The sequence below is a fragment of the Trachurus japonicus genome, chromosome 17, assembly GCF_045865225.1.
Source record: "Trachurus japonicus isolate A0001 chromosome 17, Traja_1.0".
In the NCBI taxonomy this organism is placed as follows: domain Eukaryota; kingdom Metazoa; phylum Chordata; class Actinopteri; order Carangiformes; family Carangidae; genus Trachurus; species Trachurus japonicus.
The window spans coordinates 14,578,305-14,700,200 of record NC_140923.1 but is presented as its reverse complement, the minus strand read 5'-3'; the positions used below and the strand labels follow the sequence as shown (position 1 = coordinate 14,700,200).

Sequence of the window (121,896 nt, the reverse complement as noted above, 5' to 3'; positions counted from 1 at the left end):
GAAAGTTTGCCTCCTGTCAAGTCAGTCCTAAGAAGTCTGAAAGAGCAGCAGGGACAAAGGTATTTCCATCATGTTCCAGCGGAGGCAGCTTAACTTCCTCTTTGTTCTGTCTATTGATTCTAGTGTACTCTGGCTCTGTGCGCCGAGCCAGCGAACCACCCACCAGCTGTCCTTGCGATGTCAGGGATGTGAATAGGAGTTTGATAAAGCCACAGATGGCATGCTGCTCCCACCCCTCCGTAAGTGCCATTCCTGATGTGTTGCCACATAAATACACATAAAAGCACATGAGGTGCACTTTTAAACGTGTGCGTGCTTCTCACAGGATGTTCAACCTCTTTTTTACTGCTCCAAAGAGCTTGACTTGAATACACTTCTATTAACTTAAAAGAAAAAAAAAATCACAATGGTTGGTTCTCTTTCCAGAAGCTGCACTGATGCCAATATCTCAGTTCATGGCCTTGCAAGTTTTTATTTGATCTTCTTTTGAAAAAATAGTGTATTTGCAGAATTTGAATACTGATACTACAACCGTAATAATAAAAATCTTTAATGATATCCAGCAGATAATGGCATTTCAACAGAAATTTGTGTTTTGGTGCTGGAAAAGACAAGGTATCACTTTTTCTTCAAATGGTGAATGTCTCTTGCAGTGAACGCCCCCCCCCCCCCAAAACCCAAACTGACAAACAAAATACGTAAATAAATAAATAAAATAACTTCTACTGTCAAGCAGGAGGCAGCTTTCACTCTGTGAATACTGCTGCTGTTCAAAGGAAAAGGTCTTTTTGCAAACTGCAACCCTCCATATGGAGCCAGACTTGAAGTTTTATTTATTTATTTATTTTATTTATTTTTCCTGCGGTGACATTGTGCTGGCAAACTTATACTGTAGCTCAGTGGTTCCCAACCTTTTTTGGCTCATGACCCCACTTTGACATCACAAATTTTTGGCGACCCCCGATCACGTGCAGTCATGTGATCGCGGCCGCCAATCAAAATGCATCAGCTCAGATATTTTTATATGCTGCATTTTATTTTAACTGGATATATATTTGAGAAAGTGAAAGTATAAAATACAGTTGTTTAAGATTGTGTGGTGTTTTTAATCATAATTTTAAATATATATTTTTATCAGTATTTTTTTTTTAAATCAATTACTAGACATTTCAGGTGACCCCATTTGAATTCCAGACGACCCCACGTGGGGTCCTGACCCCAAGGTTGAAAAACACTGCTGTAGCTTAATCACACTTGCGAAAAGAATAAGGACCTGCAACCTCCAACTTTAGATTCTTATCTGTAAATTACAGCATACATTCAAAACATACTGGAAATTAATGATGTAAAGTTCACATCATGAATTTCCAGTATGTTTTGAATTTACATTATAAACAAAAAGTATATATACTGTTTATCTAATCAATTTTATAACCTTTAATTTGAAAAAAAAAGTCAGGGACCTTCATGGTTTCATTTTTAGCATAAGAATTATTGATAAATGGTTTCTGGGGGAAAAAAATGCAAAGCTGGAGTTTCTATAGCGATGCTCATTATATATGCACTGCAGCATTTGATTGACAGAAAAGTTAAGTTTTCTGTCCCTGAACACCACGGAGCAGTGCTTTGAGTTGTACCGCTGGGCATTTCAAAGAGTGGCTATTGATGAGCTGCATATGGATATTGGATTTCTAATAAGCTGAGTGCTCCAGTCATGTTGCTGAGCCACTTCTTTCCCAGATACTGAATACCCCTTGTCTTATGTAACTTTCTGTTGGTGCCACCAGTGCTGACAGTGGCAGAACACAAGGACTGCTCATGTCTAAAAATGTCCTCCTAATACCCCCTCCTGAGTCTTAGAAGTGAAAGGGGGAAGGACGAGGAGTTGCTGCTGCTACACAGAACAGCAGGGAACATAACTAGGGAACAAAATCCTCAGGTCTTTTCTGTGTGCACTGAATCAAAAACAACAAAAAAAAGTCATTTTCCTAAGATGTTCCAGTGCCGCCATGTGTAGGTTGAAACATCAGCATTTCTATTTTGCTATTTATATAACGGAAAAATGTATTCATGCATGTGTTCAGTAGTCAACCAAACAGTAGTGTACATGCAGTTGCCACCTTGGATTTTTTCCGTCTCTAATTCTGGTGGAAACAAGTAAAAGGTAAAAAATATTACCATGCCAATATTCCCACTGTTAGCAGGCAATATAGAGGAATTATGGTGCTCATTTTCCCTCAGTGGCAAAGAATGTCAGCGCTGGCCGTGTGTTGCACCTGCAGAGCAACGGACTCCAATGAGTTGTTCATCAACCTCTTGTGTCATAATCTGCATTTAAGTGCAAAAGACTTATTTAACCTCAAAACGTTTTTTTTTTTTTGCTGATGGCTAAATACAGCCCACAGCCAGGAGCAAGTATCATAAAACTACCAATTTTATTGCACTAACACGTCGTAAAGGTAATTGTCTTCACACACACGCACACAGGCACACGCACACCGGCAGGCCCTAAAACCTCTGCTGTAAAATTTGTTTGGGTCCGACTGTCACTGCAAACAGTCTCAAGTGTGCCACTTCACATTCTGCAGCGCAGGTTCAGTGAGAGCTCAACCTTGAACAAAACTATTAAATCACAGAAAGGTGGAATAACTGTAATGCTGGATAGATAAGATGTTGTTACTACATTTGGGGTGAGAACATAAGCATTTGTCAGTTTAAGTCACATCCGAGGGCTTAAAGGGACAACGAGGAGTTTTGGAAAAGCGAAGCGTTTTCACACTACATTTATGAGCCTCCGCGCACCGTGAAATTCTTTGACCAGCGCAAGACGGACTCATGTTTTCATTCATCAATAATTAAAGTCAGAGGTTCGAAGACGATCACATACCGTCGTAGTTCCGACCATAAACGGTGATTCGGCTGCGTTATTCTCATGACTCGCCACGAAGGAAACGCTGGTCGGCTCGACCAGCATTTCCACCACCACTAATAATAACAAAATAACGATAGAGACAGAACGATATATTTATCGAAAATGGAGCCATTAACAAGTGTGGGTAGCGTAGATTCATCCACATTAACGTGAGACTTTTTTATAACCGAATAGAAACTCCTCGTTGTCCCTTTAAAAGGGAGCTGACCTTTCATCAGGCCTGGTGACATTAGTCACTGTTGGTTTAGTTTTCACTGACACACAGGACAAAGTAACTTTGTAATTTTTGTTCATTTATTAGAAAGACTGGGTCCTTGTGTTCAAACAGAGATAGAAAAAAGTTAATTTTTAGCCTGAGACTGAACACCTGTAGAAAAATGACTAATCAGCTAAAGCCAACAGATTGTTAAACCAAGGTTAGATTAGCTGATCAAAAAGAGTTTCCAACCTAACCCGAGGATTATGTTGAAGAGTCTTAAATACAGCTGAAATATACAGAATATAATAGGGTATTATCTAGGGCTGTGGTAGGGTTAACCTTAACAATATAACAAACTAAGGTTGACTGCCGCCAATGTTAGCTACCCTAAACTCCAATAGCATCCAGCACTGGGTTTTTGCTGCAGGGAACATAAAACACTACAATTAATATGTTTTGTTGTGAACTACATGTATTGCTCTTGATTGGTCTAAACCTGTAACCTGTTGAAGTACAAAGTGTCCCCTGGCTTTGAAAGAAAATATTAATTACCATGTACGAAGCGAATTAGCTGGACATGCTGTGAAAGGCTGTCAACAATGTTACCTCACTCATAATAACAAAAAGGTCACAGATTCCAGTGCAAAATGTTATGTTTAAAAAGACAGAGAACCAAATGTTAAAATTGTTGGCTCTGCAACAATCTGCCCATTAATTTCCCACTGAATGTAAGAGCTGGACTGGGGCCTGACTGTGGCCGAGGGAATTAACCAAAGGGGAGGGATCATGGTGCTACACACCATATGAATGAATACCAAACACCATCCAAATAATGCTCAAAGTGCAGTACAGTAAAGGGTCAGCGACAGGAAACCACCACTGGGGAACAGCTGCCCATCCAGTCCACAGCTCCAGTCCTGTGGGAGACACACAAACAACTGTAATAGAGAGTTTGTGGAGAGAACAGACACGGAAACTCAGGACACTCTGACCCCATCTACACTCATGCAGTCCAAACTTTAAAAGGAAAAAATGAACAAACAAAAAAAAAGGAAAAAAGAATATGATTAAATCAGCAGGATGATACAAATGATAAACAATTAACAATAAGAAGAATAACCTTAAGAAGTGCACAGAAAATAATTCACTAGCAGCTCAGTGACCCAAAAAACCCCACCAACTTAATCAGAATTAACAATGTCACAATTAACAAGACCATATGAATTGACCCTCAAAAATAAATTATCAACTAAAGAGCAAAAGAAAGAAGGAAAAATTAGTGCTTGAACCTCATGCTGATACAAGCCCATGGTTACCAGTCATAGCAATGGACCAGCAAAACAAAACACTCCTGAGTAAAACAATTAAGTAGCCTCGTATTGAGGACAGAACAATGCCAGTGGAGGAGAGGGGCCCAACCCTGACCCTGACCTAGCCCCACTCCTGTGAATGTAAACCTGCAAATACAGACCAGAGAACAGAGGCTCAGCTTCAGAAACCACAAGTGGATGAGAGGCACAGTTCAATCACTTCACACAACAAACCTTAGAGCAAGATAAAATACATTTTTAAAAGCAGCCGATAATAGATTAAAGTTGAGCCGGCTTACCTCAACGTTTAAATAAAGCCGTGTTAACCCACGGTGCAGCGCGGCAGTCAGGAGATAAGGAGGCTACTGTAACAGTCAAGAAACAAAGACACAGGAGAAGCTAATGACACCACACTACAGCCAGGCCGGCTCAGATTCAGGAAGAGGGCGAGGACTCACCTGTGGAAAGGCAGCGTCCAGTCGTCAGGACACTGGTGGATGAATGAATTGAGCCCGATGACATAAATAAATGCATCAAAAAGAAGTAAAAGAAAAAACCTTATTTGCAACACTTGGTATCAATCCATTCTTCATACTTTTGTTCTTGTCTGCTTAATAGCTCCAATGTGAAATCCATATTTCCACAGATCTGCTGGTTATGAATTTGAAATTCTGCACAACCTCCGTATTGGGAAGAAGCTGAATAAATGAAAGTTAGGTTGATTTCCATGGATTTACTGCTGTTGACTTGTTTTCCAGTTGAATTTAATTGCCAATATACATACACTATAGTTGCTATAGTTTGTTCTCCCCCAAAAATGTATTATTTGCTGAATAAATAACATCAATTTCTGTCCAGTTATTGCACACAGCGTCTTAACCTGCTTCATACCTCCTCTCAATTTCCTAAAAGTTGCTTTGTAACACAATCGTCTCTCTCCCAAAAAAGCCATCCGCTACTTTTTTCATTGACAGTGTCGTTTAATGAGAGGCACTTACAGTAGACTCTAACACAATTAGGTGTTTCATGACAACCTCGGGAGGAAAATTAATCTCTCAAATGAAATTGGTCTCAGTGCTCAATATGTCACCCAGTGGGATGCGACTTCATTTCTATTCATTGACCCTCCATGAATTAAAGCTCATTTCCCGAATGTGTCGCTTCGCCGAGGCTCCCGCAGCAGGATGCAGGCTTTCAACCATAGCAGCTCAGAAAACCTTCCCTTCTTCCCATTTGATTCAGGGATTAGATCTGATTACAGATTTGAGCTGGACAACCTCTGCGACAGCCGCGCAATCTCCTTTTTTTTTTCTTTTTTCTTTTTTATTCCTCCATGTCCTTCCTCTTGTTAAATTTACATAAAGCTGATGGGATTCAGGCCCGAGATTCTTCTGGTTTCTCCCATGTTTCATGAGCACGAGAAGGACGGTGTTACAGCACATTAGAAAAAGAAAACAAACCTTCAGTCATTGCACCAGGAAGTTATTTGTTGACTGACATACTGTTATCAGCAACTGTTGCTTCAGTGAGTTGGTCAAAGATTGGCATCGATATAGCTTTTCATAAATCTTTTTTTTTTTTTAAATGACATTCAGTTATTGTCATTGGCTTATGCATATCTACAAACAATACACCGATTCACTCTACACATCTTGTCTCAAATGTCATGTAACTACTGAATAAAATGTACTACTTTTCAACAACAAGACAAAGACATGTTTTTCTTTTTCCCTTTGGTGGAAGTGTATTGTGTAGGTGTGTATGTAAACATAGTTTTTTTTGACAGCAGCTCTCAAATGAAGAGAACCATGTGCCACACAAGCAAAGAAATAATACAACCAAACTCCTTATACGCACTCATAGTCCACATCTAGGACAGGTCGGCAGCAATAGAAAACAAGTAATACATCTTTTTGTTTTGCGTAGTCATGAAAATATCTGTTTTTATACAAAAATTAAATACAGTTACAGTATGTTACAACTTTTTTTTTTCCCCGTACAGGTGAGCTCAAGCATGACTACAAAGCCTCTGAGAAAGAAAAAGGAAAGTACTAGATTGGTACTTGTCAAGGGGCTTTTGAGAATAATACATGTGCAGCATTTGGCAAAAACAACAGACACCCTTCAGCAAAGGAAAATTCACCAGAGTCACCAAAGCACAGGAAGGAGAAAGTGAGTGGGTGGGCGGCTGGGTGGGTGGGGGGAGGGAAGAGTGAGGGAAGGGGAGGGAGGAGAGTAGAAGAACAAGTAAGGAAGGAGGCAGTGAGGCGAGATGTTTTAAAATGTCCCCGTCCACATTATTATTTTTTCATAACTTCAGATGATAACTTAGAAATCATGTGTCTAGTTTTGTACAGTTTGCTCTCAGAGTGTGGGGTTCGCTCTATCTGAGTCTCCAGTCTGCCTTTAATGAAGCATCAGCCAATGACATAATCACAAAGTGGGGGCTCCGACCGTTTCCTCTGTGGCATTATACGACAGCAGTGACAGCCTTTCACAAATCCTTCTATCATTCAGTCTAACAGTGCACAGTGCACAACCTGTTCGTAACTGTCACCCACCACTGTGGCCTTGGATATACAAAAGAGTTGCTTATATTGAATGCTGAGCACATTATCCATGCCCTTTGTCCTTCATGTCCTTTAAGGTTGAGAAGTCAGTCTCATCATATGTGGTCTATAAGGGTTTGGTTGAGGATGGGAGGCTGTTCAGGTCTCTCAGCAAAGGGAAACAATCAGCAGCGGGAGCACTACGAGGGTGAGGGCGAGCTGGCAGCCGATCGGGGGATGATGGAAGGAGGCCCGTCCAGACAATTGGTCATCACATTCCCCGGGGCCCTGGCAGCGAGCTCTCTCGCACAGGACGCCCGTGAAGCCGGGGGAACAATGGCACCGCTGATGGTGGTGGCACGTGCCGCCGTTCTGACAGCGCAGCATCGCGTTGTCACACACCCGAGCTGCAGAGACAAAGCAAAGAGGGCAGGGGGAAGACAGGAGGGGGTGATTAATAGATCACTCAGTGATAGGGAGGCAGAGAACATCAACAGGCAGGTTCACAGGGCACAAGCTGCCTCTTCTTGTCCTGTCTGCATCGCTCTGTGTCCTTAGAGCACAGCTGACACATTTGGGAGGGCGAAGCCAAGGACTTTTGTGAACAAGTGCAGAGAGGAAGAGGAGGCAAATAACCAGGGCACATACTGTGTGAATACTAAAAAACACAGCCCACAGCTCGTGAAAACCCGCTCCACGAATGATTATGTATGACAAAAGAACACAGACAAGACATTTTATGGATTCTGTGGATATTTTTAGATGCACCAAAGGGACTTCAGAGCAAATAATCCTGGCAAAACAATAGAGCAAACAAACCATGGCAGTGATGAGGTGAAATTAATGATTAGTGAATCAAAGGATGCCAGAGTATTATGAAACAGCGCCTCAGTCCAGGACAGTGGAATTAAATTTTGTTCCCCTCCGGCACAATGACACTCAAAGAGCAGAAAGAGGAGAAGACATGGGATGGATACCTGGCTCCACCACACCAGTGCTACCTTTGATATGCAAATGTGCATTTCCAGGTAAACTCGACAACTGCTGTTATTTTCTTCTCTGCGGTAAAATTATGAAAAACAATACAGCACTGTGAGAAGAAGTGGTTGTAATATCCAACACTGCATTGTCCTACTGTCCATGGAACATTTCTTTGTTTTGATATAGACTGATTAAGACTACATAAGCTAATATCCACATTTCCAGACAAAAACTCACGACTCAATTATCCCAGGAAGCCTCTCTGCTGGCAGAGGTGAAATCCTGGAAGAGGTAATATTTGCCAAGAGATTTCAGTGTAATTGGATATCTCTCCCTGCATAAATAGTAATCACATTCTTGGTTTTCGGTAATGTGGCTCATGCATCAGAATAAACTCAACAAATAATCATTGCGGCTGCCAAAACTGATTAAAAACGCGTTGGTATTGCGTTTAACTTCATAATATTCCCACCCACTTCACACAGACACCACTGCTGCTTTAAATGGAAATTCCACCAGGGTTTTATCATCAATTTGGGATTTTCAATAATTTAGTGTCGTAGAGTAATTTAATCTATTGGTGGATCCACTTTCCGTGCCTCTCGTCTGCCTCTGCTTTTGACCACGCCGAGGAGATTTGGTGTGATGGCTTTGTTGTGTTCAACTGCTTTTTATGTGTTTGCAGAAAGATCGATAATGATAGCATTATGAGAGAAAATAACGCAGTCATTCAAACCCCTTACTTAAAATGCAGCTGTTGCTGTGTTGATAGATTTCCCCCCGTATGATTGTCGAACACTGGTGCACAAATAATGAGTCTGGCAAGAAGCCACCGCTCTTTGATTCAGAGAGTGACATGGAAACCTGACATTTTACCACTGATGTTTTAGATAGATTAAAAAAAAATTCTGCCATGAAACTTCCCAGAATCAATGCTGGTTGAGTATGATATTGTGATGTTTATATTTAGCTGAACTGTCCCACACAAACACTCACACAACATACTTTGATATGCAAATTATATCCTGAATAAGCTGTTTGTTTACATTCATTTTCATTTAAAGGGCAAATCAATAGTGAACAAAGAAAATAATTATGATGCACATGTATTTGAACATTTTTTTGATAATTTCTATAGGCCTAATGAGAGGCAGGATTACAGATGTAACTGCATTACTACTGGCTTTATAAGAAGCTGGTATAAGTACCTTGCTGACTCCTGTCATTCCAGTAAAAGGCAGTGTCCTCCCTGCTGTGGTCTGTGCTGTGCTTATATTTAGAAGGTTTGCAGAGAAGTACAACATGTTGAACAATTGTCTGATGGTGCACAGTATGCAATACTTAACAAGACTCTGATCAATATTTTTTGTGTTAAAATAGATTAGGCTAAAGTGAATGCCTGCAGCTGCCCTTGGTCTCTATAAAGCATTAGCCTATAGCATCTTTCAGTTCATTGTTTCAGTTCTGCGGCTGGAAACTTGACTTGCTTCGGTTCACTTTCACTGGTCTCGTGGTTTTATTTTCAGCAGCAGCGGAAAAGTTTGAAAAATCCACTTTACACTACCTGCTCAGAACCAAACAGGAGATAGACAAAATTAGCAACTGTAGCTAGGTGACTGTGGTGCAACATTTAACTTCTCAGGAGATTTCAGAGATGAGAAACCAGCTAAATAGAGAGAGGATACTGCACTTTGCCAGAAGGCCTGACACACAACTACAAATAACTACTACTGGACATGTATAAATAAGCCTACTTGTAAGTTTTGCTGCTGCTACCTCAAGTTAGCATTTTCCATTTTACTTCCCAGTCTTACAGACTAGGACTAAAGTTTGGTGGTGAACTCAAACTGGTAAGTAAACAGCTGCTAATACTACAGTAATGTTAGCCATGTGGCAAAAGCAAAATAGTTTCTTTTAAAAACTGATCATACTGTTTATAGCTTGTTTCTGCTGCTATATTCACTCACTCAGTGCAGACCTTGTTTGCCAAACAACAAACTTGAGAGAGAGAGAGAGAAAAAAAAAAATCAAATTCACAATAAAGGATCCAAATTTACCCCAGAATCTGATGGGTTCTTCCCTGGTCTATGCTCTTTCTATCCTGCCACAGAGCTTGGTGCAAAAAGTACTTTTTACATTATGCTGCTGACAAATGAATGGACAATATCTTTGGTGGTGGAGATCGTCAATGGGACAGTTATATCCATATTTCCAGTCCTAACTTGGGGAAAGTGGCCTCAGACTTTTGGAACCACACTGCACTCAGGCCCGATCAGTCCTGGTCTAAGTCAGTCTCACAGGATGGGATGAAGAGACCTGAGTCAGTTTTCACTGACCACCTGACCGATGCAAAAATGTCTGCTTGAATGCTGTATTTGGGTCCTGACTCACAGCTGCTCTGTCCTCAGTGGGTTCAAACATTAATGGCCTTCTGGCTACACCCCAAAAAATCAGGTTTTCTTATTTTACAGCTAATGGAAAACACCTGCACTGTGTGTTTTGATAATCATTTCCATGGGATCAACTGAGTCTCTATTGTCTAGCCTACACATTAAATTTGTGCCTGTGGCTGAGGGATAATCTGTGTCCTCCAGCAGACCCTCAGGACCACTGTCTTTCTAAAAGCATCTGTAGCCCAATTAGTTTGCTTATTCAGAGGCTTAAGCCTGGGGTGTCTGAGCCGAGCCGCAGGGTCCACTAACATAGCAAAATACAGTGTAAAATAAATCAATTATTCTCTGTCACTCAGAAAAACTCTCACATAGGGATTGGGGAATGTGAGAGATAATAAAAAGTTTGTCGATTGGGATCTTTAATTGCTCTTTTGTGGATAAAGTGAACATGTTAGTAAAACTTTGTGATGTTGTGTAATATTATACATTTATTCTTGCACAACAATGATCAGCATAGCTAATTTAACTGTAACTGTGAAATGCTAATGTTATGAATATTATTATGAAGTCATAAAGAATGTCTGACAATTGAGTATAGCACTCAGGGCCGTTGTATAGGGGAGAAAGGTGATGATAATTCTAGGGGCCCAGCGCCCAGTAGGGCCCACAAAAACCCCAGTAGTCTAATCTTTGTATGACTGAATTATTCTGCATGACCCTGACCCTGACTAATACTCATAGTAATGCTGCATTAGCATCAAAACAAAGTAGGCGAAATAAAAAATGATACATACAGTATGTAGTATAAGAAAAAAAGTGGAAAAGTCAGGGGCCCACTTTAGTATTCTTTCAGGGCCCCCAGAATTCCTAGCAACGGCCCTGATAGCACTTCAAAATTGGAAAACTACAAAAGATGGATCTGAAAACAATATTGACAATATTGAAGCAGCACAAATCTAAGTATCTTTCCAATAATGCAACTGGATTTTGTTTAACACTCCCCAAAATAACCCTTTTTTTTTTTTTTAATGCATGCCTCCCTTCAGTATGTAACACAGACTTCCTGCTAAAAAATGAGTAGTCTCCAAGCTCAAGATGAATGACCTTGATGACATCATTACAGGTTATTTAAGGGAGCTCCCTCCAGAGACACATATGTGAGGTGTAATAAAATAAAATATCATACATATCATATTTTGAATGATTTTCCAGACACAATGTCTTACATCTTATGTTGCCCTAGATGACATCACTCACTTTGCTGGCTGCATGTGAGAACACAGCAGTTCGAGTCCTGGTTAAAGCTGGCTTAGTCTCTCTGAGACATATGTGCACCTCACACCTCTGTCAGACGTGTGACATTTAGCAGTATAACTGTTATGACAGATCCATCCTTGGGCCTTGGTGTTGCACGAAGCAACATGGAGAAAATTCACCACAGCAACAGCAATAGAGAGCAAGAGTGATAGACAGTGAATTAAAAACACAGGAGAACCAAATTAAATTTCACCTTGCTGCTGGTGTGACTCAAAGTGTGATGCAATTGTTTCTTTTTTAAACCTTTGTTTTTTAAACCAGTGTTTTATAGGGCCATGTGTAATTTTGTATTGACATATACTGTACCACAACCTGCGACATACTATTGATTTGTGTAGATTTGTGTCCATTTTATCTACTGCGTCCCTGAGATATAAGACATACTGCTCCTTTTATTGTGACTATTGTAGAGGATCTAACAGACTGTTTATGTCCTAAACATACCCAGGCAGTTCTCTAATCCTCTCATCTGAGATGAGAGGATGTCCTCAAATACTCTGATGTCTCTTGATGTCCTCAGATACTCTGCAACTGAAGTCTCTGAGATACAGAAAAATCACAGCATGATAAGAAGCTGAAAGTCACAAATCGATGTCCTGCACCACAGCTCCTGCCACTCCTTTTTTGTGGAAGATTTTGATGTTATGAGGCAGAGAAAAAAAGCTTATTGAATAGCTAGCCTTTTAAAATATGCCAGTTCATATTTACAGATCTCATATTACCTACATCAGTCAGTTATGTTGCAGTGACCAAGTCAGACAGTAGCTTTTAGAATTAGAGATTCTCATTTTATTATAAGAGGGATCACGCAGTGACAGCAGGGGGGAAAAATCATTTTTATAGTGATTTATTTAATATTTTTAAAAGGCCCTTAAAACTATAGATTCACAAGTGCAATTAAGTATAAATGGAGACAGTTTTCAGATACAGGATCTGCTAATTATATGCTTGGAGACAGAATAGTGTTGCTTCAATTACACCGGATCAATACCTTTTGCCATGATGTCAGGGTAAGCTGAAACCTGCATTCAGCCATGCCTCCTGTTATCATATTAACATGAAGCCTTCATCATTAGTCATGACTCCAAGCTCTGAACTTCAGTTTAAATTGTCAGCTGCAGAGTAGCACTTGACAGTGGCAGGGAATACGACTGCATCTAAAGTTGATTGTTTTTATTCATGAACAAGCTCTGTGTTAGGAGTTGTAGAATTAAATGGTACAATAATGTTAGTTTAGGGTAGCTTACTGTAATGCAAAGACTTGAAAAAGGGGGAAATATTTTGCCAGAATTCAGAAATATGTCTAACAACACCAGTTAGGCTAACTAATTAACTTGAAGCTTGATGGTTCAGTCTGTGTTTTAAGATAAATTTGAAAACATGTCATGGTTTTACAGAATTCAAATGTGTTGTTACTCTTTCCTGGCAATCAGTGACAAGCATAGTGACTTCCTGGAGTTTCAACTTGTTGCTCATGCCATTCATCAAGAAAAAGTTAATGAGACACAGCGTGTTAATGGGTGTTAGGCTAGTTCTTCCCTCGTAGCTTATCTTTCTTACTAAGATAGACTAGAGAGCTAAAAAATGAATTTTACAAAATGTCTCACTTTTCGTTTAAACTACTGCTGCTTTTTAGGACCATTTCAAAATACTGCCACCTGATCATTATTGTCAGAGGCAACATAATGATTATATTTTCTCCATTGTTGGTGCTACAGAAGTGTCACAAGGTCACATTTACAGTGAGACTTGTGCCAAGTTGAGAATTTCAAAGATTATTAAACGTAAACAAAGAAAAGCTAATTAGTTTGACAGAAATTTAATTGGCAAACACTATATTCTGTGCGTTCACCTCCACAAAGGTGAGGATTTGCTTCTTTTTTTTCTTCTAACCCTAACCCCTAACCCTTAAAAAAAAAAAAAAAAAAAGGATTTCTTTTTTTTCTCTGTTTCATATTTTCCTTTTCTCTGCTACATTTTCCATTTACTGATATAAGGTGTTAAGAAAGCTTTCATGAGATCAGCATAGGTTACACTGATCAGTTTCTGGGGGGTTTTTTTCCACCTCTGACTGGAACCAAAATTGGATTATTTTACAGCTGCATCTCATCACCAGCTTTTTGTGTCCAGGAAAGAGAGGGAAAACGCCTTCCCTTGATCGTAGAAATCCTGAAAGTCCTCTTTTTTTGCGACTTAACACTCACTACACAGGATATCTGGGCCTGAGGATTAGCTGGAGATTGCTGGAGATCAATCTACATAACCCCCCCTGGAGCCTCTTCTCTCCTTCCCTCTCCTTCTCCTCTTTCCTTTTTTTTTTTTCCTTGTGAATGTGGCAGAAAGGGTGCACCCCCAGAGAGCATTCTGGGTAATTAAAAAGAGGGCATGATCAAAGAGGTTGGGAGGCTGTGGACTCAGCGATCATGAGGCATGTGGTCCTTTCCCTACAGTGTTCTCACAACAAAAGGTCTGCCTTGTAAGGACCAGCGTGTATTTGTGTGCATGCAGGATGAAAGCATTTGGCTTCGGGAAACCAACCTACCGCATACTGCTATTTGCATATTCTACATTACACTTTTTTCACCCCCCAATCAATAAGCAATCAATTCTTTCTTTGTATTGTTAATGTCATGCTGAAGTTACAAAGCCTATAAGCCTACCTTGGTTACGATTTGCAACACCAAGAGATGAGGCATTTGCTCGATCTGTGTGAAAATGGGAAAGGTTATATATTACACTGAGTTGTAATATAATTCATGCTGTTATGTTGTTAAAGCACAGGGACAGCATGCATAGATGCTTTTTCTTTTCTTTTTCTGACTATAATTAGTTTGTTATCTGGGCTGATTTACCTCACAAATACTAGAAATTTTCAGACACTGTGTTTGGAGCAGTGGATGGGCTGATGTAGAATAGTGTGCATGCAGCTTAAAAGTGAATTTTCCACAAGACAAAGGCAGAGACATGTACATGTGATAGCTGCTTTTGTTATCCAGTATGAGAAGTCACCTTCAGGCATCAGCATGCGTAGGGATGCATGGTGGGAACCGCATCTTCATAAAAGATGGGTTTTTTCCCCCCCCTCTGGCTTAGGGCAACTATCTGTCTTTGCACTTACAGCAAATATTCTCGTGTGGAAGGGAGAAATCATTTTCAGGAGCTCCTGCTGATATACTGGCCCAAACATGAAGGACTGTATGTCCGGAACTCATTTCATTTTAGGCATTTCTAGTGTTTTAGCTCATTTTTATATGAGTCATAACCTAAAATTACTGGTGACCATTTTTTCCAACCTTATAATAATAGATGCTTGAAGGACTTCCTGCCTTTCCATTCATCTCTAAACATATGAAAATGAAGCAGCCTCTCATGATGCCTGTGGTGTGTAATTCAGTTTTCAAAGCCCCATTGTGACCATGTCACCCACTTCTTGAATTTAATGCTAGAAATGAATGGAAGTCAGCCATAGGTTTCCAACTGCTTCCTAAAAAATGCAGGACAATCACATGTCCAGCATATAAAACAGTACCACGCAGGAATGTGAGGTATACACTGGCTAAAAACTTAACAACAACAAAAAATTGGTGTAGGACTTTGTAGTTGTACTGTATTTTGTTTCTCAAAAACTTGTCACAAATTTTTTAGGAACAATTGCGCCAGTTAAAAATGCATTTGAGCGCATTTTTTCCACATCATGCATTGATTCACTCCCATTCATAAGAAGTTAGGTATTGAGATGTAATTCTACATTAACGCCTTGTTAGGATTCATTTCGTTCCACTGGGGAAAACATCCTGATGAACAATGATGGTAATGTAGGCCACAATTTCTCACAGAAACACCATCAGTCATACAAGAGTTAGTCATCACCGAGGGAGGAGACCATTCATCAGCATGCCAATTTAAAAAAGAGCGTGATCAACTTACGCACTGGTCCGTGATTACTGGGAATACCTGCGGAAAGAGCAAAGACACAAAGTGTTTCATTAAAGCGGGAACCCAATCCATTTCATTTTACTCTTGAAACTTTAGTCATGAAACCACAAGAGAGAACATCTTTGTTTGTGCTGTTTTCACTGGGTAATTAAAGCCAACCGACACTTATCCAATTGGTTTCCGCTGTGTCCACTGATTAGCAGCCACCGTCTCTTTCCAGAGAACCGGACCAATGCACGGTCCAACACCCGCCTCTCTCTGATGATAATAACAGGTCTGCTAGTGACAAAATGTCAAGAAAATCAAAACTCTCAATATGGGTAAAGTGTTTTTTGTTTTTTTATCAGCATTTTCACTGTTTGTTTGTTTCACAGTTGTGTTTCCTTTATCTGCTGCTGGTTTCTCTCAAGAGGGAGATTGTTGTTGTGTTTTCTGTCCCATCCTTGAATCACTCAAACAGTATCTGGAAATGATTTAATGTTTGCTGTATAGCTGTCTTAAATTGTCAGGTTAGTGAGATTTCCAGTAGAAACTGAGATATAAGTATAGCAAGTGAAAGTCCTGACACTCACATGTCTGTACATGAAAGACGATAGGCTCGAAGGAAAATGAAAAACGCACATTTTCAAGAACTGAACTGGGTCTTCGCTGTGGCCCGGAGCTGACTGGCGCAGCCTTTTGTCTGAGCCACGTATGTTATCAGTATCTGGCTGCGAATCCAACATCTTTGTGCGATGTTAATGTCATCAGCAGGCAAATCCTACCCCACAATTAGTGCAATTTCTGATCCTTTTCATGAGCTTTATCGCTTTGTCCTTCTGTGATTATGTTTCTGTGGGCCTTTCATATTGTTTGCACCCCATTCATCACTTCATTACCGGTTTGGGGAGGGGGTGCTGTCACAGCAACTGTTGGCAAGAGCACAACACTGCAGCAGCAGCAGCAGCAGCAGCAGCAGCAGCAGCAGCAGCAGCAGCAGCAGCAGGAAAAGCACAGATTTTTAAGCTCCAATTTGCAAGAAACCAAGCGAGCTACAATTCTTAACCAATAGCTGTTCTGTGTGAGGAATGGAGGGCAAACAATATTGCCCTTTGAAGCCAAAACACATTCTTCAGTCTGATCAAACTCTCAGCCCTAACCCCTCTTAACCTGTGAACCTGCTTTGGAACACAAGATGAGTTGTGTTCCCTGCAAAGTGGACTGTCAACATAATTCTCCAAGTGATTCCTCTTCTGCTCTGCCGGCAACTTACAGATTTTTATTACACGCCTCCTTTTTTTTTTTAGGGAAGCCTTGGATTTGAATCACTCTCGCTCGGTCTCTGCTGCCGACAGCTATGGCCCATAGAAACACGGGGCTCCATTTTTGGGCTCTAATTTATCAGACGAACGGTCACGTATGTCCATATATCTACATGTGAGGGGATTTGAATATGTAATAGACCTTGTCCTCTTTCTACCTATGAGATAAATGACTTCCGTGATTAAAGAGGAAGACATGATGACAGATGAAAGCTATTAAACTATAATTACATTTTGCACGTTCAGCATATTTGTCTTGATACGAGGGGCTGTATGTTTAATATCCTCATAGGAAATATGAGCTTCACGTAATGGATAAAGGCATGTTACAAGGCCTGGGCTTTACTTATGAGAGAAATAAGAATAATTCAAGACAAAAACTGTGTTCGTTCAACACCTGGGGGACCAATATCCTTACGTCACTTCCATGTGCAACATTATTGCATTTTATGCCACTGCCAAACAAGTGCTAATATTGCTTTTGATATGGCTAGACCTTGGTTTCATCGGTTCAGTGCAGATGCGGCCAAGTGTTGGATTTTTTAATAACGGCCTGTCAATCTGACATTGAGCACCACATTACATGGAGACTCATAACACAGGAGAGGTGCAAGGGTAAATCCAGCAATATCTCCTTAGAGTTCGCAAACGTTCCCACAAACAACACACACACACACACGCACGCAATCAAAATATGTTGCATGTGCACAGAGGCAGACACACGCTGTTCCGTACGCATGCATGCATACAAAGCCACGGCCTCATGAGACGCACACACCCCTGCCAACGACTGAGCCATCCTCCAATTCATCATCGAGCAAACAGCCCAAAGAAAAGCAAGAAAAAAAACACTGTTACCGCACAGATTTACTCACACCAAATCAGCGGATCAATAGCAATATCATATCTCTGTACAAATCTAATCAGAGCGCCACGTCTGAGAATTCAAGTCAGACAATCAAACCGAGCATCTGAAAAACCTGCTGTCAATCCCAGCAGGCTGCTGCCGTGAGAGTTTTCTGACTGCAAGGCTGAATCAGTGAGAAAGAAGGACCAGAGGGCTAGATCTTCCACCATCTGGCCTCGCCTGGCCGTCCACCACCACATCCCTGAGTGGCTGTATTAGATTTATTGAGGCAATGAGCCCCCTGCCTCAGGCATGGGATTTGATAAATGTGACTCAACTCCCGTCCAAGATTATAATGGGGATAATGCAAAAGAGCACCTTCTGCCTCAGAGATAGCATGTGAACGGGCAGAAAAATATCCAGCGTTGTAGTGTACAACTTGTCATGGAGCTGAGGCAGGGATGTTAAGTTTGGTGTTAAAGTAACAGAAAGGATGTTGTTCGTGTGAATTTAACACTGAACCAGTGAAACCAGTGATGCAAAATCTACACAACAAGTCCTCATAATAGCAAAGCAGGTCATTGGTCCCTCTTGCTGAATACTGTCTAACTTCTGTCCCTCCCATCGTCTTGGAGGTTGCTCTGGTCCGCCTCAGCAGGCGATTGGTTCACATGGGGGAGTCGTCACCTGATGCCGCTCATCTGGGCCTTCCAGAGCATTAAAGCTGGTCCATGTGTTCACTTACTCTCTCACTTCTATCTACTGGCATTTCGTTTTGTTTTTGCACATCACAACAGCTCCACAGCAGCACAAATACCACAATTTTTAGTGTGTCCTTTCTTGACACTTTCACTGAATCGGTTTGTGACAACCCTCACAGACAAGAATCTGTTAATATTAAGCAGCTTGAACTACTTTAAGGTGAACCTCAAGGTCCACTCTTGAGATGAAGGATTCCAAACACAAGGTCCAACTTCCTATTATTTGCAAAGCTTTCAATGAAAATCAATACTTAAAGCTCACAATGACATGACAGCTGAGCAACTCCATTTACCAAGGAAGGCCTGTAAATGACATTGAAAGCTTTGGAAACACCAAGTAAGTTTGGACTTAAAATGTTGACATGGATTTTAATCAACATTGGTGTTGGCAAATTTGCACCTAATCTATTTTTTCCAATCAAATGTAGACACATCTAATAGATTGCTTTGTGTTCTGTTTGACGAGGTTTTGTGATATCTGATAATCACTGTACCTGCTCCTCTGCTTCTGAGCGAGGATGTCATTATTTGCATGATTGCAACAGTTAAAACTCTTGAGACGGCTTTCTCATTTCTCATTGATCATTCTCAGAGCCAATTGTGATGCTTCTTACACAGCAGGACGACTGTTAAGTCCACCTTTCAGAGGAAGGTACGCCTTAATTAGCAGCAAAATGACATGTTGCATACATAGAGTGCATGTTCTTTAATATCCGTGTCAGCTCTGGTTAGAAACCACAATCGGTACTCGGAACTACATTTGGGAAAGATGCGGCTCAGAGCCATGGAGCTGATGAGAGGTGCAATAATCCCTCATAATAAATAATTAAAGAAAGACAGAAAAGTTAATGTGTTTCTCAGCCTCCAACAGAAACCAGCTGTGACCAGACAGGAAATACAGTTTTTTTTCCCACAGGCATCATCAACAGTATCACTCACATATTAGCTGCATGTCACTTACATATATTTGCTGTTCCTTTGGGTATTGGGAGGTAGGAGCCCACACTCCAGGCTCTTCCGTGGTAGTGCCTCTTACAGCGGCTGCAGTCTGGCCCTGTGGTGTTGTGTTCACACTCACAGCCCAGCTTCCCCTTGTCAAACACACAGCTGTTGGCATGCAGGTTGCACTTGCACCTGAGACAGAAAGATAACAACAAAAGACGGAGACATGAATAGGCATCATTCTGCACCCATTGAATCAATAGCTTCTGGAGGGATTACACAAAGTCTGCCCTTGCTTCGCTGTTTATTTGAGCCTTTCAAATTTTTTGACAGGGGTAAATTGAAATCCTGGTGGGTTATCTGACTTGGATTGCGCCTTCACATAGATTCATTAGAGTCTCCCTTTAAAAAAAAGGAGAAGAAAAAAAAAAAACAAGGCTTCATTTGTGGCTGCCCCTGTGGAGAGAACAGCGACGCAAACAAGGTCACTTTTGCCACTACCGAGAGCTAAATGAATGGCACTCTGTAAGGTTTGCTAATTGAGCACAAAACGGGGATCTGATGGAGAGATGATAGCACAAAGAGAAGCAGCGCAGCCTGAGAATTCTCTTTTTTCTTTTTCTTCAAAGTTACTTTGTTATTTGGCAAGGGAGCCTTCAGGCAGGAAACCCTACCGGTCGGCGGAGCTGGTTTATTAGACAGAACTGTGGCAGAGTTGACAGATGCTCCTGACAGGAGAGGAGAGAAGGCCTGACGGCTGTCAACACTCCACCGAACCCACCCCCCGTTTGACCACATGGAACAAACGTGCTTGTATTTCCAAGCCTGTGTAAAAAGAACAAATTGGTTGCAGTTTGAGTCAGACTTGTGCAGGACTAACAACCTGAAGGAGCCGAGACTCAACTGCATCGTGCTTTCAGAATAAAACCTTTTCCATTTCAGCGAGACCTGTTTACATCCAGTGAGGAGCTCGATTAGAGGGGGGGAAAAAAAACGATATATGTTCGCTGTCACATGAGATATTAGAGTTTCATCTTCCAGTTGTATTCCAAATATAATTCTCCATATTTGATTTTATTCCTAAGAGGGTAAAAGGTTACAACCAGTAACCTCGGTGTCTTGGGAGGTTGGTGGGCGTTGATACACAATCAGTAGCGGAGGGAGCCATGAGAGGATCTGACACAGTAGACCTCCCCAGAGGTTCGGGCGGCTCCTGGTTTCACATCATGCCTATGTTTGTTTTTACAAAGTGCTTCCGAGGGAAGATTTCTCCCATTCGAGGAGGAGTTGGGTATCTGCTGCCTACAATCACCAGTGAACATGAGACAGAGAAATGACAGCGGCACTCAGAAATACATCCATTCTAATTGACTTCCTGGCCTTACGGTGACATCTCACATTAATGATAGATAGCTGCGGGAAACAAGGGAAACTATACCTTGTTCTGCATAGCTGATAAGCAGCTGTAGAAAGTCACTGAAAGAGATCTAAAATAATGTTGGTGTCTGGTAACATCACTGTATTTAAAACCCTCCTATTTAGCAGTTTATCTGTTTTAAACCCATGAAGCATCGAGTTACAAACTATAGAAGTTGACAAGACTATACATAGCTCAATAGCGAACTTTTGCACAAAAAAACCAAATTAGCTGAATGGGAATGGAAGTAAAAATCCATATTCTTGTGAGGACATTGTGAGCAATACTTTGAGAGATATATCTGTTATGTGAGGTGCAGCTCACTTGGCAACAAAAGCACATAAAATAGCACAAGAGACAAAGACTAACGTATAAATGCTGCCAATTAGAAATCATACAGTGGGTTCTGATTATTTTCAATGACGCAAGGTTCATACAGTTCAATGTAATCTGACGAGTAGAGTTCACATGAACCTTGGGTGAGCAGATAAATCTTTTCATAGGAAGACAGCTATTGTTGTTTCTGCACAAAAAACATGTTTTCCACAGCAGAAATACTTAAGCACTCGCAGCTTCAATCTTTAAAAAGAAAATCAACGTCTTTCCTCAAGTTGAATGCTGTCTCGCAGTATTAGCAGCCACATCACAGCAAATAAATGCTGGTGCCTCTTACCACACATTCCCCATAGTCTTTAACTTTTTAATCAATTAAAGTCCCTGCTCCATAAAATTAATGACTGGGTGTAGCTCTTCTGCCATGCAGACAGCAGCAGCTCCCTGAAGTCAAGAGCGATGAGATTTGACCTTCCACTTAATTAAAAACCAGCAAAATCTGGATCATCGGGCCCAACTGGTGCGGGCAGCACGCTGATAGAGTGGAGGATGTGGACTCAGGGGAGCGCTGGGATGTGATGCTTTTGCCGCTGGCATTGTCATATTGAAATCAGAGTGTTTCTCTGTCTCCGGCTTGGGTCACCAGAGGAAAGAGATCCCCTGTATGTCCAGCCTTTTGAACTGGCACCATTACAAAGACACATTTCATAAAGTTTTAATGACCTTTTATCCCGTGTTCAGCCCGATAGCAATTGGTATTATCCATTATCCAAACAAGTGACCCTCCCCTAGGAGACACTGGGAATCATCTAGCTTCTCTGTCCTTCCCATCAACTGCCCTCCTTCGGCTGGGTGTTAAAATGCTCCCAGAAATAATTAAAGGAATGCTCTGATGGTATGGACATACTTTACAAAAACAGGGTTACTACAGCTTACTGCTACTTAAGACTCTGATGATTCAAAATTACATAAATAACGAAATAAAAATCTCGTCCACACAGATTTACTTTTGTTTTTGTTTGTTTAGGTTTTGTTCCAGGTCGTTCTTGCCTCCAGTACAATGGAATTTAATCTGTGGTGCACATGACATTGAATATTGCATTTGCCATTTCTTTGATTTTAAATAGTTTTAATGAAAAACTCAAAGGTCCAGTGTGCCACAAAGGGAGATGGGTGTTTATCAGCTCCAGTTCTGATCATACCTCTTCTATTTTTGCCATTTTCTTGAGCTATAACATCTTTCAGGGTGTTTTCTCATCACAGTGCTATTAAACCAGAAACACCATAACTACTCTGTGCTGGGGGGTGGGCTCAATAAGATTAAAAAAAAAAAAATGCGATAACCGATTAAGCATCATGATGCATTTTATAGCCACTTAAACTGTGGTCATTATTGACCTGCTGCACATCATTAGCTCAGATTGTCCAGAATTCACTTCATTAAGCCATGTGTATAAGAAAAGTAATTTCTTATACAGTACAGATTCACCAGCATTGTCAACAACCAAGTCTGATTGTCTTCTCCACAATTGTTTATATTCATTTAGTCCTAGAAGAAATGAAATAAAAGTTTTCCTAATTGTGGATATTGTCATGTGAAGTCCATCGCAAACTTTTTGGGCAACTTCTTCTTCACGCTTTTCAACATTAAAAGCACATTTTTCAAGTTCTGCCTGGGGGGGCCTTTGTGTCCTTGTTTTTGTTCTGTCACTTTGCCATCGATGCTGTAAATGTTGTTTGACTGACTGAAGTTGTTGCTCCTCTAGCTTAAACCCCCGGATACGAAGAGGTTGGGGTGTCCATGACTTTGGCCTTCAGCCTTTGTGGAGGCCTAGGGCAATGATTTTTGGGCCCACCTACTATGAATCGAAATGCACATCAAATTGGTTACTACTTCACCTGTCGCTTTCCAAACAAACACACACATCTGTGGGGGCTTCGGGCCTTCTGACCAATCTAAGAGAGCAGCTAACCTTTTTTTCTGGCTAGGCAACAAAATAAGAATGAAAATGTTATTGGTTAGCTGCACTCTAACTCTTTTATTCCTGCAGCAAAAAGACAATTAGGTCAAACTTTGTAATTGCTTTAGAAGACAATAATTATTAAATAAAATAATTTTAAAATGCTAATGTGTTTGGCCTTCTCTGAAGCCATAGGAGGCCCAGAGGGCTCACTATTGGTTGAAATTCACACGTCAAAGATCTCCACTCCTGTATGTCACATACATAAATCTCAAATCCTAAACAATGAAAATATCTGCAGGCTTAAATCTCCTTCTAGGTTAATACGAATATATATATATCCTTTCCTTAAAAAAGACATACAGGTCTGTATCTGATATTACAGTAACTACAACTGGTTATGGTGATAACCAGTACATGTACTGGTCTTGATGTCTTGATCTGAGTACATTGTGGCCTGTGAACATGAACCCTACAAATGAATGAATGAATGAATGGATAGTCTAATTTATGTTGATATTTTGGGGCAGACAGCTGCATTGCCCTGTGTCTCCTCCTCTCCCTGCTGCTGAACCTTTGGCTTCTCGTGGCTGCCTGGCTCTGTGTTGACAGGCTCACCGTGTCTAACACAGCTTTTCTTCCTTGTGACAGCTCCTGGCATCTCTGATTCAAGACAAGAGAGGTGCACAGAACTCGTTAAATAAGAACCTCAAAGTCGAGGAGCCTGAACCGACAGGTTATGGAAACTTTCATTTGAGGGGGAACTTTTAAGCTCAACCTTACAGTGACTTTCAAGGAATATAACATAAAAAAAAATCTCAGATTCAATTAAGTCTTGCTCAAGATAAATGATTGTGAATCTGTAAATACATTTTTTTTGCAGTGTCGTAATCTTTGACACTCCCCAAGGCACTTGTGGAAGAATGAAGAGGGTGAGGCGATTTATTGCAATACCCCTCAGACAAATTCTCAGCCAATAAATTACAGTGGTCTTGATATCAAGCAATATTAATGTTTGAATAGTGAGAAATTATGGTTATGAAATCCATAATGAGTCTAACACTCGAATGAGCAGATAAAAAGAGCGTAATAGAATTAAACTTCTGAAAATGTGATGTCCTGTTAACTGGGGCCATTTGGTAGAGAAATCATTATTCAAAATTTGCATGAAAATAGGGAGAAGAGATTTAAATTTTAAGCCTGTTTATTTTAGCCACTATCTTCTTTCAGCTTTACCTTACAAACCCACCCACAGGTGTTTACACTTATTTGCCTTAATTTGAGCACTCATGAAAACGTGGGCGTGTACTGTACAGATTGTGTTTGATTGACATGTTGCTCACTCTCCAGGTTGAACAAATCACACTGTTTCCATTTGTGTTGGGGCCTTTGTCGTGGATATAAATGCCACAGGTATGAATAATAAATTCATGATGGCTGAATTTCATTTGGCTGCTTTAGTTTCAGGGTCTTAGCCTTGTGCTTGCTAAATCACTGTCACACCAAATGCATTATCATAACCTGTTTTTATGTCACTGTTCCTCACTAAGCACCAACCCTTGTAAGTTGTTTGTGCAGTTTATTATGACTCATAGTTTTAGTGACTTCTATAGCAGTCGTATCTGACAACACCAGTCATCTAAGCAAAAGCACGTGAAAGTAAGAAAGCCCTCTGGGGGCCAGAGTGAGTATGACGGAGTAGACGACAAGGGATGTAGTGAGAAAGTGGGAGAGACTGCTGATCTTTTTTAATCATTGAATGAAATTCAAATTCTAACTAACACCAGTATGACAAATGCTCCCTTACCTTAACAAATAACTACAACCCAAACTATGATATTTCGTTAACCAAACTGTTTTCTACTTATACTTTTTTTTGTCTGAATGTAACCAAAACCGTTAGTATCATATTGCCACATTATGAAGGGGTTAGTCAGTTATTTTTTGGGGAAAGCATTAGGGTTAGAGACTTATTTGTTCAAATATGTGTGTGCAAAACACTAGTCATGTTTCCATCTACCTATTTCAATGTGCATTTGAATTTGCGCTTCAAAAACTTGAGTGGAAACGGAAAAAATGCATTATTAAATCTTAAATGCACATCACTTTTTTTGCGCAAGGAGGTGGACAATTTGCTGTATTGATACAGATAAATGCACTTCAGTGAAATGGAAACGTATAAACCAACAAGTTATGCGCGCAAATAATGATGTGTACCTACATTTGTATAGGGAGGGCGACAAGGTGCTGGTATTATGGCCATCATGGGCGATTATTGCTACTGTTTATCAACCAACCATCTCTGAACTGCTCCTAACACGGCCAGGCAAGCAGACATTCCAGACCAAGACCATATGTCTGGAATATTAATATTAATATTATATATTATTTCTTTAAAAATCTCTTTTGCCACCTTCTTTTCCTTTCGTTGACCTTTTTGTCCATGTGCTTATGACGTCATGGCACACGCACTGTCTTCTTTCTCCTGCAGATTGGCAGCTGACTGTAGTGAATGGAAACGTGTACAAATGTGCATTTCCTTTTGCCACATTAATAAAACTTCGCTTAGGATTTGCGATACAAATTGGATGGAAACATATAGCTACTGGTATTAAAGTTAAATAATGTAGCTTTACTGGACTAATATTATCATATTTCAGGTTCTTTGAACCCAATTTTAGAAATAAATGTCTTGATGTCTTTAGACCTGTAAAATAACCATATAGTGCTTATTTTTCTGCACTTCTACTACTTTTTTTGCTTCTATAAATCTGCTGATTGTCCCTGGTGTGTCACATTACTTTTTTTCCTTTGTGGAGGCAGTGGTGTGATTGACCTAATTGTTTGCACCTGTGACAGGGTATAAATGCTGAGAATCCCGTGGGGCCAGGCCACATACTGATGAAAGGCTGCCTGCTAAACTGTTTGTCTGTGGCTTGTTCTGCCACCATGAAGATAAGGGAAACACAGATAGCAACTTGGACAAAATGGTTTCTGAAATGAAAATGCAGCTTCTCCTCAAACCACCGGTAAACGGAAAGGCTCCTTTTCTTTCTTTTTTCCCCATTAGAGATTTGACCCGTGACCACTGCTGTGAATGATAAGAGCGACTGAGCAAACCGGTCTCCCTCGGCCCAATACCTCACCTGTTCCTCACATAAGTTGGCCATGGTCAGGAGCAGTAATGTGCCTCCATGCTGTATAAATACATACTGAGGTTTCCTCAAACTTTCCTTGACGAGACACATGGATAGGCTCACCTATCCTGCACCAGTGATGGCTCTGACAGATATGGAGAGATCAAGGCTGTTGAAGGGGAAACTTTGGCCTTGCTGGGAAAATTTTAGATGAATGTCAATGTGTTACCTGGTCCAAACCAGACTGACCTGACAATGCTGTGCAGGGAGAGGGTTGTATGATTCTTTTTACATGAGGGGATCAGGATGTTGGTCCTGCTTTTGCCCTTCACTGAAACACTGTGTCTGACATGTGAGGCGATTCTCTTTTCTTCTTCTTAAGATTGATGGTCAGCTTGACTCGAACTACACCAGAAATCTAGGTGTAGCTCACTCTTATCTACATTTCCCTGTGTCTCAAAGATCTTTTTACAGTAATAGACAACCAGCACTCTTGGTTTATAAAGCAGATGCAGACCTCCCAGCTTGTCTGAGCCAGAGTGACTACTGACCATCTTTTAATCAACGACACATCTGGGACAAATTCGTGCTTGCCTTCTTTTAAACATCAGTTTAAACCTTTTTTTTTTTAAAGTTTGAATTAATTATCTATATATCTTTTTTTTGTGAACAACTGTTTTATTGAAATTTATAATTTCACATGACAAGGTCGAACAGTGCAAACATTTTTAACATCCCCCTCCCTCCCTCCTCCCCTCTCGGTCTAGTGCCACACAATCCTACTGGGTGCCTTTATTCTGAACTGAGCAGGCCTGTTATAGCCGAAGCGGCTCTCTTCCATGAGTCCAGTGTTAGACCTTTTGGCTTTGTTCACCCGTGCTGCAGACAGTTCTAACCTGACCACATCCTGAAAGTATTCTAGCCATTTCCTAGTTTGCAGTTTGTGAGGGGGTAGCCAGCGTTGTACTATCAGTTTTTTGGCAGCCGTCGAGCCAGCCAACCAAACTGTGCGTTGTTTCTCATTCAGCCCCGAATGTGAGTCGTCATTGAGCAAAAGGAGAGTCGGCTACAGGCTTACAGTATCAATCATATTAGATAAAGTCACTGTTGCCTTCCTCCAAAAGCCATACACCTCTGGGCAATTATCTATATATATCACTATTATTTTTGTTCTGTTTAATCAGGAAACACGGCTGTGGTTGAAGTCATGTTCTTGTATTTTCTTTTATTTTCTTTCAGGGTGCCACACCAGAAGAAAACCTGCTTGCCCCGGCCTTGCCTTCCAAAAACATTCATGTGGGGAAAAACATTCAGTCTTGTGTGATTTCCCTAACGTTGTTTACTCTTTTGGAAAAAGTAAAATATTCATGTATATCAAATTATTAATAATATGACTTCATAATGTGATCTAAAAATAAAGTGTTAATGCAGCCGAAGCCCTGCCCTAAATTTAAAACGGGATGTTTACTGTAGTTTGCAACCTGACACATGGCAAACTCTACAAGACAGGACAAAGACAAAGTTTCCAACTTTAACACCAGTCATTTGAGCAGGGACAAAGCAAATTGAGCTCATGTAATGAGTCTGACAACCCTTCTTTACATCGCCTCGTTTTACATTTCAGCTGCGTTGAACTTTTCCATGAGGAGAGGGGAGAGTCACAGAGTCACCTCATTACACCAGGCTGTGTCACCGTGAAATTGAAGAGTCCGATTAGGGTTGTTTTCGTCGCTCTGTGCTGTGGCCAATTTTGTCATTCTTCGGGGTGTAATGTAATACATCTCAAGCAAATTGTTTGCGTCCCCTATCGAAATATAAAACAGCCCCGCCAGGGTTCCCCAAATTGTTGGAGAAATATTAGGAATGGATCACAAGTTAATTCCCCCTGCTCCAATTTTCTGCCGAGGCGAAATGAAATTTGAATTTGCGTGGCTTGGACCACTGCCACTGAAGGCCTGTGATTTGTTTCAATGACAGGGCCTATTATTGAGGTTGTGCATTGATGTAGGCATACAGTATGGTAATGTGTGCCCCCCCTTGTCCCACCTCAGCCCCTCGTGGTGGAGGGCTGACTCATTCATGTGATGTAAGCTGCTGAGACAAGGAGGAAGCCGTGAAGAAATCGGCAATGGGAGGACATATTAATATGGAAATTAGAGTGTGTGTGTGTGTGTGTGTGTGTGTATGAGGAATAGAAGAATTTCAAGTGTTGCTTACTACAGGCACTCATGTACAGTATGAAGGTTGAATGTACAAACAAATTAAAAAATCCTGTGTTCAGAAAAGTATTATCATTGTAATGTAATGAGAAGAAAACAGACTTTGCCACTGTGTCATTCAGGTGATGACACACACACACACACGCATAAATCTAGATCCAATTTGAACACAAAGCCACAACAACCTTGTCTGTTCCACGACTAGTAAAGCTTGACTGTACAATAGGTTTAGCAAAAAAAGAAAAAAAAGGACGTGTCAATGATTTTACTATTCATGGCTGCTGCCCCTCCAGAGAGAGCTTATGTTGATGTGCTTTCCCTGGCACCCATATATTATTTACAAAGAAAGCCTGGGCCATAATGAGCACTAATTAAACGCCGGAGACTGGGAGATGACTGGCAGAAAACATCGCAGCATGTGACAGACATCTGGTGGAAGATAAGTGAGCAGGCGTTGGCAGAGCCGGAGAGAAACCTTACCGTGGTAGCAGAGTAACGCTGGGGGTCGTGTGAACCTGCACTTGAACCTGACTTTCAAACTCTGTCAATCAAGCTGGCTACAGCTGTCATGGTTCACAGGGCACGGGCCTGGTGGATTGGAAGTGTGTGTGTGTGTATGTGTGTGTGTGTGTGTTCTGTATGTGAGGCACTGGATAAGAGCCAGGCAGTGTGTCTGTGTGTGTGCAGTTTGTTTTGGCTCGTGTGGATATGTGAAGGGCAAAACTGCAGTGTAGCCATTTAAAGGGGCAACAAGAAAAATTCCAGCACTAAAAGAACTGAGCTCGACTCCGTGTTTACTTTGGCTTTCTTCCATATAAATACATGTCTTCTTAACTAGTCACATTTCCAAGAAGTGCGGGGGAAAAAAGATGGCCGCTGTAAGACACCCTCCTCTGTGAATAATTCTGTTGGATCTTGGCTGTCATTAGAAATGCTAAAATTAACATTTTCTGTAAGTCTCATCTCACTAAATGACTAAATGGTGGTCTAAAAGCTTTTTCAAAGGCCTCTGGGAAATACAAAATCCTGTTTAAAGCTAAATTGTAAAGCTTTAGTTTAAAAGACATTAGGCTAATACTGCCTTGAAAATCACAATGTGCTTTTTTGAGATGTGAACTCCAGTTTTTCCATATTTTGAGTTACAGTCCACTGTAACTCAACAGGTTGATGCAAAGGCTCTTGTCATACAGTATATGGAAAAACTTCTTTTTCTTTTTTCTTTAATAATTCAGATCAACAAGTACATTTTTGATGGCCGATTTCAAATACTGAGCAGGCTTCAACAGTTTGACCACACATGACATGACAGAGCAAATGTCCTAAATGGGAGATAAACTGCACAGACACGCAGTTTACCAACTCTGATCAACTCTGGATGCTCCTCTCACTTGTAGCCAGGACATCAAGTTACAACTGCCCCCTGTGCGCGGCGACAACCAACAGGGGTCGCGTTAACAGAATATTAAAAAAAAAGGAAAAAAAACGGTGACGGAAAAATCTTAAGGCTATCCGTCATTTTGACAGATTTGTTTACAATGAAGCCTGCGGATAATCAATAATTGGGGCGGTGGATAATATATAAATATATATATATATATATATGCATATATATATATATATATATATATATATATATATATATATATATATATAATATATATATATATATATATTTTTTTTTTTATTTTTTTTATTTTTATTTTTTATTATATATATATATATATATATATATATATATATATATATATATATATATATATATATATATATATATATATATATTCAATGTCATGGTGAGAATTAGATTGAAAAAAACTCACAGACTGGCTCTGGTGAGAATTAGATTGAAAAAACTCACAGCTGGCTGGTGCGCTTTCAGGAGAAAACGCTGTAGTAGCTGTAGTACCTCCTCCAGGCCTGTGTGGAGCGTGTGTGGCGCTGTAGCGCTGCCACACAGAAACACCAACAACAGAGAAGAAGACAGAAAGCTTCCCCGCAGTATTCAAACTCCAGACATTACAAGTGGATTAAATGTTGATGGGAGTCGTGTTAGTGCAAATATGACGGTCGATAATGATTTAACGGGCGAGATTCAGCTGCAGTGTCCGAGGGACCGAGTTAGTCAGACGCTGTTGTTAAGTTACGTCCATAGACTGTTGCTAGGCTACACAGCGGTGTGTCTCGGTACAGGTAGAGCGGTGGGGATATGACATCATCGTTTCAGAAAATATCCGTTTTGGGTGTTTTCGGACCACAGATGTGCAATGCTTCATAAAAGAAAAGTCCAGGTGCTTCAGCTGGCCTTTGGGAGAGACTTCACCCGAAAATGTCCAACCCAGTGGAAAGACGCTGTTCTTCGAACTAGTGGCCACACTCCGCATAGGCCTACAACTCTTCTAAAGGTAAGCTAAGCCTTCTTTTTAATGTATTTTGCCCGCCGTGGCATTGTTTATAACACTTAAAGCTGAGTGGGGTTTTGTCCTGTCTGAATTTATGCTGCATCTGGCTGTGTGGTCTGGTAGCTTCAGTTGTTTCAGTGATGCGCAATGGCTGCGCGCGTGCGTAAAAGAGATGAGAGGCTGTGCGTCTGTGTGCGTCTGTGTGTGAGAGAGAACGAGAGAGAGAGTTTTTAGACAACATGAGTTCACTCTGCGGTGCCTATGTGAAGAGGTGCTCCTTTGGATGTTTTGCTGTAACTACACATGGATTAGCGTGTTGATTGTTGACAGAAAACTGATGTCATCACGTATACGTTGTAGCCTATGTCCAGATGTTGAGTGGCAGAAAGTGACCCCCGCATTCACTGAATGCCCCCCGGTTAGATGTGCTGCTCCGCACCATTCTCTGTTCAGCTTGTTTGGACTTGATGTGAATTAAAAATGAATGGACGTTGAATGCTATTGAATATGTTATTATTATCATTTAAAACAAATTTAAGTGACGGGTGAAAATAGATTATGACGGAATTTTTATGACCCCGTCAGCCAAAATAACTGACAACGATAAAGTGCAGCCTACAGAAATATGGACGTAATGTGTTTTCTATAAAGTGTCTTGAGGTTTGATGCACTGCCTCACATCTGAAGGAGAGATGTGATTAAACTGGTCTGATGAAGCAGATTGAAAGCAGAATGGAAATAATGATTCCTCCATTTCTATTTGTCAATCAGTATTGATTTAGAAGTCTGACATTGTCAATGTCTATTAGAAGGTGCAAGGTTGCATAAAGCTGAGCTTTGACTTGTTTCTGTGGAGTTCTTAGAATTGATCATGAACTTTGGGTTTGGAAAGAATTTGACTGTTGCAACACTGAACTAAGAATCAGCAACAAACTTCATCAAGCTACACAACAACGCACGCACATGCACACAGTATCTCTTCAGGATAGAAGGATATTCAAATGCCATGTTGTCTAAATCAGGGAAATGTCCTGGCATATTACACAGCAGATGATATGGTGCAACAATAATATTATACTTCTCTTGAATTTGTGTGTGTGTGTGTGTGTGATGACCACAGGAGAGCACATGCTGTAGATTTCCTCTGGGTTTAGATCTTCTGTGTGTGGTTCAGTGGGGTGTGAAGCTTGTCATATGAATGCACTGTGGAGGAGCTACAAATTTAGACTCCTTTTAAGTGGGAGATGCAGTTGAAGTGTGTGTGAGTGTGTGAGTGTGTGTGTGTGTGTGTGTGTGTGTGCACGCTTTCATGAGCTCAGGATTCCCACCGAGAGAGGGAGATACAGAGTTTGTCTGTGGCTCGAGGGAACCACTAGGGAGCATAAAATAAGAGTGAGATGTTTCATACTTCATCTAAAACTATTATTCTTTTGTATCCAAATTGCCTTTTGAATAATTCTCATGTATACCTCAGAGGGAAGGTTCACCGTAAAATGTTTTGAAATTTGCTTTTGTTTTATCGTTTGTCAGCACAGACAGTCAGTGGGGAACGAAACATCTCACACATCATTTCCAAAAGCCTGCAGACATGCTGTCAGTGTTAGATACACTGAAGTCCCCTTTTTGTGTTTACAAAGCAGAATTGCACCAAACAAACAAAATGACAAATGACTAATGACCAAAAGTGACATAATGATTGAAATGTTCCTATCTGTGACCAACAGTAAGTCACGCCTCTTCTCTGCATCATGCAGTGTTAGACTAAACTCACTATATAGATGTTAAATTGCATAATTCCAGCCTCTGAGCCTAAACATCTGCCTTTGCCGGTAGTAATCCTGCAGCCAGTTGCACCATCTGTTCTTCAATTCAAACTGCCTCATCATAATGTAACATTAGGTGCTACCTGGACAGTTATGACTCACTGAAATAAAACAGGTTGCACGATACAAACTACTTCTTTAGTACAAAACCTGCCTTATCTTTTTACCTGGTTTAGTTTATTATACTATTTTGTTTGGCCAATAATATACTGTAGCACTGCACAGCCAGTTGGTTTAATATATTGCCTCTTAATTTCATGGTGCACACGAATATACAGTGCTACTTGAAAGTTTGTGAACCCTCCAAACATGGTGCCTGTGATGATGGCCAAATAATTCAATTTTGGACTCATCGGTCCAGACAGTGGACTAGAAGGCATCTGGCTTGTCCAAGTGATCTCTGGGAAAGTTATTTCTTGGTGAAAGTTTTGAAGGCAGTCCAGAGTTGTGGGGGTGCCAAGTGTCCTCCATGTGTAAATGATTTGTCTGACAGATCTTACAAAACCTTTTCTAAGGATGCCTCATTTGATTGGTCTGCTTAATTGATCACCTGAGCACCTACATGTGTTTCATCTGTGTCTATCTGTCTATCTACTTGACTTTACAGTACAATGCAGCTGGGGTTCACTTACTTTTGCACATGTTTCACATACTCTGCTGGCTACTCACACTGTTCCCTTTAAAATAAATACATGGAATTGATAAACATAAACCTGACTTTTCTTATATAAAATCTGGTGATGATAAACTACTGTAAGAGAATCATGATAAAAAAATGAACAGAAAAATCTACTCAAGGTGTTCACAAACTTTCAAGCAGCACTGTGTATTAATAAAGTCATACTTACATTTACAAATGAAACTGGCAGCTTGTGGTGCAACAGAAACTTCCTGCAACAGATGTTTTCTAGCAACTGCCTCACACATTGTAAACTGTTTACTGGATAAAAATCCATTTTGTTTTTAATGGTGCAACACAATTTAGTAAATAAGTAGGCTAGGTTGAAATAAGCCAGCTAGAGAGGACCTGAGAGAAGGACTTTACACACAAACAGGTAAATGAATTTTTGATGAGCTGTGGCTGGAAAACATCACAAGGCAGACAGGTTATCAATCATAATGAGCGTTTTGACGTGATCTAATGAATTAGGCCTCGGCTTCACACGTGGCGCTCACGTGGGTTATATAGTGTAATGCTAACAATCATTATTGCTGTATAGAAAGACCAACGTCTGAGGTCTGTCAAAGTGTCCTTGAATATATTTCTGAACCTGATGAATCAAACAAATGCTAACATGAAATTGAATTTCTCTTGCATGAAAAACTAATGTCCGACACACTTGCATTCACAAGGAGGCTGGGAGATTGAATTCCTTAGACGGTCGCATGTATCCAATATGTAAACCATACAATTCACAAATAAAACAATAGCACATCACTTCACCACATTGCTTTTCAATGCCTCTGATTCATCCATATACTGTACACACAAACCCATAACAGTGGAGGAGCAGTTGGCCATGAGCAATGTGGTTCAATGTCTTGCTCAAGGACACTTGAAACCACCAACTCTGTGATGAATATCAATCATTTGTATCACTTTTCTGAGAATATCTCATATTTTCTGTTTATTTGTGAATTGATCTACTGTTCTTCTGCGTCCTTATTTTTTTTATATACAGTAGCCTATATTGCACCATTGTTAGTTTTAAGGTTACTTTGACAATGCTTGAACGCTGGGTAAAAGGAGAAGTGAATGAGAAAGAAACAGCGAGGTGAGGAAAGAAAAAAAACAGAAAAGGTTAGAGAAAAATAGAGAATGACATGGGAGATGAGAGAAATAGCACATTAGCACTTATGGATTAGCTGCCTCTCATTCCCAGGCCCTGCTGCGGCCCTGCAGATGTGCAGCTCTGACCGTGCAGCCAGCCAGTAGCGGTCATGTCTTAATTAACAAGCAGACATCTGATCAATAAGTGAGGAACGATGGAGAGGGAGACGTGAAAGGTGGGACAGCCTGCACAGTTCAAGGTTTTTGTTTCCCGTTGATGTGGAATAACATTAGAAATCAATAGCATGGCTAGCCCCACCACACACTCTGACTGTCGACTCAGGAGAGGTGAAAAAAATAACCCCCTCCCCACTCTTCTCCCACCTATTCTGCCTTTGGCTCAGGCTTCTCTACTCCATCACATTTCTATCATATGTGATCATTGTACGGGAAGATTTACCACAGTTTCTATAGTGCAATGCAACCCTCGGCTTTGTAAAATATGGTTGTATAAACTCGTGTTCTGTGACAATTCTTCGATTATTAAAAGAGAGGTCTATTCTGGTTCTTTTATATTGTCTTGTGCAGTATCTGATGTTTCTCTGGGATTTATTTCAGAGTGAAACGTTATTTACTTTTATTGGTGCGCCGGCTTTGTTTTCCACCCTGCCTCAGGCACTTAAGTTTGGGATTTCTCTCAATGACTTCTAGTCTGCAGCTAATGAGCCTCGTTCACCAAAGATTTCTACACACATAAGTGCAAAGCCCTCGATGAACCCTAATGATGTTGCTGTTTTATTTACATCCACACATTTGTGCACATTCACTATATTATATGTTGGTTTAGGTGTTGACATCAACTAAAGATTTTTCACTTCATCACATTACTGAAATTACCATTGCTTGCTTTTTGAGGGGAGAAGTGCTACTACACCCCTCAAGATATTGCTTCCTATGACATCTTAACTTGGGTATAAGAGGTTTAAGGTGAAACTTTGGGCAAGTAATGCTGAACACTTTGTCAAAGTAAGACCAAGACTGGTTAAACTTCAAAAGTCTGACTCCCTACACTGTTCCTACACTACACTGCACACCTAGACTGCTGCACCACCTTCACATCCAAACTTGTTCTTCCTCACTACACATTGTTCACTCTACTTCCCTCATTTGTCCTGAACAGTGACACTGAAAATAAATTGCGAGGCACAGAATTGTCCACAGAAATGTTGGAAACTGGGTTAAAATGTGGGTAGATTTAAGTTGCTGCAGGTTTTCTCTTATTCAGGATTTGTATAGGTTTAATTTTTTTCTCTGGAGTTCAACTGTTTCATGATAACATTTACATCCACACTGGTTAATTTATTTGTGAGTATGGTTTCTATATTATCTCATATCTAGTTAGTTATTGATCAACCTTGTTTGTTAAATTCAGTAACTTTATTATTTTGAATAATTTCTAAAAATATAAAATAACTGGAAAGCATTCGCAGATCATTGTGAAAATGTAATTTGACATTTCTGCAGTGTCCCCATATCCATTAAGAGACATTCATGAGCATACCTGACGTTGTACATATTCGGCTTCAGTCTATCAGTGTTTATGAAGTATTCTGGGTATTCTCAGACAGGATGGCCATTCTGTGATAAGGCTTTCACATTTGGCTGTAGCCAGGGGGCTGCTGGAGCCGGTGGGAACTCCAATCAGTCTCTCCCCACCTACTTCCATCACCCTCTTTCAAGTGAGTTACTGATCCACCTCTGGACAGAAATCGTATGTTTATTTTCTTTTCTTTCTCACTGCAAACTTTTGGTGGAAAATTGAATTTGATGCCCAGGGGCAGGATGGAAAATTGGGCAAAATAGCTTATTTTCCCCCCATCCAACCTTTTGCTACTCTTTCTAATGAATGGCAAAATAAGATATCTGTGGGAGATGCTAGTCGGTGCTGGGTAGCAGGTCTTGCAATTTAGAACTTATCAATTCATGTTTACAGTATGAGTGTGGATACTGGAGGAGTGTGCCTCACTGCAGAACATGTATATCCCCCTGCAAAGGGCTGGAATGGGAATATCACACATCACCATTATGGGAAATGTGTTGTGGTATGTGATCACACATCATGAAATGATGTCAAACTCTTTGCCAGTTATAACTGCTCACATTCATGTTTAGATTTTGCGATGATTAAAAAGAGTCCCGGATACCTCTGACAATGTAACTTATTTAAAGCAGAAACGTTAGCTCACTCAGAAAGAGAAAGAAACCTCACAGATTAAACCATAAATCTACTCATTATTAAACAGGGCAAGGCTAAATTTGGATCCAAAGCCTGGCAATTCTGAATGTCTCCACGTTTCACTGATGTTTCCCTGATGATTACCATTTAATCAGCTGCAAATGCTCTTAATTACAAGATTAGTCTCCTACCAATTACCCAACATGCTAATGGTTCTAATCTGCCATTGAAGTCGACTGAATTCTAATTAGGGACTAACTGTTTCAATCCACCTAGGGCCCATCTGATGGGTCATTACCAGCCTAGTTATCCTCATATAAACCAACTGCAGCAAGCGACACGGGTCCCATTTGGAGAGCAGCTGTAGAGGCTTTACGACCACCGTGTGGGCCATTTCCATGTATCATGAAACAACAATGTTTCCACTGCCTGAAAATTGCAGAGGCATTCTGGCGACTCACTGACGGTATTATAGACCACAACACTGCAAGTGATGTTAATGACACATGCACTGGATATTTTAATCTCAGAGAAAATGTACTTGGACTTGGCTGCAAGTGGCTTTCCTATAAGGTCAATGTACATATACTTTTATAAAAACAATGGATGAGTGTGTGGCTCATCATGATAAACAGAGAATTATCAAACAACTCTGCAGTCCCCCATAAACCTTTTTTATTTTCACATGTATTTGTGGATGGTTGTTTTGCTTTTCTGATTTACAATTTCACCATCATTGTTTCCAGTAAATCCAAGGTTGACTGCACCGCTCAGTACCAAATGGCAAACAGACAAGGTTAGCGGTGAACACTTCAAGAGTGGGTGAACACCAGTCCTTATAGGAGAATCAAAAACAGACTTTAATTCCTCAGATGGACACAGACACGACACCAGAAAAATCATGTCTTATGGAATAAACAGCTGGTTTCTATCTTAGCAAATCTATTGGGCAATAATATGTGAACTCTGCTGCCCCCATGTGACCAGCAAACAAACAAACAAACAAACAAACAAACAGAGAAACAAAACACATTATGGAGCTTTAATTAAAATGAAATTATGTCCGTAATACTGTTCTTTTAATTGTATTGTATGATCTCTACTAATATTTCTACTCTGTCTTCACATTATAGTGTGAATTAATTTAAAAAAAAATACATCGGATTTCTGTTGGTTTTAGCCTACATTGATGCAGATGGGTACTGTATGATTTCTAGCTCATCATAAAAAGTGAGTTAGTTATAATAAGAAACCATTTGTAACCAATCCATACAACGTTTTGTAATGATATAGTCCTCAAATGTTACAGTGAAAAGAAAAGATCTGGTTTTTAGTTGTTCAAAGAAAAAACCTTTTTCACCCAAAGTCACTTCAGCTCTCGAGAAGAATTTATGTGCTCACTGAGCCACTGATCATGATCTCATATTATGGGATAAAGACATGGCAATAAAAGTGTAGAAAGACGTATTAAAACCACAGCTCACAGGAGGCAATCCCAGCCCTCTGTCATTGTCAGGTTAGTATTGTAATAAGTAATTTAGGATAGAGTTCAGCCTTGGCTCAGGCTGCCCTGTCCACATCCCAATTCAGACTTATCTTAAAGACGCAATTGCAGGCTTGGTTGGCCACCTATACATTGAGCTTCAAAATAGTTGGACACTAAAGAGATATTGAAGCTCCTGTCCTCTGCATTTTTGAAAATTCAGCATGTAACAGTGACTACCACTGAGATACTTCTCCCCCCCAGGAAACTTCCTTATCAAAACCGACCTACGGTGGACTTCCTTTCATTCGTACGTTTGGCCTGTGGCAGTAACATCTGCTGGTCAGATGATACTGGTGCCACTGGACCAAGAGATATCCATGACGAAGGAAAGTTTAGAAGAAACTTTACACTGTTACACAGAAATGGTTGGTTTATAAAGGGAGTTGCCAACCATATGCCATGGGGAAGCAACAGTCTGCAGGGTTTCATTCCCCCCTCAGTAGGTGATTTCTTCCTCTCTACTTGAAGGAGTGTTAATCAGTGTGCAGCGTCTTTGTTTGGAAAAAACAACCTGCAGATTGTTGGCTCTTCGAGGCATATGATCGGCCAATCCTGGTTTGCACTGATGCAGTGTGATGATTATAATTCCACTAAAATTCAATCAGTCTGGCCTCATTCAATGTCAGAGACAAGGATCGAAACAGACAAGAACTGTCGCTTCATCACAGAGCTCAAGCTGTTTGAAGAGCTACTGGTGGGGGGTGTTTTGACAAAGGCTGGTTTTAACAGCTCAGCGGTCAGTGACAAAGACTAAAGTGGTCTATTTAAGATAGCGGTGAAACGCCAGCAGTGGGCCGAAGGTTGGCAATTTAAGCAGCTTTGAGTGAATTTGAAACCAGCCACATGATGAGTTTTCTAATGATTATTTTAAGAACTAAATTAGAATCCACAAAAGACACAAACAAATGAAAAGGACACTTACCTGCCCTGCACCTTGATGTCGGAGATGGCGTAGAAATATCTGGACAGGTTGTTGTCATCCACCATGGTGGCGCCAGTGGCTGGCTTCAGCAGCTTAATCCTCAGGTCAGTGATGGTGAAGAAGTCTCTCAGGTTCTTGGTGGTATCCAGCTGGCCGTACAGCGAGGCCATGTTGTGTAGTCGCGGCCCGGCAAACAGGGCAAAGCGGTCCATTATCTCAAAACGTACCGTCTTGTCGGGCTTCCACACGTAGCCTCTGGAGTAGTCCTCAGTGCAGATGATGTCCAGCAGGGTGCGCTGGGTCAGATCGCTCACCGTCTTGGGCTCCATGGTGAAGGCGTCCAGGCAGTCGGTGGCGTAGAACTGGTACGGGGTCCAGGTCCGGCCGTAGTCGAGCGACTTCTCCAGAACCATCTGCTCCGGTCGACCGGACTCGAAGGTCAGGACGATGTCGTCGGTCAGCTCAATGGTCTTGTTCCACGACAGCGTGATGTTGACCTGCAGGGGCTTGGGGTACTTCTTCCACGAGGAGGACTGCCAGAACGTTGTGGGGTTACGACCTTCAAAGTCGAACATCAACTCAGGGGGATGAGCGAGCTCCTCGGTGGTGGCGTCACATTCATTGTTGCACATATATGGATTTTCCTGTCAAAAAACAAACACACACACATGTAAGTCCACATTGTAATCAAGGCAAAAAAAAAAATGTGTGTGGTTAAACTCCTATATTGTGTATATAGTTTTTTAAATCACTAAATTTTTTTGAATTGTTGAAAAATACAATTCTGTCTTAAAATTGTACTTTAAAAACTGTTATTTAAAGGGACAACGAGGAGTTTTGGAAAGCGAAGTGTTCTCATACTACATTTACCATGAGCCTGCGCGCGCACGGTGAAATTCTTGCAACTGAATGTTTTCATTCATCATTAATTAAAGTCGGAGGTTCGAAGACGATCAGATAGCATCGTAGTTCCGACCATTAACAGCGATTCGGCAGCGTTATTCTCATGACCCGCCGGGCAGCATCCGCGAAACCGAAAGTAAGGAAACGCTGATCGGCTCGCCCAGCATTTCCACCATTAATTAAAATAACAAAATAACGATAGAGACAAAACGATATATTTATCAAAAATAGAGCCATTAACAAGTGTGGGTAACATAGATTCATCCACATTAATGTGAGACTGTTTTTATAACCAAATACAAATTCCTCGTTGTCCCTTTAAATTGTTGACATTTGCAGACGCTGATTCATATCATCATAGCATTGCAAAAATACATTGTTGTTGAACTTGTTTCTTTGTCAAACTATCAAAGACAAATTATATTTCCTTTATTTCACTTGATATAATAATGATAAGTAATATCACCATAAATCTTTTATTCTATCCATTAACTATTGTCATGTACAGATGAAGTTGTCACTTGTGGAATTCTATAAAATGTGTAAAGTCTGCGTAGATTGTAATTTATATGCAATGGCAGAAATGGCATTATCTCTCTCTGAGAATAAAAATAATAAAACCTACACATATAGTATTGTATTTGAGAGCCAGGTTATTAAATCAGTCTTTCACACATTTGCCAAGAAATATGTGAGGGCATGATCTTAATTGCTTTTTATGTTAAACTGTTTGAGTTTTATGTCAACTCAGAGAAGCTCAGTTTCCCTGCTAACAGAGGAGTATACTGTACATAACTCCACAACAATTTGATCCAAGTGATGGTGGTCAAGGCCCCCACTGAAAATCTGTGAACTCATCACTTTACCTTTTTGTGCAGGGAGAATTTTTAACAATGACACCGACAATAGATTAAAGCATTGGTTCCCAACCTTTTTTGGCTCGTGACCCCATTTTGACATCACAAATTTCTGGATCACATGCAGTCACGTGATCACGGCCGTCAATCAAGATGCGCCAGCTACAGTAAGATATTTTTATATGCTGCATTTTATTTGAACTCGATTTATATTCAAGAAAGTGAAAGTATAGAATACAGTTGGTGTTTTGAATCATAATTTTAAAAGGAATAATAATTATTAAAAAAAAATATTTAACTTTAAAATATATAACCCTAACACTGGATTAAAGACACAAAAAACAAAACAACAACACGGTGGATAAGCCCTCGGAGAAGTTTAGCAAATGAAATCTCACAAAGAAAGTTAAATATTCAGTTTTGCATAAAATAGTCAGAGGAGAAACACACTTGTTAGTGAAGCAGCTCGCTGTGAGAGTCCAACTCTCACATTTCCAAACCCTAAAAAATCTCTCAGGTTGGCTGTTGGTTTGCTCTGCCTTGAAGAGATATTTACTCCTCCACTGTCTTGTCGGCTTTCCATCCTATCATGATTCTACCGCCGTACTCAATAGGATTTCTTTCTTTTCTTTCACACTCAGACCAAGGTGTATTTTTATAATTTGCGCAAGCAGTGTTGACCCTCGAGCTGCAGGAGACGGTGACCCTCTCATTAAGATGACACTGTGGATCCCATACTCTCGTTCAGTGCCATTCCTGCCTACACTGCCACCCAAATTGCCAGTGTAATTGATATTCCTGTGTGGTATTTCAGCTGAGATGGGAATGGAATCCCGATGAGTGTTTCTTATGAAACACGCAAAGGGACATGCATTTTTCATGGGCCTCTGTCTGCTCCGTACCATAGACATCCACTGAGTCTGGATGTGTGTGTGTGTGTGTGAGATCATGTTGGTGGGGAGAAAGAGGAGCTCTTGATGTGTTTGTGTTTGTTTGTGAGAGGGGAGAGGAGTAGAGAGCTAAGACTGAGTTTGCCTGTGTGCATGCAGTATGTATCCGTGTGTGTGTGTGTGTGTGTGTATTTGCGTGTGTCTGAGTGAATAGAAAAGAGGAAGAGTGAGAGGGAGAGAGAGAGAGAGAGAGCTGAAACAGAGCCAGAGAGCACAAGACACACTCCAATTGACATTCCTCTCACCTCTGCTCCAGGAACAATGAGGTTAAGTGCTGATGAGATTCAGATCAACTGTAAAGCGGTTCGATAATCAGCAATCATCCGACACTCTACACGCAAAATTATCTAAAGGTGAGAACAGTGCTATCTGCAACATTACCCGCTTATCTCTTTCAGTATTGCAGTGCATTCAACCCAGACTGCCACTTTGCCGAGAGAAGATCACTGGCAGGAATACTGATAAGCAGACGCCATTAAATTTTATTTGAAAAGACCAATGGCTGCTTTTTGTCTTTGAGTAAGGACCCCTAAATTTTACTCACACAAGGAAACATTTTATTTGATGCTTTATCTTCCTCACAGGAAGATGTATGACTCCCCCGTTTTCAGATACAGATCTCCGCAGTCCATTTTATTTCCTGTGGGACTGTGATATGCTATCAGCAAACCTGCTCCTCAGCTGAAAGCGATAACTATGCGACGTGGTAGAACATGACTGAGGGATTGTGGGTCACTAGGCCTGACTAAAAGAAGCGTTGCATTATCCAATTAGAAGGGTAATAAGGGTTATGCTGCTAGTGGGAGGGAGGGAGAGAGAATGTAAATTATGTAGATCTTTTTTTTGCTATGTTTTTTTTAATATATAATAATCTTGGTTGCAATACTCTCCTCCGACGCCCATGCACACCCACACACATGCAGAGCCAACATGAAGCTTTAAAGGCCACACTACAGCCTGAAAACAGAAATGTAGGGAGGGAGAAAGAGAGAGATGTGAAAGACGGAGTTACGGGGTAATCAGGAGGACGGTGGTTGCCTGAGTATGGCCACGGGGGCAATACATTGTAGTTGTGTCAACTGTTTACCAATGATGTGTGCCGAGGCTCGTTATATTCCCTTCTTGTGCCGGAGCAGCCTTGGAGGTCTGCTCGGAGCTCAGACCTTGGCAGTACATGGAGATAGCGGGAGGGCGGGAGTGGAGACACAGACAGACATTAAGAGATAGTGATTTCCCTGTTGTCATTCAAGAGCATGAATTTTCACTTATATTTGTTTCATTTGTTTTCACGGTGAGGTTCAGCGGAGCAGTGGGGTGGCTGCCTCTGCATCTTCCGAAACGGGAGCCTTATTCACAGACAATATGAAGAACTCAGACCGCAGCATCCGTGGCTAATGAGAAAAACGATTTCCCAGCTGAACAGTGAGAAGCAGAGTAAATAGAAGCTTTAAAGAGAGAGAGAGAGAGAAATTTGCTTCATCCCGCCAGCAGAAGAAGTGTTCAGAGACCGGTGGAAAAGCAGTCATAAATTCAATCCATAATCATTCTCTCGCTGCCTATACCGCGACTTCAGGCCTTCAGGGAACTGATCATTCTAACCAAGGAGCCCGTTCGCATATGGGAGCTGGCCGGCTGACCCCTCCCGTCGTTAATAACACTCAATAATGCGAAGGCACTTTTCCAATCGAACAATAAGTGACATGCACGGTATTTACTCTCTCGCAGTGAACCCCGACCATATGGAGAGCTTTCACACAGCCCAGTGAAGGTGAAATGATAGAGAAAGGTCGGGACCTTTCATCGGATTTCCTGCGGTGGTTATTTAACAACAAAAACAGTGCCTTATGAAGATCAATACCCTCTGTGGTCATTTAAGACCCAGGGCTTCAGCGCTATGCCGGAGGGAAGCTATTGAAAAACAATAAGCCCTCTCAGCTTGATCCTTTACCTGTGATCATGGCTGTGGGAGAGGCAGACAGACAGCAGAGAATTAGAGAGCGACAAGAGTTTCGTACCAAAATGAGATATCGACCATCTGAAAAATGTAACCTGTCCTAAAAAATAGTATTGCCACCATAAAATATTAGTTATTAGTAGGTTATTGTAATGTCACATCAGAGTTGAGTGTACGTGGTGATTGTAAGAATGAAACTAAATGTTACTTTTTACTTTGTTTCTAGAAATGTTGGGATGGAAGCAGCTTGATCATATACATACTGTTATATGCACACATTGTTATCATTAATGCCTGCACAATATCATGTTTAGGATTGCAAAGGGGTGGAAAATTTCCAGTAAATTTCCTGAAAATTTCCAGTAAATTTCCGGAAAATGTCCAGAAACTTTCCATGGGAAGTTAAGCTGGGGAATTTTGGAAATATTCCAAATTGGAAACTTTCCATGGGAATTATGGGAATTTATGGGATTTATGGAAATGTATGGGAATTATTGGGAATTTAAGAGAATTAACTGGAAATTGGGGGTAATTAATTTAGACAAACTGGATCATATCCAAACATAAATGTAAATATTTTGTTTTTGTCATACGCAGACATCCATGCAAAATAATATGATTAAAAAACATGACATTTCAACAGATTTATTTTGTGAGTAGAACTTTATCAAGTTTTAATTCTATATGAACAATCAATTATTTTACTGAACCACAAAAACATGAATGTTGAGTAAAATTTTACTCACCCTCACCAATCAATTTTGTAAATTTCGGATTTATTCCCGTTTATTTCCATTAATTCCCATTAATTCCCATATATTCCCATTAATTCCCATGGAAAGTTTCCAACTTTGAAAATTCCCAGAATTTTGCAACCCCTAATCATGTTACATAACTACTACAATCACCCAATTGTGTATATGATGTCATCCTTTATCATGCTACTGTATTCAGTTGTGTATCTGATGTATTTGCGTATGTTCATCCATGAATTATGTGAATAATGTTAAATATTAAAGGGTCGCACATACTGTTTTAGATACGCTTGCAATAATATATTACATGATGTCATGGTGACGGCGTGGGGTTCACCTCAGCCTCTGGCATGGACCCAGAGACTGAATGATGTGGATGTTTGCCAGGCATTAATGATCTAACAATTACGGGTTGCATTGTGGGAATCGGGGGATTCACTGTTTATTGAGAGCTTGACTCATACAAGGGGCAGGAAATGCTCTGCTGCTCTTAAAAAACATGTCCTGTTATATATTTCCTGTGTTTTTGTATCAGAATACAGGAAACCTTTAAGAAAAGATGATACTTAAATAACAAACTTGTAAAATAAGACATTGTTTGTTATCCTGCTCCTATATTTAGCACCTCTCCGGTATCTTTCATATGCTGCTGTAATATTTAATCCCCCTCCCAGGGATCAAAGGTGTTGTGTAGCCTACACTGCTTTAAGTGCGTCACCTTTTTAATAACCTTTATTCACCACCACACAAAGTCTATTTTACATATATGTTGAAAGGAGCCATGTCTTCCAAATTCAATTCCACACCTTGCAGTACATTACAGCACATAACTGGTAGTACAGTGCTGTGAGGGCGACTAATGGCCCACCTCTTACTGCTATGACTGACATCTTTGCCACCATGGTTGCTGTGTAACCGAGCCCTGCTGGTTTCTATCAGTGCTATATGATCAGTCCAAGGGCAGTGGCTTAGCGCGCGAGGCCTCAGCAGCAAGTCTGCGGCTAGTCACAGCTAATGATGTCCCAATCTCTGCAGCCTATAAGGTCAATCCAATATCAGGGTGTCACACACAGTAGGAGAGCAAGAGAACAAGGGAGACAGAGACAGTGAGAGACTTGAGCAGGTAATGTGAATCCAAATGTCATTCACTGAAATATAAAGCACCTCTTCAACTCTTTAACCATGGAGGCTATAGGTGGGTTTTAAAAAAAAATGTAAATTCGTGGTTGTGTTCAGTAGTTTATGGGGATCAATGATCCATGACAGAACATACAACACATAAAAGACACTGTATCTGCTACCACACCAGCTAAATCAATAAAATCTTTTAAAAGTTGCTACAAAAATGCACAATTGATATTTTCTCTCCAAACTCCCACTTAGAAAATATAAAAAAAAATTGCACACATTGTGCAAAAACTCAGGCAAACACTATACACCCACCCACACACACACACACACACACACAAACACAAACAGGCACATGATGATGCGAGGCAGATGTTTAAATGAGTGACATATGGCCTATGAGACTGACAAAGCGCAACCTCCTGTTGATGTGCCTTTTGACATGAGAGGTGGCTTGGCAGATAAATTCTTGGGCCAGTGACAGCTGCCGTTGAAGGATGGGTGCAGGCAATCCAAGCAATCAGTTTAGCTGACGGATCCCTGGACTTGTAGCTGCAGATCACAGACTGAACTCACTCCACTTCCCAACTCCAGCCATCCCCTTTTAATTCAAGCTTATTATCGTTTCTCATTATGTAAATAGAAAAATCTGCTCGCAATTACGTTTCCTACAAAACATATTTGCTGTTGTAGTTCAGCTGTATATGAATGTTGTTTCTAGGAGCTCTGTGACAGCTCTGCTTAGTGCATTCTTAGTAAATTAATTTGGCTTTGACTTTGCCTGAGTGATGACCCTTTCTTCAGGGAGAAGAAGAAATATTATGCTATCAATTACCAAACAGTCCTGGGGGTAATTTATTGTATTTATTTGTGGGTATAAAAAAGAGACCCACAGCATATAAAGGCATCATTCAGTGCCCTGATACTGACATGGTCTAATAATGATATTTATATTGTCAGTTAAAGTCGCAGGAATTATACTACATCAAATTATTGCACAGTAAAATAATGACTCATTTAAGTTAGTTTCATTTTTTTTTTCATAGTCTCTTTCCAACCTTGCACCTACACAAATATAGCACAATAGCCTGTATGAGAAATAATGGTGGCACATTTCCAAAGCAGATTGTTGATAATAATGAAGATTGAAGATGATAACACCTGTTTCTTTATCCTCTGTTACTCTCTTCGCTGGTAAAAGAACAACAACTTTATAGGAAAATGTTATATTGCATCAAAATACAAAATACTATTCTGTAAACATTATAAAATGATAAATATGATTGAAGGATAATCCTGAACCTTATTTTTGGTCATTTCAACACTGTCCACTTTATGTAATTGTTTAGATCTATGAAAACACTGTTGGTACAACAAAGGTGGAGCTGTAGATGTGAATGTTTACAGACTGTCTGGCTAATTATTTTACCACTCAACTCTATTTTCTTTTCCAAATATGTTTGTTCAATCTCTCGGTTACGCGATCATCTTGGATGTTGTTATAGTTTTTCACTGTATTCCTCAATCTTAGCAATCAATTCATCAAATCAAAGTGCATCATTGTTATTACCTGTATGTTTACTATTTAAGATGAAGCTACAGTGTAATATAAGACGAGTCTGTGACCTGTGTGTACTTTGCTGGTTTAGTGCTGAGCCCTCAGTAACTGCGTCATCACCACAAAGCCTCTGTGGCGGTGGGAGGAGTCTCTCCCACTGGACCTGAGGTGTTGCTGGATTAATCAGCCCATGATCCTGCTTGGCCTTACACCTCGTAACCTTTCCGCATCACACCTGCAGACCTGTCACTGGCCCAAAACCCCTCTATCACACCTCCGGATGTCCATCCTCATTCACGTGGCGCACCAGAGGAGGAGAAAATTGACAAATGACAGCTTGGTGATTCTGCTCGGCTGTGATTCAGTGTTCAGGGAGTTGATCCAGGACAACAAAAAATGATGATGATTTGAGCTGAAGCACTACTTGACAAAATCACACAATGCCCATCGGAGACCGCAATAAATTCTCAACTTCCATCAGTGGGAAAGGCGAGCTCTCTCTTGTGCTCTGTGCTCGCTACAGTACCTTGATATAACTGAAGATGATACGTTTGTGGTGATACACAGAAGACGGGCCAAAATGGATGATATCAAAGTAGATCTAGGTTGGCTTTTCAGAGGAGGGGATGCTCAAGTGTATAGTGAACACTCAGGCTGGGTGTTGATCCTTTCAGGGCTTGGTATAAACCCTGACGGAAGAGACAGCTGAGATGAGCCATGGTGAGATATTGGGAGAGTCAGAGCTTTGGCAGAAACTCAATAGAGCTTTAATGACCTGCAGTCAGGGCCAGAAGTGGCTCACAACAGAGCCAGGCTTTTCATCCCTCTGACCTTCAGAGAGATGAAGGACACGAGGATTGCACATCTGACCTGTGAGTGCTCCATCATATCATATCTGAGGTTGGAGGGTTAGGAGTGTCAAAGACCTGACAGCAGATAATGGCAATTCAATATCGTGCAAGTCCAAGAAACGCCATCATGTACAATATCTTGATAGCCTTAAATGGTCAGAACATGTGGGCCGTAGCCTCAGAATTATTGACATCCATGCATTTTAAAAGGCCATTACTGTAGTTATGGATGTTTTAAGTCATGTACTGCAAATCACATACACTTAACATCGCTTCTGAATTTACAGCAGTGCATGCTCCTGTGTGTTTTCTATCATGCCAGACAACAACTGTATATTTTGAAACTTAATTAGCCCAACCCTGCTGAGTTAATCCACTGGTCAGTGCGGGGTACCAGGAAGGGTAAGGGTAAGGGGTCTTGAGGTGATTTAAAGGGATACTTCACCCAAAATCGACAATTCACCAATTTTCTACTCACCGTCATGCCAAGGAAGGGTTTGGAGAACTTTCTGAGTTACCAAAACACTTTTGGAGTTCCAGGGGGGGTCCGGCTGGCAACGGGTTTTCATATAATGGTGGTGGATAGTGCTCATTTTCGAATTGCAGCTTCAGGACACTTGGGGTCAGTACGGACGAGCAGTATGGAGGTATCTGGATGTTTCATAGTGTGTGTTTTGGACGATTCAAAAGTGAACTCTATCCGCTGCCATTACATGAAAATCCATTGCCGGCCGGACCCCCCCTGGAACTCCGAAAGCGTTTTGATGACTCCTAAAGAGGAACTAAACCCCTAAACCACTTTTTTCTGCTGAAAACAAATGTATTTGGGTATAAGGTAGTGTTGTCAGTTGATTCTGGTCCAACTTTTGACATTTTAGTCAAAATATTTCAATTTGGTGTATTTTGTAGTAAAAATGTAGAGTGACTGCCCTCTATGGGTTGAAACACGGCTATTACAATCGAATTTTTCTATTGGCTGAGATGGAGGCAGATGACGTTTTGGAGGCAGCTTTCGTCACCGGCCACTAGCTCCCCGGCCAATCAGCACCGGCTGCTGCCTGCCGCTAACGGTTGCTAGGCAGTCTAGCTGCTCTGCTGCGGCTAACGGCTGCTAACAGCTGCCTGGATGGGAATCGTTAGTGCAGCCGGCGCTAACGAGCCGTTAACGAGCTAACGAGCCGGCGGATCAGCTGTAGATGCTGTGTCACGGCTCTGGCGTCCTCTCCTAGTAGTGTCCGCGCTACTAGTGCTGTTAGAGTAGCGCGTTAGCTCGTTAGCGCTAGCAGAAGTGTCGATGTGTGTTTATGACTTTTTTTTCTCTTTTGTGTGATTTCGCGGGTGTGAATGGGGCGCAAGGGGGAGGGGGGATCGGAAAGTGCTCCTGGAGCCCCGCCCATAATCAAGGCATTTTTTGAATTTCAAGCTTAGAGCACGTCATCCAAAACTGAGGGGTTTAGTTCCCCTTAAAGTTCTCCAAACCCTTCCTTGGCATGACCGTGAGTAGAAAATTGAATTGTCTATTTTGGGTGAAGTATCCCTTTAAAGAACAAAGAGTAAAAATATAAGCTCTCCTACACAAGGTTCTTTATTATTTTCTCACTTTATTTTTCTTTCTACATTTCAAAGCTTCAGCCCCTCATTTATATAAGTTGAAATGATCAGAAAAAGGCAGAAAAACAGGGTCGATCTGCTCCGACAGGCCGTAACCTGCGAAGATGTTTCATAATGAAATATTTCTCAGTTTGTGGTGGCATTTTTTATGAGAAATGACAGATAAGCCTGACAACAACGAGACCAATGAAAAGAAAGTTATGCCACCTTTAAAGACTGAATGTGAACTGTGTTATTATGTCATTAATAATCACATTTATGTTACTATGTGTTGATTTAAATAGTTAGAATATACTTATTTCTTGTGTTTTATGATGTTTCACTCCACCATAGCTTTATCATCACTGATGGGCCTACAATCACTCCACCATAGCTTTATCATCACTGATGGGCCTACAATCACTCCACCATAGCTTTATCATCACTGATGGGCCTACAATCACTCCACCATAGCTTTATCATCACTGATTGGCCTAAAATCACCCCACCATGGCTTTACCATCACCGATTGGCTTACAAAAATCATACCATGCCCTTTTGGAGTGCAAGTCAAAAGTGCAAAGAGTGAACTATGTATGACCCTACCATCTGGTGTTTTGCTGAAAGTTGTTATGCTAGTGCCAACGTGCCAATGCTAAACATGCTAAGCTAAGAAACGGGATTCCAAAATCCCATGTATGTCTATGGGAAGCCTCTCCGAATGCATTGGGAGAAGGGCTTCATTTGGAAAGGATGTTAGCAAAAATCACGGATTTAGCTGAAGGTCGAGCCATGGGAAAGTACCTAAATTTCACACACACCAGTATATAAGCCACACTCCGACGATGTGAAAATCGGTCACGTCTACCCGTCTGCCGACACTGTGTCTTTTTTAGATACATTGTATCTTGTGGAGTGACCCGGGGCGTTAACTTGTATCTACTTTGTCTGAGAACGAATAAAAGACAACCCTGCTTCAGATCCATCCCTTTCCAGCGTTTTATTCGAGTCTTCAAACCTATTACAATAGAGTGATGCCAAGTAAGTTTAAGGCCCAAAAGATATAAACTTATTTGCTTCATTATTTGGCGAGAATCCAGCCAGGAGGAATCTGAGACGAGGACAACTGGGAGTGGGACCACGCTTTCTCCAAAATTACACAAAAAGGTAAGCCGGCTGTTTTATTTGATTGATATTTGAAAACATGAGAAATGCGTGCCTGCTCTCAGGTAATCCTCTATACCTCACTTCCAAAAGTACCTAGAAATGATTAATGTGAAGCTGTTAAGGTGGATCTGATGTAGTGTCTTGTTAACGCCTCTCTTTTCCTACTAACCTCTTGTTTTCAATCTATCTATCTATCTATCTATCTATCTATCTATCTATCTATCTATCTATCTATCTATCTATCTATCTATCTATCTATCTATCTATCTATCTATCTATCTATCTATCTATCTATCTATCTATCTATCTATCTATCTAACTGTCCTGTGTAAGATCAAGTCTGCCACATTAGTGGAAGTTTGATCAGTCAGGAGGTGAGACAAAGAATTCCTGTCCTGTGTAAGATTATAGTAAAATCTGTCACATTAGTGGTAGTTAATCGGTCAGGTACAGAAGACTTCTATCGAGACTAGAAGTAGAAATAAGCTTATAATTGTGGCCATACTGTACATACATATAATATCAAAGTAGAGAATTAGTTAACTGTATATTGTGTGAATTCAAATAATCTCTGTATATAGTGTGGCAAATGTGTGTGCGCTACTGGGTGAGAACGAATGGTCGACATGTGTGTGTGTGGTGTATGAAGACTGGGAGGATGACAGAGGAGTGAAAGGAGGCGAATGACGGATGAAAAGGATAAAGCATAAGACTATGGTATAAATTCGATTGAGAAAAATAACAACAACATCAAATGTGATAAATAACTTTGGATGTGGCATAATTGGTGTATTATATAATTATAGAATCTGCGAGAAGCTGTGTGGAACTTGCAAGTGCATGGATATCTGTGTGTCATGAATGGGTGTATTGTCTCAAAAGGCTTAGGAAAAATAAATGAAAAGAGAATCTTTGGGAATTTGTTACTTCCTTTTTGAGGGTACATCAGCTCAGATACTGTTGGCAGAGATTGGATGGTGTTTTTGGGCTTTTTGTGAAGAAAAGTACACTGGCTGCTGAGCGGGGGAGGCTGTCTGCCGTCTGCTTGTAGTGACTACTTCATCGTTGGAAAATAAGTAACAAAACTCACTATAGTTGAGTCAAGATGCAAGAATAATATATTACACTCAGTCATAACAAAGTTAAAGTAAACTAATTATTTGCAATTGTTGAATCTTGAATTAAGTAACATCCATATGAGGCTTAGCCGACTAAGATAAAGGAGTGGGATGTATTGAACGTTTTAATTTTAATAAAAGGTAATTCATAAATGATCAAGATTTTCATGTTTTATGAACAAAAAGTCAATAATGAAATATTAAGCATTCAACAATCTGACTTATTTCCTAGCGAATGGATGAGGAAGTAAACCATAGGGGTCAATTAAATACATGTGAAGACGGTAATATAGAAACTCAAGGGATTAAAACTCATTTTTGGCTGGAAAACACCTATAAAGATAAAGGGGGAGTCGTGCACTGGCAAAGTGAGCAAGCAATAAATCAAAAACTGTGGCAAATAACAACATTTGAAAACTTGATCCAAATACAAGAGGAGTTTCCCTCTATATTGTGGAAAAACATATTACAGAATATCTGGACTTCCAAAAATTTATCATATTTGCTGGATCAGCTCTGCAGAAACCCTAAATCCAAGGCGTGTGTGCGTTTAGCTCCTCACTTGGATATTCCTGAAGGGTTAATAGTCAAAGGAAAAAGGATTGGAGCTATAAATCCGAGATTGAACATAGCTGTCGTTCCTAGAAAAGTTCAGTGGGAAACGGGTCAGTTTGGAATTCTTAATAAAGATTCTACAACCATCAATGATAAACAAATAAATGAATTAAATTTTGAATTTACAGACAATAAGAGAATAAAACACGGCATTACAGTTGGAAAGATCCTTGTGTTAATAAAGATCTCAAAACACATAGACTCACAGCACTTTGAGTCAAACTTAAAAACTGAGTCACAGGTAAATATGGGTGCTAAAGTGGCAAAGGAGAACAAGGTGTTGACGCCGTTAGAACTGGTGATAAGACAACAACCAGACTATGCAGATCAAATACGTCTCTGTATGAAAAAGTGGCACAAGCGTGTCACAGGAACGTTACAATGGCCTAAGGAAGGGACCTTTAATGCTGTCTGTTGCAATGAGGTTGAAGCTAACATAAAACATTATAAATCATTAGACAAAAGTAAAAAGAGAGAAGGCAAAAGGGCAAGAGAGAGAGAGGTTTTGCGGTGGTTTCGTCAAGTGGGCAGACAACATGTTTTGAACACTACACAACTACCTGTTATCACAAAAGATGCCAACAGGAAAGCAAAGGAGAGATGCAGAGTGGAGCTGCCTGTTCCATCAGCTCCGCCTCTGTGCTCAGAGCCCCCACCATACAACCCAGAAGAAACGCTCATTGGTCAATTTCCTGTGACTAGAGCAGAAAAGGACAAGAGGGGCGGACTTAAAGGAAAGTTTACTGTGTCTTGGATGGAGCCGTCCTCCGATGAAGAAGAGGCGGATACCAGTGGGTCAGATGACGAACACACTGCTCAAAAATCACGCCCTCCTACACCCACAGCTACACGGAGGAAGAACAGAGACAAGCCTAAGCAACAAGCATCCAATACAAGCTTTGATGAAACAACTCAAAAAGACATTACGATGTATCATCAAGCAAGAACTCCACATGAACAGGAAGATGAAGACAGAAAAGAATATGAACGTGCTGTGTCACAAACAAAAAGAGAGAAAGGTGGGGCTATTCCAAAAGATAGCTCACAATATGACAAGACAAGTCAAAGAAAAGCAGCAAGAGAAGCCAAGTGGCCACCTGTGACACCTCAAGGAAATTATTATCAACAATCACAGACAAATGAAGATGCTGATGGCAAAATTGATCAGTTAACCAAAGAGTTAAGGTCTGTTGATGACCGATTAAGAAGAATAAATGAAGAAGACAACATCTTGAGAGAAACTCAACGAGCCAAATTACATGAACTTCGACGACTGAAAAGCCATCAAATAAACGAGTTATTAGAAACTCGCGACATCATAAGGCATAGTCAACCACAGTCGTGGACAGCGTCTCCACAGGTTTGCATTGACATTGAACAAGAAGACATTCTTGATACCTACAATCCTGAGGTATTGGGAGCTGCAGCACAGAGCTGTCCTGAAAGGGGCATAATGCTCAGAAGTGGAAAAACAATTGGACAAGAGACAACAAATAAAGACCCCAGCCAGCCAGTTTCAATCTGTCCAATTGTGGCAAAGTCTCCAAACCAACCTCGATATGTACCATGGTCATTTGCTGACATGATCGGATTGGCTGGAAGACTTCCAGATTTGACAGAGGGAGCTGGAAAATGGATCACAGCTCTTGAAGAAAGCACAGCTGGAGTCACATTGGCCATCGGAGATATCAAAGCACTACTTATGCACAAAACTGGAAAGCAAACAACAGAAGAAATCTTTCGGGATGCAGAATTACCCGATGCTGTGGAAGGAAACACTGTAGATCACGTGGGATTCAACGGACACCGAGGTGTTATCTGGGCTGCACTAAGAAAGCAATTCCCAGAGAAAATGGACCCATCTAAATTGGAAGGAGAAAAATTAAAGAATGATGAATGTCCAAATAAATTTCTGCGTGAATTTCAACGAAAATGGAAAGAAGAAACAGGAAGTCCCTGGAACCATGACAACACCAGTCAAAGTTTATTTAAAGTCATGGTCAAAAAGACATTGCCATCAGAAGTGCAGAAACGTTTGGATGATGTGGTGGGACTTATGAAACAGGATTGGTCAGTTTTCGCAGAACACATTGTTCACCACGTGGAAGCCATCAGAAAAGAGAAAACAAGAGAAGAAGAAGCCAACAAACATCTGACAACTAAACTCACTCAATTGCAACTGAGTGAGTTGAACACCAAATTGAAAAAAGACAAAGTAAAGACCCAAGCAGCAGTGATAACAGCAGCACCAACTGTGGAACAAGCACAACCTGAGAACTTTCAACCACAGAATCAACAAAATTGGGAAAGACAACCAACAGAGAGACCACGTCTCAATATAAATGAAGGAGGAAACTATAACAGTTTCAGAAGACAGCCCATTCGGAGAGCAGGGCCATCCTTTCGTGGAAAAAGACCAATGGCTCCAACACAGCGATACCAACCCCGCCAAAATGAAGGAGCATTCTCCTTCAGGTGCTGGGGCTGTGGTTCAAATGAACATATAAGAAGAAACTGCCCGACAAAGCCATGGCCTGTGGACATTCAACAATAGGGGGGCCCAGAGAAACCAGAGAGGAACTTAATGACGCCAATTATTTCAAAACGATCCCAAGATGAACCAATCATAACAGTAAAAATATTTGGCGAAGATCACACCTTTATGATAGACACGGGTGCGGGATTCTCGTGCGTGGGAAAAGCCGGCATAGACTTTCCTCTCTCGGATTCATCGGTTAAAACTATAGGTTTCTCTGGGAAAAATCAAATAATACCATTAACTCAGCCGGTTTCAATGATAATTGAAGGGAAAACAGTAATTGCACCATTATTGTATAATGAAAAAACTCCAATTAACCTATTAGGAAGAGACATATTATGTCAACTAAAAACTAATATCACGTGTACCCCTGATGGGCTACGAATGGACTTTCTAAATGACACTATGACATATAAAATTATGGCACAACTCCAACAAAAACATGATCCTTTGCAAACCCTGCACAAACCATCTGCTGTGTATTGGCTAAAACTAGACTCTGACTCAAATCTAGCAAAGCAATGGGAAACATGGGAAACATCGATAAAAATTCATCTAGGAATAGAGAACGAACCTCAATTACCACTTCATTGTACGTTGTTATATGATGAAGAACAAAATAATGTGGACTATGAAGCCTGCTGGAAAGTACTAATTAATAACAAAAAGTTTTGTCTCTCTAGCCACGTCATTTATGTGGGAAAGGAGGGAGCAGCAGCAGCTGTTGAACTACCAGCAGACCTTGTGCAGTGGTTTCAGGTTTCAAATGCATTACCTCACATCTCTCTCTTGGTAAGAAAAAACTATGAATCTTATCAGCTGGGAGAGATGGTGAAGGCCGCATCACAGTTAACTGAGTGGGAGCCAACTGGGGAAGAAAATGTGCATGTTACACCTGATAAGCAGTATCTAAAAATATCTATAGATGCTTATGATGTGGGTTGTACACAAAGAGTATTGATACACAACAACACAATTAAACAAATGACATTCACAGCAGAACACGAAGAAATGTTAACTCAAGTTCCACAGACATTATGGTCAAAACACAAAACTGATGTAGGTCTAGTGAAGTCAGCAGAGCCAACACGTGTAACACTCAGGAAAGATGTTGTATTGCCATACAAACGACAATATCCTCTTAAGCACCAGGCAGTAGAAGGTATCCGACCTACAATTACAGGCCTGATAGAGGCAGGAGTATTGATAAAGTTAGATAAAAAGAGCCCATGTAATACTCCAATATTCCCTATTAAAAAGCCAAACCCCAATGATTATCGATTGGTACATGATTTAAGAGCAATCAATGCAATTGTGAATGCTGAGACACCTGTTGTTCCTGATCCACACACATTGCTCTCTAATATACCTGCTGACTCCCAGTGGTACACAGTAATTGATTGTGTTCTGCATTTTTCAGTGTTCCAGTACATTCTGACTTTCAGTTTCTATTTGCCTTCACTTACTGTATGAGGGACAACAGTACCTACACACGACTACCCCAAGGATTTGTGGATAGTCTTACAATTTTAATAGGGTGCTGTTTATTTATCTAAATCATCTGGATCTTGATAGCACTTTGATACAATATTCCATAGCAATACTGACTGCCCTTGCAAAGGGAGGTCATAAGGTCAGCAAAGAAAAACTAAAATTTTGTAAAGAGGAGGTTGAGTATCTTGGCAGGAGATTGTGTGGAAATAAAAGACTTATAGTTCCTTCCCGATTATAAGTGATAGTTAAATCGCCCAAACCGCAAACGGTGGGGCAAATGTTGTCATTCCTGGGCACGACGGGTATGGCAGACCTTGGATCTTTGAATATGCTCTTAAAGCAGCTCCATTACAAGCACTCATTCGTGCTGCAGGGCAAAAAGATCGCTATGCTCAATTGCAGTGGACTGAAGACGCTGAGGTGGCATTTGAGGCTTTGAAAAAGGATCTGCAGACTGTTCCAGCATTAGGAAAACCCAAACTATTCTAAAACCATTTCATATGTTGCAAAGAGATCTGGATCATCCAGTCACACTGTATACATCACACCAATTACATGCTCTGCTTACAAATCCAAGATTTGTTTTGACACAGACTAGAAAGACAGGATATGATGTTATCTTGTTTGCACCTGAATTTTCAATCCAACATTGTAACACATTTTTGAAACTACGTGATGACCCATATAACGAACTAATTGTTGCTGACCTCACTCTGTTTGTGGATGGATTCTGTCATAGAGATGCAATGGGAAATTATGCGGGCTATGAACTTAAATTTTATACTCAGTTAAAGTACCGCAGCATGTGCATTACAAATAAAATGTATTATTATTATTATTATTATTATTATTATTATTATCAGCCTTGTTCAGCACAGCTGGCAGAAATTAAAGCTCCGACAGCTGCATGTGTATTAGTCCAGAATAAGCATCAACATACCGACTCACAGACAGGATAAGGCTGAACCATATGAACTGTCTATTTGGATTAATCGTGGAGCAATTAATATTACTCACAACGGTCCCGATAAAGGTTTGTGGAGAAGTGTTCATAGACATTTTGTGTTACCGAGTGCACTGTTGAAAATTGCTATTTCAAGATGCGCATGGTGATTGACCATTGCGCAAGGAGGGAGAGGATAAATAGCAAAATTAGCAAAAATCATAGCAAACATTCAGTACAAACTAACTTGGATGGACGCTTTGTCTCTTGCACTAATGTCTATGTGAATGCAGACTAACAGACTAACGCTTTTAACACCGCATGAAATGCTCATAGGGAGACCGATGCCGGTCCCCTTCTTCGCCCCCATTTGAACAATGTGAAAAAGAATTGACATGTTACTTACAACAACTAACTCGAACCTATGAAGTTATATCTCAACAGGTCAAAGGCGCAGTGGAAAACAGAGAAGCAGTCATTCCAGAACTGCTTCGAAACACTGAACCAGGAGACTGGGTGTATTTGAAAATTTCAAACGCAAATGGAATCAGCCCAGAAAGGAGGGTCCTTACAAAGTTACCATAGTTACATCTACTGCTTTGAAAGTGAAAGATTGACGTGGCTGATAGAGTATCCAGTGCGATGCAGTCCATCAAATGCATCAGAGTGGCCAAACCAACTACCATTGGACGGATGCGTGTACAATGAGGGTCCACCCGCATATGACCAACCGGAGTCTTCAACTGGCTGGGATCAAGCGATACCTTCAACCTCCCAAGCCGAGGAGAACCACCTATGCCAGGGGAACGCTGGACCAAAATATGCACGGAAAAAGGTTACTGGATGAAGCAGCCTACGGAGAGACATCATCCACACTGTTTGATAACAACAGCAGTGTGGGATCTGAAGGGCCATGCCCATCAACTCTATCAATTCATGAGGAAGTCGCTGAAAATACAACTCAGGAGATGACTGTTCGTGAGAAGGCAAACCGTGGAGAGAGTGAGAATCAAGAAGCAAATTAACATCACCAAAAAGGAGGGCCGACAGGCTCCAAAGAAGCAATAGAGTTCTTCAGTGAGGGTTGATATTCTCAAAATTGAATGCAAGGCATGTTTAGAGACGTGTTTTGTACTGTTGCTCGTGCTTTTATTTTTTCTATACTTTTCTATACAGATTTCAACTACTATATTTTGCTTGCTTTTATTAAAGGATTATAATCTTGTAACTAAATTTTGAGAGCCCTGAGGAGAAACATGGAAATGACATCATGCATCATGTTTTGATGAGTCTTGTATTTTTTGCATGTTTGACGTGTTAGAATTTCACACTTAGGCTATGTTTCAATTTTTAGTGTGCACTTTTAGTATTACCTGTGTGATTATATGTAGCAGGAGTAGCAATGGTTACATTTTACTGATTTAGGGGAGAATCCATGTCTACACTTAGACTGACATGTCTGAACCAACTCTGGTCAATCATGTATTATTAAATGTGACTTATCCAGTCACAAAGGAGGGATAATGTGGTGGCATTTTTTATGAGAAATGACAGATAAGCCTGACAACAACGAGACCAATGAAAAGAAAGTTATGCCACCTTTAAAGACTGAATGTGAACTGTGTTATTATGTCATTAATAATCACATTTATGTTACTATGTGTTGATTTAAATAGTTAGAATATACTTATTTCTTGTGTTTTATGATGTTTCACTCCACCATAGCTTTATCATCACTGATGGGCCTACAATCACTCCACCATAGCTTTATCATCACTGATGGGCCTACAATCACTCCACCATAGCTTTATCATCACTGATGGGCCTACAATCACTCCACCATAGCTTTATCATCACTGATTGGCCTAAAATCACCCCACCATGGCTTTACCATCACCGATTGGCTTACAAAAATCATACCATGCCCTTTTGGAGTGCAAGTCAAAAGTGCAAAGAGTGAACTATGTATGACCCTACCATCTGGTGTTTTGCTGAAAGTTGTTATGCTAGTGCCAACGTGCCAATGCTAAACATGCTAAGCTAAGAAACGGGATTCCAAAATCCCATGTATGTCTATGGGAAGCCTCTCCGAATGCATTGGGAGAAGGGCTTCATTTGGAAAGGATGTTAGCAAAAATCACGGATTTAGCTGAAGGTCGAGCCATGGGAAAGTACCTAAATTTCACACACACCAGTATATAAGCCACACTCCGACGATGTGAAAATCGGTCACGTCTACCCGTCTGCCGACACTGTGTCTTTTTTAGATACATTGTATCTTGTGGAGTGACCCGGGGCGTTAACTTGTATCTACTTTGTCTGAGAACGAATAAAAGACAACCCTGCTTCAGATCCATCCCTTTCCAGCGTTTTATTCGAGTCTTCAAACCTATTACAATAGAGTGATGCCAAGTAAGTTTAAGGCCCAAAAGATATAAACTTATTTGCTTCATTAAGTTCTGGAGGTGTTTTTTGATCAAAAGTTAATTCAGTACAGACTTTTCAAGTCAATCTGCCCTCCATCAGTTTAGTATTGTGCTTTTGTGTCTACTATAGGTCAAACTTTGATCCGGTGGAGCTAGAGATAAATAGATTTATATTGTAGGTCTGGGTCTTGTCGACTTTACAGAGACACTTTTGTGTCCCTTTAAACTACATGAAAATATTAATACTCATTGTGACTTATTACACAAGCAAGTAACATGTGATTTATGTTGTAGATTCCTCCTGATTGTGGATTAACTATTTATTTAAAATATCTATTTTGTGTTTAGATGATAAATACTGTACAGTAATACTTACACTGCAAGCAGAGTCAGCACTGTACAGTAACTGATTACTGTAGGTTGGCAGAGGAGCAACTTGTACAGAAAGAAGCACAGACCAAATCACAGCATAATCTATGACTGTGGTGAATGCATTTTTAAAAAATGTTAGTGAAATGTATTCATGAGTTGTAGTTAAGGAGGTAAAACTTCTAAAATACACCAGTATCTTGCTTTTAAGTGTCATGTAGGAGGCTGCACGCAGCAAACAAAATGAAAACATTTGCATCAGGTGGAGAAGTGAACAGCACATCAGACGGTGCAGGGGTGACGGCTGTAACTCGCTATTGGCACAGATGTCTGATCAAAACAAAAACACAAACTTCTCCCGGCGCTCATGTTTCGATTTGCCACATGCCAAGAACTCCGCCCTTTGGAATGCAGCCCTTGCCAAAGCAGTCCCTTTGAGGACGGCAGCACAGCCAGTCTGGCCTTTTGAAGTACGCTGCTTGGCAAATCAAACGCGCCGCGATCCACGGACGCAGCCTTGATTGGGATTCATGGGGCGTCGGCAGAAGAGGGGAAACGTACTCCACATTAATTAACACCTGGCCTCATTATCTGTCCCATGTGGCAGAATCCCACTGGGGTAAATTTAACACCACCTTATTATCATGGGGGATGGTGACAGTGGTGGTGGTGGGGGTGCTTTTATGCGTGCGTGTGTGTATTTGGTTTAGTGAGTGAAACTGTATAGAGAACTGCATCAAAGTGATTTGAGAATGTGTATTTGTTGTTTTTGTGTGTTCATGTTTTTTTGTGTGTACCTGTATATTTCTCCAGTGTATTAGGGCGGATGTGAGTGTGTATATGTGTGTCTGTGTGTGTGTCTGAGCTTGGTCGTGTGAGGGATTAGATTCCCTCTGATGTCAGGATTCAATAAAAAGCTTTAACATTGCTATAATGAGAGGATGTTTAATTCTCTTTGCTCGATCTCTCTCTTTCTCCCTCTCTCTCTCTGTACTGCAAAGCAGCCTGTGGATATAACACCGCCTGGTTGTGTGGTAAAAATTGATATCTTTCTTCTCAAGATACTTTATACAGAATACTTAACACAGGCAGATATGTGTGTGTGTAAAACAAACAAATCAGATGAATTTACAGGCATCTCTTCTGATCCTGTACAAATGGAGTATGACACTAACAATGACTGGGTTGTATGTTTGATTCTTATTGGCTTTAGCTATGCTAAAAATATTCACACTCACTTTGGATAAAGTTGATTTCACCCATTTGACAAGACTCATATTGCAAGATTTATTAAGGGTATGCTGCTTATATGCCAGTGCCAGCCACAATTTATGCTCAACATGTCATGTGTTCATGTTCATGTTATGTTCACAACATTCGGTACTAAACTAGCCATTAATAATGACAAAGTATTACAAAACTGTACATTATGTGTAATGTTTATCAGTTTTTACTAATTCACACAAATAAAATAACATTTTGTTGCTGGTTGTGATGTTCTATGGAGTACAAAAGTCTGAGCCCACTTTCGCAATGGGAAACCATATACACATACATATACTGGCCCTCATTTATGAAACTTGCGTACACCAAAAAAATGGGTGTACACCAAATTCACCGCAAGGATCGGCATTTATTAATCTGAGCGTGAGCGTACGGTACGCACAAATCTCACGCCAGCTCTGACCAGGTGTACGCACATTTGGAACCAGCGTAGAACATGCAGGAAGGAGTGCTGCTGTGTCAGAATGATTATTAAACCATAGTCTAATAACGCAGCCATGTGGACCACATGTTGTTGTTGTTTATATTGATAAAAAGATAAAAAGTAGCCAAAAAAGAGAAGCGCTACAACCAAGTCCGTGTTGAAAATTTAACTCGACTTTTATTTTGAGCAACTGAGATGAATTAAAAACCACGACGTGACAGATGGTCGTTAATCAGCTGTGTGAACAGAAACAGTCAATGACAGACAGACCTGTTATTGTAGATCACACACACAAACTTCCAACATCTGCAGCACCAGAGCATGACCGGACGGCTCCTCAGTCTCTCTTTCTGCCGGACACCGGAGGGGGGGGGGGAGCTCCGCTACCTGTCCAGGTCCAGCTGATCTCCGCGGCGGAGTGTTTTTTTTTTTTTCCCCAGTCACCGGGACCTGTCAGCGGGAGATCGGGCTGGTGTTTCACATCCCTCCATCAGCCGAACCATGCCAGCGGTGCTGATGGTCATAAAGTAGCGTTCGCAGCAGTAATATGCCCATATGATTTCTCCTCAGTCACTTGTGTTTAGTAAACTGCAGGAGCGTTTCATGAGATCGCTGGGTTTCCTGACGTGGTCGGTGACATGTGCGTCTGCAGCCTCCATCCACCGGGATGACGCTTATCAATCACAAAACCTATCAATCTATCAATGTCCAGATATTTAATGTTGCCGCCCTCTCCCTGTTCAACGCGGTAACGCCAGTAAAGTCCCTCTTCTTGGCCGTCTTCCGTGTCTCCATGTCGTAAAAGGGGCAGGGCGACGCCTCTAAAGCAGGAATATATCGGGGCGTGACATTTAAATTACGCTCGTTTTCAGCCGCCGGATTTATCACCACTACGCCGGTTCTACGCCGAAATCAGCAGCGTACACACTTTTAGTAAATCACACGTGACACTTGGCGTACACTGATATTTACACCAGAATCTACACCAGATCCTGCGCAAGTTTGATAAATGAGGGCCACTGTGTATATACCAGATTCACAACATTAAAACTACTAACTTGTGGCTGATCTTTGTATGTTGTACAAATGATATGCCGTCCTTGTGAAAATCTTTAGGATCAATCTCATGTCTGCATATATCATAGAGCAAAGACATGAGGCGTTTAGCTTAGTTTAGCGTAAATATGCAGAAGGAACACACAGACAACAGGCAGAAATAACTTCTGGAGCATCAATTTTGTGACTTTTTTCAGTGTAACTGAGTAGAACTGTTTGTCAATTAGACACCACGTTGGTAGAAAAGTCTATTGCATTCCTATCGATCCATATAGCTCGAAACAAACAAACAAAAAAGTAAATACATTTGTAACCATATCTCCACCCTAACAATACATTGCATTATTGATTCTGACTCTTGCTGGTTTCATATAAGCAGCTTTCAGACATGTTAAAATCTGCTATTGAGGAATTCCAAGTGTTCTGAGGACACAGACTCAGTTCTCAGCCGTTTACAATGAGATGCAGGGGTCATTGCAGAAAAATTCATGGGATGAAATTGAGAGAGCCGGGGAAAAAAAAGAATGAGACAGAGCGGGAGTGAAATTGCTGCATTGTTCATCAGTGTGTTAGCTCATAGCGTGTCAACTCCTCCTCCATCTTTTTCAATCTGCATAGTTATTAGAGGCTTTTATTAATTTGAAATGCCAAAGTGAGAAATAAAGCATTACTGAAATGTCACCCTTTCACTGAGCATGATAAAATCACACCAGCCACTTTTGTAAACGACCAGTCTTCCCCTCTGTACTTTTATCCCTACCTCTCTCTCCCTCCCTCCCTCTCTCTCTCTCTCCACAGCACAGTCTCTTTCACTCTTTCTCAGAGATCGATATGGCATGACAACATGATGGCTGGGTTTCCTAAGGGGAGGTGGGTCGCAACAGTTGCCTGTCATCTCGCCACTGTTTCTCTATTTCATTTCTTGCACCTTCAACGTAGTTCATGAATTCTCAAAATCAAGAAAAAAAAGGAGAAAACAACAACACAAAACTGCCTTGAAAGGCTTGACCTTTTCAAAAAAAAAAAAAAACCTTCCTACATTTTGACTACCTTTGGATTTTTACACAATACATAGCTGGTGTGCAATACATATTAACACCTTGAAGGGAATAGCTTAACATTTTGAGACATATGCCCATTTGTTTTCTTTTTTTCTAAGGGTAAGATGAAAATATCTATCAATCTAAAGTCGGTGTTTTTGGGCTGGTTTAGCATAATGACTGGAGGGAAACAGCTAGCATGAGTCTGTCCAAATTTATACCAAGATCTCTAAAAGCTCACTCAACAAATAAGAAATACACCTGCTTTGTTGCTGACAATTAGTAGAGAAGTTTGATGCAACTCTGTCAGGTTCATACTTCAAAAAAGGTCCACACTTATGAAACTCAGTGGTCACTATTCCTCATCTTTGTTTGTTAAACTATCATAATATAACCATTGGTTAAAGAGGAACTATGTAAGTCTGTTCGCTTTTCCGCTGTGCATCCCATGCAGTGACGTAGGCAGAATTTTAATTTTGGGTGGGCCAGTACAAAATCGGATGGGCCATCTTTTCTCAGGACAGTGCATTTCATCTAGCGCACATCATTGTCAACCATTTTATTGCACAAGTTTTTTCTTCTTCTTTTTTTGTAACTAGCTCTTGACCAACACAATATTTGATACATACAGATTAAATTATCTTTCCTGCCACTATGATGATAAACTGTATTTAACCGTACCTATGTAAACAATAAAACTCAATCACACAGGCAGCTCCATGTTGTCCCTGTGTGATGTCCAGGGACAGGTCAGGACAGTCTGAGGACAGACAGCTCTGAGGGTGAAGTCATATAAAAACGAAATGCACCTGTGACTGTGACAGGTCTGTAGCTACGTCTTGACCACATGTCAGCTGATCAGCTGTAGTAGAGGAAACTCCGCTCCACCGTGAGGAGCGCTTTTTTTTTTTTTTTTTTTTTTAATTAAGCGCCGGTTAACCAGCGCAGATCCGCTGTATTTATCAAAGCGTCACCATGCTGAAGCAGCGGGTCTGTTTGAGCTGCGTTCATGAAGTTAGAGGCTACTTTCAAACTCTTCTGTCAGGCAGTGATCAGTTATCAGTGTCTGCAGCTTTTTGACTCGTTACTCACTGGTCTCGGTGTTTAAGCGACCGTGCACTGTAAATTCTAACAAGTTGAGTTTACTTAAAGAAATTTAGGAAACCGATTACCTTGGGAAAAGTAAGTAAACGAACTTAATTGTGTGAAGTAGTGTGAAATTATTGTATCTAAGTAAGCTTTACTTTCTTTTAAGTTGTGAGCACTTAATTTATCTCAGTATAGTTAAATCCACACAAGTGGGCATTACTTGAAATTTGTAATATATTACACTTAAGATATCTAAGTGTAATCCACTTCAATTAAGTTGACAGAACTCAGTTAAAATAAGTCGCCTGTACTTAATATACTTTGCAAAAGTAAGTGAGCAGTACTTCATTTTAAATAATTTCACTTAACATACCTTAGTTAACTTAAATAAGAACACACAAAATGTCATTATGAAAACCATAATTTATTTTCTATTTCAGTAAACAACAATAACAACAATCAACATGCTGTTCTTCTGAAACTTGTCTAGAAAGAGACCATCAAAGGTCGAGTTTGGCTGAACAATTGGGGGTGGGAGTTTGACATTGTACTGTATAAATAAATAAAAACAAATAAAATAGTGCCATTTCACTACTATATTGACAATACATTTTCTTTTACATATAAGTATAAATTCATAATTTTTGTGAGAGGGATTGTTCTCACTGTGTTGTGTATCAAACATATTTTCTTATTTCTGGAGAATACAATATGTAGAGCTGTAGCTCCACAGAAAAAAAAAAAAAAAAGTACCGGTATTCTGTCACAGTTTCATTATCAAAATTAAAAAAAAAAAAGATGTAAGTAAAATATAATATTCAATTCAGTAAAAAAATAAATGCATAAAACATTCAATAATGTTTTGTTTAATTGTTCAGCCCCATCATACTTGCACTCATTCACACACCACACTTATGTAGACAACCAGTATAGCTATCCCTAGCCACAACATCTAGCCCACAAGAGCATGTTTTAATGTTTGCAGTTTTGGACTGAGCTTTTGTTGTCCGAGGTTCAACATTATCTTCTGGATGGAGTCAAATGTGTTCTTCATACCTTTAATCCAGATGGAGTGCATATATTAAGCCGCCAACAGAACACAAAGTGCTTGAGAGGTTATGGGAACCTCATCCATGACAATGTTTCCTTCAAGGATGATTGCAATGCTGTTAATCACTGGAGGCGTGTCCTCAGTCAAGACTCTAAGAACCCCAACAGGCACCTGGGTGAAGTCATCTGCAGTGTCCGAATCCTGCAATCAAAATAAAAGAACACAAATAAATTTAGGTAGGATGTTATTACCCACGGTTATAGTGTGTTCATTCATGTAATCAAAGTGTCCACAGGAATCACACTTTAAAACCACATAGAAAAAACTAGCACTCTGGAATATTGTCTGACAGAGCTCTCTTTAAAGACTATGAGCAGGAAGATATGGCTGCATTTCAGCACAAAGTCCTAACAAAAAGCATAAAAAATTTGAAAAATTCCTGTACATTTTGAAATCAGCCACGGTGCCTGAGAACTTTAAGACATGTGTTTGGACTGTGGCTGTTAGAAGTCCAGGTGCAGGTAGGCATTTGCTCGAGTAACAACATTGAATTTTAAGAATTACTTAGTAGTAGTAGAGGTAGCAGGAGCACTTACAACACTTACTTGTGTATTGGGAGGAGGCGATCAGGTGATTGGCCGACAACTCCTTTTCTGGATTTGAAGAGGTCAGTGAGACGAGAAGTATGGTGGTCCAGAGCTTCGTAGAGGTCTTTCTTGAGGTTTTCACTGGCAACTCTGTAGAACTCGGCAAACACCTTAAGAAACAAAAAAACACATCCAAAGGATTGTTTACTCCATCATAGTAGTCATTTAACGCCAATAGTCTATTTGACTGTCACATGATAACATAGTCAACAGTGTTGGTGACCGAGCGTACCTCTTTTCAAACTGCCACCAACTTCACTGCCAGAGACACCACCTAAGATAGGCTATGGAGAAAAAAATAAATGTAAAGATAATTATTAAATAAGTACAATTTTAACAGTCATGTGTTGTGTCATATCCAAGAAAGATTAATTGATGAACTGATTAATATTTTTTCCATTATGTTTTCAAATTAGTGCCATAAAACAGACAGCATTTTTGAATTTCTAAATGAAAGCAGTACAGTAGGCTACCCACCTTGTCTCTTTTCTTCTGTTGATTTGTTGGTTTTGTTTACCAGGGTCTTGTACCACCTGCATGAAATAAAACAAACAGGGTGAAGTCACTCAGTGCCATGGTATCAGCACTGATCAAAATACTGCAATTATTATTCATATCATCATGATCATCCTTTGATAGTCGAATAACAGCTGAAACTAAACTGTCTCTCCTATTTAGTTGGTTATGTTACTATATCTGATTAGCATTGGATTTGCACCCAGAGCAAACAGTGAGGCTGCGAGTGTGGGGCTCATGATATCATGATATTTTAGAAAAGTACGTCGAGGCTCCTGTTGCCGGGGCAACAGCCATGATCTGCGGAGCCGGAGCCGCCCCCTCCATGGCCGTTAAAAAACAGCTAAATTAGCTGCTAAATTAGCTGCTAACAGGCAACAGGGCTGGTGCAGGAACAGGGGGGACATGTTACACTACATGGGGGCTCGCACCACACCGTTTAGACCGAGTCACAACACTTTTTTATCGGACTCGTTTTTGAACTTTCTAACACCTGCTCTGTGAACACGCGCGCAGACACACACATGCTAACCATGATGCTAACATGCCACCGGTCTCGGAAGAGAAAGTCGGGGCTGTTGGCTGGTTTATTCGAACAATTCTCATTCCAAAAATTAAATTATATTGACAAGATTATAAACAAAAGCTTTACACTTACCGAAATAAACGTTAGATCCATCCTTCCGTGAAAGCACCGGCTGTACTGTGCATGGCCTCTACCGGCTTGCATGGGCATGCGCACTGGAGCACACAGCTCTGTTTACTTGAGTCTCATACCACAAACCATACTACGAACTCAGAAAAACCAAGTGCACGAGACTTAATAAACAAGTATGCAGGTAAAAAGTACAGAAAACTCTGTGTAATAAAGTAAACTTAAAGAACTAGTATGAATTGAGTTAAATGCACTATTTCAGCTTTAGTCAGGACATTGTTTGCATTTACAGTGTGCTACATGGCTGAGTCCAGTATTATACAACAGGTAATTGTCTCTTTTCACCTCCTCTCTCCCTTGCTGGCTGCACCAACGTTTTAAACAGAGATCCGCTACATCTATCCGCTTTGTTTGTTTATATTTCACAGAACAACTCCCATTGAAAACGGTCGATTAACTGCAGTTAATTTAATTTAATCAATGAAATGTTTCTTCTTATGAAACGTGGACGGGCGGGCCAGTGATTCGTGTGGGCGGCACTGGCCCGGCCAGGCCCACTCCTGCCTACGCGCCTGATCCCATGTGCATTTGTTTACAACGAAGCAGGCGAGAAATCAATCAATAAAGTAAAGGTAAATAACGTTAGGCCAATAAGATATGGGCTACGACGTTACGATGAGTATGTGTAGTTTAATCCCTCATAAACAAGAGATTACGGGCCTTTGTGTCGCAGTGCCGCAGAGACGAGAGCTGGGACACCGGGGCAGCGGCCCCAATCTTACAAGGTTGGTTTTCAGCCCGGAGACAATACAGGTTTTTTTGCTCTTTATGCTAAATTGAGCTTATGCCCTCACATAGTTGCTAAAGTTTGTAAGTTACACGTCCAAGCTTTAGCAACAGATGCTACATAGAAGCACTGGGGATGGAAAAATGACTCACTGAGTAGCCTAACTGTGAAACTTTGTTTTTTACAGTTCTGTTTTTCAAGGGTAAATAAAAATGATAGATCATGTATTAGACAGCTTTGGAAGAATTGGCAGATGAAGAAAGTCATATGCTAGCTATTTCACTCCACTTCCTGTTTTTATGCTAAGCTAACCATGTTTTAGATACAACATTCATTTTCTTATCTGACTCATGGAAAGACAGCAATTTAACATCATATACAAAATGTTCTTTTTCTACACAAGGGCACTGCAATATAAATGTCTGTTAATGTAGGCTATAATATAATAATTATATAATATTCAAAGAGAGATCATGATCTATGTTGAATGTTAAATGGGTGAATGAGACATTTTAAAAGATGACAGGATCTGTAGCCGAGCACCAACACCTACTTTTCAAGTTAAGGCTTTCAAAGCCTTCTTCTCCCATGAGAGAACTGCCTGATTGCTTGACACTCCTCAGACTGGCAAAAATTACAGACAGTGTCTTGAGGGAGGGGAAGTCCTTCACACTCACATGCACTTCGCTGCTAAAGAAAAAAAATAATAAAATAACATAACTTTGGCAGATGGGTGAGCCAAGTTGAATTTTTTTTTTTTTTTTTTGGGCAGCAACCGAGAACCGGGCTGCCAAATAGCTTTTGAGTAATTCAATTACTGTATCTTTTACAAGAATCCCATTCAGCTTGTCAAGCGTAAAAGGAGGCTGAATGGACATGCAAGCACTGAAGACTATGAAAGCGAAAAGAATTCAATTTAATGGTCAAGGAATTCCCTTTTATTTCCAAAATTACAATGTGGACAGTTCAGTTACCCTCTTATTTCATTATTGAAAAGAAAGAAGAGCTGAGGTGGACATGACCAGGGGCGTGTCCAGACATTTTTGATAGGGATGGCCCAACTGGGGCACTGACTAATGGTGGGGTGGCATGAAGCTAGAGCATGAGTGCCTGCAGCCATAACCAGTTTTGTCAGCAAAACCTCAATTACTAACACTGCAAGAAAAACTAGTCACAATACAGGAGTGGCAACATACAATTGTGATAGAAAACCTCAATATTCTATTCTTGAAAAAGAAATTTCTATTTGACAAAAGCATACAATGTATAAAATGCCTCTGACTGGGCATATAGCCCGTCATATTTTGGGGTGGCACATGGGGAGGCCAATCATATTTCAGGGGTGGCCCGTGCCACCCAAGACCACTCCCTAAACACGCCACTGGACATGACAAAAACAGGAGGCACAGGAAGCTCTCAGGGAGAATTCAAACTAAAAGTAACTTAACTTCACGGGTCACTACAACGTCATCTCTAGGAAAGCGCTTCGTTGAAAGCTCATGACTGTCACTCTCTAAGAACTGCTGTCTCACCGGTATTGACAGGCACCACACACACTGAAGTAACAAATTCTTTCCTGTGTAGTGAGGTGTAAGACAAACATGGTGATTCACAGATGAAACATTCATGCTTGTAATATGCCTTTGCCAGTGAAGCGACAAAAATGCGTTGGCATGTATGTCTGCATCAAATTAGTTAAATGTGGCTGAACGATGAGGAGGAGAGGATGCTGAGTCATTTCGTGAGGTAATAGGATTTCCTTTGAATCATTCCAAAATACCATCTTATCTCCTGCAATTTGGGACCTCAAGCAAATGCTAACGAGATTCGTCTTTGTCACCCTGTTTTTAAATTCAAACCTAGAGGGAACAAAGACGATTTAATATTCTATGTAAAGTTTATTGATGTTGAGTTGAGGAGATGAGAAGTGGGGATTTCAGTCGATTCACTTCCACTTTGCTTATTTCAAAACCTGGAGCAAGGTTAGGCAAACTTTTGTGTAAAAAGTAGAAATGTCCAAATATCACACAGTGTCCCAGTTTTTTGTGCCGCAAGATTCTTTTGCTGCGTACAGTATAGCTTTTTATAACTGATTAATAACTACCTGAAACCATCCAGAACGCCAACTGACTTTTAAATAGATAATACTCTAAAGACAAGGCTGGGAACAGGCTGTTGGATGGTAAAATAATTGAACTGTGCTTGGTTCACTGATAACACATTACATGATTTCTGTGAGCTGGAGTTAAAATTTCCAATCTGGTTCCCTCCCATGGTGCATGAAGCCACTAAAACACCAACACTTTCAATATTCAGATGATGCAAATTTTTCACCATATGAAGCTAAAAGGTTTGAGTCATTACAAGTCATCCTCTGGTAACAATGAATGTACTGTATGTAGCCATCCATTCAATAGTAAGTAGTTGAAAGAGAAGAAAGGAAAACCTATGAGCTACTAGCACCTCTTTAAATTCCATGGAAATACATAGAATAGTTGTTGGTGTATTATTTTCTTATCCATGAATATCCATGTTATGATTTCACAATCCAACATCAGTAGGATCCACCCTCTGGGGATCATAATATCCATGCAGTAGCTTACCGTATCACAACAATATGTGTAGTAATATAAAAGTAATGTTTTTACTAATGTAAAAGTGTTCTGAATGGTGAGTTTTATCACGACTGTGTCTTCATGAGAGTCAAATAGTCACTGTAAAATGTGGTGGATAATTCTTGCTGAGTAATTGGTTTAACTGGATTTCAAATCTGTTGGATAACAGATCAAAAATATTTAAGTCTGGACCAAACCTTGAAGGATCAAATCTTACTACTATATATTTCATAGAAACTGAGTGGGGATACCTTGAGTGCTATCTTGTGTACTACGAAATACGTGATTTCACATATCTCAGCCTCACCTAGCTACCTACCTGATGTGAATGGAGGCTTGAGGATTTCCACAAGATTGAAAATAAAATTCTGCGGGTTGCAACATTGCTTGGCCATGTAATAACGATACTGCCATGTCTTCCGATAGTTCTACTGAATCTTACTCCCTGTTTTGTTTGAATTAAACGTGCCTCGAACCCAGCTGTGTTAAGTAGAAAAGTGTGTCACATTTTCGGTTCATCACATCAAACATAGTGGGCAAACATCTCGCAAAAATATCAAGGTTTGAAGTACGCCATGCCAAGGTAACTTGACTCTATCATATGATAGTGTACACTCTAAGGTCTTTACAATGTGAGAGCGGCACTGAGCTGCAACTGTTCATAGAACTCTCTGTTTTCAGTTCAGATAGTAGGTGACTTGAACGGGTTAGAATAATGTATGTGCATTTCAAACATTTGCATTACAAAGTGTGTGATTTCAGTTTATGTGCAACAACCGGAAAACTTAAATTATTATCATTTTTGCTGACGAAGCAAGAGTCCTGAATACACTTCTGCATATAGTTATGCACTCAATTTCAGACAGCAAACATGCATTCAAATGTTAAGCTGTCCAGAAAGACTGTATAGTCAAACCACAAAGCCCATCACTTTTTTTATATATATATATCTCGATGCATAATTCATCTGTCTTTGTATTTACAACCCTCTAAGAATTAACCTGTCACAGATCCCTGGGAATAATGCCAACATATCTCTATCTGTCAAGTGCTCACCTTATATGGAGCATTCAACCTCCACATGTTCAAACAAAGCCAGGATATTATGCATCATCAGCTGACAGAAAACAAGGGACAGGGAAATTAAAAAGCCAGGAGACAAAAGAGGTGGCAGGCAAGTGAAAGAATAAATGATGACTCCCCCCTTCTCCTGGAGTCAGGGGACATGTTGCATGTCATCTCGGTGTCTTGGTACGCAGTGGTGCGGTGATGATGTGCTGGGCAGGGCCAGTTCAGAACAGAGTCAAGGGCACCGGGGTGACGGGAAGCTAAACGCTCCAACTGTTCCCTGTCTCCAAACAAATATATGGATGAGTGAATCCCCCCCCTCCTCAACAAGAAGGGAAGGGTGCAGAGATCAAAGAGGGGCAATGGCAGTTTCAGTTTTGACCTCTGAACTGCTTGGTTGTATCAGCCACTAGAAACTGACACTGCTGTTATGACATTGATGCTCCGACTGGTCTGGCACCAACAGAGGAAGTTATTTACTAGATAAGACACTACTGCATTAACTGTATTTTATATCCATCCATGGCATATCCAAATTCTGGGTGTGAAATTCATTGTGGCGACAATCATCGAGGCCAATGGCCATACTCAAGTATTCATTTACTCACCTAGCGCACATTTTCCGTTCTGTCTGCCTACCACGGGAAAGTATAGAACCGGACTCTGTATCCACTGGCATCGGAATAAAGTCTGCAGCGAGAGACGTCATATCCTAATTTTTTAACCTGGACAGGAGCGCAGAGCCTTTGGGCCTGTGTGTCCTTTGGGGACGCTGGAGGCAGATCCATAAACCGAGGAGACGCAGATTGACTTACACAGACCACTGACCGGAGGTAAAACAAATTCTGATGTTTCTTGTTTGGCTGTGAAATGTATGTGGGCTGTGAAAAATTCGGATTGGAGTTGTCTGTTTGGGTGGATCTGGACTCATGACATGGACTGTTGACAGGTGTCGTGCCGAAAAGAGACTGCTGGCCGAAAAACGACTGCCCCCACTAACTCAGGATTGCACGGGGTGATATTGAACAAATTCACAACTTACTGTAGGCCTACTTGTTGTGGATCCTTGATAATTAGCACATAAGTAATTTGTCGTTATGTGTTGTTATGTAATTGCTATTTAATATGACATCAAGAGTTTCTGCATTAATTAATTCATCCAAATCACTGGAGAGATACAGGGTGCAGTCGTTTTTCAGCAATCAGTCACATTTTGGCAAGCCCCCGCCGATAAGTGACTGCCCCCTGTAACTCAGGATTGTAAAGGGTGATATTCACAGAATTTTCTGGAGTGATAGTAGAGGGCATCAGATGCAAGTACAGTAAATCTGGTCAATGTCACCCCTTGCATTCCTGAGGAAGTGGGGACAGTCACTTTTCAGCAAGACCCCGCCGAGAAAGGGCAGTTGTTTTTCGCCAGGCTGTCTCTTTTCGGCACGACACCGGGAAACTATGGACTGAACTTTGGAGATGTACTCGCTTCACACGCACACAAATTGAACAAGCACCCGTTTGTTACCGGATACATTTATGGAACTGTGGTGTTTTCATTGAGGAATTCTGAATGCACTGATGAGTTGACTGACTGGAGCTGTGGTTGAGTTATTCATTGTGTTAGGATTTATTTTATGCAAAGGGTTATCTGGTTCTGATTCTGTTACTCTTTTGTACAGTTGTTGATCTCCTTATTTACTTTATTGTTTATTTGTCAGACTTTGAGTCTGACTGGAACCCCAACTTCTTGAGGTAAAAACTGCTACAGTTATGCTCTAGATTGTAATTGGTGAGGCTGGGCTCACACTTCAAGGTCTGATTGGCTCTGTCTCTGTATACAATAAGTGATTGTTGATCTGAAGGTCATCAGTTTGATTCTCATATTGACAGAGATATCACCAGAGAATCTAATGCAATCAGCGAACAGAGGGAATGGCTGAGAACAAAAATGTTGAAGGTTACGCGCCAAGTTGGAAGTTGTAGTCCCCACATAATGGCAGCGGAGATGGATGTTTACGAAGACATTTGTTCCTTCCTGTTGTGTTGTGGCAACGCTGCTGTCGTTAATGGACATCTAGCACACGCTCGCTTTGCTTTGCTCATTGCAATGGGGGATGGTCGTTGTTTGCAGCGTGCAGCAGCTTCATTGCGTTTCCGCACATTACATACGTCACGACCAAATGTTAGCGATTGTGTGAAGGCCGATCCAGTAGTTGGAGAGTGGCAAGTCTCTTTGCACAAATGAAATCAAGGGCAAGAGACTGGTTAGGACCAGGCTCACTACAGGTTTCACTGATAATGCAAAAACAATGACGATCCATGAGTTTCTCAAACCACAATTCACTGATCTCCACAGCACAAACTACTGATTGAGGAGGTGTTTTGGTTCATTTGTGGGTGGGTTTTTGGTCACCCTCAACTGTGACAAATATCTGGGCCATTATCTGTTACAGTCATGGTGCCATGTTCAGGCTAGTTGCTAACAATCTGTCTGCTGTTTGCTGCTTGAAGGAGCAAAGCTTCAGCGGTTTTGGGGATTTTTTTGGCTGAAATCCACAAGATTGATGACAACGTGGGAGAATGAACCAAAACCACCTCTGCTCTCTCTCTAACAGTATTTTCTGATCTGACACTTCTATTGGCAGGATGACATTTTTTGTCTTTGCTTCCAAAATCATTGCAATCAGTCCAGTTACATCATCCAGAACTGTCCAGGACTGTGAGTGTAATTTTCAGGCAGTGGTTACATTTCCTCAAGAGTTTAACATACAGAACTAGTTAGCAGTTTATACACAGACATTGTGCGAGGCATTCTGCAGATTCACTGTTTCTGTCCATGACCTCTCAGCCTATGCAGCAAAGGTTGCTTCCCTTTCTCCGCTCTATAATCTATTTCTCTTTCTAAAGTCGATTACGTCAGTTCTTGTGGGCATGTAAGACACAGATTGAAAGTTCACAATGGCTCCCATCATTGCCAGCAAAGATAAGTCTGCTGCACTGACTGTCAATAACGTGGCAGTCTCCGAGCAGCTTAGTGGGAGCTCTCAACTCGTCTTTCCTCCCTAAGCCTCCGAGGGGGCCGTGTGGTGAACTGGCAGCCAAAACTCCTTTCATCCATTCTGAGAAAACTGAATAAAGTTCAGAGGAATTACAAGAATCAACCCAGTTAAACTCAGAGTAGCTGGAATCAACGCCATTACTGAATCAGTCTCACAGATTTATACAATTGCCAACATGATGCAGATGAATCAGCATGGCAGCAGATACTGTTGAGCATGTGGGCCGATGACACCTGACTCACATTCATTCATTTCGATCCAGAGCCAGATCACTGAAGATGCTGTGGGAGAACAGAGTTTGCCTGCCATGTTTCCAAACCACCAAACCACTGGGTGAGAAGTTTCTATAATCAGTATAGGGCACTGATTCAAAAACTACTCCTCTACGGCAACCACAGTTAGAGGGGCTTGACATGGTGGTCTGCCTAACAAAACAGAATTTATTCACCCAGCATATTCAGATGGTGAAAATTTTAAGACGCTGTGGCAGCCATCTGCCAAATGCTTATTTATTTTTTGTGGAATAAACATGTCCATGCCCATTACTTGGCTACTACAAATGATTTGGTTTGACTGTGAAGTGCATGAAAATTAAACCTCTTCTCTCAATATCTATGTAATGGCCTGCCACTTTTGTGAATTGCCGTTAAATCCCCCAAAGCCAACCTGATTTAGACTTTAGAGAGTGAGAGAAGTGCTGTAATTAAAAACACTCTCATGTCTGTTCACCATATCAAAAGTGATTATGAGAGCTTTTAGATGCAGATGTCTTTCAGCAGGCGTTCTTCAGCATTAACAGCTATTGTTCATTAGGGCCCATGTGGTGCAATAGTGTAGTAATTGTTTCGCCTACCACCATTCAAATGGGTCTAATTAGATAATTTGCGTTAATGCTGAATATTAAAAATGTCTTTTTTTTCCATTAATTAAAACAGGAAGCATGACGAAGGAATTTCTACACGTAATAACAAGAGTTATAATATATATCAATTAATACAACCACATGACTTTGCTCTTATATTACAATATACTATATGCTTGCACACTGCCTCTATACTGATGTTGAATGATAGTGAGTGACGGTGCCACAGTGCACCACAGGAGAACAGCCTTAATACCAACACATACTGAAGAACCCCTGAAGGTCTGCAGCTAAAAATAAAAAACAGGGCTAACTCCCTGATGCAGAACACCTGTCCTAGACACTGTTTATCCTGGGCTCTCTTTATCGTGTGTCCTGAACATTCAAGAAAAAAACAGGGCTGAAATTTGAAGGTATCTTTGCCATTTCCTCCAAAGAGGAAACAACCTCAAACCTTAAGATGTAAAATATCCATTCTTGAATGATTAATGCCCTTTTCAAGAGCACAGACTCTGTCAAAACTATATTTGGCAGAGCCCAGTTTGGACTTAAAAAAAAAAAAACCTGCAAGTGACGGAGAACCCAAAGCAAAAGGAGGGGTGAGCCATCCAGGATTTTTTTTGACCATCCAATATGAGTCAAACCAGCTCCTGAGGAAACTGATTAGACTGGGCTCACAACTGCAGGCAATGTAGTGATTGGCTAAAAGAGCTCATTTGCATGCTCCTCTCATCTCCAACAAACTCTCAGGAAGCACCGGTGGATAAGGTCACTGGTGTCAGTCTGCCTGTGTGCCAGCTGAGAATGTAAACAGATCAAACGCACAACAGCCATTTAAGTGAGTGCAGGTGGAGCCTGTGTTCTTGATCATCTGGACAATGGTGACCTCAGATCCATGTCACGGACAGGGACAGACACGCTGACAGTAAGCGTAGTATGAGAAACTGCATAATCTTCTAGTCAAATCAGTAATTTGGTGGTCAAACTGCTTCAACTGCTTTCAGATGTCAGATTAAGGACTTTTTTTGTTTAGTTGCACTATGCGATAAGGTTTTGGAAAGTCCAGGTCAGAAGATTTTGGCCAACCAATATTAAAACATTTTTGTTTGTTTTTTTCGGTTAGAAATCAAAACTATTGGACTGAAACAGAATGTTTTGCCTGAAGATGGCACTAAGTGGAAAGTGAAGGCATCATCAAACCTCAACCCAGCCTGAGGGAACATGGCAATCTGTCCAATCAAAACACATCACCCAAAACCACAGATGTCAATCTCAATGAGATGCCAAATAAAAAGTGACAGAATCATCAAAGTTGTTAAAGCCTTCAGAGGCGATTTTTTTTTTCTCAGACAGCTCTTGTAGATATTGATTTATATCAATGGATGTAAGTGGATTTTTCAGGAAGGCTCTGGGAATATGAATGCCTTCACTAAATTTCATATCAATCCATCCGATAGTAGTTGAGATGTTTCAATCTGATGACCTGACTAAGCATAATACCTCTGTGCTAGCCTGGCTTAAAAAAAAAATCAACAGCAAACTCTGATGCTAAAGTCCCACAACACATAACTCTGAGAATTACATCAGCTCTTGATGTGACAATATCCCAGCACCAGAACAATCAGGATAACCACATCATCCCTGGTGTGCTGTGTAGGTGAGCACTCGCTCAAAACCTAGGTAGACACTACCATTACTGCTGTTAGACCAAGGATCACTGTCATTTTTTATTGTCAGCACCCAATGTAATTGGTTAGAGTAATACAGTTTTCTTAGATCCTTAGAACTGGTAGATAATAAAGTTTCCAAATTTGCTGTTAGTAGGGTTTCATCTACTGTATACCCTGAAAGAGAGAAATAATGCCATAGAAGTCAGAATAAAATGTGTTGAAAATACATATATGCAGTATAACATTATGTCTAAATAAACAAAAACAGATCAGGATAATGACCCAGGTTTCCTTAACTACCAACTATTACTGTGATGAAGTGAAGTAACCGTCCAACCACAGAGCCTCTCTTTGTCTCTATTTTGGCTCTTTATGCTCCCTGTGTTACGTTAATGTTGTGTATTCAGGATAATCTACTGGGCTGATAAAGGTTTTACAGTTTGTTTTGATATAAAGCTTTGCAAGACGTCACACGCGACTGGGGACCGGCTCCTTTTTCATCCAACAGTGGCATTAAATGTCTCAATGCCATCTGGAGCTGCAAGAATAAAAAAAAAAAACTCTCCCTTTAAAGATGCCCATTTTAATTGGTAAATATTTACTTGCAGGAGCTCTCAGTGGGCACGCACACAACTTCTAATAAAGTGCTTTAAAGCCTGTGGGTTCTTGCTGCCTACTTTGAGTGTGACTCTAAACAAATGCAACCTGGGGTTGCACTGTTGATAACAGTTGATAAGGGCCAACAAAACACAGCACTGTAAACGCTGCAGTGAACATGCAGAGCATATGAACTGTGTCAGTACAATTACCTTGTCACTCTTTACTCTGATCCCTCCCTCTCTCCCTCTGTGTGTGTGTGCAAATGATTTGTATAGCGTTTCATGGGACGCTGCAGCAGTCATGTGTACAACTACTGTACGACTGTGTGTGCATTTGCATATACATTGCATCATTGAGTGTAACATTATACTATTTTTGACCAGCTGCTTGAATATTGATATATTTCCATATTCAAAAATAGAAATTTTCGAAAATAGAAAGAGAGAGCCTCAGAAGATTTAAGTATGCAAAGAATTGGACATGTTGGAGGAAGGAAAATCTGGTTACATTTCTACAAAGATTTGCAACTTTTTCCAAAAGAATACGGAAATGAAAAAGTAAATTTTCTTTCTCTTGTATCCAAAATATTGTCTCCCATCCACAGGGGAAAATATCTGACAAGAAAAACATCAGCACTGTGGAAACTGTGACACTTTTCATTTGACTCAGCAACACAGATATGGTCAGAAGAGTGTGTTGGTTCACAGTAACTCATCCTCTACAACCTGTTGTGTTTCTACTTTTGTGAGTCTGTGTGAATGTGTAACGCTGACAGTGACTCTTGTGCTGTATTATTCCCAGTGTGTATGTGCATAGCGGTGTGCACATGTCTCTCTCTACACCTGCTTCTGCTTGTGCCTGTTTTGTCTGAATGCATTCCCAGGATCGGAGTGTATAAATGCATGTCAGCATCCAGTTAGGTGTGTGTATGTCAAAGCATGCGTGTGTGCTGCTGCATGTTAGCACTTGTATCCTAATACACACTGGATGTGTCTGTACATTAATCTCTGCTGCAGCAGTGGCGCGTTGCCTTGTTATGTACTGCTCTCTATCCCTGACCCAGTATGCTGTGAGATCCTGTCTCCAGCCTCATTTGTCTCCATCAGGGGACAGCCGAGGTTACGACTCACCAAAGCGCAATACGTTTCTGGTGGATCTCCACACGTGATGTTTGGGGGGTCGAGGGACACTCGCAGGTACTTTGTCATGTCGGTGGCTTCCGGCTGACAGGCCATGTAGTCCCACACCACGCCTTCCTCTGTATAGATCTGGGACTTGCACACGTCATAGTGTCCCCAGGCTGCTGGGTAATGTTGCATGGCATGTGCCACACTGGTGCAGACAGTTTGCAGAATGAACAATATGGGCCAAAGCATCGCTGATCTTGTTCTGTGTGGTTTCTGTGGAACCCTACTTTTTTCTTTTGCTGTTTTTGTTATTTTTTTCTGAGTGCAGCCGCTTTCTTTTTGCAGCCGCTGCTTCGTCGCAGAGATGGCGATGTCACTGAGAGGTTTCTAAATGAACGACAGCTTTGAACGGTGCGTTGAAGGATTCGGGGACTGTGGCAGCATGTTGCTACTTCGGCGTCAGCAGCTTCGGGCAACGATTAGCCTCCATTCAGTTATTTTGTCTTCGACCGCCGTCGCTTTCGCCTGGCTGATGAGGTGTGTCAACAAGTGAGCTTCTCCAGAAGTGTCGAACGTCGGCGCAGGGGTCAGCTGACGGTCAGACGTGATGAGCAGCGGGGAGCGACACTCCTCATAAGTCAGTGGCTGACAGATGTTTTAGCCTGATCTCTCGTCAATTGTGTTTCTTTCTTTTGCCACAAGCAGCATCCTAAAGGACAGAAGGAAAAAAGACAGTGCGGTGAATAAAATAGAATAGATCACATCACACAGAAACACTTGAGACACTGTATTAAAATATTAACAGAGGCTCAACGTGGTTTAAGGGCACTGAGGTGGATAATCTATCACACCCATCCATAATGTACACACAAACACAACACAGGGTCCCGCTGTTTATATGTATTCCTCAATAATAACCTTGCCAAAATCACTGTATACAATTCAAATCAAGTCTGCTCTGCAAAGCCTAAGCTCCACTTGATTTTCATACAAAAAGGCTCATTTCCATGTGTCAAGTCACTGCATTTAAGTTATTGCTTTCCCCCGACTCCTGCTCCTTTATAGCCAAAGGTGGAGCTTTGTTTGTCCCAGTGCCTTCAGAGGCGTTTTGGGAGATATTAAAGCAAAATTGGGAGACAGAAATGGTCTATTTGAGGGATCGTAGGTTTTTCAGAGCTATCACAAGCCATCAGTCAAATGGCCTAACTCGTCAGGTAATGGTGCCTGGCAGCAGTCAGCGGAGACCCACACGATCTCCGTGTCTCAGGTAAAAATTGTATGTGGGCGTGGGGGAAATAAATTGGAGCAGCTATATGCAGTCCTCGGATGGCCCGAGGTTTTACCTTAGTGGAGAGGAGTTAATGTTCCTAGGAGATGCGCATTCATTTCAAATTTACCTCCTGCCTATTTAGGGCACAGTTTTAAGAAACATAATACAGTTCCTTGTTTACAACTGCTTACAAGTTTGTAGTATGGCATTTCATTAATTCTAATGTCATCTGAGGCTTTAAAAATGTCTACCGTGAGCACACTGTGCGTCTGCTCAAGCAGTAGGGGGTAAAATGCCTCGCACAACGGCACTTCAGCAGCACTTGTTGAAAGAAAAAGTCTACTGTTATTCATTCAATTTCTCTGCCCAGATTCCTCCCCAGCTGATACATGCAACTAAACCTGAGCGTTTCCGGTCTGCAGCTTTATTCTCTCCCCTTCTCCACCGCTCTCTGCTGAAATAAAACATTTCTAGGTAAGCTGGGGCTTGAGGCGTGTGGAGAGTCTTTTTATGTTCAACCGAAAGAGCCACTGTTGAAATCGTGTGGGAAAAATCACTCCATTATCAGGGGGCTATCAAGTCAAGTCACATTAGTTAATGAAAAGATTTCAATGAAAAGTGTTTTGATATGACTTGCTCTTAATGAGTTGCTGTGCACGCATGCAGGCCGGTCTCTGTGCTGCCACATTGAAAGCTTAGAATTCAGTATTTTAACTTGACTGTCTTGTCTTGGCCTGAAAATTGAATAGGTTTTGACCACATCTAAGGCAATTACTGCTTTTCCCTTCTCCCAACCTAATGCCCCTTTTTTACAAAATGACTCCGGGCCTGAATACATCACAACTGTAATGAAAGATGTTCATCTGAGCCGGAGAAATTAAATGTGCTGCTTTTCAGACCCGACAGACCCTTCAAAGTGAGTCGTGTCAGGAGGTGTGGATGGTGGGCTCCGTTTGACAGACCTCTATCGAGAGAAAGGAAGAAACTAGTGAGGGGAAGGAGGGAGGGGACGGGGGGGTGAGAGAGAGGAGAAATTTGGCTCTTTAAATGTGCTCATGTCAATCAACAAGACTCCTAAGAAGAGAGGCCAATTACAAATTTGATAACACGTCTGACGCTCCGAGTGATGAATAAGCCATTTCTTTCATGAGGATGTGTAAATGAAATGTCATAAATATATATGTCAGCCCCTGATCAGAAATGCGTCATGAGGTGGACCGCTCTCATCTTGCATGCTCTCTTTCTCTCTCACACTCACACACACAGGCACACACACCTAGATAAAGGCCTATTTCATAATACCGAAGTTGACTTTCATTATAAAGACAGTCAAATTAGGTACCAGCAGCAGGGTGGTGGAGGTCGCCTATCTTATTTTTATTTAATAGGGAACATTCAAAGCTAATAAGCGACAGCAAATGGAGCTAACCACGGGGATATTGGTTTTAATTCATGGACACCTGGAGTAATGAAATCCATACAGATGAAAGGAAGGTGTCGGGATGCTCTGTGAACCTCGGAGGACAGGTATCACTCGGCGTCAGAGCGTTACTGAGGGTGACTGTGACTGAGGGAAAAGCTTAAAATCTAAAATGTTACAAATCGCCTTTCTGCAGAGGAGACAATTAGCGACCTGACACCATTAAGAAAGCCAATTCAACTAGTTGTCATTCCTTAAACATCACTCAAAGAGGTGTCCCGTGTGTGATTGTTTCATATAATAACTGATTAATATAATCTCCCTCCGTGCCGTCCTGGCTGCCAGTTCATATCTGACAACATGAGATTCTTCACACGAAGCAAATGCAATATACAGCATAATCCTCTTCTCCCTTGTTTCCCCTCTGCCCCCTGTGTCTCTGGCTCATACTCAGGGGCGCTCTGAATGCAGGGGGAAAACTCAAGAATGTCATAATTTCACTGAGGAAAAAATATGAGGTCAGATTCTATATTAAAAGTCATCAATATTTGAGCAGCTCTCCGTATGCAGGGAGGGAAAGAGAGTGAGAGAGAGCGCTTAGAGCTTAGGTTGACCACCTTACTTCTCTCTCTCTCTGTTTCTCTTCCTGCCTCTCTCTCTCTCTCTCTCTCTCTCTCCGTCTCTTTTCCCTCACTTGTTTTTGAAGCCTCTGAAACACCCCCTTGTGTCCGCTTGCATTCCATCCCCTGGGCAGCTCATGCATGGCAGAGTGTTTTAAAAGTCAGCAGGCAGCCGTGCCCCGTGGCTTATATTGGTTACAAACTCCCAGCCAGACTCTTAAAAACCGTGGCGGATGTATTCCATTCATTTTATAGTAATCCCGCTAAAGTGTGGCTTTGCTTTCTGTCTCTGAGTGTGGCTTTCTGATCGCCTCTTGGCTCCCACACAGGGCCGATGTGGAGAGAGGAGCTGTCCATGGTGCTGAAGCACAGCACAGGGCAGCAGATGTGCTCCCGGGCCCCCACACTGACTGTAACACTGATAATAATATGGCACCTTTATTGATTTTTAAAACACTGACAGGGCTGACTGATCCTCCCGCTGTTTATCCTGCAACAATTGCTATTTTACTGTCCTGCCTTTTCTGTATCGAACACCTGGTCGGGATTTTTTTAAATGTGCGCACATACAATACCGCCTTGTTGTGTTTATTGATTTTGCTGACTTCCAACCAATAACTTCTGATCCACGGCCAGTTTGAACAGACTGATGCTTTGTGGCTGGCTGATGAGTGCAACAATAACCGGGTTAATGCTTCCAACGTTCTCCGAGCCAAGAACCAACCCTTCCATATGAGTCACAGTGGGATCAGCTGGCAAACGGAAGCATGTCTGTACTGGCACACAATTGTCTTCTGATTGTCTTTTTCTCCTTCCTTCACTCTCTCTGGATCCCTCATTCAGCCTCTCAGTCCTGCTCTGCACTCCCCTTCCTCCCCCTCACCATATCTGTGACTCTCTCAGTGGCAACCTTGCTGCACTTTATCTCTAAGCACATAAAACATACAATTAATGTCCCAGGGCTGCACCTTTAACCTCTGCACCTGCAGTCACATTACCTCCATTTCTATTTACAACAAAAGCAGGCTGTGCACGTCTGCAATGAGCCTTTTTCCGTGAGAGGATGTGGTTGATGTGGTGACAATGTGAGGGTCCCTCAGTGTGGAGTCCAGCCAGCCAGCCAGCCAGCCAGCCTGCCTACACCACTGCCACATAAATCTGCTGCCATGTATTATTCAAAGTCCCTCTCCTGAACCACTAACATGCAAAAACGCAGAGTATTGCAAACATTTAAAAATCCAGGACATTCATAAACCATTCATACAACCAGAGTGCAGCAATTCTTCATTTTCCAAATGTGAATTGAGAAGCAAATAAAGAAGCCATTTGACAGCTATTGCGGTAGTTAAGGTAATTAATAGAGGCTGTGTCCGGTACCTACTGGGTCACATTTTGCGCAGAGGCGAGGCACACCTAGATCTGACTTTACTGACCTGCTGCGCAACAGGTTAAAGTGGCATTATTTCATTAAGACCGGCGCTAATGGGGCGCAGTTGAAATAACAGCCTTAGATAAAAGTATAAACGGTGCACATTCAGATTTATAACATCCAATATCTCGCAAAGCACGGAGGAGAGAGACACAGTAAAACTCCTTAAAGAGAGAAGATGGTCAAACGTGGTTATAAAACTGTGGTGTTTTCATATCATCCGCTCATTCCTCATTCATTTAACCCACTTAAAACCTGGTCACTGGCAACGATCCGCCCGTCAAACAGCCTCTTCTAATTACCCTGTTATTGCCCATTTAGTCATGACTGTCTTCATCAGACAAGTGGCGATATGCAGGGAAAAAAAGGAAATGCACAGTCAGAACGGTCAAAGCACAAACAATACTCACATTTAAACGAACTCCCGGGGCGGACAGCTCATTCAACAAGTTATTTACCCAGAGTAGTTGCAGAAAGACTCTCACATGCCTTCGGCTGCTGCTTCTCGCTCTAAATTCTTCTAATTTCCCACCAGATGGATCAATAAAAGCGACGTATGCGCAGAGAGCGCGCATTCACACACAGAGCACAGCGGTTTTTTTCCCGTCTTCTCCCAGTCCCAACTTCACTTTCAACTTTTGCTTTTCACTAAAGAAGCCTCTTCTTCCAAATAAACACTTCGTGACTCACTCGCCTTCAGACCCTCTCTCCCGTCGCGCTTACAAACGCCGTCGCGTATCGTCTGGTGTCCACGCGAGCTGTTTGACTTTACGCAGCGCTGCTCCTGGCGCAGCATTCATCGGAATGGCGCACAACAAATACTTTACGTGCAGGCTTAGGGGATTCACAGTGGTCCCAAATTCATTAGAGTCCATCAGCGCGTATTAAAACACATCAATCCCGGTGGAGAGTAACTCTTGGGGTCGTTTGGATGTCGGTTGGATAGATTTCTCAGCTCAGCCGACTTGTGGACGGGAGAGCAGGAGAGAGATAAGCAATCTTCCTCAAACGGAGCCACTATGTCCAGTTACATCTGAGTGCTCCGCCGGGTCCTAAAGATAATACTGACTCCCGCTAAATCCCAACTTTACCTTTTATTTTCACTCGGTTGTTAATCCTTGGGTCTGTTCCAAATACAGTCATTTATTCTAACAGGCGAGTGAACCTTTTGGATCTTAATTTTCTTCCCCCTTCCTGTTTGAAATGCAGCTCTCCTCTAGAATTAATGGAAAAATAAGTGATTTTATTCCAGTGGATCTTTTAAAAAAGAAATCAGTTTTATTTATATGGAGGGCGTAGTTATAAACTCTTGCGTAATATGACTTGTGCCAGTAAACAAAGACACATTTCTAGTAACACTAAAGTAGGATATTCTATTTAAAGTTGCTGGATAATTCCTCAGCATCGCTTCCTACTGGGGTGTCCAGGTCCCTCGCAGCGCAAGCAGCTGCAAGCCAAAGCGCACTGATGGCAAGTGTTACCTAACGCCAGGCATATGAGACCTAAGTGTAAACTCGGTGAGTTTTTTTATCATCGCATTTCAGCAGCCAGAATAAGGACAGTGCTGCATGTGGAGAGAAAATCCTCCGAAACTTCACGGAGGGCGAAACCTCAGGGCACAAATCCACAGTACAACACAATTAGGATGCAGTCTAAGTTACAGGAAAAGGATGAAATAACAGCCTCTGTCTGAAAACACAATATCATTTGGCTGTTTGCTCTTACGCTGATAACAGCCCGGAGGTCATAGACACAGATTATTCCCACCACAACAACCGCTTAAAGGAGTCCATGCTTTCCTGAAAACAAATATAAAGATCTTACCTTGCATCTAAAAATTGAGGGAGACTGGAACTTCGCTTGCCAAAAAAAAAAAAAAAAAAAGCAAAACGAACATAAAAAATAAAAAAAATAAATGAAAAATGGAAAAGAGAGAGAAATAAAAGTCCTCTGGTCGGAGTTTGTCAGTGTAATTATTCGGCGGATTTTGAAGGCAGAGCTGAAAAGAATAACTACAGTTAGGTGCGTGTAGCGGGCTCCCTTGGCGAGGAGTCATAGATGTCACCCTCTCCACTACAGGGTGCCAAGCTGCACGGCAAACAACCGCGGTGACAGGTCGCTTTGAACACGCATTTTAATTGTGGTGTAATGCCAACTGGTGTGGATTGCACGATAAGAACAACCGCGCCCAGCTGAAGGTCACCACAGTAATTGAGTAGACTGTATCCCATGTCCATGCATTAAAAAGCCCCGGCACCGGGCGAGTTGTACAATCAGTGACTCTTTATTCTTCATTCATATTTCTTACGGGCGTGCAGAGGGATTGTTGTTCTTTCAAAGAAGACACGGGGAAAGCTTGTTTTTTTCTTTCCCCTCTCTCTCTGTCTCTCTCTCCTACTGTTGCTGCTGTTTATAAATCGTTTAACAGTGAATGCAAAGGTGCAAACTGCTCAGGAGAGCTGCTCAGTTTTCTCACATTTAACTGCTCCTTTTTTCTTTCTTTTCTTTTTTTTTAATGTTGTGAAATCTGGTCGTTCTCAGCACCCCTGGCAGCTCCTGCGCCCTGTAGGCAACTTTGCCACCTGCTCCAGTGGATTTTCAGTAATGACAGTAAAAAAATGTTACTAATTAAAATACTGCTTGTAATAGTTGTTTGTGATGAATGCAAGTTTATAATAGTAAAAATCATACTGGGACTTCCAGTGGGATCCCTCTCTCAATTTCTTATTCTCATTTTCCATTACATTTGCAAGTTGTCCTTAATTCCTCATTCAATCCCTCATACCATCACACAATTTAAGAATAAACCAATTGGGATGAAGCATCTTATTTTCAAAAGGTCAATACGACCTTCTGTATTTCTTTTATTCCACTTGATAGACACTATGCATGATAGTCTAATTTCCTGCCTTCTTTTCATTGCTCTTTCACAGTCTTTTTCGCAGAATGTAAGCTGTAATCAGCAAAGTGTTTAAAATGCTCCCAAATAGCACCACACTGCCGGTATTGATTTCTGGCAAATTAATATGCAATGAAAGACCTGTAATCCCATTAACAAAAAAAAAAAAGTGAGGATGCCATTTCTATTCTGATAAAGGCAGATTTTGGTCGCGACCGGAGCTGAATGACAACAAGTCTCACATCCCCACAGAGGTAAGTGGCTCACATTGTATCAGAGGGTTCAGCCTTTGCTTGGAGCGACTGCTGCTCTTGACATTTCCATTAAATCATTCCTTCTGGAAATACTACCATATCACCCTGACAGTCACATACATGACTCTGCCAGCTCATTTTGATTCTGAGCAGGATAGATAGATAGATAGATAGATAGATAGATAGATAGATAGATAGATAGATAGATAGATAGATAGATAGATAGATAGATAGATAGATAGCAAAAAAAAGCTGTACCTATTTTTTAGACAAAAGTTGACTGAGGTGTCAACACCCCGGTTGAACTAAATGCTAGCGCGCTCACAATGACTATACTAACAAGCAGGTATTCTGTTTATCTATAATTCACCACCTCATGCTAATACTTGCTAATTGGTATAAACCACTAAATACACCAAAGTCTGAAGATAATGTTACTTTTTCAGTTTTGGGTTAAAGGTAGAGTAGAGGATCCTAGAAAAACTGTTTGAGCAGGCTACATTTTGAAAATACACAATGCAAAAGTCCAAGCCTCTTTCTTCAGACTTCTCTCCGAAGCCACGCCTCCAGAGCACAAGAAGGCGCAATGTTGGTGCTTTTCTGTCATGACGTGTCTGCAACTGTCACGTTGACTTTGGCTAGCTAGCACAAGCTCTGGCTCTGGCCTCGTCTTTTCCGTATCGTAAAGACTCTTGAGCATGCACACGATTAGTGCACGAAGAGGAGTAGGCGCCGAGGGCAGAGGGAGGGGCAGATGGCAGTTTGACAGACGCATCATGATCCAATGAATTTGTTTGTGGCGTTCAAACTGATTGGATGGTGTTTTTACAGGAGTGTCCGTTCCACAGGTGACTGACATTTTTCATCTTTGTGAAAAAGCATTTAATTAATAGGTTGCAGTTGGGGTGTGAAGAGGATTTCAAGTAATATAGTAAAAAAAAAATGCTCCATAAAAAGATCTCCTCCCTATACCTTTAACTCTTTTGTGACCTTTGACGAGTTTTCTTGCATGCCCGAACGTTGGCGACCTTTGACGAGAAAACTCATCAAAATTTTCAAAATCGAACGAAACAGCAAAGAAACTTGCAGTTTTTTCAAGGAGCATGTTGGAAATTCACTCGAAAACCGTTTGTTTCTAGGCCTTGTACAGAGTTCGCTTCGACGTTGAAACAAATAGCTAAAAACATGCTGTCTCAGCGAGATGTGATGAGCAATTAATTGAGGTCGTGAAAGAAAGAGTTAAGGAACTTTTAATCTGATTGTAGCACTAAATGAAAAGTCAGAGAACATAAGTTTATCACATTTCATACCACGTTGCAATGAATCCACAAAGAAGTTTAGGATACATTTCTCTAAATGTCAACCGGCGCGAGAGCATGATAACCACTGTTATAAAGATGAATGCTATGGACACCATGAATGTCTTTATAAAATTTAATTTGTTTCAGTCTAAACCTAAAGTGGTGGACTGACTGAACCACCTGACAGACAGGCACTGCCATCCTGTTGTTATTATCTAACGGTTAAACTCTGAAATCCCACACAACCCTGATGAGAGATTTCAACAAGCACAAAATCCTCTTTGCTCCAGTTTGTCTGTGGAAAGAGACCTTCTAGCTTTCCATCTATGCTTTATCTATTTTCTTATTGCATAAACGGTAGCAGAGCAGCAGCTATTAGACCATAGTTCACTGAATATCACTGTTTGCAGTAAACAGTATAGTTCAGGGTTGTGGGAATAAAAAATGCAGCAGAGGACTGTTTCTCTCTACGTTGCTCCCAGCCTCCTCTGGTCAAAGGCTGCAGGGTCAGCTGAATGAATCCACAAAGCCTGCTTAAAACCACATCAGAGTGTCAGGAATCCCTCCATTGCTTTTTCAACAGTGTACTTCAGGGTACGTGGAGGATACAGAGGTGGAGCCTGCCCTCTCACCCTCCGCATGTCCTCTCCCTCGGTTCTGCCGAGAGCCTGGGTTGACAGAGATGGAGGGTTTTCTGTTTGATTCGGCTCCCGGGGGTCTATTGATAGTTTCAAAGTGGAGTCCACCTGCCACTGCTTTAATCATCCGTGACCCCACCTGCATGTAAGAAGACCGCAGAGGGGGACAGGATCAGCAGCCCTGCACGTGTGTGTGTGTGTGTTTATGTGTGAGCAGTCAAGAGAAAGAGGAGGGGGGAAGCAGAAGGAGAGACAAATATAGGCAGAGGATAAAGAAACATTCAGACCTGCAAAGATGAGATGGGGAGAAAGAATGCATCTGTCAAGCCACTTTTCATCCCTGTTGCCATCAAACTTTGTGTGGGTTGAGATTTTCTCCACACTTGCATCCAGATTTTGGAATAACATTTTTTTTTCCTTCTGATTCCATCCAGCTCTGGGCTTTCTTTTTCTCGTGAAGCATTTCTGTCTGGTTTAAATGTATTATTAGTGTATTTAATCAGTTTTTTCTCCAGAGGTGGAGCAGAGTGAATCAGCATGCAGGCACAACTTATGGCTGCCAAATTAATTCAATTTATTCCAAAGCCTTTCTTAAGGCCAAGGTTGTAATTATGGCATGCAATTAGAGGGGATATAAATATTAGATAACTTCCCAATTCCCCGTGAAAGTTAACCCAAAAGTTGTTTTTTTTCAGGTATTGGTGATTTACATAAAGATCTCAGAAAGCTCCCGGCTATAATTAAAGCAAAATGCACATACCACTACAAACATCACTCATCCATTGTTGAGCCTGGACGCGAGGGTTGTAGGAGCTGTTTACCTTTGCTGCCTGCGTCACCAAATGCCTGCTAATAATTGGAGCGAAACTTCACCTTTTAAAGTGACAAGTCGAGCGACCGTGTGGTGGCATATGACGGTGTATCTTTTCACCAAGTGAGGCACAGTTGTGAATTTCAGTGGGTTGTTACCGCACATAAAAGTCTCTGTGTACAAGGAATGTGTGACACTTTTCTGGAGAGTATGCCAAAGCCACTGCAGTGCGGCTTAGAACAGGAAGTGATCAGGGGTGAGGAAGGAGATGGGAGAGTCAGGAAACACACTTTGGAATTAGTTCAAGCACGACAGTGTGTGTCCGTGAGTGCATGTGTGTGTTTATTGCGGGGAAAGTAATATTCATTTGAGACATAAGCTTGTAAACATCCTTATTTACTTCTATTGGATAAATGGAACAGAGAAAACTTACTGAAATGATTACTTTCCTCCAATGGTTGCCAACATACAGTAGTCACAGTGTGCTACGTTAGCACAAATCAAGAAATCAAACCATGGTGATTGGTGATTGGTATTAAGCCAGTAACGATACACCAAAGTCACGATTCGATTCATATCTCAATTTCTGACCCACGGTTCGATACACGATTAGATTCAATTCGAATTTTATTAAGGTTAAAAAAAGAAGAGATTTTGGTTGTAAAAACTGGATTATTTATTATAACAACAATATATAACAATAACAATTATAACTGCTTCCCCCAAATAGTCGACCAAAAAAACATTAGCCGACCAAAATCTCATTGGTCGATTGGTCGCAGGAAAAGCCCTAACAATAATAAATTAAAAACAAAGAAACTCTTCTCTTTTCTCAAACAAAATACTGTTATAAACAGAACGTACTGTAACTCCATTGTGGAGATGATTTAAGTTTAGGAAACAAACTTGCAGTCTGTGCCATATGGGGGGGGGGACAAAGCAAAAAAACAGACACAGAGCGTTGGAATGGGTGTGTCATGGTTCTGCCATTTCATTGGTGACACAGGGTCGTGTCTTAGAGTGTCGCGGTTTCAATTTCGACACGTGTATCGTTACAGGCCTATACATATCTGATGTGTACAGTGATTTAAACTGGTTTTCCGTAATGCTCATTTATGATATTTGTCCCAGGTTGCAGAAAAAGTCGACCAATCAGAGCTTTGGCACTTCATTGAAAAAAAAATCTTTAGCTTGTTAGCTGCTTAGCTAAATCTGTGAAAATAGCAGTAGAAAAATGGCCACAGAACTGGCAACACATGTGGATGCGAAAGGGCAACCTTTGTGCTATTTGTTCGATTTAACATTAAGTCAGGTTTGTTCAACCAACAGCTGCGGCAGCTTCTGTGGCAGCACATAACGTGAAGTAGATGCTTCACCGGCTCTTGGTTGAAGCAATGAAGCAACAAGCTTTTCCTTAAGTGGTCTATCAAGTAAAGTTGCTTCATGTGTTGTGTTTAAGTGAGCTTCAAGTTCACTGAACTTCACTGAACTTTGTCAGCAAAACTGTGAAAAATCAGGAGAGTTGGTGCCACTATGAGAGAGGGAGAGAGCGTTCACACTGTCCGCTGGATGTAAGGAAGCCCAGACACATGAACACAACATCAGATTGAAGAAATCAAGTGGAATGAGGCGGCAATTCTGTTTGATTAACATGGTGACAGAAGTGGTGCTCCTGGAGCAACTGTCTGTTAACATTGACTATATGGACACTGTTGTGTTATGTCCTGTTGCCAAGAGCATGGCCCTTTCCATAATGTCTCTGTATATACATTTCGCACCAGATTCCTCCTAACCCTAACCCTCAACATTAGGGTTAGGTCTAGGGTTAGGGTTACAATAGGTCACGATTATAATAATAACAATGTGGTTAATGTTGTTGAATGAATGAATACCAGAGGGAACATGAATAGCTACTTTTACATCGGAAACACTGCTTTCCTGTATCATATTACTGTGTCTAATTGACCCATTCATCCAACCCAACCTCCCTCTGATGGGTTACACTATGTTTTCTCTTTCCTCCTATCATAATTACTTTTGTTGTTAGATTTCGACCAAGGAGGAAACACAACTATCAGTCATAATAACCTGCTGCACAAACGACCTGTGGGCTCATTTTTTAAAAGGCTGTTTATCTCAATTAGGTCTTACTACATTTAACTTGAATACTCTGGCGTAGAAAGTGTTTGTAGATAAATAGATAAGACAGATAAAGACTGTCCTCTTTGCACTCCTTGAATCCAGAATCAAAAGTCTTATTGTGTGGGAGGTACACTTCTATTATTTGCCAGGGATGTGAGCAAGCGGGTGACACCTCAGCTGCACTAAAATCAGGGCATATAAGCAGCTGGAATCTGGCATGTCTTGCCTTGAGAGTGTTGGGCAGCACGCCAGGCTCTCTGGTAGCTGTGCTACATATCACAACATGATGGATGGCACAAGTCATTTTTTAACCGTACCAACAAATCAGTTCATCAACAGCCTGCCTTAATGTTTGAGAGGAGATAAAAGCCTTCTTTTGGGATCAAGGCTAAAATTTCAACTCTAATGAGGTGATAAGTGTGAACTATTCCCACCTGAACGACAGGCAAGTTGACACATTAGGAGTGTTTCCTGCCCACTTCCTTGAGTAGACAAATGAGATGGCGCTACTAAGTGGATGTACTGTGGATAGCCACGAGCTTATTCAAATGTCCATGACAAGATGACCTTGAATAAAAATTGTTTTCATAATGATGGAATCGAAGTGCTTGAGGTATCAAAAACAAGCTTGAGAGTAATAATAATAAAGAAGAAAAGAAACTGCATGGCATTGAAGAGAAAAGGGAAAAAGAGCAACCCACATGCTAATAAACTGAAGGGTTTTTCTTTTTTGCTGTTTCTCAGCAGCAAAGTGTTGACTTTGATCGCTCTACGTTTTGATTCACATGTCTACAAAGCCATGCGAGCCTCTTGACATTTATTAGGTACGACATGGCTAAAAGTCCACATATTCCCTGAGGTTCTTTTGCTGTGTCTTGACAAGGTTTAGACATTTTTGTGGTGCAGGGGCAGAGCCGAGGTTTCCCTGCAAGGTTTCTGGTGGATTGACGAGCTGATAAACAGTCGGCAGCCAACAACATGGTGGGGTTATTCTAATGTGCACGAGCTGACCACGACACTGAGATTGCACTATGGTTTGATCTTTGCCAAGACGACATTTGGTGGAGTTTAAATTTCTGGGGAAGCAGTGGTGTCAGTTTTTGGAGCATATTGTAACGTTTGTTAAATCACATCTTTTTCTTTTTTTCCTTTATTTTTGTCAGGGGGAATAAAAAAAGAAAATCAATCGGATGACTCAGGCCAAGATTCAGTTTCTTGGCTCGAAATTCATGTCTTGAAGATTTTTCTGTAGTTGTGTGACCACTAGCCTACTTCCCAGAAGGCAGACTTAGATGGAATATATCCCAGAATCAATTATCTATAAATTGGATTGTATTACAGAAGAACAGTAGCGCCGAATACGTCTTGTGGAGGGACTCAGGAGACAGTCAACAGAGTGGAACCAACCAACGCCAGACGCATGTTAACACAGACAAACGTTGCCGCCGTCATTAATTAAGATTTGAAGCAGCCATTCATTATTCTTGGTTCACTACTACATGCATCCCTCTCTTTTCGGCGCCGTGTGGCTGCTGTCCCACAAACATGAAACTATTAAGTGACTGGAGTTTTCTTGTGCCCTGCCTTATTAATCACCTGACTATCAATTAAGCCCTCACAGTGTGTGCTGAGCGCGTTCCTCTCATATATCACGCTATTTGTGTCTGTCATGTTTCGGAGCGGTTCATTATTTCCAACATGGACCATTGGCAGCCGACAAGGTAGTCATTGACCTCTACCTAATCTACTTTTGATTGAGGGTAACATATTTTGATGTGGAGTCATGCTTGTTAATGTTTAGGTGCACTCGGAGAATATTGATTCGGTAGGTTGGCACAGACTGTAAAATGAAGTCCACTATCTTGATTTGTGAGTGTAAATGCTCGACTAAGCGCTCGCTCACCCATGTCTAATCTACTTTTCATTGAGGTTAACATATCTGGCTGGTGAAAACCACAGGGACTCTTGCTGCTCATAAACTGAACTCAGTTGCTAAAGCTGCCATAGAATCAGAAGGAGGGGAGCGATCACATCTTCAGAAACTCCAGCCAGCTCAACGAATCACAAACCTCCTGCTCCGGCTATACCTTCACCTAAACTGCTCTCATTTCTCTTTAAAATTACAATTGTAGAAAAATTTGGCTCACCGCTGTGTCAGAGATTATTATCCTGCGTGTCTTTAGCCACCAGCTCGACATTATTATTGCTGGATAAATCTGAAAGAAGCGCTACCTATACTGCACATTATATAACAGCCACACACCACCCAGTGTGGCTTCTGTGGCCTCAGGGATGAAGTCCAGACAACCTTGGTTGTCAAGTTGATTCTCTGAACAGATCCAGTTGAGTTGAAGGTGAGAGCAGGTCCAAAGGCCGCCACAATGCACATCGTCTCAAGACGGAGGATACACACACACATACACACACACACTTGGTCCACAGCGATTCATTTATATTCATTTATCACTTTACTTTATGTTAAATCACCACTTGTTGAGTTCACTAGTGACAGCAGGGATCCAGTGGAGCTTCAGCCCCACTTGTTTTTCTCCGACTTCCAAGCTGATCGATACTGAGGAACTGACTAATCAATTAAATAGATTTGGATGTCAATAAAAGCTAAATGTTTCTCGAAGTGAAATGTTTGTATCATAGGGATGGAGAGTGAGGTAAAAAAAAAACAGTCTGCTGTGTTTTTTAGTTTGGTTGTTTTTTTTTTGTTTTGTTTTTTACCTTTCAGCTTTGCAGCAAGTCCAGACCTGAAGTAGCAGGACATCTATCGGCTTAATGGGGAGATCAGATTTTTAAATTTTTCAGCAGCAGTGTGTGAAACTCAATGGACTCATCAAACATAAATATAAATAATTAATTAATCGTAAAACTGTTTCTAAATTGATTTTTACTAAATAACAGTATACTACTGTATATATATGTGTATATATATATATATATATATATATATATACACTCTATTGATTCATAACACCTGATAAAATCACATAAACCAAGAGATGAACCAATGAAGATGTTGTCTATCTTTAAAAGTTTCATTTGTTTCTTAGGTTGTAGCTAATGGTTTTATCATTGCTTATTAAATAGTTTACTTGTCCTTTATAGGTTAGTTATTACTTGTAAATAAGATGGGTTAACAGGTCATTTAGCTGTTGTTTTATAGATACCCTCTTAGGAAGGAGCTGCATTTATTCTGACTCACACTTATTAACATTTATATAAAACCTTTTTTTTTTTTTTATCACCCTTGATGTATTAACAATGAAAATTGTTGATGACTTTCCTGACTTTTGGTTAGAAAGTGAGAAACCTGTGACCGTTTATTAATGACTCTGTTAACATTCAGAGCTGTTGAGCTGATTGCCTTTTAGACGGCTGTGCTTGTTACCCTGTGATAATGACTTTCTGACATTTAAAACAGATTTGATAACTTATCGGAAATTGAAAAACACACAAAAGTATTTATAAATGGATTACCAACAGTATTACGGCACCTGTTTATACATTCAGCCATTCATCGGTATGCTGCAGTGGGGGGAACAGTTGGTTTGTCTTTACTTGCAGCATTAAGAGGCGTTGACGTGCCTCCAGCTAAGATATTTCATCAGAAACTCAAGTGATTAAAAGTGGAGGGGAAGCAGATTTTCGATTGTTGGAATGTCTCAGCCACAAGTTTTTTTTCTTTTTTTGCAGCATTGCTTGAGCTGACTTTTATGTGCAAGATAACTGTCATCACATATTTTTTTTCTGTCAATCTTATCTCCCCGAAAAACATGATATTTTGGGAGATAGAGCTACTGTATTTTACAGGCTTACACATTCACCCATCCAGCGCTGTGTTCTTCTTCCCCCTATATACCCCTTGATACGTATGGTACCTTTATTTATTCCACCCACACAAACAGATACATGCACACAAGCACACCAACACCAACACACACACACAAACACACATCATTCTAACAAGACAACACATATTTGTAAACACTGCCCTCAAACGGAGGCGTCCTCATCAAACGTTTCCTGTTGTTTCCTCATTCAGGTTCGCCGTGCTCCTTGAAGTAACCTTTCTCATTCTGGGAATCTGCAATGCAGGCTGTCTTCATTTAGGTGTTTGTTGGGTGGGCAGAGGGGGGGGGGTTGAGGGGGACTGCATTATTTATGATGAGGCGAACCAGCAGCAAGTGATAGGCACCAAACAGACACGAGAACAGCCCCTCATGCCAGAGCAAAGCAATCAAAAGCAGTCCCCATGCATTTAGTGACGCCTCATGACATCTCTTTTTTTTATTTTAGCAATAAAACACCGCGTCCTCCCCTGCTGGAGAGGACAAATACTGAGAAGTTTTTCCGAAACGGGAGTCCTAAGGGAGCGTGCCGGCACATCTCTTCCCACTCATTCTCTCTTGTCGCCAAATGTTGGTGTAAAAGTGGTGTGGCTGATTTGTCAGGAAAGAGAAGAGTGCGTATAGAAACCATGATAAACATCTCCAGAGATGAACAAGGACACCTCTATCTCCTCCCCTCATCTAGAGGAAACATTGTTTTCCACAAAAACAAAACGCCACATCAGTGCTGAAATAGGCAGCCGTCTCTGGGATATAGAGGGATCTAATGAATTCATATTACAATGCAAATAGCACCTATCCATTATCATCCACTACTGAATCCTCTTTGTTTGTCAGGATTTACATTAATCCCAGAATCGGAGGAGTGGCTGACAGACAAGAGACTTACCTGTGATGTTCATGTTATAGGAAATGAATAAACCATGAAGGGAAGAGTGTTTGGGTGCAGACCAGGCTTTGTGGCGGCGGCAGCGGTGGCGACAGGGATGGGGTTGGGTGGCTGGGAGGGAGGGTGGGTGCTGTGGGATGGAGGCCACAGGGTCCGTAGGCCAGGTCTGTGGAGAAATCCATCCTCAGTATGCAAGGCAGGTGCTGGAATCCAGTGAAACCTCTTAAATATTAAACGCCAACCACCTGCAGTTTTTCTCTCTTTCTGTTCAATAATGGAGAGCAGCCGTCGAAGCTGTGATATTTCTGTGGGTGAGAGAGTGATGGTTGCATAACAGTGAATGGCAGAAGGTGTGTTTACAACAACACCAAAACACAAGCAGCCTTTTGCGTCTATGCATTTGGACTTGATGATGGTTGAATTCTTTGTGCTGGTACCCTACTGTCATGAAGAGCCAGCTGGCAGTTTGGCCCCTTTTTTATCCTCTGATGGCCTAAAATGTGAATAAAATTTGAATCGCAAAAATATTCCTCCCGGAGACCTTGCCACCGTGCAGCAATAGTCTCTTTTGTGTATATATTTTGCTGAATTAGATAACCACAGGCTTTGCATTTGACAAATAGATAGTTTGTGATCTTTTCATTCCCTGAATTGACTTCAATCCCCAAAATGGATTTGGGTATTTCTCCCGAGGCCCAGTGTTGGCCTCATTTCCTGATCAAAAGAGTTCTCTGTTCCTGTCTGGGACAGATCTGGGATTAAATGGCTATCTTTGATGACTCACTTAGCAAAATTACAACCCTGTCTCCAAAGATTACCCTCCCTGCTGCTCCCTTTTTCACCCCAATTTCTGTGGTTCGGTCACTTAAAAGACTCAATTTTTAGATGTGAATTGACAAATTAGAGCTTCTTTTTTCTTTTCGTTTTTTGGAAATCTTTGTGATTAAGTTTCAATTAGACATCTAGGGAAAAAAATTTGAAACTCATTCACTTAGCCTACATAAGTGGGTTAGAGCTGACTATAAACAGTTTAAAAAAAAATAGCAATGAATAAATTAAACATTCACAGCAACATCTTACCCTGATGGCAGTTTCAAATGAAAGCACGAGTTAACCATTTAAATATTAAAGATTTCAATACCCACAAGTCCAACGGAAGAGTTTGAACAGTTTTGTATTTCTCTTGAAAAGGCAAAAGAAGATCAAACCTAACCCTCAAAAGCACAAAAGCATCCTCAGTAAGTGGTTGTATATTATTTGGTTCAACCCACACAGAAACAAGGGTTTAAAATCAGCAAATTCTTGTTTTAAAAAGACCGAAGATTTAGTGGTTTCCAGGAACTCGAATCTGCAGATATCTCCAACTAATAGAGTTCAGTTTTCTTTACTTTTGTCTTTCTGTACAAGGTCAGACAGACTAAGGTATTTTACCTGAGCTTTATGTTGGTAGTCGTTTGTTCTCACAACGACTCCTGATGGTCAAGTCTGTTCTAGTGTTAATTTTTTCAGCACCTACAGCAGTGTTTTTCAACCTTGGGGTCGGGACCCCATGTGGGGTCGCCTGGAATTCAAATGGGGTCGCCTGAAATGTCTAGTAATTGATAGAAAATATTTTTTAAACTAATTATTATTCTTTTTAAAATTATGATTAAAACACCACACAATCCTAAACAACTGTATTCTATACTTTCACTTTCTCGAATTTAAATCGAGTTGCAGCATAGAGAAATATCTGAGCTGGTGCATCTTGATCGACGGGGTCGCCAGAAATTTGTGATGTCAAAAAGGGGTCAAGAGCCAGAAAAGGTTGGCAACCACTGACCTACAGTATTTTATTTTGAAAGTTCACCTTTTGTCTTGTTTCAGTCACTTCCTGTCCTCCTGTGTTTCCTATGATTACCTGCTCCTCCCCTTATGTGTTGCACCTGCGTCTCATTCTCACCCCTCCACTTGAGCACATACCCTCCTGTATCTTTCCCTTGTTGCCAGTTTGACTTTGTACCTTGTGTCAAGTGCTCCAGCCTTTTGTTGTCCATGTATCCCCTGTGTGTGTTCTGGCTCAGCCTTTGTGTGGTATTTTTCTACCTCTACTTGAACTTTTGGTCCATATTTTTCTCTATGTTAAACCCTGACTTCAGCTTTCAACTTGTTCTTGTGTCCAGAGTCATGCATTTTAGCTCACTGTTTGTGCCATTCTGATACAGGTTTGACCTCTATCCCTCTGTGTCTTACTCCCGTGGAGCCCAAACAAAGTCCTGCCAATTTACCAAGTAAAGCTTTGCATACTCCATTATGTTCAAGACAATTATGAATAGTTACAGATGGCAACGCAGTTATGAAATATTGATGTAAAGTAGTCCATGACACCTTTAACACACAGGGAAGCATTGTTCTGAGTGTTTGGGGCCTTGGTTTGCATCTGTCTCTATTGAAAACAAACAGCACAACAAGATTGTTGTTGATGCTCTCATCTCATTTGTGGCAACGTGATGAATAAATGTATTGCTGTCGCTGTTTTCCCCTTTAAAGGAGAGCGTTTATTACCTAATGCAGTTCAACAGAGTAAACGGTCTCCTGTGCACTGACTCTGCTCTGTTTTTTCAAATTAGGTATTTAAAGTTCCTGGTGGATACATCTCTTTGTCTTAGGTGGGAATTAATGGGAGAGCAGAAACTAATGGACCTTCGGGGTTTGATGCAGCTGAATGTCATTTAAATGAATGTCAAAGATCTAAGGGAGTATATCCATACCCCTGGTGAAGCTGTCGACGATGAATATATATACTAGGTAGAGTCTCCGCTCTCAGTTGGTGCAGGGACAAGTGGGGCAACATATGGAAATGAGCCTCCTTCAGGCTTTATTTCTTTCCAATATTGTGGGTGGTCTAGAATTAGTGTCTGGCAACAAGTGGGAATATCATGTTACACAAAAGGCAAGCACTTACAAGAACGGCAAATGCAGGCTTCCATTTAAGATCTTTTTTTTTTCAATCACGCATTGAATTGTGTCTCCTAACCTCCAGGGTCAAGGCTTGGTGTTTCAGCTCTTAAGTGTTTCCACTATGTCTTCCTGCTTATGTGTCACAGTAAGTTAAATAATGGATATTTTTTTGCCCTTGGAAGAGTTCAAACACTGAAAAAAATGGAGGCACTGTTTTCTTCTGCAGCACAATCATACTTTATAAGGAATGGCTTTGGATGGCAATGTCAGCCCACAACTTTGTTCCAGACTGAAATATCTCTGAGACTATTGGATGAAAAACTCTGAGACTGTTGGATGTTTTTTTCTTTTTATCCCTAGATAGCAAAATTACATTTCTGGCTCAACATATGCCTGGGTCCTGGGTACCTGGAGTCTGGCCCACATACTTCCACATCTGGATAGATTCTGGCCGTTATTCTCCAGTGCTTCCTGACAGCCAGAAACTTTTGTGATTTTTGTGTGTGCATCAGAATAAGTCCAGATGTGGATTTAGCATCTTAAAATGATCCTGTACATGGGCCCCATTAGGCCAAGGAACCCGATAAGTACTGGGTCAGAAACACAAGTATGTCGGTTCGATTTATTTTGCTACCTGGTCGTCCTTCATGAGATGAGAAATATACAGACTTATATACAGATTTTTTTCTGAGCTTTCCTCAGGTAACTTCTTGAAGTGTTGAGGATGCATTGCTACTGCATTTGGTATAAATATGGCATTTACATACCGTCAAGTTTGTCATTGTAAATTGGTCACTTTGGTTTGTGACCAAGGTTAAACACATTCCCATCAGCCTAAACTGTGATTTATGTTGCTAATGTGCTAATTAACAAATATGTCATGGAACACACTAAATTAAGCTTGGTGTAGCTACACCGTGCTTAAACACTACTAGCATTGTCCTTTTTAGCAATGAGCATGCTTACATTAGCAATTAGCTCAAAGCTCTGCTGCCTGAAGTATAGCTGCACAGAGCTGCTAGCATGGCTGTAGCCTTCTTTACAACAGATTTACAGTCTTTTTTAATGAATTAAATACTTAAATTGAACCACACAGGTACATCTGCTCAACTCTTGGTGAAAACTGACACAACGATTTTCTTAAGTTTATCTTTTTCCATGGAAAATGGAAATACATATTCTTGAAAATGACAAAGTGGATTAATGATTTGCCTCTCAGGTCTCCTTTAAGGGACTGAAATAGTATCTGTTGCACATATCCAAGATGATGATATAAACAGATGAATTTTCATTATACATTTTTGTCTAAAGGGTGTGTGTTTTTTTTTAAAGCTTTTTTCTGCATATGACTTTATTAGTATTATTACTTACCTTCCTGTTTGGCAAAGAGGTCGGAAATAACACATTTTATGTGTTTCCTACATTTAATAAGCAGGATGGTCTTTGGGGAGAGTATGTTAAGCTACAGTGTGTATACAGTACAACAGCGTGGGTGTACAGTATGAAGAAAGTAGCAGACATGAAGCAGTACAAAAACAAGAAGATATTTTTACCGTGCAGGGACACTTGTATATTGATTAACTGTCGACAGCAATTCCACATGGAAAAACAGAAAGCAAATACTTCCTGATTCAAACTACTCAGAGAGAAGGACAGTAGAAGTAGGTTATGTTAGCTTTGAGTGTTTTTTCCTGTGCAGTGCTTTAGTTCTGTTTTTATATTGTTTAACTGAGTCAGTCATTTTCTCTTTTTTTGGCAATATACACTCAATTTAAGTGGAAGATTCAGGTCCTTTAAAAACGTAATTCTTCTACAATAAAAAAAAAAACCCTGCATATAAACCCTTAACCGTCAGATTCAGAAAACGTCAATGTCTGTTATGACAGAAACTTTTCTTTGACATGGCGTATGTACACACGTTATATTGTTGTCATGTATGAAGGTATAAGATATTATATTAATATGTAAGATGCATTTTAAACTGTATCTCCTACTAGCCTTCCAAAATATTTTGATATGTGCATATAACCTAAGTAAAGAATAAAATATTAAAGCAGATATCATCGGCACGGCCGTTTCGGCTAATGCTGTGTTCAAGGCAGGCTTTTGAAACCGTAAGTTACAGCTTCAAGTCACAACTACGACTTGGTAGCGTTCCAGGTAACCCGTAGCTCGTGTTTTTACCGTCCTGTTGTCTGTGAAAGTTCCCTATAACGGCCACTCGTAACTTCCGACCCGTGAACTCGTACCAGATCGAACTGGTATGACTTCACAGGAAGGAAAAACACAAAGTACGAGTTTCCTTGAACGCACCATGAGTTAGCAGCCCCCGCCCTTGTCAGGCATCAATTGGTCCTCGTGCTACGTCACCACATTCACGCGCATCCCTTGGCTGCACACACAGCCCTTCATGCCGTTCTCTCCCCTCATTGGATAACACTTGTATCCCACAAGGAAAATTTTCTCCTCGGGTTACAGCAGAGCAGAGTGACGGAGAGACTCGTGTTTAGGCTGAAATACTTCATGTAAGTGATTGCTGACGGAAAATAGGACTATTTAGGACTTATATTAACAAAAACATTCCACTGATATCTGCTTTAAATAAATATTAGTAGTAAGTACAAAAATAGCATAGCATGGAAATATTCAGTAAATGAACTCTCCCCACTACTGACTGATTGAATCTGTTTTGGATTTCCTTGTTTTATTGTCTGTTTTTATGCCTCGCATATTTTTGTAAGTCTGCTACAGGTTGTTTTACAACACAATAAAACCGAGCCAAAACAAGTGTAAATGATATTCAAGCTAAACCCTCAAAACCTAACAGGCTATTAAATGTGTGAGTGTAGGTTTTTTTGTCTTTTGTTTTTGTGTGAATGTTTTTATTTCTCTGAAATCCTCACAGGCCAATAAACAAACACCCTCAACGTGCAGCAGCCTAAATTCACGGGCTAGAACCATCCTCTCCCAACGGTGCATTATATCTCAATAAAAGGAAAGTCAACAATATCCGCTTTAATGGAACAGTCCATCAATTTCCTCTCAAACTGTGTCATCCCAGATGTGTACTTAAAAGTTAATCCCATTTCGAGGGGCAATTGTGAATGTGGCACACTACTGATAGACTATAAACCCTTTTCTAAGGTAGGGGTGATGGTGGTAACAAGGCCCAACAGGGCACTATTAGGGTGCGTTTGAAATGTCGCCATCATGTCATTGTGTTGCCTGACAGCTGTGAAAGCGAGAGACAGAGAGGTCATAACGGGGAATTTCATCCGCTCTCTGGCGAGGGGCGAGCCGAGACATGTGCGTCTCTGTCAAGGCAATCCAGAGCCCGGCTGACAGATAACTGATACCTGGGCTTTAAAAGAAATGAGAACGATAGGGCATCGTAATCCCTTTGGAAAGGTTTTCCATCTGTCACAAACGGTGGTGACTGGGCTTGGGTAATGTCCCCGCAGGATTTACAGAGAACATTAAAAAAGGAGCCGTGTAATATTCCCCCCCCTACTTCAGAGACGCTGGCAGGTAGAGAGCGGCGGCAATGCCAGGTATGGAGGGATATGAGGATCCTCCCATTTCATTTCACATGGAAAGCCGGGGCGTATGTTTGAATGGCATGACGGGCTTAAAGCTGTGGATGGCCTTTGTTTGTGAGGGTCAGAAATTACTCACATCCACACATATAGCAAAGTTTTGATTACAGAATATTTGCTGATTTAGGGCCTAATCACTCACTTGTTCTTTCAAAATGATTCAACATTTTATTCTATGGTGACAAAGGTCTTGAAATAAAAAGCTCATGTTTCCAGACTCTGAGCAGCCATGCTCCTCTTCTTCCAAAGTGGATCATCCGCTTTGTCTGTCTGACTTTGCTGCTAAGCGCATCACCACCACCAGCATAGAGGACCTGCCACTGATATGGTGTTTTGGCAGCAGTCTGACTATTTTAGCTGCCGTGCCTTCAGCGAGCTGCATGAGCACTGACCAAGGGAACACACACACTGTTACACACTGACGACTCACTGTTCTGTCTTTTCTTGCTCCGTGGATGCGACACGGTGGTGTGGGTGAGGAGAAGAGTTCCTGAAACATGCAGTCACATACACAGGTAACTGAGAGGTCGTCGTTCTGGTGTGAAGGCAGCATTTATGGCACATTTGTTAAACAGAAAATTAAATAGGTCAAACTAAAAAGTTGAATTACAGCACTGACTGTATTAGAGGCTGAAACGACTGACCGATTCAGGACAAATGCAGCTGATTAAAACCTCCTTAAATAAAGATTATAAAAAAATAAAATAAAAAGATGGATGTAAAGATCAAGACGACAGATGGAAAAAAGGATCAACTAGTGCAAAAATAAATAGATGATGGAGACAATGGAGTTGAGCAAAGATCAGAAGTTTGATGGTATGCACCATTCCTTCTAGACCAGTAATCAAACGCTGTAGCCAAAGAAAAACTTCTAAATCGCTCCTTTTTAAAGATTCATTTACAAATTTAGAGACGAGTTATAGTCTTCTAATAGGCTTAGCTGCTGACTGAAACAATCCATGGAAACATTAAATAAATAGTTTAATATTTAAATTCAAAGTAGTGCTTTAAAAAATAAAGCAGATGTTTTATAATGCAAACCTGTTGTACCTGGCAGAAGCCCATTACTGAAATTGTCCTGTACCTGTAAACTCTGACAGTGTGCAGGAATTCAATGTTTCCTATTGTGTGACCACCAGTGTGAGAAAATTAGTTGAATGACAAAATGTCACAGCGGCAGTGATCAGCTGGAAATTAAGATGTAGGCACTGACAAATCGACTGTGGGGGTCAGGGGTCACCGCAGCTCATTGCCCTTGACAAGCTCCTGGCTCCTATAATTGGATCCTGCATCGTAAATGTTGTTGTTCCACTGAAGAAAGGAGAGACAGATCCTGCAAGAGGATTTGCCTGCAGGTTATATTAATAGGCCATTCTGTTCTTCTGTGCAAAGAACTGCTCCAGACAGTTTGTAGGCAGTTTCCATTTCATATGAGGATTGTAATACACAAAAAGAAACAAAGGGATCTGTTTACACTGCTCTACAACTTTACTGTTGTGTATTTATTAAAGGGTTGCATAATTTCCTCTGTTGCCTGAAATACTGTCTACACTACAACCAGTAAAGCATTGTTTTAGTTGTACACTTGCAGTTTGGTACAGTAAGATTGTGTTATGTTATATTAGTGTACATAGTGTATGAAAGGTTTATAGATGACACTCTAGGTCTCCCAGAGTCTGTATTTAGCAACAGGGTCTGGTCGGTGTATGCATCTAGGAGACCGTGGGGTGTGTATTTTGCTGTACTTCATATACATACCTTTTTCTTTTTGCATCCCACCACCTACTGTTTGGCAGCTGCGATGCCTGGTGGGTGGCATTTGGCTGCTTGAGCGCGGGCGATGTGGAAGAGACCTGTGTGGACCAAGAAGAGACCTGTGGGTGTGAGAGGCAGATGCCTGGGCCTGCAGAGCCGCACTCTGGATCAAACCTTGTGTGATATGCTGTATGTTTACACCTTTTCCAAGAGGCAATACAATGTGGGAAGTGCCATGTCACCCTGATGGCTGGTCTGTGTCAGGTACAGTGCTCACTGCTCCGGAGTGAGGCATGTGGGTATATAAAAAAAGAAAACTGTTACTTTTAGTGTGTGGTGCAGCCAGGTGCACTAAAACTAGTTCTGGCTTATGTGGGCTGAGATGTGATAATCAAGGGTCAAGGTTCAGGGTTCAAGGTAATCTACTGTATTTTATCCTTGAGGGACAATTTGCTGCACAGATGGCAGTAAATATAATAATCATGCAAAGATTACATAACGCTGTTCAAATGGCCCAGTGATTGCAGGGATAAATGAGTTTTCAAGGCTATTGATCGTGCATGTATCTATGATTGGGGGTAGGAAATTATACTAAGTGTTGATGACCACAGCCAGCCAGGACTGACTGTACAGTACTCAGAGTTCCTATAAATAAGTCGCGGCTTCTTTACTGCATTCTCATAATGCCACTGTGTTTCTCAGGGTAACGAACCCAAAGCAGCAGATAAAAGAAAAGGGTAAAACAGACTCAATAAAATACTGTAGGAATGAAATATTTTCCTAAAAAGACATGTCAACATCAAAACCTCTTAAACCTTTCCACAAACTTCCTGTAAAGAGAAGGTTGAGTTATGTGCTTTTCAGGAACACGTTGCTGTCCTCTCGCTCTCCGCTGAGCAGCTCTTTGGATCGACAGCACGGACGTAATCGGAGAGTGACGTACTTCTGCAGCCGGAGATATAGAGAAACTGTTGACAGGACAATAACAGCTTTCATTAGAATGAATGGCTCCAATCCTGCTGCCTGCTATTCACTTCTCATGAATCTATGCATGTACATTTCATCTTTGATAGATATTGTATATTCATCTCAAGCTAAGGTTCCCAGCATGGGGTTAACAGTAGATGACTCCAGCAGGGAAAAGCTGTGTGTGTTTTAACCCTGTTTTTACAGACTTCCTGAGATATTTTTCAGCAGTGAATATCTGCATAATTTAGCCATAGTAACATAGAGGCTATGTTTGCACAGTTACACCATATGTGCTAAGTTGTATAGGTGCAGCTTTCCTGCCATCCTGCAACTCCACCAGCTCGAGACACATGCGAATCAGGGAGTGTGTGAGCCTCACAGCTACTGAGCCCAGTTCCCATATGTTTGAGCTCCTCCATATTGGCTCAGCAAGAACATGCAAATTTTCAGAACTGTGAGCGATAAAGACCAGACGCTGAGCATACAGAGCAAAAAATCACATGTATGACTCCACCAGAGTTCAAAAAGCCTGAATCACACAGTGGAGCCGTCAATCTTCTTGTGTGTTTCCCTTGTAACCACATGGGTTTTCACTGTATCTGGTTTTCCTCCACTTAAAGGGATAGTTCACCCTAGAATGATATTTCGCTCATTATCTACTCACCCTCATGTTGACTAAGGGCTGGAAGAAGTTTCAGAGTCCACCGTCCCTTCTCTGAGTTACAGGGGGTCTTGGAGTAGCAGTGCATGTCCATATAACGGTTGCAAAGGGACACCAGAGCTCTTCGTAAAAAAACACACACAAAAAAACATCCAAATACCTCCATGATGCTCGTATGTAATGTCCGTCTTGTGCTGAAGCCCCAAATTGCGTAATTGTCCCGAAAAAAATTAAATAAGTCTATATTTTAAGCTTGTTTGTAGCGGAAGCTTCTCGAAGCTCCTCTTCCTGGTCCGTCCAAATCTCGCGTGATTCGCAGTAACCGCACTGACGCCGGCGCAAATCACGCGAGATTTGGACGGACCAGGAAGAGGAGCTTCGAGAAGCTTCCGCTACAAACAAGCTTAAAATATAGACTTATTTAATTTTTTTCGGGACAATTACGCAATTTGGGGCTTCAGCACAAGACGGACATTACATACGAGCATCATGGAGGTATTTGGATGTTTTTTTGTGTGTGTTTTTTTACGAAGAGCTCTGGTGTCCCTTTGCAACCGTTATATGGACATGCACTGCTACACCAAGACCCCCTGTAACTCAGAGAAGGGACGGTGGACTCTGAAAATTCTTCCAGCCCTTAGTCAACATGAGGGTGAGTAGATAATGAGCGAAATATCATTCTAGGGTGAACTATCCCTTTAAGGTAGTCAAACTGAGACGCAGAGGTGTGTGTGTGTGTGTGTGTGTGTGTGTGTGTGTGTGTGTGTGTGTGTGTTTGTGTGTGTTAGCCTTGTGATGAACTGTCCAGGAGTCCTCTTTGTTTTCTGCCCCAGCGTATACAGTACTGTTATGTGCTCTGGCGTATGGACCCTGAAAAGGTTAAGTTGGATGGAAAAACGATGTTCAGCATAAATCATTTATTTTGCATTCAGAAATGATGGACGTTGATTTTTATGGATCTACTACAAAATATAGAACAAATCCCTGTTGTTTAAATTGATCAAACACTTACTTGGGTCTTACCTGTTCACTCTTTCTTCTCTCGGCTAAACAGGTAAATATGGCTCCGAATAGTAATGAGAGCAACAGTGCATGGCCTTGAAATTATGCCTGTCTGATGCTCACCCTTGAGACACAGTTGAACAGTTCAGCACTGAACCAGAGCAGAGCAGCGTGAATGAATATGCACTTCGACTGGGTGAGTGGAAACCATAACCCCCTCAGCCGGGCTGTCTGACAGCCTCCTGCTGTTCAGCACTTGACTTGTGGCAGCTTACAAAGTTTTTGTTTTTATTATGGATGGTATGTTTTGGCAGGATCATAAGCAGAGCCACTCTGAAATGAGCAAAACTTTTTATTTTTTTATTTTTTATTTTTTTTAAGATGAAGTTGTTAAAGTGGTTCAGGCTCCTTTGCTTCTTTATTATGTGGATAATTGACAGGAAAGCTTTTTTTTCTTTTTTTTTTGCACCAGTCAGATAGTGTTTGGATATCTTTAAAACGGTTTGTTTAATCCATTTATTACCCACTGAGGAGGTTATGATTTATCCCATGTCTGTCTGTCTGTCTGTCAGCAGGATTGCAGAGGAAATACTGAACTGATTTTAACCATTTTGGTGGAGTGATGCAGAGTAACCTGTTCAATTTACTTCTTTTTGTCCTTGAAGACTGTATAAACATTTATTTGCATGATAAGGACCTTGACATAAGAGCCCCTGTACGGAGCTTTTAACTGGATACGCAAAAGTCTCTGTTACCTACAACTGCAAATGAGCAAATGAGCCCATCAGTGTGAAGATACGCTATATGCTATAAGTAGTCTAATTCTATACCTCTGGAAGGCATGGTCGGGTCGGACCACTGACGAAACGATACGAATAGATACATTACGCTGCTAAAAAAAAGAAAGAAGCAAGTCCCGTCTTCTTGCCGACGTTTCCAAAACAAATCTACACACGCCGGCCAGACAAACGTCTTCATGACAGTGGGAATTGCAGTCTTCATTACGCCACTTTCGTCCACAGGGGCCGCCAAAATCAACACTAAAATGTCTGTACAGGGCCTTTAAATAATTTGTACAGACACAGAAAATACAATACAAGTTCAATCAGGAACTCTTTATGCCTCATTCATTCACAATTCTCTTTTCTCTCTCCACTTTCTCTAATCAGCTGATTAAATGATCAGCTGACTACGGTATGTGTGTTCTCAGTTAACCAGTCACAGTTTGCTACAGTCTCAATCAGTCAATCATGTTGTGGCTGTCAAACCTTAAATCACTTCTTTTTTTCTGCTGTGATTGCACCCGAGTTTCTGCGACCGTCCCCTTTCACCTCCAAGTCTTCATAACTGACACCCAGTCCGAACACATCTGGATCCAGGTCTTTCTCATCACATCCATATCACCTTCGTTCCAGTCATAGCCATCATCACCACTGTCTACGCCCCGGGGGATTTCCTAAACTACGCATTATGATGACATTATGATGAGGTCTAATCACCGACTTTTCCTGCTCCTGTACATGGCACTTTTAAGTTTAATACAATAAAAATCTCCTCTAATTGAAATGTAATTAGAAGGAAGTGCCAGTTGATTGAAGGTTATTAAAGAGATCATTTAAAGTGATGAGAGGAGGTGATAGATCTCAGAGAAGTGGGCAGATTATTCCAGTCAGCTGGATGCTGGAGGGCACGAAGTCCAATTTCTGTAGAAATTCTAGACACAAAGAGAAAAAGGCATGCGTGGTATGTCTTCAACTAAACAAAGATGTATGTTGTGTGACACCGGCCTTGGTGGAGGTCTACTGTACACTCTGGGTGCATTTTCTAGTTCTGAACTGTGGAGCCAGAGCTTTGCTTGATTTTGACGCAGCCATCAAAGTGTTAGAGATTTACACCTGAAGTGGCAGGTCAATGCAATTATGGACCTGGTGAGAGAAAATCAGTTGGATGCCAGGACCCTGTGGTCTGTGTGCAATTGCCATATATTAAAAAATACTGTCAAGCTGTCTACCCCCACCCTCCAACCCACTCTCTCCAAAAAGGAAAAAAAAAAAAAAACTAAGAAAATCAATTTCACAGTGTCTTAAGTTTGTTTAACCCACAATTTCAAAGTACTTTACACCTCATTTAAAGCCATAATATGAATTGATTCAAGGTTTTTCCCAATACAACTCATTTTTAGCTAGATTGTTTTAAGATTCAAGAATCTCATTTAAGTACTCAAAGTGTGTATTATATATGAACTGAAGCATACTACTGCAGATTTTCTGAATGGGAGACAAACTCACTCTCCTGTTCAAACTGATTGGACATTGTTGGAGATCCTTGTGATTTCGCACATCATAATTTAGTCAAACCAAACTCTGAGTGAAAGAGAGGAGTCTATTGAAAAAAAGAAAATAGGGGATAAATAAAATAGTTGCATGATGATTTGAAAAGCGCTTCTGACATACTTGACATATCAAGAAAATTCTGTGCACATCATACAAAATGTGAACTTGGACACTGTATTTTTCATTTCTTTGTCGCATCTTGCAATTGTGTTCATGTTTGTTCTCATTTTGCATGAAACATACATTGTGAAGAGGTTCTTTAGCTGTCTTCACTGACTCACAGCGGCACTTTCTTCGAAATAAGCCCTTACAGTAAAGAGTCGCTGTAATGCACTGCACTGTACGGCCTGTCACAATGAAACGAAGCTCAGTGGAGCGAGAGGAGAGAGGACCTGAGGGGATGTGAAGGGGAGGACTGGGGCTAAGTGTTATGGAGAGACAGGCGGTGACCTCGTGGGAAAGGTACACACCATCTCAGTTCAAGAATTGGCTCCAGATGGAAACTGGCAAGTGGGAAAAGCGGAAGAGAATTGTATTGACAATCTATGCCTGGGCAGGCCCTGAGCAAGGCCATTAGCCATGTTACCAAGCCACCAGGGAGAGCTCCGTCAGTCTGAGATTTCACTTCACCTGAGTGTTGATGGGAGCTCTCTCAGGCCGCCCTGCGTCGCGGCCAACCACTGAGGCAGAATCTCAATCAAGGTGCTAATGAGAAAAGCACGGCAAAACTAAAGTAATAAATACCTCTAATGCCGGGGAAGGATTGGGATAATGGTGTCGTCCCTATGCTCATCTCCCTCGTTTTAATGAGATTATTACAAGGTCCTATTACCCAAATGACTTGTTCTGTCCTTCCTTAACTTTTACTAATTCACACCATCTAATGGTAGTACCTGGAAGTCAGACTATTATCACCAGAGGGCTCAGCAGGAATACAGCATGTACTTGGTGAGTTACCTTCCGGCTGTCTTTAGAGAAAAGGAGACTTTAATGGCTACAGAGGAGGTTGATATGACTGATGTTCCCTGATGAGTCTCTTGGAGTTTAAGGAAATCAAAGAAAAGAAAAGAAAATGAAGAAAGAAAACACACGCCAAAAAAAATCAAGATGTCAGGAAGTGATGCAATACAACAAGGTAACTGTGCTTGAATTGCAACATTGGGACAACAGTTAGGGAAGGGGTAGGGTTAGGTTAGGATAACTATGGTAGGCTCCAGCTTGTTGTTAAATATGTTCATTTGTATTTTAGAATTATGGGTTAGGGCAGTGGTTCCCAACCTTTTTTGGCTCGTGACCCCATTTAGGCATCACACATTTCTGGTGACCCCGCGATCACGTGACAGCTGTCAATCAAGATGCGCCAACTCAGATATTTTTATATGCTGCATTTTATTTGAACTCAATTTATATTCAAGAATGTGAAAGTATAGAATATAGTTGTTTAAGATTGTGTGTAGTATTTTTAATCATAATATTTTTTTTTATCAATTACTAGACATTTCAGGCGACCCCATTTGAATTCCAGGCGACCCCAAGTGGGGTCCCGACCCCAAGGTTGAAAAACACTGGGTTAGGGTTAGAAACAAAACATTACATACATTACATTAAATTCAAACAAAACATTAGATATAAATCTTTAATATAGAACCGTAACAGTAATCAATAGCTAGCATTGGGTGTTCACAGTGTTGATGTGAGTAAATCCTGTCATCCTGTCTGTAGAATATTTTGAATCAATAATAAGAGAAAAAGAAGAAGTAGAAGTACAAGCAGAAGAGCACAGAGAACAATCTTGCCACAGTGATGTATGTTGTTGTGTATGGTGTGTCAGTACAGAGCGACATCACTGTTCAGGGTGGTTAAAGGTGTGACACAGCATATCTCCATCCACAAGCTGCGGAGTCCGGAAAACCTGGAGAGGGCAATGAAGCACGGTTTTCCGGCTGCGGGTGTCAAGTTCCTCTTTAATGTGATCTTGGAAAATGTCGGGCGGTAGTGACCGAAACAGTGACTCAACAATCTAGACTCTACTTTCGACTTTCTTCTCTCTAAAGTGAATATAACTTTATAGACAGAGGAAAGACCTGTTATCTGACCATGAAGTAAGTTATGATATTTTAAATGAACAGTTGAAGAAAGATATCTGACGTCCAACAGTTAATGTATCAAGGTTATATGACAGAACTGAAAACTTTTCATTGAGAAAACACTTAAACAGCCGTTAAGCTCTGGGTTTAGTCATCATAACAGACTTGGTAATGTTACACTGTCTCTGATTTAAATATGCGTGCTGTTTGAGTTTACATTCAGCCACCCCAGACTGAAACTTAAAGCCCGGCCCCCACAGGAAGAGGGAAAACTGACATATTTGAGAGTTTAACAAGATGTTACAGGCCATCGCCATGCTGCAAAGTGAGCATCCAACTGCAGTCCCCACTTTTTGACAGTGGTGACAGACTGTGATGCAGCGCTCGCCTAGCAGTGCTGAGAGAGGCGTCTATTCTGATCAGCTCCACTTGGAGCAGGATATTTGGAGTGAACACTGTCAAAACCCTCTGCAGTCCTCATCTCAGCCGAAGACAACTCGTGCCACAGCGCATCAGTCAAAGACAGGCCTCAATACCTCCGTCGCCACGAGAGCAAATTTAGTGCGAGTGTGAATGCATTAAAGAAAAAGTTTGCAGATGACATTTTTTTTCTTAAACACAGAGCTAATACATCTGGGTAGACAAGCTTCAATCAATTTTTTAATAACCCCACAACCCACCGTGATAGAAGTTGTGAGTCGAATAATGGCAAGTTGAAGTATGAAGTATATTTTATAGGGAAAACTTTGAAAATATTCGTTGCATTTTAAATGTTGCAGACATTTTTTTTTGTCAGATTGACACAGAAACATTTTTTAAAGGTAATAGGATTGTGTGATTAATAACAACAAACAGTAAAACAAGAATTGCTCTTACAGCACATTTGTCTGTGTCTCGCTAACTCCCAATCCATCCTCCTGCCAGTGCCAGCCTCCCGATGCACGCGTCTGTGTTTGTGTGTGTGTGTCTCGCTCTGCCGCTCTCTTCCTATACGGTACATGTGTGAATGTGTTCCTCCTCTTCGTTGTCTATCACCACCTACAGTATGTGTTGGCGTGTGCCCCTGTGTATGTGCATGTGTTTGCTGTCTGACTCTATAAGCCAGCGGAGTCGAGGGAGTTGTCAGAAGGTGGTTGCCCTGGTTTCCTTAGCAAGAAAGATGAGTATCTCCTGCACAACCTCAGAACAAAGAGGCAACCTGCTTGACTGTTGCAGAGAAAGAAAAAAAAAAACAGAAAAAAGCTCCCGAACCAGTGAAATTCACCACCAAAGCCCGACAAAATACATCAGATCCCATAGATCTGAAACTAATCAACACCTCTGCTTTTTTTTGCTTTTTTTAATGCACTCTCAGTAAATCAGGCTATGTAACTTATTCCCCCTCATCTGATGGGAAGCAGCCATTGTGACAGAGGATTAAAAACTCTTCCTCAGCTTCTTAGAGGCAGTTTTGTTTGCCGTACTCCCGTCTGAACTCCCTCCGCCAGCTGATGGATTTTGCAGATCCAGTGCGCCAGCCTCCTTGGGCTTCGCTTAAATGAATTAGGGAGGCCTGAGTAGCTACATTTTTAGCTCCGTGCACTAGATGCACATTATCCTGAGCCGCTGATAGCTTAAATACCTGCTGGGCCTCGCCATGACCATTCAGCTGCCATCAAGAGCCCGCAGAGAGGTCGGAGAGGAAGAGAGACTGCACAGGATAGAGAGAGCACACGGGAGAGAGTGGCTGATGACAGCAAAATCGATTAATTGAATGAGTGGACAACTCTTGCACGGATTGAGTTGCGCTACTGTGATAAAACAAAGTGCACATTATGTTTTAAAATGAGTAAAGAAAAAAAATGAGTTAAGCACCTGGAGGCCAAGCAGTGATGGGGACTGCATTCACTGGCTCACATCTGTTATAGCTGCAGAGGCTCCCTGTGCTTTGCTGCAGCTCAGACAGACGCCGAGGCACCAGAAGACGCTTTTGCTCTGCCTCCCAGGAGATTCACATCCTCCATCAATATTTAACTTTGTTTATGTTTAGCTCTTTCACTTTATTGACCACGCTCAGGGTACTTTTATATTTTCTTTTTTCATCTTTGTTTTCATAAAACAGCAGCCTTCACCAGTCGGTTGCACAGCTCCTTTTTTTTTTCAGTTTAACTTGCAGATTTTCTCAGAGAGAAAAACACACAAAACATTATTTCATTCTGGTATTTCAATACAGTACACAAACTATGAATTATCTAGTATGCTATGATCTATACTGTGTTGGTAAAGTATATAATCACGGTTGTGTTTTCTTCTGCATGCTTCCGCCTTGAAATTCAGCCGGTTACCAAACAACACAACATCACTGCACACACCCCAGCGTGGACGTAGCCCTTATCAGCTGTGTCATTACACTCTGCCATGCAATTTTATCCCCTAATAACACCCAGTTTAATGCTCACTTAACTGAACACTATAGCCAGTGATCTATAGCAACCCACATAACCTCACTGGTTTGCTACAAGCTTTATCCACATTCGAGATAGGGCAAGATAACCAGATCGCAGGTGCACTACATCAGTCTCTGCTAGTGTCAATGGGATTACCTGTCCTCTGTAGCCCAGGCTGTACAGAGGGAGGGATGAAGCAAAGAAGCTGGGGAAATAGGTCAAGCACACTGATAAGGGCAGGTGTGCTTTTGAAGATGTCTCTACAGTCTCTGGGGGACAAAAGTACCGCGAAACATTACAACTTCGAAAAAAAAAGGGGGAGGAAGAGAGAGAGAGAGAGAGAAAGACTCTGTTAAAATGACTGCAGCAGTTCAATAGGCTCTGTTCAATCTGTTTGGTTAGAATCAAAAGTGAAACAACTTATGTTATACTGCATGTCTGAGCCATGTGATTGGTAATGACGATGCTCTCTCTCCCTCTCTCTTTCTGAAGCACACAGATAGTTCAGGTTTTGTGGCTCACAGATGTCTTACCTTATGAGCACCATTAAAAATAACACAGGTCCTAAAGGTTTTATCAGGATCCAGGCGGGATCCAGAGTAACTGCAGAGTTCAGATAGTCATCGGGTGGAAAAGAAAAAAAAAAAGAAAAAAGATCCGGCTTGGTGCTGAAACTGATACTGCAGCTGTATGGAGGGAACAGCAGGTGAGCTGAGGAAGATGCTAGACAGCACTCACTCACTTAGCAGCGATGTGAACACAAAAGGCTCCTATATTGAATGGAAACGTGATTATTTACAGGGCAGGGTGACATCATTTAAAGTCTATACTCATGTCCCTGAAGGTCAGCGGCCACTGTGGTCATTCTTCCTGTCCATACCGACTGTAAACACATTTCTTGACAAGGTGATTCCTTTTTGAAAGATGCGAGACCAAATTCAGAGCAGTCATTCTGTCCAAAAATGCACTGTAGTGACAACACAGAAAGGCACTCAGTAGAGCGCATACCTCCAACAAGGCCAAACACAATCCTCCACTATCTACCTCCAACAATAGAAAAATATAAAGGGTGAAAGGAACAAGTTTTCTAACATGAATGAATCACTTGGCATAAAATAAGCCATGAGATACAAACATTTCCTCCTGATAAATTGGCAATTCACACATCTGTACAATTAAAGTAAAATTTAAACTACACTACAATACACCAAAGCTGTTAGGTCATAGGGCTAGGGGTTAGGGTTCCTTTATTTTGTTGATGCATCCATTGACCCCACCCTCCTACATTATGTTACCGCACTTTCCTTTTGCTACTGTCATAATTACAACGGCTGCTAGAAGTAGGCAAGGCAAGGCAAGGCAATTTTATTTGTATAGCCCGTTTTTACAAACAGTTTGTCTCAAAGGGCTTTACATGGCATCGTAACAACATCCTCTGTCCTTGGACCCTCACATCGACTGAGGAAAAACTCCATGGAAAACCCTTTTAACAGGGAAAAATCGGAGAAACCTCAGGGTGAGCAACAGAGGAGGGATCCCTCACCCAGGACGGACAGACGTGCAATAGATGTTGTTACAGACAAGAAAACAGTTTATGTCACAGAATGTGCGAAATATGGAAATGTTTGCAGGAGTAGGTTCTTATTGTTATTGCATTGGGTGCTACACGTCACCTAACAAGAAGGTCATACAGTCCTACTATCATGCAAAAACACACTTTATCAAAACTGTTTTAAAAATCCAGTTTACAGATTTCCAAGTTCAGCTTTATGTTGCTGTATTTAGTTTTAGAGTGCAATGAAGGACACGAGTTCACTCTCATTTCTTTTTTACCTCTAAACAAAGTGGTTTAAATAATCTGGATAAGCAGTTGTTTTTCAGCTTGTTTCATTATCTGACTGCTTGCGTTTCATGCCTTGGCAGACTTGCTAAAAGCGAATCTGACATGTTTCCAGATGTCTGGAGTGACATTGGGGAGTATAATGTTATACTAAGTGATAAGAATTATGAAATAAAACCGAAGGCAGAACTTCCATTTAACATTTAATCTGATGGGGTCATCAGTAAGACAATGTGGAGATGCAAAACGAGTCGGTAAACATGCTATTTTCTGTGCCAGAGTGTGCTTTTCTGTACGAGCAAGAGAATAATATTACAGAACAAAGCTCGTTAACATTTAAAATCAAATAAAACTCCATTTGGAAACACAGAAACAGGCATCCTGTCGACAATTCACTCTCAATATCAGCAGCTGCTCATCGGGGAGCTTCAGATTTCTTGATGATATCCAAACCCTTCTGTCGAAACAGGTTGAGGGTCCCCTACTACAACAGCAATGATATATAGTGTCTTTTTCTTAATAAGCAGCGTTTCACTTTAACGAGACATCAGGTATAGCCAGAGGGAATGATGTCATTGTGGTGAAAGGCAAAGTGATCGCGTCTTTCATGTTGGCAATCCCCTCCATTAAATAACAGATGAAAGAGCAGCTAAAGAGAAAAGAGAGCTGGTCACGCCGGATAGAAGAGACAAAGCTAATGCTTAGAACAGGATTTCAGGGACAGGTGGCATTGTATCTCTGCACTGACAATGAATGTGTCGACCCCACTGTCATCTTGGGAAGTAGCTTTGACCTCGGTGACGGATTTTGCATTTGGCATCCTTTTGACTTTCCTCCAATGCCAACATGAAATAGAATCCAGATACTTTGAAGTTAGGTGTCAAAACACGAGTCCTCACTTGCTGGTGAATAAGTTATGACAGTACCTCTTATGGTCAAAGTTTCATTCTTCCAGGTTTGTTTAGAAGAAGTTTGAAACGCATACTGTACTGTTCTGTGCAGCTGGATTTCACTTTCATAAATTATATGGAAGCAGACAATTTACACATCAGATTATATGTTTTCTCAATGTGGGCGGCAAGCAGCTACATTCATTCATTTCCTAATGAACTAAACAAACACAACCAAGCGCATTGTGTTTCATTTTACATGTTGTACTTCAGAGGGACTTCTTGTACTTTCATTGCACCATATGTATTCATGGCTTTAGTTACAAGTTGATCTGCATGGTGAGAACTTCAAATTAAAAGCACTTGACAATTTTATGAACTACAATATATATTTCTTAAGATTAAAGAGACCCAGAGGAATTTGCTTTTGGTTATAAGAGCTAGTCTCATGTTAATGTGGATGAATCTACATTGGCGGCTCATGGGAAATGTAGTGTGAGAACACTTCGCTTTCCAAAACTCCACCTTTTTTACTTGTGGCTGCTTACAAAAAATTGTTATGTGGGGCGGTGCGTGGCGCAGTGGGTAGAGCGGCCGCCCCATGTAGAGGCTACAGTCCTCGCCGCAGGCGTCCCCGGTTCGAATCCCGCGTCGGGCAGACCTTTCCTGCGTGTCATTCCCCCTCTCTCTGCCTCCCCATTTCCTGTCTATCTCTACTGTCATCACTATCAAATAAAGGCAAAAAGCCGAAAAATATACTTTAAAAAAAAAAAAAAAAAAAAAAAAATTGTTATGTGACCCATAGTAGTGGGAACCAAGCACCCGGCTTTAAATTAGCACCAGCTCAACCGGTCACAACAATAAAATGGTCCCATACCCATTGGTATTAATAATCTTATAATGCCATTGTGGCAAGGTGAAGAGGCCCGGGCGGGGATTGAACCCACACCTCCCGGGTAATAGTCATGCGCGCTTACAGTACCAGTCACCCAAAGGGACATCCCCTTGGCCAAGTAGCCAGGGCGCATGATCAATTGGAGGCATAGTGACAGGACCACTGTCACACCATATATACTTGTTTTAGTATTAAAGCAGAAGTAAGCGATCCGGTCGTTTTGGCTAATGCTGCGTTCCAGGCAGGCTTTTGAAACCGCAAGTTACGGCTTCAAGTCACGACTTATGGCTTTGTAGCGTTCCAGGCAACCCGCAGCTCGCGTTTCTCCGACCTGTTGCCTGTGAAAGTCACTATAACGGCCACTCGTAACTTCCGACCCGTGAACTCGTACCAGATCGAACTGGTACGACTTCACAGGTCGGAAAAACCACGAGTTACGGGTTGCCTTGAACGCACCATAACGTCTTGTCAGCCGATGGAGTTAGCAGCCCCCGCCCTCGTCATGGATCTATTGGTCTTCGTCCCTACATCACCACATTCACGCGCATCCCTTGGCTGCACACACAGCCCTTCATGCCGTTCTCTCTCCTCATTGGATAAAAATTGTAGGATACGAGAAAAGTTTTCTCCTCGGCTCAGAGCAGAGCAGTGTGACTGACAGACCCGTGTTTCGGTCCAAACACTCTATGTAAGTGATTGCTGTCGGAAGATATAACTATTTAAGACATATATTAACACAAAAATATCGCTTACTTCTGCTTTAAGTAAAATAAGAGTTTAAATGCAATACTATCACTTAAAATTCGGGGTTATATCATATAGGATCAGAGTACAAGTGATATCTTTCTGTCTAAATGTATATTTGTGTTGTTGATCTGTGACTGCAGGGTTGTGAGTGGGTAAATCAGTCATCAAAAAATGAGGGACAGCTGCTACACAGATTAAGTATTCCGCTCACTCACCCACTGTTTATCCTTCTGGAGGCATCGTGAATGAACTTCAATAAGACGTCAGTGGCAGGAAGATGCCCACTTGGTAACATTAGAGGGATACTCACTCACTCCCTGTTTTACCTTAAAAACCCCGTCTTACATTTCTGATTCACAGACAGCATAAGGGAGTGAGTGTGTGTTGTTTCCCATCTGTTTCTATTAAAAAAAGCGTGTTACAATGCTCTACATGTAGCTCATTATATTGATTTCAAACAAGCCATCATGATAGTGTATAGCAGTTTAGCTTGCCAAGATCTAATTGTCTATTTCCCCATTGTCGCTGAATGCTGCGTGTTCGCTACAACCCTCTGTCTGCTCATCTCAACATTCCCATCCCGCCCCCTCATTAAGTGAATCATTTCTTGAGATGCTCTAATGGCTGCTAAATTGTTTATGGGGCAATTTAATTTGTGTGTAAGGAATCCTAATAAACACTCTTGGCACACAGACGAGTAATTATACGTTTGGCTAAATAGATAATTGGATGGGCTTGAAGATAGATTAGAGCATCTGTGGAATATTGGTCTTGTTGGGAAATACAGTAACTGCTAACTTTTGAAGAAATGCAAGTGAATTTACAGTAATGTCTCGCTCCATAGCGGCTTCATTTGCAAGTCCATGAAGCTGGAATGAATTGCTGTTTTGAGCAAATTAAACAATATATATTTTTCAGGTTCAAGCTTTTTAGATGAAATATTTTGTGTTTTAACCTTGTTATCTCAGCCAAGAGTAAATGCTGAAGCACTTTGGGGGTGGTGTTCACAATATCTAAGCTGCAGCACCATTATATATCTTCATTCAGTGCCATAAACTCTCTCCGGAAATCTCACATATTGTGTCGATTCACAGAGGAATAGTAACCTCTGACACTGAAATGAGTCCTTCGCTATGAGGTCGAGCACAATGTCAGTGGCAATAAAGTCACAATGACGCTGTAATGCGATAGGAATTGAATTACTCACTCATTCCCAATGATTCAATATTTATTCATTATCCTTTTTAAACTATATTGACCAGACTAATGATATCCTCAGGAATGATTTTTAAATTGCAGGGTGTGGTCGTCGTACACTTACACACATGACATCTGATGTAGTTTTCCGAGGCTGACCAACTCCCGACCATTTCAGCACATGAGCGGTGACATTAGCGTTGCGTGGGCCTCCGTGGAAGCTTTCATCAGTGGAGCATCAAACAGCCAGAGACTGTGTCAAACTGATATCTCTACGCGGCAGAGCCTGAATGATTTATGCATTTGTCATTTCTCATTTGTTGAAACAAGGTGTCAACGTTTTTGTTCCGTTGCACTAGTCAAGCCTGCGGAGACACAGAGGTAAGGATGGAGCAAACGCCCTTGAAGAGAATGGCAAAGTCAACCACTCAATTTGTCCAGGCTCCCTTCTTTTCTCGAGTATTTTGTCGTGAAGGTGCAACACTGTAGAAGACAATCACCTTGTGACTTGTATGTAAATCCTCCCTGTCCTTCAACAATATGAGCTCGTACATTGTAAAACAGAGAGAGAGGATAGTCATTGTGATTGGTGTCTTAAGAGAAAATGTCTGAGTTGCTTTTGAAAATGCTCATTGCTCACCCATTGCAGACCGAAGCCAAGGCCTTTGATCCACTTTCACTATGATAAATAATAAGTTCATCATCTCCAGGACTCGTTCTTTGAGTGAATGGAGGTGCTGAATGAGCGCTGCTGTTTATGGTTTTGTATAAGTTACTTGTATCAGGCAAATGGTTGTATTACCTAGCTAACACACTGCAGTACAGAAAAAGGGAACCACAATCATCTTTATGATAAAGACGCAGCAAATGATATACTGTACTACAAGGTTAAAAATATGTAGGTAAAACTGAGGGTTAGCTGCTTATTTTACTGTAGTGCCATCTTGTCATCATGTGCATCTGTCACAATGACTCACTCTGAGAACTTACAGATGGAACATTTTAGTCATTCAGGTATTTATAACAGTTGTT

At 41.0% G+C, this 121,896-nt stretch overlaps 1 protein-coding gene across 2 annotated transcripts; it reads right to left on the bottom strand.

The window, feature by feature from the left end:
* Window positions 1-6,159: 6,159 nt before the first annotated feature.
* LOC146970321 (netrin-G1-like) lies at window positions 6,160-85,724 on the bottom strand. Of its 2 annotated transcripts, XM_085804432.1 has the most exons (7): window positions 85,143-85,724; window positions 79,997-80,702; window positions 39,233-39,876; window positions 19,488-19,660; window positions 15,609-15,635; window positions 14,342-14,386; window positions 6,160-7,397 (listed from the first exon to the last, which is right to left on the bottom strand). In XM_085804432.1, the coding sequence occupies exons 2-7, from the start codon at window positions 80,240-80,242 to the stop codon at window positions 7,159-7,161; spliced, it is 1,374 nt and encodes a 457-aa protein (XP_085660558.1). In that variant the 5' UTR covers window positions 80,243-80,702; window positions 85,143-85,724; the 3' UTR covers window positions 6,160-7,158. The 2 variants fall into 2 exon arrangements, with proteins under 2 accessions (XP_085660558.1, XP_085660557.1); XM_085804431.1 differs by lacking the exons at window positions 14,342-14,386; window positions 85,143-85,724 and having other exon boundaries at window positions 79,997-80,369.
* Between the last annotated feature and the right edge of the window lie 36,172 nt (window positions 85,725-121,896).

What these genes read in the sequence shown, in the direction of transcription:
- LOC146970321 (XM_085804432.1), bottom strand. Translation starts at nt 80,242, where the DNA reads ATGCTTTGGCCCATATTGTTCATTCTGCAAACTGTCTGCACCAGTGTG. An exon ending in CAGAAACGTATTGCGCTTTG is followed by an intron (nt 39,877 to 79,996) that starts GTGAGTCGTAAC and finishes GTTTTTTGACAG; the next exon opens with GAAAATCCATATATGTGCAA. An exon ending in TGTTGCAAATCGTAACCAAG is followed by an intron (nt 7,398 to 14,341) that starts GTAGGCTTATAG and finishes TTGTCTCTGCAG; the next exon opens with CTCGGGTGTGTGACAACGCG.